Below are 144,179 nucleotides of genomic sequence, written 5' to 3'. Positions count from 1 at the left end.
CAATTTAATTAAATCAAATGCATTACAGAACTGCTAAAAATGTGTTGAGTTAGTCAAAACTGTGATTTTTGCCAACTTGGAAACAAACATTCCTTTATACTCTGGCTGTTAGGCAAATCCCACAGCAATTTGTTTTTAAATACATGGTTAGAAATGTATCATTTATGCTGTGAAAATAATGCAGGCATTTCAACCATTCTAGTTACCATAACAACAGAATATAATACATTTTCTTTTATTTTAATTTCAATCAAATTCATTTGAATTCGATTGTCACAACCAAAAATGAAAGAGAGACAATTCATACAGCATTTGTACTTCTACTCAAAATTAAAGCACTAGGTTTGTGCTCACACTGACTTTTTGATATTGATTGTGTAGATCTCTGTTGAGAAATATTCAGGGATAATGGATCTCCATCCAGATAGAATAGGGAAAGGCACATTTTTTTCTATAATCTCTTGCAGCTTGATGGGATATAAGATTAAGTTTTGGTCAATTAAATGTTAGCACAAGTGTCATAGGACAGTTTCTGGAACCTTCCTTTAAAGACAACTGCTGCACAGCCTTTTGTCTCCTTTTTTTCTCCATGTAGTACTTCATTCTACTTTCTAAATCACAGATATAATGGAGAAAGCTCTTACTGCAATTTTGGACCATAAGGACTTGGAATATCTACTGAGGATGGCAGAGTAGATTAGATGTAGCTTTGGTCTTTGAGAACTTTCTGGAACAGAGTTGCCATCCTAGCACCTATCTCTGAATTCCTCCACAAGAGAGAAATTATTTCTTTAAGCAATTGTTATTTTTCATTTTTCTGGGTGTTTTGGGGTTTTTTTTTGCAATTGAAACTAACCCTAATGTGCCACATCTCTGTGAAAATTGCAAGTAGGAAAGACAGCACGGTATATGTATATTATTCAAGAAAAATGAATCTTCCTTCACTTGTGTTAATACTTGTCACTGCGAACGCTCGATTCTGCTCCTCCTGCTCCTTCTCTCATCCTCTCGGCGGAATCCGGACTGTTAACGGGACCCAGGCCACCGGCCCGCGGGGCCTTCCTGCCCTTCCTGAGCTCGCGACACCACCGAGCTTCGTCTCGGCTTATTGTGTGCTTGTTCTTGAAAACATGATGACATCCCACGGTAATAACACCCCGGAGTTCTGCACAACCAGGAATGGAGAGTGATTTACTTACCGGCTTTTTGTTTTTAAATCCCAGGAAAATAGATAAAGGCAATTAAATCTTACTCTTGATGTCACTAAATCAGTAGAGCAAACGCACACTGTTTATAGTATAGTTAAATAATTGAACATGCCATTTATACAAATTCAGTAGAGAAGTGACAACAATGACTATATACACCACAGCAGGGGTGTAACTCCTCTAAGTTACACATGCAGAGATATACTGAAATAGTAAAAAGTATATATTAAATAAAACTAAAAGTTACATTCAAAATCTATTTTATCAAGTATAATAAGTTGAAAAGAATGAGGTCGGAAACATAGAAAAAGCCAAATTATAAATACTTTGCTAAATGATGAGAAAAAGATATATAATTCACTTTTTTTTAATGTTTTATTATTTTTTTTTGTGAGAGAGAGAGAGACAGAGTGAGCAGGGGAGGGTCAGAAAGAGAGGGAGAAACAGAATCTGAAGACAGGCCCCAGGCTCTGAGCTGTCAGCACAGAGCCCAACGCAGGGCTCAAACCCACAGACCGTGAGATCATGACCTGAGCTGAAGCTGGACGCTTAACTGACTGAGCCACCCAGGCACCCCGTATAATTCACTTTTTTTAATGTTTTATTTATTTTTGAGAGAGACAGACAGACAGACTATGAGCTGGGGAGGGTCAGAGAAAGAGGGAGACACAGAATCTGAAAGAGGCTTCAGGCTCTGAGCTGTCAGCACAGAGCTTGATGCAGGGCTCGAACTCATGAACCACGAGATCATTACCTGAGCCGATGTCAGATGCTCAACCAACTAAGCTACCCAAGCGCCCCAATAATTCACTTCTGAGTGGTTAACGAAAGAGAAGTAAAGTACATTTAAAGACTACATAAGCTAGAGAAATGGGATAATGATAGATCAAGAGAATATTTGAGGCTAAATTTCCAGAATGTTGTACTAAGCAAACTACTTGGCAAAACAAAATGATACATCACTGGCATTATAGAGACAGAAACAGATGAGCACTTGACATTGGCGACTCTACCCCTGGCTCTCCTTGGCAGCTCTAGTATGGTCCAGAATAAGAATAAGGGAGACATTGCGATGAAGTTGCTGACGAACTCTTCTACCAAGAACTCGTGTTTATGGCATATTTCCACAGTAAGTAAATCTGTTCTTCCTATGCCAGACTGGAATATCTCTCTTCTGTGAGAGTGAGACGATTTATTCTTCCATCTTTCTTCCCTCCCCTCAGCTCTTTCCCCATGTGTTCTATCCTAGGCTACACTTCTTACGGGAAAGAAAAGAACCGTTCGGCAAATTTTATTGTTTTAGTTTTTTTTTTAATATTAATTACAACTTTACTTTTAGGATCTATGGGGCCATCAGGACTTGGGCTTCCTAGTGGCCACCTTGTTCTAGTAGATTTTAAGTTTAATCTTTCCCCTCACAGGCCATCTGAATCTCTGGTGATGCTCAGAGGAGATTATCCTAGTTTTAAAGTGGAGTGTTCCAGGAGTATTAGTGTAATCAATTGGATTAGAAGTTTAATTTCATTTCTTTTGATGTTAATGCTCCTAAAATTCAATCAACTGGCTTTTTAACTACGGTTAGATATTAATTCTGAAAAACAAAACAAAGCAAAAACAAACAGTATTTTGTTCTAGATACTGAAAACGTGCCCCCCCCCAGGAATTAATGCCTATAAAACTGTATTTCCTGAATTAAAGCTAATTGTGTTTCTGAGGTTAAGCCAAGCATTGTAAGTTTAAAAAAAATAAGTTTAAGAAAAAATTGTAAGGTGAATCTAGAATTTGATACTGCCATCTGCTGTTTTGAAACAAAATTGCATGTGCTTTAAAGCTACAATTTCTTTTCTGGTAGGTTTCAAGAAAAAAATAGTATAAGACTATTTTATCCTGTGTTATCAAGACATTAAAAAGAGAGAAATATGTGGTGTTTTATTCGTGCTATATTTCTAAATTTGGGTTTAAGAGCTCATGTCATTTCTTTTATATTGTATAACAAGCATTATAGCTTTGAAAGTTTTATAAATATAAATATTACATAACTATCTCATGAGGCACATGGGTGGCTCGGTAGGTTGAGCATGTGACTCTGTTTTTTTTTTTTTTTGAAAGAGAGAAAGAGAGAGAGAGAGTGAGTAGGGGAGGAGCAGAAAGAGGAGGAGACACAGAATCTGAAGCAGCTCCAGGCTCCAAGCTGTCAGCACCAAGCCCAGCATGGGGCTCCATCTCATGAACAGTGAGATCATGACCCAAGCAGAACTAGAAGTTTAATCGACTGAAGTAGCCAGGTGCCCCAAGCATCTGACTTGATTTCAGCTCAAGTCATGATCCCAGGGTCATAGGATCAAGAACCCCCCCAACCCCCATTCTCACTCTTCACTCCCCACTCAGTATGGAACCTGCTTAGGATTCTCTCTGTTTCTCCCCCACTGCCCCTCTCCCCAATTCCTGCACCTTCTTTCTGTCTCTCTCCCTAAAATAAAACAAATTTTTATTTATTTATTTATGTTTATTTATTTTTGAGAGAAACAGAGACAGAGTACAAGCCAAGGCAAAATAGAGAGAGAGGGAGACAGAATCCAAAGCAGGCTCCAGGCTCTGAGTTGCCAGCACAGAGCCTGACGGGGGGGGGAGGGGGTTAGAACCGAGGAGCCAGAGATCATGACCTGAGTCGAAGTCAGACACTCAACTGACCGAGCCACCCAGGCGCCCCAAAATAAAGCAGATTTTTTAAAAAGTCTTCAGTCTTACATCTCTCAAGCAGATATCAATCGCAAAGGAAACTGAACTAGCAAACTTCTGCTTGCATCCAAGATGGAGTAACAGGGATTGACTCTATCCTCTTGCTTGATACAACTACAAAAACAGAAAAATATATGAAACAGTTGCTTTCCAGACGTTGGATATCAGGCAACAGTGGTTGCTGACACATGAGCAACAGCTGAGGCAAGCCTTGTGGTTGCGCAGATTATTGTCTGAAGAAAGCGCCCAGGCCGTGGCACAGGGAAAGGATCCTAAACAGAACTGTAGGTTCTCTTTGAAGTTAGTGGATGGTAATGGGAAACTAGGAAAGCAAAGGTAGCTAGAGCTTACAGGACAGAATACTGGTGGGAAGAGAGCTACACAGAAAGAAAACTGCAGAGTTCTGCAGAGGGCCATCCCCAAGTATTCAGTTAGGTACTGCTGAATATAAACGTATGAGGAAACAATCTGAGGCCAGGAAAAGGAACATGCAGAAGATGTAGAGAGAACAAATGCCTGAGATCACCCGGGGCCAGGAATAGTGCCTGTTTCTTGTACCCAGAGTGAGAAACAGCATACTGCACAAGGCATCAGAATACCAACAATCATCTTGCCGCAGCAGTCAAGAAATCTAGCCCTTAACTAAATGCTCCTTTGGTTCTGCCTAACAAAAATTAAAGGCAAGAATTGAAATGAGCACTGTATTTCCAAGTAATTTAACCATACCCTAGAGCAGTACTTAATATTTAAAGCAATACAAATATATCTAATGCTCAACAGGAAATATTTGCAATGTCTGACATACTATTGAAATTTACGAAGAACATAAGGATAAAGGAATATATAACAACACATGATGAGGAGAAAAACAAATCAATTAAAAGCAACCCTGAAATGACACAGAAGATAAATTTAGGAGGCAAGGATGTTGAATGCTTTTAACTCTTTTCCATATGGTTAATAAGGTAGAAGTAAGATTAAACATGGTGAAGTGTAGACATAGAAGAGACTTAAGAAAAAAAACAACACTCAAATAATATCCAGGATGGAAAATACACTGGATGGGATTAAAAGACATTGCAAAAAAAGATTAATCACCTTGAAGACCTAGGAATGGAAATTACTCATGATGAAACCTAGAGTGAAAAACAAAAACCCAAAACAAATCAATGAACAGTGGGCAAATATATGTGTAATTGGAAACTTCAAAGATGGAGGAAGAAAATATAGTCATTGCTCCCCTCATTTGGTGAAAACTTTAAACCCATGGATCCAAGAGCCACCAGCACAGGAAACATGAAAAACACCAGTGCAAATCACTATCAACTTGCCTAAGACTAATAATAAAGAAAAATTCTTAAAAGCAGCCAGAGGAAAAAAGATACATTAGGTAGAGGAGAACAGAGATAAGGATGTCAGTGCTATTTTTTTTTTTTGTCAGAAACAATGTAAGCAAGAAGACATCTTTACAGTCCTCACTCAGCCAAAGTATCTTTCAAAAATACTAATAAATGTATCACTGAATTGAAAATTAATAATAATAATAATAATAATAGTGAAATAAGGCTTTGCGAGACGCATGAAAGCTGAAAGAAGTCAGAAGCAGCAGACCTTCACTATAGGAAATGTTAAGGAAGTTCCTAAAGCAGATGGAAAATCATACCAGATGGTAATGCATTCCTCTACAAAGCAATGAAGAGCACCAGAGATGGTGACCCCATGAAGGAATTTAAAGGCTCTTTGTCTTATCATTTAAATCTCCTTTACAGATAATTACTAATTCAAAAATCAATGATGGCATATTGTGTGATTTATGACATATGTAGAAGAAAAATATACAGCAAAACAGCACAAATTCTGGAAGAAAAGGAAGAATACTTTAGTGAGGTCCTTACACTTAAATATAAGTAGAGATTAAAGAAAAGCAGTGATAAGTTAAAGACAGACTATTAACACTACAGAAACTAAAATGATAATACGAAGAGTTATTGCTGATAAGCCAACAAATAAAAATCATGAGTATATCATGAAACATACTTGATTAATTCAAAAGAAGTCAGGAAAGGCAAAAAAAAAAAAAAGTCAGTGATTTGGAGTGGTGGCAAAGGAACAGATAGGTTGAATAGAAGACAAATAGCAAGGTGGCAAATTTAAATCCAACTATATAATAATTACATATAACGATGATTGACAGTAATGTAAAGGTCTTAACATCCCATTTAAAAGACAAACAACATAAGATTAAACTGTAACTACATGTTGCCTCTGGTAAACCCAAATTAAATATAAAACACAGCTTACAAGTGAAGGATGGTAAAAGATATTCTATGCTAACACTTATCAAAAGAAATGTAGTGGATATATTAACATCAATAGGTTTCAGATCAAAGAATATTCCCAGTGGCAAATAAGTTTATTTCATAATAATAAAGGGCTCAATTGTGTAACATAGAAATCTTAAATGTTTATGCATTGCTTTAGCTTCTGTTGATGCATAACAAATTACCACAAATTCAATGACTTTAAAACACCTATTGGGTCTCACAGTTCTTTAAGTCAAAGTCTGGGCACAGTGTTCTCTGCTCAGTGTCAGTTGTCTGAAACCAAGGTGTCAGCTGAGCAATGTTCTAACCTGGAAGAGAGCGTCCTATTCCAAGCTGACGTGATTGCAGCGGCATTCACTTTCTTGTGGCCACAGGACTAAGGTCCCCAGTTCTTTGCTGGATGTTGGCACATGGACCCCAACATCTTCAAAGCCAGGAACAGGGAGCCTACCACCCACAGAATTCCTATCCTATTTCAAATCCCTTTTAGGTGGATGCTTGTTCCTTTTAAAGGTTCACCTGATTAAATGAGATTCATCAAGGAAAAACTCCAAGGATTACATAGGCATGTACATCACAAGGCAAGATCTGGGGTCTTAGAATCTTAGAAATTCAAGGAGTAATAGACTTCAACACTCTCCTCAATAATTAAAAAAATGAGTAGACACAAATTCAGATAGGGATATAGATGACTTAAATAACATTACCAATAAATTTGACCAAATTGATCTTTTTAAAACACTCCACCCAAAATCAGCTGCACACACATTGTTTTCAAGTGCATATTAAATATCTAACAAGATAGACCATATTCTAAGCCATAAAGCAAGCTTCAATACATTTAAAATCCATAAACTTATACAGAGAATGTTCCCTGAATATAACAAAATTAAATTATAAATCAATGACAAAAAGCTTCCCCAGAAAATCCCTAAGTGTTGGGAAATTAAATAACACAATTCTCAATAACACATGAGTCAAAGAGGAAACAAAAAAGGATATTTGAAATATCTTTAATGAATGAAAATGAGCAAACAGCATATAGAAATTTGGGACATATAGATAAAGTAAGGACATTTCCAGCACTAATGCCTATATTAAAAAGAAATAAAACTAGGAAAATACGTGCAAGTCAGCCAAGAATAAGCAAAAGGAAAGGAAATAATAAAGATTAGAGTGAAATCAATGAAATAGAAAATAGAAGAATAATTTTTAGGAATAAAGAAGATATTACTACAGAATGTATAGATACAACAAGGATATTGAGAAAATATTTTGAGCCACTTCCTGCCAATAATTTCAAAACTTAGATTAAATAAGTGAATTCCTAGGAAGACAACTGTCAGATCTCACTCAAGAAGAAATTAGGTCAGTAGATAATCTGAATTGCTCTATATTAATTAAAGAAATTGAACTGAAATTATAGATCAAAACCTTCCCACAAGGAATTCCAGACACAGATGGCTTCATTTAAGCATTTTACCAATCATTTAAGGAAGAAATAATATTTATACTACACAAACAGATCTAGAACATTGAAGAGATGTGAATGCTTTCTAACTCATTGTATGAGGCCACCACTACTCTGATACCAAAAGCAGACAAACATATTATTTAAAAAGGTAAATTGGGGCACCTCAGTGCCTCAGTCAGCCTAAGTGTCCGACTTTGGCTCAGGTCATGATCTCAGGGTTCATGAGTTCCAGCCCTGCGTTGGATTCTGTGATAACAGCTCAGAGCCTGGAGCCTGCTTCAGATTGTGTGTCTCCCTCTCTCTCTGCCCCTTCTCTGCTCACACTCAAAAATAAATATTTCTTAGAAATTTAATAAATAAAAAAGCTAAATTAAACAAACATGTAAAACTTTTAAAGAACTAAATCTGCAAGTATATTTAATTTTTTTATTTTTTTATTTTTTAATAGTTTATTGTCAAATTGGTTTCCATATAACACCCAGTGCTTCTCCCCACAAGTGCCCCCCACCATGACCATCACCCCCTTCCCTCCCTCCCCCTCCCCCTTCAGTCCATGGTTCGTTTTCAGTATTCAGTAGTCTCCCTTGATCTGTGTCCCTCACTCTCCCCCGCTCTCTTTCCCCCTTCCTCTCCCCATGGTCCCCTGCCAGGTCTCTCCTGTTAGACCTATGAATGCAAACATATGGTATCTATCCTTCTCTGCCTGACTTATTTCGATTAGCATATACAATGGAGTACTATATGGCAATGAGGAAGAATGAAATACGGCCATTTGTAGCAAAGTGGATGGACCTCGAAGGTGTCATATTTAAATTTTTAAATATACTTTTTGATATATAACAATGTCTAGAATTTTAAAAAGTTACTAAATAAAGTGTGGTCAATAACTGGAGCAACTAGAATTTTCATACACATTTGATGAAAATATAAAATGATGCAACCATGTTGGAAAATAGTCTGATAGTTTCTTAAAAAGTTAAATATACCCCTATCACATAAGACAGCCATTTGATACCTTGATATTTTCCAAAGGAAAATGAAAGGATATGTCCATACAAAGACTTATATATAAATATTCATAACAGCTTTATTTGTAGTAGCCAAAAAACTTGAAAAGATATATATATATATACACACACACATACATATATGTAAACAGATAAATAGATAAACGAGTTGGAGTGCATGCAGAGAATAAAACTCTACTCAGCAATAAAAACAAATGAACTACTGATACATGTGACAACATGGATAATTAGAAAAAATTATTATGCTGCAGCTTAAGAAGCCAGTGCAGGGGCACCTGGGTGGCTCAGTCAGTTAGGCGTCCAGCTTCGGCTCAGGTCACGATCTCATGATTCGTGGGTTCGAGCCCCGCGTCAGGCTGTGTGCTGACAGCTCAGGGCCTGGAGCCTGCTTCAGATTCTGTGTCTCTCTCTCTCTCTGACCTCGCCCTGCTTGCACTGTCTCTGTCTCTCAAAACTAAATAAAAAACACTAAAAATTTAAAAACAAAAAAAAGAAACCAGTGTAATTGTGTGCTTGTAGTACAATTTTACTCATAAAATTCTAGAAGATGCGAACTCGTCTACAGAGACAAAAATACCATAAGTGTTTGCATGAAAATGGAGTATGGGGAGAGTGGGAGTGAAGAATTGCATAGGATATATAGAAAGTTTTGGAAACGATAGATACATTCATCACCTTGATTAATGTGATGGTTTCATGGATGCACCGTATGTCAGATTTACCAAATTATATACTCAAGTATGTACAATTCATTGTATGGTGATTATATTTTGATTAAAACATGAATGCAAATAAATTTTATTTACCTTTTTTTCTTGACATTAAAATAACTTGGACTCTATGCCCTGGAGTTCTCAAGAATATTTCTAAATTTGTGGATACATAAGCATACTCTAGATTCTACCTTAAAAATTAACTCGTGATATAGGTAAACCAAACTAGATTTAAAAAGCAGATCCATACATGCAGCAAAATTATTGTACACATGAGTCTAAAATACTTTGGTTATGTTCAGTATCTACATAAAGAGTTCAAAGGGAAAGGTGCCATTAAAGGAATCAGTTAATCAAAAAGTAGAGGTGCTGCTCAAATTTTGGGATATATCCATGTTCAGGTAGAGTGGAGTCATATAATTTAGATTTAGAGAGAACCCCAGTGGTGTGATAGAGCCAGCTCACATCAGTTTATGAAAGCAAAGTTGCATTCACTAACTTCCTGTTGCTAGCTTGATACTTCCTCCAAGGAGCTATGGCAGAAGTGTTTCTACAAAAGAAACTGACAATGATACAAATCAACCCTCCTCCTCACCGGCTACAGAAATAGTGGTTAAACATTTTATCATCACTAACTCTAGGGATCATTATTTGTACCTCTTTAGCTTATACCTAAGGAAACTCAGTCCCTATTACTTTTTCAAGCCTACTGCTAACTAGTGCAAAAAACAGTTTAGAAAATCAAAATAAGAGAATCCTTTAAATGAATATCATTGTCTTCATCTATCAGTTTTGCCATATCTTGTTGCTTTCTCTCTTTCCCCTCTATACTCTTTTTCTATTAAACTTCTCTTACTTAGGATCTGTATCTGGCTCTGATATTTGTTGAAATGGGGACCTGACTAGATAATGTAATATTAAATATGATGAAAATTTGTCTCAGCATTTAGGTGCAAGACAATTCAAACATGTATTCAGGTGAAATTTCAGAAAACATGAAAACCATAAAGAAATAAGGGTATTTCAAAGAATATTTCTGTGAAGTATGAGATAATAAATTTATTAAATATATTTAATAACACTTTAAAAACAGAATAAAAACTCTGGTTTCAGATACCCCCTCTTTTTATATAGTGATGCAGTAATTCCATATATCACCGGGTGTTCATCACAAGTACACTCCTTAATCCCCATTACATATTTAACCATCCCCCAAACTCCCTCCCCTCTGGTAACCATCAGTTTGTTCTCTATAATTTAGAGTCTGTTTCTTGAGTTCTCTCTCTCTCTGTCTCTCTCTCTGTCTTTTTCTTCCCCTTTGCTTATTTGTTTTGTTTCTTAAATTCCACGTAGGAGTGAAATCATGGTATTTCTCTGACTGACTTATTTCACTTAGCATTATACTCTCTAATTCCACCCATGTCATTGCAAATGGCAAGATTTCCTTCTTTTTCGTGGCTGAGTAATATTCTATTGTGTGTGTGTGTGTGTGTGTGTGTGTATATACCATATCTTCTTTATACATTCATCAATCAATGGACACTTGGGTTGCTCCATATATTGGCTATTGTAAATAATACTGCTATAAATATAGAGGTGCATGTAACCCTTTGAATTAATGTTTTTGTATTCCTCGGGTAAATATCCAGTAGTGTGATTGCTGGAGCATAGGGTGGTTTTATTTTTCATATTCTGAGGAAACTCCATACTGTTTTTCAGAGTGGCTGCATCAGTTCGCATTCTCATCAGCAGTGCACCAGGGTTCCTTTTCCTGCACATCAACTCCAATTGTTGATTTTAGCCATTCCCTGATGATGAGTAGTGCATCTTTTCATGTGTCTGTGGGCCATTTGTATGTCTTTTTTGGAGAAATGTCTGCTCTTATCTTCTGCCCATTTTTAAATTGGATTATTTGGTTGTTTTGCTGTTGAGTTTTATAAAGTTTTAATATATTTTGGATACTAACCCTTTATTGGATATGTCATTTGCAAATATCTTCTCTTATTCCATACATTGCCTTTTAGTTTTGTTGATTTGGTTTCAGATTTCAAAATATTTTTTAAGCTACCAGTTTCTTAACATAGCATTTTGTTATAAAAATTTATATATTAATACTTATAGACATTATATGTATTTTATCTCACAGTTAATATTATTATACTATATATAGCATCCATAACATAATTATCTTATATGTCATATTTATAGATGGATTTTATATTTATAGGTTATATTTATAGATAAAATAAAATTTATTAAAAAATAATAAAATAAAATTGATTAAAGTGCAGTATTTTACATACTTGGGATCCCGTTTCCACTCTGTTCTCTCTTTCTCCCATAGGCCTCCATGTTTGAAGTGCTCCATTCTATCTGATATACATTCCAAATGTCTTCATCATTCATCATTTTTACATGAAAATATTCATCATTTCTTGATTGTCACTGTATTCAGATCTAATCTAAGAAATTCATCATGAAGTATGAAAAAATAAAAGATTTAACTCTCCAAAGAGCTTATATTTTAAAACATAACTTTTGACTCTGATGGAATCTTACAGTGTGGAATGTCGTCCGAGGTGTTTGTAAACAAGGAGAATGATCCCGTGCTTCCTGGCCTGTTTGAGGTGAACCACATTTGTAACACTGCTCTCTTTCCTTCAGTCCTCTCTCCCATTCCCCAGTCCTTGCCTAGTAACCACGGATGAAAATGTAACAATAGCTGTATCTCTACTCTTTTCTCTTCAAAATCTGCCCCATTAATTTATTCGCAAGTACTTGAAATACTGTAGTGACTACAGCAGGAACAGAATTCTGCCCTCATGGAGTTTACAGTGCTGTGGAGAAGAAGACAACACACAAAATTATGTGTATTGTAGACTAAATGATACAATAATAAGTGCTATATAATAAAAACAAAGCAGATGCAGAATATTGGGACAGGGGAGGTAGTTGTTACTGTTTTAAAGAAAATAATAAGATCTAATGCAATGTGACTGTAAATAACACTGTATTGCATAATTTGCTAAAGAATAAAACTTAAATCTCTCACACATGGGAAGGTAAATATGTGAGGTGGTATATGTGTTAACTGGATGGAGGGAATCTGTTCACAGCGTATACATCTATCAAATCATCATATTATGCACTTTAAATATCTTACAACTTTATTTGGCAATGATACCTCAACCTTAAAAAATAAGTGAGTAGAAAAAAATAATCATGGAAAGCCTCAATGAGACCACAATTAAGGAAAGGCCTAAAGGAAAAAGGGGGCAAGAATGTGGATACCTGGAGAAGTGTGTTCCTGACCGAAGAAGCAGCTTGTGCAAAGGCCTTGTGGTAAAACTATCCAAAGAGGCCAGTGTGCTGCTCACAGGGAGCAAGGGGAGAGTCATGGTCAGATGTGGTTGGGGCAGACCTATGTGGCCATATACGCCATTCTATGGAAACAATCAAGTAGTCTAGGGACAATGACACACAACGCAAATCCCTATGGAAAGATTCTTCGGTTTAAATCACTTTCTGCAAGAGCAGTAATGTAAATAAGCAAAATAGATAGCATTTAAAAGACTACCAGGATGATCCTCTTTTTATATGCATTTCCAAGCCATCAATTTTTCATTGCTTTTGTATCAGTCTTCCTTTTAAATATGTATTCAAGGTGCACCTGGCTGGCTCAGTCAGTTAAGTGTCTGCCTTCAGCTCAAGTCATGATCTCATGGTTCATAGATTTGAGCCCCGCTCAAGTTCTGTGCTGACAGCTCAGAGCCTGAAGCCTGCTTTCGATTCTGTGTCTTCCTCTCTCTTCGCCCCTTCCTTGCTCATGCTCTGTCTCTCAATAATAATAAACATTAAAAAAATTTTTAATGTATTCAAAAAAGAGAAAATAATATAAACTCCTATATACCCTATACCCAAAAAAGAAAAAGACTTTAATAAAATTATGGTTTTTATTCTTTTTCTCCTTTGCTGAAATATTTTAAAGCAATTCCAGATCCACTCATCTTACCCTAATATTTTAATCTGCATTTCTAAAAATAGAGCCATATTCTTATATAACTATAAAACCATTATCACATATAGCTATATTAGATTATTCCTGTTCATCTAACACTCAGTTCATAACCAAATTTCCCTGATTTTTCAAAATGTCTTTTTGAAATTGGTTTGCACCAATATCCAACCACAATGGCTCTTCCTAAAAAGTAATGACAATTTTACTGTGCATGTAGTCTGACCTTGAATCATCTTATTATTAAAATATTTGAGTATTAAATTTGAGAATTAAGATGTTGTTTATAATTATAAGCATCCTGAATTCTATACTATATGTGATTTTGAATGAAGATGCTCAAAAATAATGCATTATTATTATTACTAATATAACTAATTTATTAAACTATTACTTAAATCATAGATGTTTTATTATTTTTTGTTAGACACAGAGGACTTAGCATACATACATATAGCTGAGATATATTTTAAGTTTACATGAAATCACTACAAAAAAGAAAATGTAAAAATGCACGCCAGGTGATAACGTCATAGAAAATGAAAATGGTCCCAGCGAGGATAAGTGGAGGCTCAGCGTCCTTTCAAATAAGCATTTATTTCACATATTGGGAATGTTAGGTCATAGTTACAACATTATTGCAATGCATTTACAAAGCAGTATTTGATTTAGGTCACATGAACACTTAGCAGGATTTTTACAAAGACTTCTATTTTTCCCTTCATTTATTTTCCTCAAGCTTATGCATATATTTTTTATGAAAATTAGAAGTTTCTCTCCCTTTTTAGTTTCAAATCAAGACTGCATCTCTCTTTTTCTTCATGTATATGTTGAGTTTGGCATTCCTTCATTAAATCCTCTTCAATAGAAACCACTTCGTGTAGAGAATGTAGAAAATGATTTGATGCTGATGACCCCATTTATCAAATACCAGGAAAATATGATTTTGTGTCATCTTCCAGTGTACATTATTGAACCTGGAGACAACTTTAATTAACCCTCCTCTCCTTTTCTAAAAGTTGCATGCTGACTGATGATAAACTTTCCCGTGTCCCTCAGACATGAGGGAGAGGGGATGTGAGAATTATGACATATTCAAGCAACCATGTAAACTTTTCAAAATGTAGATTGGTCTCTGACTGACTTTGAATATCATGACATCAACTTTCCATAAGTGAAATTGTTGTTTACCCTTCACAGACACGCTTTAAATGTAAGGTATCGTGTTTTTCCATTAAAGAGTTGAGGGACACAAAGTTGAAAAGATGGATTATGCCAATGTCATTATTTTTCCAGCTCCAGGGTCAACACTGGGACTATTTTTCTCCCCTGTACAATGATGCATTTTATCGCAATGAAATTTCTAATATAAATAAAATCATGTTGTAGTATCAAATTTTGTTTTACTTCTATTGTCAGATGAAAAGTTAAATTTGAGTTATGTATTACAAGCACACTAGTTTCTTAGGAATCAATTGTTTTTCACCAAGTGCAGAGAGAATGTCAATATTTTTAGCATGATTTATTCCCTTTGAAATTGAATTATTTTAATAGTATTTCTCTTAGAAAATTGTATAAAATACCCTGTTTTTTAGGCCTTACCAAATATATCTTAGAAGACATAAAATCATGTTTATAATAAAGATTCAAGCAAAGAGGGAAATTGCGACACTGGGAAGAGAATACATTGTTTTATAGTCTTACTCAAGGTGATTTAAACTAGAGCATAACATTTTGTATTACTTTTTTTCCTGCCTTCAAATATAAATTGTTAAGGTGCTATTCAAGGAATGAGTCCCATCGTTAAGGTATCTTTGCCTTCTTCTGTTCTCCCATTATCTCTTATCCACATTCATATAGAAAATTTGCCTAAAATGTTAACTTTCCTCTAATTATTTATCCATTTATTCATTCAACTTTCTTTATAAATATTCAATGTTTATTTATTTTTGAGAAAGAAAGAGTGCACACTAGCATGAGTGGAGGAAGGGCAGAGAGAAAGGGAGAGAAAGGAATGAATCCCAAGCCAATTTTGCACTGTGAGTGAGCACAGAACCCAATGCAGGGCTCAAACTCAGGAACTATGAGATCATGACCTGAGCTGAAATCAAGTATTGGCTGCTTAACTGACTGAACTACCCAGGCGCCCCTGTTGATTCAACTTCAAACAATGCTTGAAGCTCATTGTCATGCACTCTGTTAGCATTTGGGTTGGATGCCAATCACTGGAAATTCCCATTAACCATGACATAAATTGGATAGAGTTTTAGTTTTCTCTCTAGTCAAGAAGTCTGGACCTGGTCCGTCCAGCACTGGAGTGACAGATCACAATGTCCAGGACCCAGACTCCTCCATGCTAATGTTATGCCATGCATGGATTTTGATCCCAAGTTTTCAAGGTAACTCCTGATATTCCATAGAGTAGGAAGGAGGAAGGAGCAAAGAAAGATGCAAATGCAATTTTTAAGGACAATTTTCTGGCAGGTGGACACACAATTTCTGCTATAACCCACTAAACTTAGTCACGTGGCCACAACTGATTACAGGGAATACTAGGACTTGTAGCCTTCATTCAGCTAAAAATAAGGGGTCTCTATAACTGCAGAAAAGGAGGAAATAAATATTTGCAGATGATTCAGTTCAAGTTGTCTGGGAAACAGAGTATGAGAGGAAAATTACGTCCAAGGAAGTTTATTAGAGAGCATTCCTGAGATCAACACTTACGTAAGGCTGAGGGAGTAACTGTGGGTTGAGAGACAAGGTGAGCTGCTTTTCAGTCCCTGCGAAGACCTAAGTCAATACCATTCAGAAGTATCCCTAGTCAGACTGACGAAGCTGAGTCTTCATATTTCAACTCAGGCCTTATTTTTGCAGGCTACTGCCAGAAAGAGGTATGGCACTAAACAAGGCTGAAAGAATGCTAGTGGTTGTGGGCTGTCTTCCAGGAGTTGAAGGAATGAATTATTTTTTCCTGAAGAGGAACCTGGGTAGCATATCACAGTGTCTACCATAGCAGATCTGTGCTATGGATAATAAAAAAAAAGGAAATAAAAAGCATGTCTTGCCCTGGACAAATGAGGACTTTATATTCCAGTTGTATTCCAAATACAACTCTAACACAAATTGAAAGAGAGAGAGAGAGACAGAGAGAGAGAGAGAGAGAGAAAGAGAGAGAGAGAGAGTCAGAAAGAGAGAGAGCACAAACAAGGGAGAGGGACAGATGGACAGAGAGAATCTTAAGCAGGTTCCATGCTCAGCACAGAGCCTGACACTGGGCTCAAACCCCTGGGGTCATGACCTGAGCCAAAATCAAGAATCAGACACTCACTGACTGAGCCACCCAGGTGCCCCGCAATTTCAATTCTTGTTAAGAACCTACTGTATGTAAGATACTGTACTAGACAAGGAGATAAAACAACTGAATATGATTAACACTTTCCTTCACCATCATGGAATTCAGTGACTCATTTTGGGGAGAATGAGTAAAAACATATAAATGAGTGAGGGGCACCTGGTTGGCTTAGTCAGTTGAGCATCCAACTTTGGCTCATGATCTCATGATTTATGGGTTCAAGACCGGGGTCATGCTCTGTGTTGACAGCTCAGAGACTGGAGCCTGTTTTGGATTCTATGTTTTCCTCACTCTCTGCCTCTCCCCTGTTCATTCTCTCTCTCTCTCTCTCTCTCTCTCTCTCTCTCTCTCTCTCTCTCTGTCGCTCTCTCTCTAAGGAAATGAATAAACATTTTTTTTAAAAGAAAACAAATAAATAAGTGAAATAACAGCTAATTGTGATATGTAGTAGTAAGGAAATGAACAGTAAATAAACAACTAATTGTGAAATACATATTTGAAAAAGATACTTGTAGGGACAAAGGAACTATATAATTTGAGAGTTGATGATGAGAAAAAAGCAGGCTTGAGAAGCCTAGGAAGACAGATTTGTAGGCAAGGGACCTCAAATGTTCAATGACAAAGTGACAAGTTTGAAAACTGAAGGAACATCGGCGTGACAGGGATATAGTAAGCAGAGTAGTGGCAGATGAGATTGAAGTGGTGAGATCATTAGCATCTGAGATTCTTGGGTATGATTTAGGCATAATGGGAAAGATAAGGATTTAACACACAAGAATGTATGTAATCTGATTATCATTTTACATAAATTACCTCTGGCTGCCATAGAGAAAGTGATATTTGGGGATTAAGAAAGGTTCAGAAAACTTGACATTACTTTTGAAAACTGCTTTCAACAATTCTTTAATAAATACATAAATGTGTCACGTTCTAAAGATACAGTGATGAGATACAAAGAAAAAAATTTTGACTCTACAAAGTTACTTTTCTATAAGGAGATTCTCTCTCTCCATACATACAACACACACACACACACATACATTTATGAAAATGAATGGATGAAAAGTAACCTCTGAATGACTTCAATGTCTCTATTTTGTTTTGGCTTTTTAAAATGCTTATTTCTTTACCTTGTATTACAGTTATTTGGGGTATATATACACATGCACATACTCTCTCTTTATATATATATATATATATATATATATATATACACACACACACACACACACACACACATGCTAAATTATATATATATTTTGTATGCTATGCATGTAGATTATGTTTGGATACATGTATATAGCTATGATATAGTACATACATAATACTATATAGACATTACATATAATATACTGTATACTAAATTATGTAAAAATATTGAGCTTTCATATTTTTAAAAAATTTGGAGTAAGATCCTAACTTTACTAGAGTAATGTGAACAGTAGAAACTCAGTTTTGTCAAGCCCAATGCTGTGCATTGTGGCCACATAATATTTTCTGCTGAATTCACATGCTTCTGTTTATATAGTTCTATGAAAATCATTTTATATATTTCTCATAATGAACAATTATTATTTCAAAAACCTTTTCATCTTTTTCAATTTTATGTGGCATTATGTGCATCGGGGCATAACTTTTAATTTTACAATGTAGTGTCTAAAACAGACATTAGTGTCAAAGCAAACATGGTTTTATTCACCTATGAATCATTATTTAAATCATTCTATTTGTGATGGGATAATATATTTACAAAGCAATTTGGGAGTTTTCTACCCAGACTCCAAATACGGCAGTGTAGTGGAGCCCAGAGGGCTAGATGCAATGCTCTTCAAGACTTTGTATTTTTATAGAGTTCTGTGATCAAATTTTGAATTACTTCATGTGAGGGACTCCTGGGTGGCTCAGTTAGTTAAGGGCCCGACTTCGCCTCAGGTCATGATCTCGTGGATTGTGAGTTTGAGCCCCGCATTGGGATCTGTGCTGACAGCTCAGAGATTCTGTGTCTCCCTCTCTCTCTCTGCTGCTCACCCCCTCACATTCTGTCTGTCTCTCTCTCTCTCTCAAAAATAAATGAACATTAAAAAAAGAATTACTTCATGTGAGAGACTAATGATACTATGTTATGGTTCTACCTAGTTCCTAAAGCTAGGTAGCTAATGGAACCACGGCCTCAAACAAAACAAAACAAAACAAACAAACAAACAAAAAACCCACTGTGTTCCAGTTGTTCCCTTTCTTTCTTTCTTTCTTTCTTTCTGGTCTGAATGGGGATATATTTATAGTCCCTTAAAAGCGGACATTCCACCCATATGTGTCTAAACTTTCCAAACTGCTTCACACAGAGACATCTGAATGTGCTAAAATCTGGAGACTGTCTTTCAACAACAAACAATGTGCTTAGTTGGGGAGTTTCCGCTTACTGTGGAGAAAAGTCTCGACGGGAGTACATTATACGTGAGGAAGAACTCAAAGTTATGTCAAAGCTTCCACTACTTTGGGCTAAGAGGCAGGCACTGTGTTTCACGGATCACCTGTCCTGTGCAGGACTGGTCCTGGAGGACTTAAAAGACGACACGGCACAGGCCCTCGGAGCACCTCGAGGAGGAAGATCTGCGTACTCAACAGAAGAAAGGTGATAAAGCCTAAAACAGGCAGAAGGTGAGTGAAGGGATTCAGCTGGCTGAAATTTCTCTGTGTTCTAGAAAAATTCTGTCTGAGACGCAAGCTCGAAGAACTCATTTTCCACCCACTTACAGGAGCTGTGCAAGAAACTATGGAATGCTCTAGCATTAGATTTATCAGTGAGGTGTGGCAATGAAATGCTCTCAGGAATGCAGCCCAGGGCTGCAATAATGGTGTTGATCAAAAGAGCTAGAACAGTTTACCCTAGTTTATACTATTATTTTTCTTGTTCCTAAGTGGGATCGAATTAAAAGTCTAAATCTTAATAACTATGATTTCTATATCATGCCTGCTTTCGTGCAGGCTTAAATATTGCTAATTAACAAAATACGTTGCCCTCAAGAATTTTGAGAAAAGTCTCTTTGCCTTGCATTATTTGGATCACACTAATCACAATGGTGACTAAACCTTCAGCTTGGATAACACTTTTTAGTAAGAATCCAGGATCAAATGCCAGGCTGAAAGGACACGAGGCGGGCTGGGGTCAGTGCCCTCAGGCATCTTAGTTTCTTGGTCTCTGGGCTTCTATTGCTAAGCATTCACAGAGAGAATAATGGCAAGGCCATTGTAAGGGTGCTTTCCCGCAGCCCCTCTTAAGCTCCTGTTTCTCTGCTTCTGAAAATAAGTGAATATTCAGAGACAGCCTGAAGAGAGGCCAGCAGAAGTTTCAACGTATTAGCATCGGGTATATACACCCATGTGCAAAAGATATTAAGGTAAGAGTGGCCAATAATTTTTTCAACATGCTACTTTAAAGAAAAAAAAAGACACAGAAGTTTGCTTGTTGCTTCTAGTGAGATTACAGGTCTATTTTGAGTATTAGTAGTGTTAGCACTTTGTGTAACATACAGTGAAAAGAAATTTTAAAGCATTTATTTTCCTTTAAAATGTGTGGGTAGAGAAAATCTTGCAGAATTTAACAATATTTATGAAAACAGCCTTAAGAAAAACATTATACTGAAAACTGTTGCAGTGTTATTATTGCTCATGGCCCAGTCAATTGTTCAACTCTTCTTTCAATTGACTGAATCATCTACTAAATCAACAGACTTTGCTTTGTGAAACTGTTACTGTTTTGGACATAGCATGTTGCTGCTTTAATGTTACAGATTGGGATAGAAGCCATAGAGGAAGACAATCCCGGGTTTGCAAATACCACTGCTCTCTTGTGAAACCAGGCTCTGTGTTTGCTGTTTCCACCCGTTTCCTAACGAAACAGAAGATGACTTCTATTGTTAACAAAAGTTTAGATTTTAGATTAATATGTGATACTGGGTTAGCATGGGGGAGAGGGTTTAGTTTAAGCCGTAGGCTTAAAGGACCTGGATTCCAACGGCAGTTCTGTCATTTTTCAGCCGCTTTACCTTTGTCAGTCACTCGACTTCCTGGTAAAATGGGAATTGTTAGTCATAATGTCACAGGTTGTTAGAGAAATTAAATAAGATTAATATTGTTTATGTGCCACTTAATGCAATGCTTAGCACAGAATCAGTGCATGGTGAGCTAACAGATACTATAATTGTCAGCAGAAGGCAAATCAGGGCTCATCTGTCCTTCTATTGGCCTCAAAAGGAAAAATCCAGAAACTGTATTATCTGTCCAGGGAGAGTTTATAGAACAGGTGGGCACACAGAAAGCTTTCTAGTGCTTAGAGTAAGAATAAGGATTAAAGATACTCAAGGGTAGGTGGGTCCAGGCTCTTGTCCTGGCAAGAGGAGAGGAAGTGTAATGGAAATGAAGCATGGATGGCAAAGTATGGTTCTGGCTTCTTGAGATAAAAAGATCCAACTTTTACCAATATGTTACTTTACATTGTATAAAATGGTCTCATATGCACTGAGCCATGTCACCACTGGAGGAAGAACACAGAGGTGATAACTGAAGTTTGGTAAGATCAGGAGACGGATCTAAAACCATACCAGTGGTACCTGACAGCAGGGATGAGAAAAGATCTCAGGTTCAAACCTGAAGCCATTTGCCTGCTGCCCTCCTTCTACAGTGAATAAAGACCTCAGAAGGAAGCAGTCAATGGAAACATGAGAAAAAACTTTATTAGGGTAGATGTACTCAGAATAGAGATTCTTATCTACTGGGATTTGGAGGCAGAAGCACTGATAAAAGTAAAGGGAAGGTTATTTGTTGGCTTAATGAAACCCTGGGAATTTCTTTGCCTGTATTCATCAGAATGTTTTGAGCAGATATTTTCCTTTTCTGCTTCTCTAATTTAACCAGGGATATGCAGATTTGCATACAGTAAAAGAAGCAACAAACTATAACTGCCGATGGTAGTAATTTCTTAATTTTATTGGTGCTAGCATCTAGTTAAATTTAAATTTACTTTAAATTCTAATCTGGCAAATACATACTTAAATACTTAAAGTACAACTTAAAATGTCACCTGTACATTTGAAGTGAACACATTTCGAACACATTTCTAACACATTTCTTAAATTTAGGAACTGCTTATTCTAAGGTATTAAAGGATTCCAAGGGAATGTGGCTATTTCTAGTCATGACATACAAAATCTCCAAAATTTGAGAATTAATGTCGAGCATACTTATTTTGTTAAAATAAGTTCTTCTAACTGCAAAAGCAAGTGTTCTCATTCTGTGTGAATGATAAGATAAGAATAGATCATATGTCTTTTCTTTCCTTTTTTTTTTTTTAATGAAGGCCTGAGAAAGGAATGAAAGGTGTTTTGTGTTGGTTAGAGTTGCCCAGGGTGAATGTAAGATGTCATTATAATCAGCACTCTTACTACAACTTAAGTAATGGTGTACCTAGCATTGAATCATATGCCTGCATACCTACATACTGTACACCTTCTTCAATATATTGATGTATTGTTGCTAATTACATACTGAATCCATTTCCACACGGCTACCTTTCAATTTATAATTTAGCTTCTGAGAACTGAATAGTAATGATACAACTAATGAAGGAATAGGGTTTAGTAAGTTAAACATCACAGTTACTAAGAATACTTCAGATGAAAGTGAAGTGCTTTGTGAGCTATTTTTGTTCTGATTATAACACTTGTTTATGACATCTGGCCATTTCCTAAATTTATTACTAATGAGAGTTTTTCTGCAGCTGATATATCTCTAAATTTAAGTTATGTTTATTTAAATTAGGGTGTTATATTAACCATTCTTTTGCTGCTTAAGAAAAGTAGCCCTTGCCAAAAGGTTACTTACATATTTTGAGGACATCTAAATGTTATAATGATATTTAGTAGAAGGACCATACTTATTTAGTTCTATAAATTGGGGAAATATTAATGGCTTTTCATTTTTCTGCCTTAACTGTGCTTTATTCATGGTAAAAAAAAATTGTTAGATTGCTATTCAACCTGATATCATATTCTTGATATTGAACCATTTTTACCAATATTTTAGCTTAGGTGTAAATATATAGATAGATAGTTACGGATTTAGATATATATAATTGCATATATGTGTGTGTATATATGAAAATATATTTGCCATTGAAACAGTATTTTAACATTTTCCCCCATTAATAAAATTAGAACAGATCTTCTAAGCTCTAAATTGAACTGGGTTTAGGTGGTTTAAAGAGAATATATCATAAAGACAGAGTTAAGTATAGAAAGACTACTGACTTGGTTTTAGAAAAACTAAATCTTAGTGCTGATTCTAACAGTGAGGTTTTCTTAGTGTCCCACTGTATTCTTTTCCTCCCTTTCATGTTCCAGGCATATTGAATTTTTGGTAAATATCAAGCCAATTTAAATTGAGTTTCTGCCCTGGAGATCATCTGTGTTCTACAGATAAATGGAATAATTAGATTTGTTGTATTTGGAAAGAAAGACTGTACACTTGATTTAAGGAAGATCAACCCACTGCTAGAAAGAGGCAAACATGCTTGATTCCAAGCTTATTAAAATCTTTTTCTCACACTTAAAAATTTAATGTGTAAATTACATACAATAGAATGCTTAGCTCTTAAGTGTTTAATTCAATGATTTTGACAATTGCATATACTCAATGCCCACAAACCAAAGCAAAAGGTAAATTTATTTCCATTCTCCCAGAAAGATCTTTTATGTCCACTGAAATAAATCCTCCTACTCCCATGGGGTACCTGGGTGGCTCAGTCAGTTAGGAGCTGGACTGTGGCTCAGGTCATGATCTTGTTCAAGAGCCCAGTTTCAGACTCTATGCTGACAGCTCTGAGCCTGGAGCCTGCTAAGTATTCTGTGTCTCTCTCTCTCTGCCCACCTCCCCCACTCCCCAAAAAATAAAACATTAAAAAAATCCCTCCAACTCCCAGGGTGCTCCTACTCCTACACCAGAAAGCGGTATTTCCTGTTCTTTGACTTCATATACATAGAGAACTGTAACTCAAGTATTCTTTTCTGTTTCAAATCTCTCACTCGACATATTTGTTTTGATACTCATTTATGTTATTACATATATCTGCATTTTATTCTTTTATCACATAATTGTATTTCATTGTATGGACATTTCACTCTTCATTTATATTTTCTTCTCTTAATGGATATTTGAGTTGTTTCCGGTTTGGGGCTTCTACTAGCTTTTATAAATTCTCTTGCACAAGTCTTTTTGTGGACATGTTTTTTTTAATGTTTATTTATTTGAGAGAGAGAAAGAGAGAGCATGAGTAGAAGAAGAACAGAGAGAGAGGGAGACACAGAATCTGAAGCAGACTCCAGGCTCTGAGCTGTCAGCACAGAGCCTGATGCGGGGCTTGAACTCATGTATGATGAGATCATGATCTGAGCCAAAGTCAGACGCTTAACCGACTGAACCACCCAGGCGCCCCTGTGGACATGTTTTTGTTTCTCTTGGGTAAATATGTCCATGTAAAATTCCTTTGTCAAGGGTGAGATGCATGTACTTTCAACTTTATAGTTGCCACACAGTTTTCTAAAGTGGTGGTACCATTTTACATTTCTTCTTTGTTTAAATGTTTATTCATTTTTGAGAGACACAGAGAGATTGAGTGTGAGTGAGGGAGGGCAGAGAGAGAGGGAGACACAGAATCTGAAGCAGGCTCCAGGCTCTGAGCTGTCAGCACAGAGTCCGTTGTGGGGCTCAAACTCACAGACCGCAAGATCATGACTGGAGCTGAAGTTGTACGCTTAACCAACTAAGCCACCCACCCCATTTTACATTTCTACTGGAAATATATGAGAACTTTGATTGCCTTACTCCCTTCTAGCATTTAGTGTTGTGAGGTGTTTGTTTTGAGTTCTTCTAATGGCCTAGAAATGTTATCTAATTATAGTTTTAATTAGTTTGCTTTGGTCTGATCAATGAATATGCTGTACACTTTTCATGTGTATGTTGGCCATGTGTGTATCATCTTCTGTTACATGTCTTTGCAAAGGGCTTTTGCTTATTTATTAATTGAATTATTTGTCTTTTTATTATTGATTTATAGGAATTCATTATATATTCTGGATGGATAATTTGTTCAAGTATCTAAGTTCCTAACTTTTCTCCAGTGTAGAACTTGCTATTCGTTTTCCTAATTGTGTACTTTCAACAGCTGAAGTTTTTAATTTTGAAGGGGTTCAATGCATTACCTTTTATTATGGTGCAGGCTTTCTGTGCCCCATCAGAGAAATCCTTTTAAGATCATAAAGCTAGTCTATATTTGCTACTTGAAGGTTATGGTTAAGTTTTTATTTAGTATTTAGTCTATGATACATCTTAAATTAATTTGAAGTTTAGAATGCATTAGAGGCGAAGGTTTACTTTTAAAAATTACATACTTATTTGCTCTACTACCTTTTGTTAATAAGATTTTTTTTAATTAATACCATTGAATTGACAGTGCTTTTGTTCAAAATCGGTGTGGGTTGATTTCTGGACTCACTCTTTTCTTTAAGTGTTCTATTTTTAGAGAAAACTCTCCCTTACATTATTTGGAACACCAATATTACACTGTTCTGACTAATGTAGATTAAATCTTAAAATCAGACAGTGTGAGCATTAATTAAATTTAGTTCTTTTTAAAAATTGTTTGACAATTTTAGATTAATTGTATAGTGAACTTGCTTAGTAGTTTGTTGTTATTGTTGTTTTATTTTTGAAGATTACATAGAGTTTCTCTGTGCATAGTTACACCATCTCTATATAGCAGCATTTTACTTTTTCCTTTTCAATCACTGCTTGTTTCTTTCGTTTACCTGGTTGCAATGGCGAAGACTTCCAACGTAATAGGGAACAGAAGTTGTAAGAGCAAACATTTTTGCTTGTTCTTTATATTAGAGGACAAGCATTTAATCTTCCATGATTAATAAAGATATAAGTACATTTTTGTATTTTGGATTTTAATATAAATCAATATTTAATTTTTTCCAGTGCTTTTGCTGTCCCTACTTAGAAACATACACATACTTTTTAGACATTAATTTATTTTCTTTTGCTAATATGGTGAATTTCATTGCTTGATTTCCAAATGTAAACCAACTTTAAATTCTTAGAATAAGCCCCTTGTGATCATGATATATTAGCCTTTTACATAGTGCTGTTAGAGTATTTGTTTTCATTTCTGTGAAGGATATTGGTCTGTGGTTTTATTTTTCTTGAAATATTTGGTTTTATAATATTTGATATTCATGGTTTTCTGGCCTCATAAATTGAACTGGGATATCTGGGATATATTATTTCCTCTTCTATTTTTCTTTCTTTCTTTCTTTCTTTTTTTGATAAATGTTCATGAAGACTTGTGATATTTATTCCTTAAATTTTTTATAGAATTTCTAGGGAAGCAATTTGGGCTAGAATTTTTTTTTCGTTGAAAAGTTTTCATTATGAATGAGGCTTTTTAGATTTTGTTTTTCTATGTTTCTTTCCATCACCTTGAGTAATTTTGAAAAGAATGTATCCATTTCATTTAAATCGTCAGAGGGCTGGCATGCAGGTCTTCTGGAGACAAATTCTTTCAGGTTTTGGCTAATGAAGATGCCTTTATTCCCCCTTTACCATGAGAGCTATTTTTACTAGATATGTAATTTTAAATTAACAGGTCAGTTTTTCCTTTGAATACTTTAAAAATGTCATTTTATTGTCATCTTGCATTAACTGTAATGAAAAGTCAGCCTTAATTGTTGTACCCTTTATGTAATACAATTGGTTTTTATTAATTATGGAATTCTTTCAATATATATATTTTTATTTTGGTGTTTCAGGATTTTATGTCAATATACCCAAGCACAATTTCCTTCTTGGCATTTTCTCAACTTCTTGAGTGTTTGGATTGACATGTCTTACTAATTTTGGAAAAATTTTATCTATTGTCTTTAAAATTTTATTGACCTAATCTTTCTTCTTTATTTTCATCTTTATTTACTCAGGTTATATGAACGTCATACTGTATGAAGTGTCCCACAGACCTCTACACACTTATCGTTTTTGCATTTCCATTTGGATTTTTTTTACCTGTCTTCAAATTAGCTGATTATTTTCTTTTCTTTGATAGTTCCACTGTGTTATTAAGTTTACCAAATGAGTTCTTTATTTCTGATATCATACTTTTTATATCTAGAATTTCCATTTAATTTCTTTAATATATTTTGTCTCTGCTGAAAGGCTTTTTGTGGTCAGATGGGTTGTCCACATTCTCCACCATATTCTGTCATGGTTATGTTACGTTGTCTTTCTAATATACCTACTATCTCAGAGTTTCCTGAATCTTTTTTTGTTATTTTTCTTCTTTGTAAATGATTATTTATTTATTTTGAGAGAGAGAGACTGAAAGAGCACTAGTTGGGGAGGGGCGGGGAGAGAGAGAGAGAGAAAGAGAGAGAGAGAGAGAGAGAGAATCTTAAGGAGACTCCATACTCTTAGCACAGAGGGGCCCAGTGAGGGGTTTAATCCCATGAACCATGAGATCCTGACCTGAGTCAAAATCAAAAGCCAATGCTTAAACATCTAAGTCACCCAGGCTCCCCTGATGATGTTACTTTCTTGACTATGGTTGCATTTTTTTATTTCTTCATTTGTCTCATAATTTTTGAGATGCATTATGTATAAAAGAACTATAGTAGATAAACTTTGCCTTAGAAAAGAGCATACCCTTATTCCTGAAGACCTCGAGTGTGAGGGCTGAGTCACACCAATTTGTAGTTGAGCTGGGTCTACTCTAAACTAAAATTGTTTCATCCTTTATTAGTTTTAAGTCAACACAGTATTTAAATACTTCAACAGCATGATCAGGAATTTCCTTCCAACTAAGCTTTCTGAGCACAGACAAAACTCCAGAGAGTTCTTGTCCTTTACACCACAGAAAAAGGCTCCCTGAACTTTGTGTGGTATAAGGTCTAAAATTAAAGTGCAATATTATGTGTTGCCTTGGCATGTGAAACCCAGAAGCCTTAGATGGCCTAACCACAAGTTGTCCTCCGCACTCTGCTCTGGTGGATAAGGTACCCTGGTCAAACAACCTTCCTTATCAAAGGGGCCAGGCACAGTTCCTGTTTGTCTCTAAGTCATGAGTTTCAATTCCCTGCCAGCCTGGAGAATTATATAAATAAGCCAATCGCATCCTCCCATGGGAGCCAGGAGGCAGCCCACACTCTCATATGACAGGACCTGCTTCATATAGTCTCTGGTTGTTCACTCTGTTCCTATGTGCTGCCTGTGCAACCAGTGTGCTGTGAACATATGTATGAACTTCTGCCAGGACCATTCATCCCATGTCAGGTATCATATGTTAGCCATCCCCATAACCCTCGTGTGGGAATTCTCCCTCATCAGTGGAGTAAAGAGGAATATTAAAACACTAGAGGAGACCTCCAACGTCACAGTAAGAAATCATTTTTTAAAAATTTCTGGTGAGTTTGCTTACTTTTCCAGACCCATCTGTGAGTTTCTACACCAATTTCTCCAAATTTTTTCTTATCTCCAACCTTTGGGGGACCAGTGAAGTGTACTTGGTGAAGACCTGGCCTCAAAGCTATTGTTTCTTTAAGTTCTCTTGTCCTTTCCCCAGTCCTTGGAGGGTTATCACAGTGACTCAGTGGAGCTCTCTTGATAATGAAATTTCTGGCTTCTCTAATCAGCCTTTTCTGACACCCAGGAGAACGGTGGGGGCTGACACCTTGCTACAACCTTGTGAAGGTGGGAGTCTAAAGTTCTCTATTCAGCCTTTGCTGGCAAGTGTGGGGATAGGATAACATTTTTTTTCTGTGGTGGTTGGTGGGAGTAGTGCAGTTATTGACTAAATAGATTCCTGTTTTTCTAAGCTGACCACTTTTTAGTACTTTTGGCCTTTCTTGAAACTTTTATTGTTTGTGCCATTGGTGTTTCTAGTTTGCCAAATTCTCCAGCACTGGAAGATGAGAAAGAAGAAAATTCACAGAACTCAATGCTGTGTTGTTTGTTGGGTCCTCTTAGCCACTCTGCTGTTTTTTTCTCCACCTTTCAGAGTCTTCTTATATTTGTTTTACATATAATGCCGAAAATTTTTATATGTACTTAACAGGAGAAATAAGGGAAAATTGTACATATTCCATATTTCCCAGAGAAGTTACATAATAGCCAGACATAAATTGGAAAGTAAAATGTTGTTATTTCTAAAATTTTCAAAAGAAATTAGTCTTAAAGAATTTTAAAATTATCTCTTTCATTTGAAGTGTACCATTCTATTTAAATGGGAAATATAAATTAAGCACTAGGATGATTTTACAAACTATCAAAATAAACATTTGCTAAGAAGGGATACTTGGTCTTGTCTTATCAATGTGTTCTTTATGTTATTAATTATAAAGTGAAAATTTTAACATTATGACAAGCTACATTGTGTTTTTCTTCCCTGAAAAACTAATATGCTTCTCTCACTTAATATTAAGAATTATGTAATCCATTATATTTCATTATTCCTTTTCCTATCAGCCCACTAAAACTAAATTTTGTTCTTTATTTTAATTTTTTCTCTGGCATTTCTACTGATTCATGATCCTTTATTACACAGCTCTTAGTCTTTGTCTTTGATTATGGCTTCAAAATAAACTATTTAAATATATATTGGAAACAGGTGAGTTAAAAACAGTGCGATTCCTCAATTTTACTTAGGAAAGATTTACAAGAGACAATCTGGTGGAAGGGGTTTTCTAGGAGACTTCTGAAGCTGTACTCAGTAAGTATATTGTGTTTATTTAGATTGCCTGTGTGTGTGTGTGTGTGTGTGTGTGTGTGTGTGTGGTTATGAGCTGGAAAAAACAGATCACCCTTTCTAACCCTCTGACAGGTGCTATTACTGTATACAGACTTACATTCAGAGTTTCAACCACTCATTTGTTTTTTCAACAAATACTGAATGCCCACCAAGCACTGTTCTAGATTCTGCGGCCAGAGCAGTCTTCCAGTGTTCTAGAAGTTCCATTTTGCAAATAAAAGAAGAGTATTATTGTGCTGTCAAAAATAAAACACTGTCATCCCTATAAATACTGCACAGAATTTTTATTTTTTTAATAGTTTATTGTCAAATTGGTTTCCATACAACACCCAGTGCTCTTCCCCACAAGTGCCCTCCTCCATCACCACCACCTCTTTTCCCCCCTTTCCCTTCAACCCTCAGTTCATTTTCAGCATTCAACAGTCTCTCAAGTTTTGCATCCCCCTCTCTCCCCAACTCTCTTTCCCTCTTCCCCTCTCCCTGATCTTCCATTAGGTTTCTCCTGTTCTCCTGTGCAAACATATGGTATCTGTCCTTCTCTGCCTGACTTATTTCGCTTAGCATGACACCCTCGAGGTCCATCCACTTTGCTTCAAATGGCCAGATTTCATTTTTTCTCATTGCCATGTAATACTCCATTGTATATATAAACCACGTCTTCTTGATCCACTCATCAGGCTGCACAGAAATTTTAAAAGGGACCCAATCAAAAAGAAAAAAAAAAATTCAGAAAAGTTTAGACTAAAAACAAACGAATGAAAACACAGATTTTCCCCCTCAATTCCATAAATTCAAAGTAATAGAAATCATTAAATTATTAGTGTGCCTCAATGTATGTTTTAACTAAAGAAGTTAAAAACTACTGAAAAATGAAATTTAAGATAATTTGCCAATTATTTGCCTTACATTTCTGTGAATTTAGAAGTTTATCAATTCTTTTTGGGGTGTATTATTAGGTGGTAGAAAGAATCAGAATAGGACATAAATATCTATTTTGTCAATTAACTGTGTGTTACCACATGAAATAACTTAACTTCTTGAAGCTTAATTTTTTATCAGTAAAATGAGGGTAAAATACTTACCTGGAAGAATTAAATAGTATGTCAAATTTAACTGTTTGACTTATCAAAATCTCACTTAAATCTGTTTCTCTCCTTCCCCCAGCCCTATTACTGTCTGCTTATAACTCCCTTTGTCCACCTATACATTCAACAGGTTTTCAATACTTTCAAGCAACATTAAATTGAAAAGGGCTTAGAACTTTTTTCTGCAATTATTTTTTGACAGTGACAATTTATGAGGAGGGTTATAATGAAGCATTATTTTAAATGTTTTAAACTATTTTTAAAAATAAGAATTTCTCATGTTAAAAGGAAAGAAAGAAGCTGCTAAGAAATCCTACTAATATAGTGGAAGTTATTCTATACAGATAATACTTTCACAGCTATAAAAGTGGCTTTAAATAATAGATAGCACCATCTATAAACAATGAAATCCTTAATTTAAGATTCTCTTTTAACTCATCTGTATGTTTATTTCAACTTAACAAACATTTTTTAATAGTGATCAGAAAGTTGATTTATGCATAATATAAGGGAAAAAAGAAAAATACAATGAATCCATTACCTCATTACCTAGAGAGAGCTTGTTTGGCAATATGTATTCAATCCTGTTTATGGTACGATGGAAAATGACATAAAAACCTCCTGATAGCACATAAGATGATGAGTTTCTTAGTTTCTTTCTTATAAAATTACTCAAAGTTAATAAATGGTAATAGGGTAAAACATAAAGCATCTAGTGGACAATGAAGGGTGTAGCAAAATGATGGGATACATGTATATAAAACTCTGATGGTATAGTTTAATCCACAGACAGTATTTCAAGTAGCTAGAAGAATGGATGGAGTAGCCTTTATGCAGCAATCACAGTAATATTATTTTTCTTAATTGTTATTTGATAAGTCTTAAGGAGTCTTAGAAAGCAGAATTTGAGGTTAGGCCTCTGACAGTTTCTGGACAGCAGATATTTTATGGTCCCAATTAAGGGAAGATCCATACCCCTAAAACCTTCAAATGAACTGGGATTCTCTGGGGAGTTACATCCAAAGAAGGCTTGGTGGACTGATAATGAGATACAGAACCTTTAGCCTTGTGATCACAAGGTCATTTGTAAGCTAGAATGGTGGTAACCAAAAGTCGTTATTGGTCAATACCTTACAAGAGCAAAATGAATTGCTTAGCTCAGTTCAGTTTTCATTAGCATTTGAGAGCTATTTGTTACCAGTTATAGATCCAATGAGTGACCCTTTACCACTAAAGTTCACTTGTCTTGAACAGGATCAAGATGTTTTTCACAAACCATAGAAACAAACAAATCTATGTGTTCCATTATTCTGGTTGTTTCTAACACTTTTAGGACAGTCTATTCCCCTGCTTTTACTAAATCTAAGAAAATGGATTTAAAACTTTACACTCTAAGAACAATTTACTTGGACTTTTCAGAATTACTAGTCTGCTCTAAGTCATAGCTATTTGTTTGTATATTTTACAGATAAAGATGCTGTAATGTCTTTTTCTTAGTGTTGAAAACCATGTTTGTGCTATGAAAATTATGCCGTTTCATTGCTCTGTAGTGACAAATTGCTGCCTGGATTGTCTGTGCTGGACCTGCTTGCTCTTTTACTAATGCAAGTCTGTGGGGTTATTCTGTGGTATATCCAAGAACTAGATGCTTTGTACTTCATATAAAAGTTAATTAGGGTTGATACTGATTAATATACCTTAGTTTAAATAACCTCATATTATATATCTCTAATGTGTTAGCAATATACTTGCAGAAGTGAGTGACAAACATTATGAGGAGACAAGATAGTATTAAGGCCAAGTAGTTAGTGGTTCAGAGAAAAATTAGAACTTCTTTCAAATCCTGGTGCTATGACTGAATATTCACCAAGAACCTAATGACCGGCCCAAAAATTGGTAGAAAGATTAGTTACACATAGATCTGGCTTTCAGATAATACAATAGACCATAGGCAAATAGCCGAGAATACTCTTGCTTTATAATCTCAGCATCTAAGAGATTACTTTGCTGAAGCTGATTGAGGGTTTGGGTAATTACTGAAAGAAAGAATGTATGAATGGATGAACTGTTATAACATATTATTTATATGTCCAAAGGGTCTGCTGTGGAACTTTTCACAGATGAGAGAGCTTAACTGAAGCCTGAGAGTCAGAGGTTTTCGATACTTATCATACTTATATTTATCAGTAAATCTTATGAACATCTCTACTAGGAAAACAGCTGTCCTAAATTAGACCAATTTAGTTCTTTATTATCTGCAGCAAATACATTTTTGCACCACAGTAAAAGTAAAAAAAACATTACATATGATCCCACTTTAATTTACTTTTATGTAACTTCATGTTTTCTTCATCCATTATTAACCAAAATTCTGATTATTCATTCCATTAACTGGTTCTGGTAGAAGTTTTGAGAACAAAGCTTAAAGTGAATTTCTTGTATACCTGTATAATTCAATAATTTATAATTTTCATTTTTGTTATTACATATCATCAAGAGTGACTTCAAGTAATGTTTTGGCTGAAGCATATTTGTAAGAATAGGGGTATTCATATATTTTTTTCATAATTCAGTTTGTGATGTGTAAAAGGGCAGAGAACTTGTTAGTGAGTTTGTGTTTATGTGTATGCATGCATATAAGCACTTGAACAAAATTTGATTCTCTGGATGGGACACAGTGGAAAAGAAGTGTCACAAATTTTTTTCTCAATGTCCTTGTGTAGTAGAACAAAATGTTAAGTTCCTTGATTCAGCCTAACCAAACAAAATTCCATACTCCCCATCATCAATGTAAGATTTCTCTTCAACACCAGGAACAAACAGAACATGAGTGGATCTAGGAAAGGAAAGTTACTTCATGTTTTTCTCATGGGTTTTCCTGATAATAATTGCCTGTGTTTTCCCATTTACCCCTAGCTTCGTCAGATAACCTTCACTACCTCCATAGACACATCCTACAGAGGTCACAGATCACACAAAACCTACGGAAACAGGAAATCAAACTTCCTGAGTCCACTACAAAACACAGAATCCTATTTCCTCTACAGATCTCAAATTGGCAAAGCTCTGAAAGTGGATTCAGTGTGGAGCAGCTGTCAAGAAGACTAGAAAGATTGTATCTCCAATTTTCACCTGAGCTTTCTTCCTTCAAACTACTGAGATGAAGGGAGCAGGGCTATTTGTCCTGCTCTCAAGTTTATGGAATGGGGGCTTTGGTCTTACCAACACCACATATACTTGGACTACACCAGAGGATGCAAGCTCCCGGGAGACCATGGCCTCTGCTACAACTCCTCTAAATAAAACGCCGCCAACCCCTCAGATCACATCGGCTGAGATAGCCACAATGCCTGAGACCAGAAGCTCTGAAGATAGTCTTCTAAGATCAACAGTGCCTGCCTCAGAGCCGGGCACACCTCCTGAGGATGTAAGAAACCAAACTCTCCCACCCACAGGGAAGACGGAAGGGGTGCTGAAGTTACAGACGCTTGCCCTTCCAACCAAACTTAGCCTGAAGTTCAATCCAAGAGCAGAGTCAGTGGTCCTTTCCAACTCCACACTGAAATTTCTTCAGAGCTTTGCCAGAAAGTCAAACCAACAGGCACTCTCTCCCGAGTCGGTTGCAGGCGGTGTGGGAAATAGATCCCCACGGGAAACATACCTCAGCCGAGGTGACAGCAGTGGAAGTCAGAAAACCAACAATCAAAAATCAAGCTTTGAAACAACTAGAGGAAAGTAAGAAACATTCTTATCTTTTCTTTTTTCTCTCTAACTATAAAGCCTACTGTTTCACTGTCAGAAAATGTTTTCATGTTCCAGATAAAATTCAATCACATTCAATTAGACAAGGTAATCAAGCATTACTTTGTCTAATGGAGAAAAGATGAACAAAGAAATGCAGCAATTTTGTTTTAATTGAAGTGGTCAAAGTCACTTATAAAGGTGCTTTTACTGGACTACTCACTAACAAACAATATAACACCACAGTGACTGGTAGCTGTTATTGCTAATTGACTCAAGGGTATGTTGGTAGTGCTGAGAACTACATCCACCACATGAAGGAAAAAACAATACAGTTGGGTCGTGAGCAGAACAGAACTTCATCCCATGGATTTTCCAGTGAAAAGAACCTTAAATTATCTCTAGAAAAAAGTATCAACTGTACTTAGAGATTCTACAGCCCGAGGTCCTAGAAAGCCTGAGGTGTTCTTTTGCTAATGCTTTCCATCAAGTCCAAGACTTCTTACTCCTTAGGCTATGCTATTGATAATGGTAGTAGAGTAAACAGTTCCATCCCTTATGGACACAAGGTTGATGCAAAGAAGCCTTGATAAAGTCTTCCATGTTTTCATTTGATTAGCAAGTAATAACAATAGCAAACACTCTATGACATTTGTTCCTACTGTATTGCTCTGAGTGAATATATATATATATATTTCCAATCATTTAATCACTACCATAACTCCACGAAGAAGATTCTGTTATTATTTCTTTCCAGATAAGTTATATAATTTAACCAAGGTCACTTAAAAGTAAATCTCAGGGCAAAGATTCAAACCTAGGTTTGGCTGGCTGCAGTAACATGGCCTTCAACCCTGACATGATACTTCTTCAGCCACAGTATAGGTCTGTTCTCCTAGTTGGGTAAATGAGAGTGACCAGTTTATATCCTTGCCTATGAGCCGACAGAGGCTATCCTTTGCTCCCAGAATAAAGCCCAGATCCTTAGTTAGTCATACAATGCCATCCTGTTCTGGCTTCTGCCCACCCCAGCCTCATCTTCTGTGACTTCCTGGCCAATAAAATTTGCAGTTCTCTGGTCCACATATGCTGTTTTCTAAACCTATCTTTATTCTGGCTAACATCTTCTCATCATCTACTTCCTTTACCCCCAATAGTATTAGCTCCAGAAAGCCTTTTTCAGCTGGTAGGTGGCCCTTCTAACTTTCAGAGAGCTCTCCTTGAATTCTTCTATAACTGTGCTTATAATAGTGTATTACAAGTATAGGGAACTTTGCAATCTCCTTTCTTACAGAGATGTATCTTGAGTGCTAGCATGTCTCTGACTTATAATAAGTACACAATAAATATTTGACAAACTAAATGTAAAATTTACAGATTAATATGTGAATATAAAGAAGAATCTTTCCCAAAGACATATTCTTATTTCTCTACGATGAAATCTGGCTGATTCATTTTAAGATTTTGTTGTTGGTGTATTTGGGGGTTTTGTTTGTTTGTTTGTTTTTTCCTTAATGCTCTTGGAATTTTATAGTGATTCTAAGTAAAAGGAATAGCACTCTTGCTAGGATTTTTCTGGCATATTTTTGTCTCGTTTTGTACTTTCTCTTGTTCTAGTGCTGTAGAAACTCGTGGGTACACCAGAGCTGTGGTTTCCTATTTGGCAGAGTGGTTGTTGGTCAGTGACCAAGCACTTCAAAAAAAGCAGGATAAAAAGGAGCAATTAGAATTAACATATTTATGCATTGAGCAAATATTCGCTGAGGACTTTAAGTGTCCCCAGCATTGTGCTTGTGCTGAGGGTAAAAAGTAAACAAACCCTCCTACCTGTTCTATCCTCGTGGAGTCTCCAGTTCAGTGGGAAGGACACAGGGAGGAAAAACAGTGAATCACAAATGCTGATGGTGAATCCAAATGGTGAGAAACATTCTGAATGAAGCTTGTGAGAATATGTAACAGAGTGAATGGACTACCCTGAAGGCTACTAAGCCTTCCCTGAGAGAATAGTAGGTGAAATGGAAATGAGTGTTGATAGACATCAGTTCCCTACTTAATTTCTCCCACAATCCCAACTCCTGCACACAGGTGCGTGAATCTTCACTATTTCAGTAAATGCTTCATTCCGCAACTAGAAACACTTGATACCTCCTTGATATCTTTCTTTCCTTCCTAGCTTTGATCTAGCCTATCACCAAATCTTCTTAGTACTCCCTCCAGTATATCCTTTCTACCTTCACTCCACCATCCTCTCCCAGCCACCATTATCTACCCCAGACTCCTATCTTGTCCACATGTTACCACTCTCATTTCCTGTAACCCATGTTTCATACAAGTGAGAGATCCCTTAAACTTTTTAGAAAATAATTTGACATATATCATTGTGTAAATTTAAGATATTTAAACTTTTAAGTTGGGTTAATGCCCTTCATTTGATGTAAAATTTTATCTTTTGTGACACATTATTTTGCATAGTAATAAGAAAGAAAAGTATGACATCATTATTTCTTGGGATTTTTAGATTTATTTATCATATATATTATATATATCATGTATTATCTATATCTATATCTATATATATCTTTTGCATACTGAAAATAAAAATGTAAATGAAACTGGTTAAGGCATTTCCAAGGCAATGGCAATAACTACTGTCTTACAACAGTAACTGGATGATACCATTGCTTTTATTTTATTTTATTCTATTAATTTATTACTTTTTATTTTAGAGAAGGAGAGAGAGAGAGAGAGAGAGAGAGAGAGAGAGAATCTTAAGCATGGCTCGTGTGCTTAGTGTGGAGCCTGATAAGGGCTTTGAGCCCATGACCCTGGGATCATGACCTGAGCTGAAACCAAGAGTCAGACACTCAACTGACTGAGCCACCCAGGTGCCCCATGATTTTAAAATCTGTTCTTGGGCACCATCCTACACTGTTGTTGGAAATGTAAACTGATACAGCCACTCTGGAAAACAGTGTGGAGGTTCCTCAAAAAATTACAATAGAACTCCCCTATGACCCAGCAATAGCACTGCTCGGGATTTACCCAAGGGATACAGAAGTGCTGATGCATAGGAGCACATGTACCCCAATGTTCATAGTGGCACTTTCAACAATAGGCAAATCATGGAAAGAGCCTAAATGTCCATCAACTGATGAATGGATCAAGAAGATGTGGTATATATACACAATGGAGTACTACATGCAATGAGAAAGAATGAAATCTGGCCATTTGTAGGAAAGTGGATGGACCTAGAGGGTGTCATGCTAAGCGAAATAAGTCAGGCAGAGAAGGACAGATACCATATGTTGTCACTCATATGTCTAACAGGAGAAACCTAATAAGAGACTATGGGAATGGGAAAGAGGGGTGGGAAAGTTGGGGAGAGGGAATGAGGCAAATCATGAGAGACTTTTGAATGCTGAGCACAAACTGAGGGCTGAAGAGGGAGGGGGAAAATGTAGGGAGGCGATGGTCATAATAAAGAGGGGCACTTGTGGGGAAGAGCACTGGGTGTTATATGGAAACCAACTTGGTAGTAAATTATATAAAAAATAAAATAAAAATAAAAACATAAATAAATAAATAAAAATAAAATCTGTTCTTGATTTCAGAGATACTGTCTTAAAATCTGTGATATTTAGCACTGTGCTCACATGCTGAAGATTACTCAGTAGCTTTCCATTCTAGTTAGAATAAACTCCTAAATCCTCATCATGCATGGCCCACAAGGTCTTGCTTGATACTACCCTTGACTAACTCTATGATCTCATCTTTCATCACACTCCAAGTTCATTCAACATCATTACCTCCAGTCACATTGGCCTTCTGTTTGGGCACTGAACTTGTCAAGTCAATTTGCATCTCAAGGAAACTTTCTCTGTGCTCTTGCTAAAATGCTCTCTTTTTAGTATATAGACATTTCTTTTCCTCATGTAACTTCAGCTTTAATGTCCCTCCTCAATGAGAACTCTGATTATCTAGTATAAACTCACCCTCCTTATTGTTTCACCCTTATTTTTTTTCATGGCATTAACCTGAAATTATGTGGTTTGTTTGTGTAAGCAGTTATGTATTTTCTATATTTTCATAAAAGTACATACATCCCATGAAAATAGAAATGTTGCCTTTCTTATTTACTATTCTATTTACAGCCCACAACAGTGCCAGGAACAGAAAGAGAGCTTAACAAAACTCTGGAAAATTTTGAATTAAAGGCAGAGATCAAAACTAGAGATGTAATTTTGGAAAATATAGAAATATGGACACTTGAATGAAGAGAGTTTTTGGTTTTTGTTTGCTTTTGGGTGTTTTTTTGTTTTTTTGTTTTATTGAAAAGGAGGTGAGAATAAAGCACAAACCAGGCCTAGTCAGAGAGTTTTCTCCTCTTTTTGTTTGTTATTTTATTTTGTTTTGTATACAAAATGGTCACAATTATGGTAAACTGTTAATGAAAGGTGCCAGACAGGAAATGAAAGTTGAATACTGAACAAGAGGGAACATTTCATTTACTGAGTTTAATGGCCTTTCTTTTAAAACTGTATTTATTTATTCTTTTCCTATTGGCTATATAACTTGCTTTATGTACAAATAGGCAGCTTACTTTAAATAAATTATGATTTATATATAATATGTCTAAAATGGTAAGTTCTACAAATCTTTTTCTAGACCACTTGTAAATAAAAATTACAAACACCACATTTTTAAAAAACGATGTTTAAAATTACAAAAACTAACCATTAAATTAATTCGATCATACTCTGCATTTTTCTACTTATCTCTGTGAATTTTGAGCAGGTTTTGGATATGAAAAGTCTGATAATTAAATGTATATGTTGTCTCAGGTCACTGAGATGGCTGTACTAAAATAACACAGACTGGATGGTTTATAAATGACAAAAATTTATTTCTCATAGTTCTGGAAGCTGGGCATCTGAGATCAGGTTGCCAGCATGGGTAAGTGAAAGTCCTTTTCAGGGTTGCTAGTTTTCAAACATGATGGAGGGAGTGAAGGATCTCTTTGGGGCCTCTTTAAATTTTTTTAAATGTTTTATTTACTTTTGAGAGAGAGAGAGAGAGAGAGAGTGAGCAGGGGAGGGTCAGAGAGAGAGGGAGACACATAATTGGAAGACAGGCTCCAGGCTCTGAGATAGTTATCAGCACAGAGCCTGACGCGGGGCTCGAACTCAGAAACTGTGACATCACGACCTAAGCGGAAGCTGGACGCTTAACCAACTGAGCCACCCAGGTGCCCCTCTGAGGCCTCTTTAACAAGGGCATTAATCCCATCAAGAGGGCACTGCAATTTCCCAATGGCCCCAGACCCAATTTTATCATATTGGGCATTTGGATTTCAACATACAAGTTTGAGGGAGACACAAACATTCAATCGGTGTCATGTGTATTTTGCAAAGTTATTATCTGACCTAATAGCATCCAAAGGAAATTTTTGTCACAGGCTATAAAATTATCAAGAGGAACGCACCATTATTTCCCTGGGAAATTAATGTATCTCCTAGATTACTGCCAGTGAAAACTGATACTAGTATATTCTGTATCTTAATTTTTTCTCATTAATTATCTCCTTTTTATCATTCCTTTGATATTTTCCTCACTAAATTACTGCTGAATATATAAATATATATCAAAGCATACGTGTTGGAATTTAACAAGTGGTTATACAGTCTAGGTGATTAAATGATAAATTTTTGTATTTCCACACATTTTGTTTTTTACAATATGAAAATATTATTTTAAACATTTATTATTTAAGAAGAAATGCTAAAAGAACAACTGGATTTTAAAAAAACAGTTTAAAAGAATCCAGTTTATAAGAACAACTGGGTTAAGTGTGTAGTTAAGCATCATAGCATGTTAGCCTGCCTTTTCTGAGGCTTTCTGGTGTGCTCACCGGGAGAGCCTGACACCTACTGGAATAGAAACAGTCCACAATGTCCCCGAATAGGCTGAAGTCACAGTGTGGGGAAAAGAAACAAAAAATAAAATAAAATAAGGTAAAATAAAACACTTATGAAAAAAATTATATTTAAGTAACTTTAAGAACTGTTACTTATGTATATATGTTCTACATTTCTAATTCAATGTATCTTTTAAAAATGTACTATCATTAGCTTTAAGATTTAAAAAGTAGGTTGGATCAAAAAGCAAACTCCATATATGGTCTCTGGGATGGGAACACATTCAGTTAATTCTCCTAAAATTTTACACTGAAATTATTTTATATATATATACACATATATATACACATATATATGTATATGTATATAATAGTTTCTGACTCTGAGGCCCTGTACAATTATCATCACCAAAAACTCATTTATATTTACCATACTGTGCCCAGTATGGAAGGCAAATTAATGATGCCTGACAAAGACTCTAACTGCAAAAGTTGGCATACAAAAAAAAAGTTTATTTTTATTTTATTTTTTTTAATATTTTATTTATTTTTGATACAGAGCATGAGAGAGGGAGAAGCACAGAGAGAAGGAGACACAGAATCTGAAGCAGCTTCCAGGCTCTGAGCCAGCTGTCAGCACAGAGCCTGATGCGGGGCTTGAACCCAGGAACATGGGATCTGACCTGAGCCGAAGTCGGAGCCTTAACCGACTGAGCCACCCAGGCACCCCAAAAAAGTTTCTTTTTAAAACCTAAATTAACCAAAAACTTAAAATATCAGAATATAAGAAATTCCACATGATCTGAGTTTGGATGATTGCCTTCAAATTTTGTTTTAAATATTTATTTATGTGATTTTAAAAATAAAACTAATACTTCTATCCAAGTTCAAATATTTTGTAGAATTTTGAAAAAATGGACTTCTACTATGAAAGGTACTTCTACTAAAATAAAATGGATCACAAACTTAAGTTTTGTTTGTTTGAAAATAAGTTATTTTCTTAAGGAGATTAGTGTCTAGATGAAATTACCTTTGGACTAATTGTCAAAACTAAATATAAAAGCTTAATGTTTCACTCAAGTGTGATTTATATATCAAGAATCTTTTTACTAAATCTAAAGACTTACCTTCAATTTCTATTATTTCTTCTTTCATATTGTGTACATTTCCTTTGGAGTATTTTCTCATTTGTCACTGGTGAACTCATGTCTCTCATGAATTCTAGTCTCTCATATTAATAATTTGATAATGGTGTTCTTCTTATAGTTTGATTAGAAAATAAAGACTTGTAGGGGCGCCTGGGTGGCTCAGTCGGTTAAGCATCCGGCTTCGGTTCAGGTCATGATCTCACGGTTCATGGTTTCGAACCCCGCATAGGGCTCTGTGCTCACAGTTCAGAGCCTGGAGCCTGCTTCGGATTCTGTATCTCTCTCTCTCTGACCCTCCCCTGCTTGAGCTGCCTCCCTCTGTCTCTCAAAAATAAATTTAAAAACATTAAAAAATTTTAAAAAAAGAAAAGAAAGACTTGTATAAAATAAAGCTTTCATAATATTTGGGAAGTATTGATGATCATAATTTTTTAAGACTATAGAAACATTTTGCATAGATATCTATCTATCGAGATATCTATATCTGTGTATCTATTCCTCCCTAATTATTGACACACAAAAAATTAGGCTTGCTAGGATATCTTGCCTTTAAAAATAAATTACTTTTTACTAATTTATATGAGAGAAAGAGACAGAAAGAGAAGGAGTTGATTACATATGTTACTGAGTTGAGAAATGAGCAGGTTGGATTTGTAAAAGTAGTAAACACTTGTCATTAAAACACATGACTACTTTTGATATATTTAGAATATGTATATCTCAGTTATCACTGAATTTGGATTTGGTAGGGATTTAATTGCTATGTATTTGAGGGGTTTAGTGTTCAATGATGTATGTATTTTCATAATTTCACTGTTAATAATGCTCAGTCTTAGATAGGTTTTGTTGGGATGTATTTCCATACAATATTCATCTTATAATCAAACCAAAAGTGTTTCTCATAAGATAAATCAGTGACAGCATGAATGAACTATTTTCTTGTGAAGATTAATTAATATTTTTATCTATAAATTAAATCCCACGTGCAACTTAGTCCTGTCTCTGAGGCATTTATGAATTCATTAATACATGTATATATTTTTATCATTTGTAATTTTTAGTCACCTTTACTTACAAGGTAAAGACTGATTCTCAAGTCAGGGAGGCATAGGTGGATGTTAGGTGAGGTGTGGGAAGCTGATAGACTTACAAAATAATTCTCTTTCTTTGAGAATGTTTTAATTTTCAAACATAGTCATGTCTACTTTGGTTTCATTTTCCTAAGGAAATGACAGGAGAGAAATTCAGAAAGACCTTTCAATTCATAATGTCTCTCCAAACATAAACTCTTCTCCAGCTTCTTAGAAAAAACTTACATACCATTGGGTAATTTGTGGTGGGGCTCTGTTGGTTTACCTTGATGTCTTGTGACTATCCTCAGGACCTATTATTTTCATATTATTGTGTCAATTCAAGCCACAGATTATCAGTATGCAAGTTTTAACATTCAGCCTTTTGTGAATAGGATGGCAAGAAATTTATTAATATGAGTTTTAAGGACTAGTATAAATGGACAATGTTAACTAGTAGATTGTTGTCTTTTATTTAGCATAGAAAATATTCATTGTAGTCATTATTTAAATGAATCTTTTTTTTTTTTTTTTTGCTTCAGTCCACTCTTGGTTCAGGATAAAAATGGATATGATTGAGTCACGGTTTGGTCAGGATACATTTCAAATGGCAAATCACTAATTAATGAGATTTTTTTTTTTAATTTTATCTTTTTACTAGCTCCTTGAAAGACTGGGTTTCTAAAACATTTCAATCTAAAGTACAATAAATTGTTTCTTTACAATGCTCCTCTTAGTTCATTACCTACAAGATTTCAACTTGTGCAAGTCAAACTAGAATCCTTTCTCTACCTTCTATTCTGTATGGTCTGCAAACTAGACTGGTATTTATAAGGAACCGACGCGGCCTGCTTTCCCCTAGCACAGACCTTTTACCTATTAACTTGGAAAATCCAAAGAATCAATACAAGCTTTTTTCAGTACATGTTGCCGCACAAAAAGAAACAGTGTTATTACCCTTAAAGAGAATCCCAAATGCAGTCTGCTGTTTGGAGGGTTATGACCCCATGGAAGGCTAAACACTTCAAAGTGACTGCTCTCGATCCACCATAATCAGTCTGGAAAGGTACAAAGGACTTCTAGATTTAAGCAAAATGCTTGTCTGGGATCATTACATTTGCCTTTATACTGCCTGTCACCATTTTATCATGTTTAATTTTCTAGTCTTGAATTTACGTTTTCCGATAATTTGGTTTTAAATTTTCTATTTACACTTTTAACATCCCTTAATAAGCTTATTTCATCAGTAGCGTAAACCTAATTACAAGTCACACCAGGGGCTCTTAGGCTGTGGATAGTTCTTCCAATTTACACTGGATCAAAGATTGCTGGGCCATGAGCAATCTGCTGGTCTGCTTTTTGTCTACTAAACTCTTTTAGTCATGAGATTGTTTTACTATTTAGGAATTTAAAAGATCTCTGCAGGAAACACTGATTTATCCTCATAAACAATATCTATATCTATCTATCATCTCACTATCTACCACCTTTTTCCCAAAGCCCGGAGTATGTATGGGTGATGGTACCTTTTTTCCTGCCTTAAACACAACCACCAATAGTCATGCAGCCATTGTTTATGTGGCCGACTAGTTAACTGCTTCTGTTGAAGTTAGTCATTCTCTGTAATTAGGGTAGTAAGCGAATTTGCAAACACTACATATATTTTAGACCACTTGAGTTTATGTTCATTTATGCTTTAATATTTTTCTTCTGTACTTCAGTTTGGATGGTTTCTTGTGTTCTGCCTCCAAGTTCATTGATCCTAATGCCTGGGGTCCAAACTTCTGTTAAACCCAAATCTAGTCAATTTTTATTAATATATTGTGTATTTTTGTTCTACTTAATGTTTTCTTTTGGGATTTGCCATAAATTGATTCACTATGCTCATTTTGTCCTTTGTGGTCTTGAATAGGTTTAAGTAACTATTCTAGTCATCGGTTGCTAATTCAACATCTGTGCCATCTCTCTTTTATTTTTTCGTTGGATTTTTACTCATGTATTGGTCCTAGATTCCAGCTTCTTCACATATGTAGTTTTTGTTGTTGTTCATTTTTTATGCTGGGCTGCTATGTTAGGAACAGATTTTGTTACCTTCCAATAAAGAGCACTGACCTCTGATCTGGCATGGAGTTATTTATATCAAGGACTTTTTAAAGGCTTTTTTGAAGTGTGTCTAGATTATCCTTACCTTCCTGGATGCAGTCTTTGTTGGGTTCAGACAAATGCTCAGATGTTTAATGAGAACTATCCTCTTTGGCTGCTCAGAATTCCCCACAACTGGGTAAAATCTGGAATCTCTGTTCAGCTCCTGCAGCCTTACAAAACTTGGTCTCCAGTGGCCTTGTGTAAACTACTCTTTGCAAGCACAGCATGGTATCAACCCAGTATTGACTTCTAAAATGGCATCTCTGTCCCTCCTCTCATCTTATTCACTTTATCCACACATTCCAGCCATCTCAGTAGCCCCAAACTCAGATCTCTGTTTCATTCACCCAGTGCTCTCTTTCTCTTTAGGCATCCCCACCTTTGTGATGCAGTTTGAAAATTGTTTGGAGGCAGAAAACTAGATTCAGTATGGAATGCATATCATGTTGTTCCCTTTTTTCAAAAAATAATATCACTGCATTGACTGTTGTTCAACATCTAAAAATTATTTTGTTATATAGCTTGTCCAGCTTTATAGATTTTTTTTTTTACCAAGGGAAAGTAAATCTGATGCTCTATAATGGCCAGAGCCAGAAATTTCTAAAATTCATGTTTTAGGTTTATTACATAAACAATAGGATAAGCGTATTAAGTGTGTATCAAAGTAAGGTTTGACTTAAAAGTGCACTAAATCTGTAGATTAACTTGAAGAGAATTAGTATGTTTAAATTGAATGTTCGTATCCATTAACAGGATTTATTGGATTTTCTTTCAAGTCTTTCAATAAAGCTTAAAAGATATATATTAAATCTTACACTTCTTTTGTAGGGTTTAATAAGAATAATGTTACTTTTGCTATTGTAAATAGTATTTCTTTTACTTTTTTTGGTACATTGAACTATAACTGATCTTAACTATGTGACTATTCCTTTTTATTATAAAAATTTTATATTGATCTTAATTACGTGGCAGAACTCCTATAATCCTTTGCATTTAGACTCATATTGTCTTTATTCACAATCATATCATCTGCTACTAGTAGCAGTAATTTTTTCCTCTCTTTGATTATTAGAGCATGTTCTTATCTGGTTTTGTCTTACTGCACATTGTCTACCAGGAATAAGGGACCAAGTATGAGTCTCCAATCTAAGTACTAATTTGATATTTGACATAGGACAATCTTCTATTTTGACTTAACTTAGAGCTGAACAATATAGGTTCCGGGTTTAAGTCTTATTTATTCTCAATTTACTTTGATCTTATAGTGTTTCTTTACATATGTACAGAGTATCTACTCCACAATACCAACAGCCATAGAGGTCTATTAAAATAATTTTAAGGAAAAGAATTCTTTTTGATGATTTTTTTTCTGAAAAAAATGATCTCTTCCTTAGGAATTGGTGTGCTTATGTACATACCAGATTATCTCCCACAGTGATACTAGACAACCAAGTCACTTATCTTCCAAATGGGAGAGGGCCGTGTGGCTGGACCAGAGGATCCTGCCCTCAGAGGTATGTGATATTGTTTGAAAATAGCCATTGCTTATGCTGTATTCATGTGTGTCCTGGAATACGTAGAGAAAGCTAATCATCCCAAGTACATATGTTTCATAGGGTCATCACATTAAATTAGATGAATGATCTTAGGTAAGTTAAAATGCAGATACTAATAATACATGCCTCATTGGGAGTCTTTAGATTATGTGAAACAGTGCAGTAATAACCTTAGCCTACTGACAAAGTCTTCAACAACTGTCAACTCGAGTGCTTATTTCCATTTTTACTATTTCTATTATTTTTATTCTATAACCTGATCAGTAATCCTGTCTTTTAATTCTTATGAAACTCATACACAGTTCTAAAATTTTATTGATAATTTCCCTTTCATACTAGTTCAGAGAAAAGTCCATAACTTGGCAAGCCACGAATTTCAATAATGCACAATAAAACAACTAAGTAGGGCCTTTCTTTATACGTATATTTTAATGATTCATGTTTAATCATTCATTTTTTTAAAAATCTATTCAAGACATTTAAAAACTGTCCTCAAATGTGAGGCTGAGTAATTGACAAATTCTCTGAATTCATACACTCACAGTAGCTTATCTGAGAGTATTTCAGAAGACACTGAAATAAAACTAAAATTATTATTCAGGCCATGATGGCTCATGTTATGCAAATTGTCATACAAATAACTCAGGCAATGAATCTGACACATTGGCAATCTGGAACAGTGCATGGTAAGGATTGTAAAATCAAGGTGTTTCCTACTTCCCAGAGGAATAGCTAAGGTTCATGGTCCAGAGAGCTAAGCACATCTTAGGGATTTGGGAGAGCTGAGCTCCAGTTCTGCTTTCAGCATTTACTCCCTTTGTGGCAATTTCCTTGTCCATATGAGAAACAAAGAATGCATTGTTAATTCCTCAGTAATGAAAATATTACCATAGTAACCTCTATTATACTGCCCTTCTGAGTTCAAAGTGAGTTTTTTTCTTTCTCTTTTTAAACAAACCAGAAATGCATATCTTTATTCTCATCTTTTATCTTTCTCTACCTTTGAATGGATCTCTCCATTTTTTCACTATTTCAGTATATATGCAATATTTGTTATTTTTTCTTTTATTATGTCTATATGCCACATATACCACAGATCCAGTTTGCTAAAGCAGGGACATTGACTCCAATAATAATGCAACCAGCTGTGTGGATTCATCTTAATAAACTCTAAAGAGTTTAAAGGCTGTTTTTCCAAACAGCCTTCCTTTCAATTTGGCTTTAGCTATTGGAGTGGAGATAGTTCACTGGACAGAATTTTATTCACTGAATATAATTTACTGAAATAAATGCAAGTGAATGTTTAACCTAATTTTTTTTGAGATGGAAAGAATCTTATATCTCATTTTAAAGTTGAGGAACAAACTTACACATATTGAATTACCCTTCAAGTCGTAGCAAGTCTCCTAAAGCCCAGTCAGTTACAGTATGTTTTCTTCCACATGATCAGGGTTTACCCATGAAATTGACTATTGTTGTCTCCACAAAGTTGCATGAAACAAACTCTAGATAATAAGAGGGGACGCTAACCCATGCCGTGTGGAATAAAATCCCACCCGGGTCACTTTTAGATATGAGACTTTGAGCAAGTTATTTTATCTCTTTCTTCCACAGATTCTTCATCAGCACTACAGAATAATAATAATATTTTGCACATTTAAGTTTATTTTATTTTTTTGGGAGACAGAGACAGTGAGTTGGGGAGGGGTAGAGAGAGAGGGAGACAAGGATCCCAAGCAGGCTCCGTGCCACCAGTGCAGAGACCTATGAGGGGCTCAAACCCATGAGACCATTAAATGATGACCTGAGCTGAAATCAAGAATTATATGTTAACTGACTGAGCCACCTAGATGCTCCTTAGAGTAAGTTTTAACATTGGTTTAGTTAAAAGTATTATCAAGGGAAAAGCTCTACTATGTTTAGAAAATGTAATGATAAGTAGAAACTTAAAATCCCAAACAGCATAACTCTTAATGCTTTTTATAACGTATTTAAAGATACCTAAGTTTAGCAATAATGATGATGAAGATTGTAGCATTAATAATAACAGATAACATTTAGTGAATGTTTATTATATTTTGGGCATTGTCTCCAAAACTTTATCCCGACTGATAATTTAATGAGAGACAAATAATCCCTCTCCTCTCTAGATCTCAGAAGATACCAAATCCTGTCTACAGGATGCAACATAAAATTGTTACCTCATTGGAATGGAAGTGCTGTCCTGGATTCAGTGGAGCAAACTGTCAGCTAAAAGGTATATGCTAATAGTAATTTTATAATCACAATTAGAAGCATAAAACTTCCGAAGACTAAGCAGCTGATTCCAGTGAAGAGTTGTATTTTCCCTTTTGAACCAAAGTTAATTAACAACAGCTTCCTAACTTAGTGCCTCGCTCAGCACCCTACATCTCTTAATGAGATTTCTCATATATTTTCATATCATTATGTTAGTTTTATAGCACCAGTAAGTGGAGATCTGACTATTTAGTTGTTCTATTATTTTTTTAACTTTTATTTATTATTATTTTTTAATAGTTTATTGTCAAATTGGTTTCCATACAACATCCAGTGCTCTTCCCCACAAGTGCCCTCCTCCATCACCACCACCTCTTTCCCTCCCTCCCCCTTCAACCCTGGGTTTATTTTCAGTATTCAATAGTCTCTCAGGTTTTGCGTCCCTCTCTCTCCCCAACTCTCTTTCCCCCATCCCCTCCCCCTGGTCCTCCATTAGGTTTCTCCAGTTCTCCTGTCGGTGCAAACATATGGTATCTGTCCTTCTCCGCCTGACTTATTTCGCTTAGCATGACACCCGTATATTCCTGGGAGGGCAGAGAAATAAGGAGAGACACAGAATCCAAAGTAGGCTCCAGGTTCTGAGCTGTCAGCACAAAGCCCGATGTGGGGCTGAAATCCACAGACTGCAAGATCATGACTTGAGCCAAAGTCAGACGCTTAACTGACCACCCAGGTGCCCCCTTTTTTAAATTTTTTAACTTTTTTTTTGTTTTTATTGAGAGACAGAGAGAGAGTATGAGCATCACTTTTTCTTAACTGTATGCTATGGAAGCATGCCTTATTTAAATATCAGAAATCCTAATTTTATACTTTTAAATAATCATTAGGAGTGATCCTATATGATAATAAAACTAACTTCTAGTTTTGTTCTAGTTTAATTATTTGAAATAATGTCTATGGATGAAATTCAGTTTTAAAGAATATACAAACATAGCATGAATAATTGTGCTTTCTTTCCCCTTAAATCCTAATAGAGACATTTTATCAACTGTAATTTTAAGGATTTTCTGGTGGCAAGGCTAATCAAACACACGGTAACCTGCTGTGGCCTAACATCCATGTGGCTATTATTTTGCTTTTGGCTTTAAACAGGTTTCCTTTGAAAAATAAGATATGGCATCAGCATACATATTTTAAATGAATGAATATTACAAGAAAGACCATTTGCAGTGGTGAGGAATTCAATCAGCAGCATGAGAGACTGTGATTAAAAATTAATGTAAGTGTGGAGAAAGCATTATGATTCACATCTTGAAAAAAGCAAGTTGTAATAAAAAAAGCTCTAGGAAACTTGCAGTTTTGCTAGGGATATTATGTGTGGTTTTTCCAGCCCATTCAGTGAGAATCTGTAGGCAAATTCGACTATAATACTAATTGTTCTGGATCTGGCCTGAATTTCAGAGAAGGTATAAAAATTTAAGACATTTTCAGGATATAGTATGAATATGTACTTCATTTATAATCAAGCAAAATAAGCTTTTAAATACAATATCATCTATACCAAAGGTATTTAGAAATGAGTCAATTTAGCATATTCTAAAGAAGTTCAAATATGACTTTGCTTTCAAATGATTCCTGATTTCTGGGAGGTACACAGACATATTCACAGTAGCAAAACATTTTTGTTTTTAGTCTCCAAATAGCAGATGGTTAAAAGTTCTGAACAGTATTAGAATTATATTTCTAAAGTCTAAGATTAGTTCTTATATTTCTCTTTTTCTATGAAGATATCCTTATATCTTAGGAATGTTAATTCCATTATTATTTTTAAGAGATTCAAGGGTTAGTTCACAGTATACCTGTCTAGAAATTTAGAATGTCATTACACACCCTATTGCACATAGAGGATGTTGATATGCGGCAGAAAGCAAAGTCTTTATGTCAAAGAATGTCACGGGCTGCAGCTGATAAGAAGTGTTGTTGCTTCACACTTGGTCCTTTTATACCTACTAATCGATTATTAATCACTAAGGTGGACTACATCTGTGAGGAAAAGAACCATAGAATTCCAGTACCATAAATGCACCCACAAGAAACAAGGCTAGGTGACAGTTTTGAATAACTACCGTGTACTATAATTCCCTTAATATTATACATGAAATATCTGAATTGAATTCAAATAGTTTAGCTCTGATTGTTTCATGACATCTCATGTTCTATTTGGAAGCCTCCTGTAGGTATTTTTAATACTAGACTTACAAGTCATTATCTTGAATCCTCATTAACAAAAATGTCCAGGAACAGATCTGTCTATGACCTTCTGTCACAATACTATAATTAGAATTACTCATAATTCAAGCATCTGCTGATTAAGCTGTTGTGGAAAGGTTACCTTTCTTTTGAAAGGAATAATTTCTCACTGCACATATGCCCATGATGTCATGTTGTATCATCAAGTCAATATAACTGTGACTCCAAAACACCCTACTCTTGCTCTCTATGATATTCTGACCATCCTACTCTTCACTTTTATTGCAGAGTATAAAAGCTGTTCAATTCTTTATTAATGCATTTGATGCACTGGTGGTATCAAGAACTACTGAGTCCCTTTGTCCCTTGAATGCATCTTCATTATATCATCTATCCTAGTTTCCTCCTTCTTTCCTTTCTTCCTTTTTTCCTTTCTTTGTTTCCTTTTTTTTTTTAACACATTTTCCCCTGCTGATTCCTCCCCCTTTATGTCCAACTCTCCCTCTTATCACACTTTATGTTTGTGCCAACAGCTCTTCCTCTTATACGGAAGGGAAAATTGTCAGGTTTCCTTTGACAACACTCTCCACGCTGTCTCATTTAAGAAGCAGCCCCAAATATGGCAGGACTCATCAGTGTGGCTCATCCGTTCTTCAAATGTCTTCAGAGCCCTCAAGGGTTTAGAATAACCTGGTCATGTAGCTATTGTGATAATTACTTCAGAGCTAGTGCTTCACATCAGGAGATTACTCTATTCATAGAAAATATGTAAATACTACATACATTTTAAAAATCCTTACTTTCCCAAAAGTTTCATCCCCACAAATGAAATAAATTTCATGATACAAAAATAACAATTTCTGTTTCATTTAGATTGCAGTAGGGAGATATTTTTAAACATACAGGGGAGATCCAAAGATCTGGAATAAAATGGAACAGCTAGCAACTGTACTCTCTTTTATTTCTCCTCCTCTACTTCTCTACCTTCTTTTTCTTTCTCTTCTCACCCCTTTATAGCTCCATTTCCAACCTGTTAGAAAGGGGTGTTGTGGGGGCGGCCCCTGGGTGACTCAGTTAAACGTCAGATTTCGGGGCAGGTCATGATCTCTCAATTCATAGGTTCAACCCCGGCATCAGGCTCTGTGCTGACAGCCTAGAGCCTGGAGCCTGCTTCAGATTCTGTGTCTCCCTCTCTCTCTGCCCCTCCCCCACTTGCTCACGCGTGTGCGCACGCGCGCGCTCTCTCTCTCTCGCTCTCCTCTTTCTCTCTCAAAAAATAAATAAACATTTAAAAAATTAAAAGAAAAAAGAATGAGGTATTGTGATTCAAAATCAATGAGGCAACTTTTCCTGTTGTTTTATTCTACAATATGCTCCTTATAATATTACTGAACTTCTATATATGCTCATTTTGCTACAATATAGATAATCAAAATTCTGGTAAGAAAAGTTCTAGATTAGCTTATTAAATATATTAGTCATACTATCAAAAGGAAACCAATTTTTTAAAAGCCTATACAAATAGAAAGTTGTTAGGGAAAAAAGGAAGAAGTATTAAGTCCAAGAGCAAAGTAGTGGTTTTGATATATTTTACATTTGTTATACGTTTTTGAGGATCAAAGAGTTTGTCTTCAGAAAGGAACCTGATTTTGTGATGTGGGATCCAAGGCATTTTTTCAGAATGTGAGCAACAATTTACTTTTTAAACCATTTTTATAGAATTTGCAATAATGTGCTTTTCCAGTAGATGTCTCTAAAATGTTCTGAAGTAAAACAAGGAAATTGTGGCTTGCTCTAATAATACAAAAGACAGGAATGTATATTCAAATAATGTTAGATTAGAGAGGAGAAAAGAAAAGCTTCTTTGTAAATCTGTTTTAAAAGAAATCCAGTTAGCTCTAGTCAGATCCTTCATATAGGAAAATGGTATTTTATGAAATTATGTTTTATAATACATATCACAGATATTATGAATGCTGAAAAATACAATTATGCAGTTATTGAAATAAACGGATCCCTGACATTTGTTATGAATATATGAAAATATTTAATTTTACAAATGATGTGAAATCGTTCAACAAATTTTATAAACTATTGTAACCAGCATTTTAAATATGGAACTTCTCCAGTAAAATTATTTTAAAATATTGCCTCAATTAATATAAATACTTAAAACAGAAAAAAAATATATATTTCTTATATATTTGCATATCCAATTCATCCCAGGGTGGTTAATACTTTCTCCTTTAAGAAAAAGCATTCCCTCCTATAAGCATCTTGCTCATTTATGACACATTTAGTCACAAGACACCATGTACCTTAAGTCTTTGTTGCACCAAGTTGCTTTCTTTGATTTAACTCCCAAATCTCAGTAAATCTTTCTGTATGTACTGAACATCACCACGTAAGCATTCACCTGACATCACAGGATCAGCAGACAACTGTCGGATAGGAAGGTTTCTGGTACCAAGAGCAAGCTTCCTTATTACAGAGTTGCCATTAATGACTTCCTCCATAAGCCTTAAAGGTCGGAAGAAGAAAACAAAACAGAACAAAACAAAACACTCGTAGACAACACCTGTCTAATAGACGGAGGAAGAGGAGGAGGGGGTGAGGGTTGGAGGAGAAGGGAAAGGGAAGGGAAGGGAAGGGAAAGGTAGGGAGGGAATAGAAAAAAAGAAATCTGATTTTTAAAATTTTTTTAATGTTTATTTATTTTTGAGAGAGAGTGGGAGAGAGCACAAGAGTGAGGGGGCAGAGAGAGAGAGAGCGGAGACACAGAATCCAAAGCAGGCTCCAGGCTCTGAACTGACAGCAGAGAGCCCGGCGTCTGGCTCATACCCAAGAACTGTGAGATCATGACCTGAGCTGAAGTCGGACGCTTAACCGACTGAGCCCCCCAGAGGTCACCATATTGCATTTTTTTAAAAATCTGAAGTCCATAAAGCTCTTTAAAAGTTTTTTGACTTAAATAAATGTCCTTCTGTCCTAGCACCTATCTCTCAGAAAGGACCAAGAAAAAGAGACTTAGAAATCTGCCCTATAGAACAAAGCAAAGGTCTGTGCTGAAGTGCAAGATAAGATTGCCTGGGAACCTGAGAATTCATAGCAGTCCTTGTGGTAGGGAATATGTTTGGGAAGACAGAAAGATTGCTACATGGAAAAATAAAAGAGCATCGATCAAGCAGGGCCTTTATCACAGGAAAGTAACTGACTCCTCTTGTGAGAGACACTATCAGCATTCTCTGTGGGCTAAATCCTATGCAATAAACTGGAATGAATGCAGGTATTGAACTCCAGTCAACAAACAGAGCTAGGAAAAGATACCATAATCCACTGAATTTGTTAAACAGGAATTTCAAGTTTTTAACAGCCTTGGGAGGGACCATATCCAATGAACTCCAGAGAAAAGAGGTTCATATGACAATCAGACCTCAAGGATCTTTGTGCAATGGTTAGTAGTTGTTTCTTTTATTTACGAGTACAATTTTCTCACCTAGTTCCTCTTAATTAATTTAAAAATAATTATAGCTAAGAGCAAATGGAAAGTTTCACATCCACATATGCACACATGTGGAATCACATTAGATTTTGTCATTTGATATTTAAAGTATTTTTCCATTTACATTTTATTTCAAATAGATCTTCTTAAAACTTGACAAAAATATGGAGAGCATTTCATTTTTCTTCACGTATATTGTTTTCATATAATGAGGGGTGAATAACTGAGGATTAGTACACAAGAGAACTAAAGGCTTTCACTTGATACTTCTATGTATTATTCTTTGTTCCTTTCAATAGCTTTTTTTTCTTTTTCTCTGACAGTTTTATTTTCTTTCTCTTCTATTTGTCACTGATTCTAAAGTTCTTTTTTCTTGAATCTTTAGTTTTTATTTCTAATCTGTTGACTTTCTCTAGTATGTCACTTTCTATTCCCTTGTTTACAATGTAGTTAATAGCATTTTTTCCAGATGGCATGAATGTTATTTATCTGAAATTCTTTTGACCCCAAAGGCAATAGAAAATCAGACTTGAGTGCTCTTCATTTACTTCCTTTCTCTTTTTCCCCCTTTACCTTTTATTCAGATTTGCTTTTACTTCTTGCACATTTAGGATCTTGCCTGGGCCAGGCGGTACAGAGAGAACTGTGATAATGAAGAAACCCCAGTCAGATATGACCCTAGAAGACTTAAAATGCCCTCTCCTTCCTCTTGTAGAAGTGTGTGTGTGTGTGTGTGTGTGTGTGTGTGTGTGTGTGATTTTCTAATTTACCAATCCTTCTCAAATGAGGAAGGATACTAAGTGAAGTAATGCTGTAATCGCCACATTAAATACGCAACATGTAACACTCATGGAGATGAAGTGAGCTGCCTTCATTAGGATGTAATAAAACAATTTAAAATAATGCTTTACTATTTATAATTAAGCTTTAGCAAAGTATTTTGAACTCCTAGAAATGAACCCTTTATCAAATGCATTTGAGATTTTTATTGCAGTTACCCACCTCCAAGATCATGAGCACCACACCCATCTGTCTCTTGATTATGAGGATAGGGTAGAAGGAACAGGGCCATATTCAACCAGATAACAACTAATTTAATAACATCAATTAAAATATAAATCAAGATGTAAATCAAAGGTTAAAATGTATTACTTTTAAGTTAATTCATATATTTTATGCACAAATGTATTTTGTACATGTAAATATTGTGATTAGTTAAACAAGTAAATTTTAATAATTTAATTGAATATTTATAGATTTATATTTATGAATATAAAATCTATTATGAAGCAAACCAAGTAATGGAAACCATAACACAAACCATTCATCTTCTTATTCTAGTAACTCCTACATGATATATTAATTTCTACAACTTTCTGGTGTGCTCCTTGTATTGCTGAGCTTGACATGAGTTAAATGATGCCTCTATCAGCTAGATGATTTAAGACAGAGTACTGTGTCAATCTCCTTTGAAGAATTTTCCATCAGATTCAGAGTCAATGGGTTATATCAAATCCCAGCAAGTTGATAATCTCTATTAACATAAATGATAGTGCCATCCTGTTGAATTATCTATTAGTCTTTACTGAATTAACAACGATTGCATTCAAATCTTTCCAGCCCCTAATTACTATGTGCATTTTTAAGTATTCAGTGTTTTTGTTACTAATTAAATCATGAAAATTCCTGTAGGGATGTCCTATTTAACTCACAGAGCTTTGCAAACATTATTTGGCCAAATTCATGGCATCATAAATCAAGGATTGTAAATGTTTATTATATTTTTGAGTTTTGCCATATAAGTATAATTTTGTATAATTAGAAAAATTGATGTTTCTCATGTAATTGATCTCTGTTAATTTTTGTTTCAAATAGTATATGTACATTTTTCATATCTAAAGTCTTTCAGTTTTCAAATTATCTCCAGCTTAACAAGGTGAATATTTTTTCCTCTATAGAGTTAAAAAAGAATTGACATCTCTATTAGAACTTAATCTCTATTTTTTTAATGGCGCATTTTCCAAATGCTAAACATAACACTGATTCTTAGTGATATGCTTATATCAGAATTATTTTAGGTAAGTTCTATATTTTCTTTTCTCAAAATTCCATAATTTCAATGATAAATATTAAAATTCTAATTGTATTCTTTAAACATTTTCTTTTACTGATTTTTTTTATTAACACTATTTGATAAAGTATTTTTGGAATTTTTTATTTCAAAAATTTTCCTTTACTTGAAAATTTTTATTTCAGAAGCCTATTTCATGAGACTAGTTTCATAACTTTCTTTAATATTTTTCTTTTGATTGAAAATGAACTTTAACAGAAATTGAATGTCATTATGAAAAATAAATCAAGTAATTTTAATTTTAAATGACACAAGGTTAGAGCATTGAGTCAAACATTTATATAGCAAGTAAAAATCCACTAATTTTTATTGAAAATAAAATCAAATTGATTTTCATTCCAGAAATATACATTGTCTTATATTGAATTGATTTTTGATATCAATTTGATATTTTTATTTTGATATTTTACATATAAAAAGTGTTCCAGACTTTTGCACAATATCATTTAGATAACGCAGGACCAGTTTCAATATTGATAAAATTTCTATGGTTTTTCAGTTTTCAAAAAATCACAATCATAAGAAATGCTTCTAAAATTTAAACTTTTGTCTCTTTACTAGTGTTTTAATAATTTAGTATAAATCATTCAGTTATGTTTATCAAAATTACTTCCTCCTTATAAAGGCCCACTTTCTACGGAATAATAGGAGACACAATGTTGTCATGTGTTACAATTTTAATAAATCAGGTCTTTAACGTGTTTTTGTTATCAACAGGCAGGTGTGATTATTTAAAAACTATGAAGATCAATTTCTGGATTACAACTTTAATATGAAAACGTCTAGAATGTTCTTCCTTATAACAATGAGATATTACAATTAGAAATTTTGTTATAAATCAGCACTTCTTAACCAGGATCAACAATCACTTGTAGAGTTTAAAATTTTATATATATTTTATATATATATATATATATATACACACACACGCACACACATAAAGATATATATGACACACATATATATGTAACACATATATAAATACGTATATAAACACATGTACACATACTCAATTTTCTGTAACAGATTTACTGAATCAGAATATTCAGGTGAGTAAATGGAAATGACATGGACACTTTCACTGTTTCAGAATTTACAGGTGCTTCTGTTTTTCATTACGTCCTAACAAAGTATCCTCTGCCTACCATATTATGGAAATACCTTTAAATGTACCAGCTCTGTTTGTTTTCCAATGGTTGGTTGTTTTGATTTCTTATGATTTGATTGAGAAGGTAAGCAGTAAGAAAATGAAAAGATCATTTGTTCATCCTGTGGAAACCACATGTTCCTTTTGCTATGAATACTTGCACGTCTGTATCCTGAACCATCTTCCACTGCTGAGAGAAATAGGGAAGGCAGTGCAGTGGGCAGTTACTAAGGAAGATATAGCTTGATGCTTTCTTCAGTGGTTCTCAAACTTTAGTGTGCATTGGAAACACCAGCCAAGCTTGTTAAAACACAAATCATTGCACCACTCCAGACTTTTTAAAATTAGCACATCTGGGACAGGGCCTAGAAGTTATAATTTCAAAAGTTTGCAGGTGGGGAAAAAAAAAAGAATACTACCCATTTAAAAAAAAAGGTTCCAGGGGATGCTTATACTGCTGATCCAGCAACCCTGGTTTGAGAACCAGCACTTTGCTTTCTAGTTACTCTCATGGTTAGACTTGGGTTTTAGCTGCCAGAAAAATGTTCTTATATCATCTAAGGTGGAAACTTGATAAAAACCTATGCAAGCATTCAATAGATATATTTGTATGAATTAATTTGAATTTTGGCTTTAAGAACCTTATTGCTAGGACCTAACAGAAAATTAGAACTTGTTGCCACTTATAGAGCCTGGAAATAAGTGTAATCTCCCCAAGCTGCAGATTGTTTTCTTCCAAATAAGTCAACAATTATACAGGACTGTCTATAATAGTGTGGAGAGGAAAAAAAGAAGCAATATCAAAACAAAAACCCTGAACATGAATGGAAATTTGTTACTTTATCTCGATGCCCTGAAGAAAAGCAATGGAAAATTCAGTTTAACAGAGACTAACTCACACTGATGCCAAATGTATTATTCTTTCTACGGAATAGAGATCCTTTAGTATTACTGTCACAGTCACATATGCCTTAGGAGCATAATTAACATGTGCCAGAGGCACAGTTTCATTGGTACATAATTTCACATAGTTAGAAGCACAGTCAGATACCAAACCCTGTTTTCTTCCGTGTGATAAGCAGACTTCAATGGATACATTTGTTCATTAAAAGTCTGCAAATTACAGATCTACATTACTTGATGTGTTCAATATTTCTAATAAATTTTCCCTCTGAATTTTCTTCAATGAAAAACTATATTTCCATCTAAAATATTGATTCGTGGTAAAGACGAATCAATTCTTTAACCGAGTAGATTTATTTTATAAGAATTTCTATTTTTCTGAAATTTTACTGATTTTACAGTTGATCCCCTTGAGACATGTCAGGTAATAGTTCACTTTTACTTGTATTCCTTATATGCTGGGTCTGTTTCCTAAAAATCTGGGGAGGCCCATTTGTTTAAACAGATATTCTTTCTTCAAGGAACCTGTAGGTGCCCCCTATCCAAAGAGACAGGGCTTAGAAATTGTATTGTTAAACAAGCCGCTTCGGAGCGGTCCACTTACGCAGCCACTAGAGCTTTCACACAGCTGATTTTCAAGTCCCTCAATTATGCAGGCAGGTTACCTTTGCCAGTTTGCACAGCTGCCACAAACTACCATCCATTTGCGCCTAAAAGGAGACCTGAATAATTTTATTTTTGCCAAAAAGATTTAGAGGCCTGCACTTACAGCACAGAGGTAGCACGTTGCCACCTCCCCCTCCACCGCAATCAGCTCCCTCTGCAATCATCATGCTTCAGTACGCGGGAAAATGAAAGGCAGCCACGTCGCTGCGCGGGGTTGGAAAAAATGAGGGAGCCCCAATGCTTAACTCTCCCTCTTCTTTTTGTGTCTGTCCAGCCCAGGAACAGCAGCGCTTGACACACAGCAACCAGGCTGAGAGTCACACCGCTGTTGGCAGAGAGACAGCCGAGCAGGAGCAGCAGAAAGACTGTGATGACCCAGGTCACAGATTGCAATTACTAACATTCCCTAACCCAATCATTGTCAACCCTATTCATAACAACTTCGAAACAAGAAATCCCTTGGCTGTCAAATGTTTGATGATGACACGTCAATATACCTCTCAATCCTTTTCATTGGTGCCCCACATTGGGAGAAACTGTGGATGAGTTGTAGGTTCCCAGACTGAAGGGACCACTTATAATTTCAAAGCTCTGTATGTAAATACAGAAGGCGATTAAAAATGCTGTTATACTAGGTTGTAAGGAAATCACGGGTTTCCAAAGTAAAGTCAAACGCTCGTCGTCCTAAGAGTGCAACCATGGAAGTATTTTGATGTGGAAGAAATGATGTGATCATTTGAAGCAACTAAGTCTCCCATCCATTAATAGAGAAGGGATCACCAAGAATGTTGATCACTGCACTTGGGAAAATAGTTGTGACTAATTGAGAACCTTGTGTTGATCCAACGTTGGGAAGCCACATGTTTTCTCATTTTTCTAATCATAAGTATTTTACCATTTCTTTTTTTTTTAATTTATTTTTTAAATCTTTATTTTTGATTCAATTTGATTTTCACACAGAGACAGAATGTGAGCAGGGGAGAAACAGAGAGAGGGAGACATAGACTCCAGATCAGGCTCCAGGTTCTGAGCGGTCAGCACAGAGCCCCACATGGGGCTCGAACTCATGAACCATGAGTTCATGACCTGAGCAGAAGTAGGATGCTCAACTGACTGAGCCACCCAGGTGCCCCTTACCATTTCTTTTAGGCCTAACTTTATTTCTTAGAAGTAGGAGGTTGGTTACTGCTGAAAACCTCTATGTGTCTGCTATAGATCTAGTCATACAAACTAGTGCACTGAAATTGAGAAATGTGACTTAAGGGGATTTTTTTAGGAATAAAAGTGAATATATCATAGAAACTGTACATTTTTTAGGGGATTGGAATTCAGTATCTTCATAAAAAACTATAAAATCCTCCTTAAATAAGTGAAGGGCATGTGTAAAGTATGGAAATTATCATAGTTATGTTAAATAATTCAAACTAAATCTGAATCTTTAGCACTCATTAAAGAAAAGCTCAGTAAAGAATAAAATCCTCAGATGATAGATATGACTATATACATATGTATAATAGCTACACATATTTAATTCTGTAACATTGGATTTGGCAGCAGAAGACAAGGGGCACTTGGGTGGCTCAGTCAGTTATGCATCCAACTTTTGATTTCAGCTCAAGTCAGGATCCCAGGGTCGTGGGATTGAGCCCAGCGTCAGGCTCCATAATGAGCGTGAGCTTAAGATTTCCTCTCTTCCACTGCCCCTCTCTCTGGCTTGTACTCTGTCTCTAAAATATAAATAAATAAATAAATAAATAAATAAGCAGAAGATGAGGTACGTGCTCTGCAACCTCAAGCAAGTTTTGGTTTTCTGTCCCTCAGTTTTGTCACCTCTTAAGAATGTAACAATAACTTTTTGAACTGTAAAAACAAAACAAAACAAAAGACTGAAAACTCTGGGCAAACAGAGCACTTTAGAAATCTAATATATTATAAATGTATATATAAATATGTATTTTATATTAATATGTTATAAATTTCTACCTTTTTCTAAGTGCATACACAATAGCCTATATTATCAAATATATAGTACAAATATGATTTATTTGAAATACCTTTAAATGTATCACAATATTTGAGTGGTATTATATATATATATATATATATATATATATATATATATATACATATTCATTTCTGTAAATGCTCCCGATGTTCCTTTCTTCTACATGCAGCAGTGACACAAAAGATGACTGAGCAGATGAACCACCAGGCAATGAAACTGACCCTTCTGCAAAAGAAGATTGACAATATTTCTTTGGCTGTTAGTGATGTAAGAAACACATATTCCTCCCTAGAAGAGAAAATCAATGAAGATAAAGGCAGAGAATTTCAATCTCTTCTAAAAGGTACAAGTAAAGTAAAATACATTATTCATTCAGTTAAGACTAAAGGTAAAGGACTCATTTATCTTTTCTCATATTGCTTTGGAATTTTTCCTTTAGATTTGGGTAGTATAAAGTCTCTTAGGCTTATGTTTTTGGAATAAGATATTTGTAAATCAATCTCTAAAATAATTGGAAACATCTAAATTTTTTTACTGTATAATCAAATCTTCCACTGAATATTTCATCTAATTTATTTTTATTATGCACTGGTTGTAGCTTAACTTGTAAAATGAGCCATACTTAATTTACTTCCATTGTGGTTTCCAGTTCAAGATAAAGATGAGGTTAATAAATGATTCTCAAGGAACTAGACATATAGCTGTCTCAATAATATTGATAAAGATAATAGTATAAATCAAAGGTACATAAGTATTCCAGAAATTATCTAGCTTATGGAGGATAAGCAATAAAATATATCCTAAAACATCTCAGGTGATGGAAATAATAATTTCTTTATAAATGAATTAGTTTTGCCCAACTTTTGTGCTCTTAAAACAGCATGCTGTGTTCTTTCTGGAGGTTTTACAGGATACTCCAAATCCTGTAATTCCAGTTATCAAAATTCATTTTCCTGCAGTTGTAGGACTGAGGTCCTGTTTTCTTAATAGCTGTGAACTAACGCTGGCTTCCACTTCTCGACCCCACTACATTTCTTGGCTCATGGCCTTCTTCCTCCATCTTCAAAAGCCAGTAACACTGTTCAGTCCTCATGGCACGTCTCAAACCCACTCTTCTACCTTCCTTTTCCTCTTCAAAGGGCTCAGTGATTACACTGAACACACCTGGATAATCCAGAATACTCTCATCTCAAGGTCTTAAACCTTAATCATATCTCCCAAGGCCTTTTTTCCAGGTGAGAAAACATGATTAAGGTTTAACATAACATAGTCATAAGTTCGGGTGTAGACATTTTGAGTGAAACAGCATTATTCTGCCTACCACAGGGATCTGTGGATAGTGAGTAGTTATGCTTAGGGCACTATGGAGCCATTTGATAGTTTCAGGAAATCTAGTCTAAGGGCACCAGGGAAGGCTTCTACGAAAAGAAACTATCTCAACTAATAAGGTATGGATCAGGAGGAATTAATGAGGCAAAGGGGTTTAAATAATTTGATCACTAAGAATGTCTCACTTCTTTGGGTTTATTGTATGTTTCCAAATTTCAAGATTACTCGTCCCTTTCACTTTATTTTATACATAAAAACATACTCACTGTCCAGCCCCATATCTATTACATGTTATTTTTCTTTATTTTTCACCTGAGGTTCACAGGTAAAAGAAATAAGGTAGAGATTTCTGTAACATCTACCGGTGTAGCAGCAACCATGATTTTCTTTTAAATTATATAAACAACTAGTGCTATCAAGCCCATGAAACAAAGACCCTGCTTTCATTTCTGGTATGTCCTCTATGGCTAAACTTAGCAACAGCAAGCATAAGAGAGGAATATACTTTCGTTGAAGTGATAACATGTGAAAGAAGACAAATAGAAACAGTATACAATTGACTATAACCACCATAATGAAACTTATCACAACCAAAGAGAATTAGAGACAATTAGGCCTGTTGACAGCTTTCTGTGAAATTACTAACAAAATTTCTGACAATGATATGGAAAAAAAATCATACACTCATAACAACAAAAACAACAGAACTCTCCCCTCATTAGGGGGCATTAGTTGTGTGCTAAGCAAAATCGATTATGAACACCAGAGAGCTAGTTGTTAATGAATGTTCATTCAGGCAACAGAAACTAAACTCACCCCAAGGAAGTGCACTTGCCTAACAAAACCTCTTCTCTTGCTTACTCAGCATCCGAGATGAGATACACTGCTTATCTACTAGTAGCCATAACCTGTTCAACATCAAATGTCCCAGTTTCTTAAGAGGTCCTTGAATGTTATGAATGGGCCACACATGCACAACCACAGAGAAAGACACCAGGGTGTCTGATATCATATGTACCTGAAGTCACTAAGCGCAATGTCCTTTTAAGAGGTAGAAGCACGTGAGTCACGTGAAACAGAATCAAATGAAGTTAAAATTGTATTCTCACTCAGATATTGACATAAAGCACTTTGACATATTTTTGCAAAATCAGATTCTTACACAGATGATTTTTAGCAACAAATTTATTGATATAGTAAAGCTCCCGTTCCAAAACAATAATCTGTTTTTTAAAAATTTTTTATGTCTTTATTTTATTTTTTGAGAGAGAGAGAGACAGAGTGTGAATGGGGGAGGGGCCGAGAGAGAGAGGGAGACACAGAATCTGAAGCAGGCTCCAGGCTCTGAGCTGTCAGCACAGAGCCCAACGCAGGGCTGGAACCCAGGAACTGTGAGATCATGACCTGAGCTGAAGTCAGATGCTTAACCAACTGGGCCACCCAGGCGCCCCACCAATAATCTGTTTTTAAGCTAACAGTCTATTTGATTTCTTTTCTGACACTGTTCTGACGTTACCCTTATTCCAATATATTTTTCCATTAAAGATTTAAAACATAATAGCTAAAGCACCTCCTAATTTTCATTTTCATCATTCATTTTCTTTTCCTAGTTACTCCCATCAAGATTCTGAACTAAACTTTACCTGTTTAGTATTTTTACCTATCATTCTTATCCTGACTTTCAGATCATCTAGTTTTTGTTGACTGAATTTAAACAGCTATTTTTACTATCCACAATTAATTAATTCACTTACACTAAAATTTTATTTTACCTTTTCAATCTTGAAAAATATTTTAAAGCCAAATGATAGTTATAAATTCTAAGAAGGTCTGATCCCTAACCTTAAATATTTTATCATATTTGATCAAGTCATCAGGATAATTTAAGACAATTTTAACTAGCAAGGAATGACTAAATGATATTGAGGGATGTATAATTTAAAAAAACTTTGCTATTAAGTAGCACCTTACAGTCAATGAAGCTAACATATTTTATTTTTAGTATGAGAAATCTAACTTTCCAAATTTTATTTTTTATATAGCATATGAGAATATCCTCAATGTAGATTTGTTATGTATGGAGGCAACTGGTTAAGTGCTAAGTAAAATTTAGAAAATAAAAATACTCTAAAGGCCTTCTGGCATGATTATTCATGCTATTAAATATAAAAGCTAGAACTGTTTCAGTACAATCTAACTTAATTGGGGCTGATTAATCTTTTCTAATGAATTTAGCCTTTACTTAGTACTTTGATGCTGTGTCATTGTTTAGTGTTCCCATACTTCACATTTTTACTAATATTTTTTGAATTACATAAAAACTGATCTTAATGACTTCTATTTTTTGGACTTTTAAATGTATTTCAGTTTATGCTATGTTTAGAAATGTAAAATAACTTTTTTTTTTTTTACCCTGGAAATCCTATAACCTAAAGGTCAATATTGCTAATTGACCTTAGGGAACAGTATTTCCAGAGAAATATTCATTCATGTAAACAACATTTACAGTTTTATCTTTGTACCAGATTAATAACAAGATGCTCAAGCAATACATCATTCTATTTGCTATAACTTATCTTTCACATACTTTTTATGTAAGTCTTTTAGGCCTCTCAAATACTTTTTAAAATATGCTCACACATAGAGACTATATATTTTTATTCTATAATTATTCTTCTTAAATAGGCTTTTTTTTTAATTTTTTATGGTTTTTTTTAATTTTTGAGAGACAGAGAGACACAGTGTGAGCAGAGGAGGGTCAGAGAGAGAGAGAGGGAAACACAGAATCTGAAGACAGGCTCCAGGCTCTGAGCTAGCTGTCTGCACAGAGCCCAACTCAGGGCTCAAACCCATGAACCATGAGATCATGACCAAGGCCAAAGCAGGACGCTTAACCGGCTGAGCCACCCAGGCACCCCTAATAGGCTTTATTATAGCCATAATTCATTTCACAATTATGTAGACTTTTCTGTTCAAAATGCTTTGTAGTATGTTACCAATATTTTCCATTACAGTCATTGCTACATTTTGGATTTGAGTGGAGATATCTTCCATTTATATGTGCTTCATAGTTATTTACTATAAGTAAACCTCAAGCATATGTTTATTTTTCCCCCATTTCCTTGCTTTTGTATGTAATAGCTTTGGTTGATTGTTTTTTTTACATTTTTTAATATTCATTTCCTATTCTGAATAGTTCTGAGTTCTGAGTCCTTTAGGATCCTTTTCCTTTTATTTTTAATACTACTTTGAGATGTCCATAATTCTGATTTATGATCAGTCCATGCTTTCTGATACTGGAGATACTAATATGTGTTTCAGTAGTAGCAAGTTTCCTCTTATTTTTGTTAAGAATTAATGTCATATTATGATAATTGAGGTACATCTTGAATTCCTGTTTTCACGTGACTTTGTTTTGTGATCCCCAAACCTCTCATTATTATTTTATTGTTGTTATAAACTATCGTTGAATCTCGTGACTATTACTTCATATTGTTCCTCATTTGTGAATGTCATTAAATTTCTTCTCTGCAGTCAATGTATTAGTTTTTATGAGCTCAAAACACAAGCTCTGAAACCTAATTACTAGAAACCTAATAACATAGTCATGAGATAACACCAGGTATTAGTTACTGAGGCAGAAAGCCCAAAGCCATTTATTTTCATACCAGAGTAACCCTAGAGTTAGAATCATAACATACAAGGGACGATTAATTGAAATCAGCAGCAGTTCCTTCATATCTTTTGTTTATGATTCTGGAGTGTTCTACACCACAGTTTTATCAATTAAGAAGGTGATCTCTGTCTATGAATTATAGTAATTGTTAAAAACTTAAGTAAATGTAGTGAAGAAGTACTTTTACTATTACATGTTATTAGGGTTTAATCTCAAGCTCTTTACCTCTTTAAAAATATCTAATGTTATATATTTAAAGTCATATATTATTTATTGTTGTTTATTATTTCTTTCTTTAGGTCTAAAATCCAAAAGCATTAATGATCTGGTAAAGAATATAGTAAGAGAACAATTTAAAGTTTTTCAAAATGAAATGCAAGAGACTGTAGCACAACTCTTCAAGACTGTATCAAGCCTATCAGCAGACCTTGAAAACACCAGACAAATAATTCGGCAAGTTAACGAATCTGTGGCTTCAATAGCAGTCCAGCAAAAGACTGTTTTAATGCAAGAAAACAGCCCCACTTTAACTGATGTACTAGAGCTAAAGAATCACATTGTAAATATAAGACAAGAAATGACTTTTACATGTGAAAAGCCTATTAAAGAATTAGAAGCAAAGCAAATTCACTTAGAAAGTGCTTTAGAACAGGAACACTCAAGGAGTGTTCTGTATTATGAATCTCTCAACACAACTCTTTCTAAAATGAGGGAAGTACATGAGCATCTGTTATCAACTGAACAAGTATCAGATCAGAAGGCTGTTCTAACTGCTGAATCACTTAGCAATAATGTCACTGAGTACATGTCTGCTCTACATGAGAATACGAAGAAGCAGGGTTTGATGCTACTGCAAATGTTTGATGATTTGCACATCCAAGACAGCAAGATTGACAATCTCACCATGGCTTTGGAGATGGAGAAAAAATCTGTCAGAAGTGAGTGTGAAGACATGTTATCTGAGTGCAGAAATGATTTTAAATTTCAAATTAAGGACACAGAAGAGAATTTACAAGTTTTAAACCAAACATTGGCTGATGTTCTCTTTCCAATGGACAATAAGGTAGATAAAATGAATGAGCAGCTAAATGATTTGACTTATGATATGGAGATCCTTCAACCCTTGCTTGAGCGGGGAGCGCCATTTAAAGAGACAATGTCATATGAACAAACAAAAGAAGGAGTAGCTACAAAGAAAAAAGTGGAAAATCTGACTATTGCTGTTAACAGTCTAAATATTCTTATCAAAGAACTTTCAAAAAGACACAACTTACTTAGGAATGAAGTGCAGAGTCGTAGTGATGCCTTAGACAGACGTATCGATGAATATGCCTTGGAAATGGAAGATGGCCTAAACAAAACAATGACTATTATAAATAATGCCATTGATTTTATTCAAGATAACTATGTGCTAAAAGAGACTTTAAATACCATAAAGAATAATCCTGAGGTCTATCATAAATGCACCCAAAATATGGAAACTATTTTGGCATTTATTCCTCAATTCCAACGTTTGAATGATTCTATTCAGATATTAGTCAATGACAATCAGAGATACAACTTTGTTTTGCAAGTTGCCAAGGTCCTTGCAGATAGTACTAAAGATGAGAAACTAAGTCAGTCCAACTTTCAAAAGATTTATGACATGTTCAATGAAACCACTTTCCAAGTGATAAAATACCAGCAAAATATAAATCATTTGGAGGAAAAAATACTCTCAGCCACAAAGATTTCCCAAAATTTTGAAACTAGGTTGCAAGAAATTGAGTCTAAAGTGACCAAGACACTCATACCTTACTATGTTTCCCTTAAAAAAGGCAGTGTGGCTACAAGTGAGAGAGACCAGACCATTCAACTGCAGGTACTGAGTTCCAGATTTAAGGCACTGGAAGCAAAATCCATTCACCTTTCAGTTAACTTAACTTTGCTTAACAAAACTCTGCATGAAGTTTTTATGATGTGTCATAACGCTTCTACAAGTTTAACAGAACTGAATGCTACCATACCTCAATGGATAGAAGGTTCCCTGCCAGATACTCAGGTTCTTCAGAAAGATCTGACAGATTTTGTGGAATCAGTCATTGAAATAAAAACTCAAATCGCCATATCCAATTTAACTTGGTATATAAATCGAACATTGTCTGATAGTCTTGCAAATGTTGTCAAGTCTCAGAAGCAAATAAAGCCATTGCTGAAGAAACCCAATTCACTTAAAAAATCAACAGGGAACCTTACCACTGTCCTGATAGGCCGGACCCAAAGAAACACAGACAACGTTCCAATTCCTGGTAAGCTACTGCTGAAAAAATAACTTTTAATTGCTTTCTATTTAAAGGGTATTTAGTAGATCAGTGTGGTTTATCAAGACCATAAAATATAAACAGCACTTTTTTGAAGTTGGGTAGATAGTTAAGTAATTCGAAGATCACTGATATCCCATTTGAATGAGATTCCATCCAATGTAAATTAGGCATCAAAACAAAACAAGTGCTTGTAGTGTAAATATTTGTTTACATGTTTCTTAACCTCTTTTCTTTCTTTCTTTTTTTTAATGTTTATTTTTGAGAGTGAGAAAGGGAGGGGCAGAAAGAGAGGTAGACACAGAATCTGAAGCAGGCTCCATACTCTGAGCTGTCAGCACAGAGCCCAACACAGGGCTTGAACTCACAAACTGCAAGGTCATGACCTGAGCCGGTCGGATGCTTAACTGACTAGGCCACCCAGTTCCCCTCTAAGCTTCTTTTCTGACAAGACCTCTATGATACAGTCAAATTTTCCCCATAGAATAATTTTACTTACATGCATAATTAAGAAAGCTATTAGGTAATGAGCTCCTGAATGAATGTGACCAGACTGAGTCTTTTTCATTTTGGCATCATCTGACAAAACGTCTGTTATGCAATAACAACTCAGTAAATATCTGTTGAATGACTGTCCAATTGAGTGAATGCATACGTGAGCAGGAATTCAATTTGAGTAGATCACAGAAAGCCATGAATGTCAAGCTAAGTGTCTTAGTCCATTTAGGCTGCTATAACAAAATACCACATACTTGGCAGCTTTCAAATAACAGAAATGTATTTCTCACAGTTTTGGAGGCTGGAAGTCCGAGATCAGAGTGTCAGCCTGATTATATTCTAGTGAGGGCCGTCTTCCTGAGTCACAGCTGGTGACTTTTTACTGTGTTCTCACATGGTGGAAAGTGTGAGAGATCTCTCTGGGTCTCTTATTTTTTATTTTATTTTATTTATTTATTTATTTATTTATTTATTTATTTATCTCTGGGGTCTCTTTTAAAAGAATGCTATTGCTGTTCATGAGGACTCCACCACCCAAAGGCCCCACTTCCTAATATCATCAGCTTTGGGGTTGAGAATGTCAACATATAAATTTTGGGTAGACACATTCAGATCACAACACTAAGGCATTTAGACACGATTTTTTAAAAAGTGGTCCATGAAAATTTGGAGCAGAGGGTTAGGTGTGGTAAAAACTATCTCTCAGAAGTATTGAGTTAGCAGTAGTCTACAGCATGTCTGCAAAGAATGAAACTAGAGATATCAGTTAGGACAGTATTAGCAAAGCAATAAGAGCCAGATCTAAGGAAGAAGTGGTTGGAACAGAGCAGACAGATGTGAGACAAACTGCAAAAGTAAAATTAATAGAAACAGCAGGAGAGTTGAAAAATTGATGATCCAAGGCACGATCAAATCATGATTCAAATCCTAGTTCAGTAAGTTTCTCTGTAACCTTATGCAAGCTTCACCTGTCTGCGTCTCTGTTTCTTCCTTTTAAGTGATGGGATTGTTTTAGGTCTTTTGCTGAGTTCATTTGTAGAAATATTTTCAGAGTGCATATTTGTGAAAAATGTGAGCTGTTCACAGCCTGGGTGTATGGCACTTGGGGAGAGAGAGACCTAGAATTTTTTGAGGTTTTGAATTTGGGAAATGAGAGGGTAGCAATGTCATTAATAAAAGTTATAGACACCTGAAGAGAAGCATAAATTTGGGAGGAAGGTGGAATTCAATGCAGTGCATATAAACTCCTTAATAGTCTCTCTGTATGAGAAGTGTTTTATGAATTTGTTTGGCACATGAATAATATTAAATATTCTTTCAATGAAAGGAATAGCTACTGATTCTCACTAAAAGAAATGGCAGTTTTCTTCTGAGTGTGCTGTTAAATTATATGCCCAGTTGGATGAATTATTTTATTTTATAGCTTTCTAATTATGAGTGACCATTATCCTAACATAATATGATTCTGTGTTTAATCTCTGAATGTTTTGATAATATTAAAAATCACAGAATAATACAAAACTGAATTGTTTCTTCACTACCTAAATTATTATATTTTACTTATGACTTCCTTCCAGTTAGTCTGACCCAGGAAGACTGATCTTAGAATCATAGAACAAATAATTCAGACTTAGTGTTTCCAAGACAAAAGTAGCAGCACTTCATTACAAGATGTTCTTAAAATGTTAGGAAAAATAATCAGTTGTTCTTTTTCTCATTTTATTTCCATCCTTGGTCTTCTTGTGAACATTGCAAATGGATTTCAGATAAGCTCTATAGCAAATGTGATCATACACCAGGCCAACCATGTCTTTCCTTTCTTCTTAAACCAAAAAATACTTGGACCCATATACTAAGCATAAAATTTAAATCGTTTCAGATTTTATAGAGATAAAATGTTTAATACAACATAAGAACTTACAAACTTTTAGAGTATAAAGAATGAATGTTAAAAGCTTATAAAAATTGTATTTAGATATTTATATAGCAGCTGACTCAGTATTGGGCTTACTGGGCTAATAATTAACTTAGTTCTGATCCTCTTTTTCCAATGATGCTTTGATAAAATTGCTTCCTGTTCCTTTATTTACTGGAAATAAAAAATTTTATAGGGCTGTCTACAAAAATTAATAATTAATTAAAAGTTCTTCATTTTATTGCAGTAAAGATAGCCAATAACAATGTCAGAGCAATAAAGATATATTGACCTAATTTCATGAACTGGATGGATATTCACTTTATGGATGACCAGCAGCATAATGCATAGGACCCTTTTAGTGGATGCATAGATATGCAAGCTCATTAACCCAGCTTCTATGGGCCATAAAACCAATGGCATTCATTGGACAGCTGAGCAGGTGAAGTTTATTCTTGGTGGTAAAACCAGCGGACTTCAGGCTAAGTTCTTCCTGTAAGAATAAACCCATTGCAATTAACTACTTCTTTTCAATCCCTGTTTCATATCAGGGGTGGGACCCTGGCATTCTGGCTAAATTTGGCTGTGTGTCCTTTGACTTTTGCTGTTCTATTATAACTACCATGTAGCCAGAGTGCTCCCCAACCTAACCAACATCAGAAGACAATTCATCGTCATCTTATGAATCTCACAATAATATTATTCAGACTATAGCCACTATTATTTGCAGACTAATAAGTGCAGTTAGTAGAATGAAAAACCACATAAATGTCATTTTAAGAATGTAATATTAATTTTCATACTGATCATTTACTTTGAAGCCTAATAATAGTAATATTATAATAACATCTTGAATTCTACTTACTAACACTCAGTATATCACAGGTATTGTAAAAATTACACTCTATGTGTTAGCCTATTTAACAATACTTATGAAATAGCTGTCATTATTGTTATTGTTGATGATAAGTAAACTAACCCTCAGAGAGATGAACTCATCTATTCTGCTTAAGTTCATGCAACTAGTTAGTGATAGAGCCCGGCCGCGGGTCTCTTGGATGCAGGGCCTAGTCCTTGACCACTATACTCTGAGATTGTGTAGTATTGTCCACCCACTTTTCTCTTCCTTCTGCTTCTGTTCTATGCATCAAGTCTGTCTCAGTGCCTGGCCATACCTGAGTATTGCAGATGGCTGGAATTGACACTCTCAGTGTTTCCTTTCTTGAAGAACCAAATACTGCCATTCATTTCTGCACTTACCATGAAGTAAAGGTGCTGCTTTTCAGTTTGGATTTTCTGAAATATGGCCAGTGTGCAGTTGTCACTGAAAGTCACCCTCAATGATTCACAAGATATTTTTTTGACTGAAGCAACAGAAGGGCAAAATTCAGAGTCCTTCTCCCTCTCAGTTCCTTGTGAGCCATCCCCACATTCAGTTTTGTTAATTATGGTTCCTCCTAGGCCGGCGCTGATAAGCTGTTCCGGTTGAATCACTAAATATTTGATTTGTGTCTAAACAATATTCCCATAGACACCAAGAGGGTTTATTTCATCTTTGAAGATTTGTTAGTACAGCAATTGGCAGACTTGTCCCCACAGAGAGGGTTTGGCTGCTTGCCTTCTAAGAGGAGCGAATCCTGCCGCAACCCATCAGCACTTGAGATCACCGAGGACGCACACCCCCCCTCATAAAACCGAAATTTTATTGTGACAATTTCCCAATATTTACGAAGTATACTTAACTCTCATAATAAATGTCTTTTATTCATAATTGCCCCTTTAACCACTCCTCTTAGGAAAGATTACATTCTACACAAGAGTTGGTAGTGTACTCAATATACTTTGTAAAATTATTGCTGAGGTATATATAAGCAATTTAAAAGAAAAAAATGGGAACCTGAATCTTTAACTTTTTTATACCACTTTAAACCATATCTAATTTTTGTAATTCTACACTGAGACCGTTATGATGACTAAGGAGCCCTGATTTTGGAATCAGGAAACTGAGATTCAGGTCCTGCCTGGCAACATATTTATTTGTAACATGTCATTTTTTTAACTTTATTTTTATTTTTTTGAAAACTTGTTCCTCGTTTATACAATGTAGATAATACATCTACCTCAAAAGTTTATTTTGTGGATCATGGAACTAACTTGTATACAGTATATTGTAAATTAGTTACATCCATATATATTATGGTTACAACCATAGCCATACCCAATGTTTATGGCTTTCTCTAATATTTTCACTTAATATTTGACATATGATTCTTTATATATATTAACATAATTTACAGACTCGTGGCATTCCAACATTCCCTACCTTTATGTCATTGCGATTTATTTTTTTTAATTATTTTTTATGTTTATTTATTATTGAGACAGAGAGAAACGGAGCATGAGTGCTGGAGGGCCAGAGAGAGAGGGAGACCAGAATCCCAAGCAGGCTCCAGGCTCTCAGCTGTCAGCACAGAGTCCAATGCGGGGCTCAAACCCACAAACCGTGAGATGGTGATCTGATCCAACGTTGGACACTTAACTGACTGAGCCACCCAGGGACCCCAAGTCAATGCATTTTAAATTCAACATATTGGGGCACCTGGTGGCTCAGTCAGTTGAGCTTCCAACTCTTCATTTTGACTCAGGTCATGATCTCACTCTCATAATTAGGAAGTTCCAGCCCACATTGGGCTCTGCGCTGACAGCATGGAGCCTGCTTGGGATTCTTTTTCTCCTCTTTCTACCCCAACCGTGCTTGCACTCTCTCTCACTCTCTCCCTTCAAAATATATAAATATTAAAATAATTTCAACATATGTTTATAACTAAGTTTATGCCTATCATATAATGATAACTCAAAAAGAATCAGATACAAAATGTAAAGGCTTAAGTGTATAAAAATGCATGTGTATTAATAATTGCTGAAAAACATCTGCAAAAATTTTAATAATGGTCTTTTTCAAAGTGTTTTTCCATATTATAAAATAAATTAACATTTTCAAATATGCCTCAAGATAACCAATAAGTTGGGGCACCTGGGGGACTCAGCTGGTTGAGTATCTGACTCTTGATTTCAACTCAGATCATAATCCCAGGGTCCTGGGATTGAGCACCATGTCAGGTTCCACTCTAAGCATGGAGCCTGATTAAAATTCTCCATCTCTCTCCCTCTGCCTCTCTCCCTGGCTCATACTCTCCTCTCACTCTCAAAAAAACAAAACAAAACAAAACAAAAAACCTAATATGGTGACTTCTGTACAAAATAGTTGGCTATAAGCTAATTAAATTTTGAAGGATTAAGTGGTTGAATTTAGAATTGATGCTGTGTTTTATACGGTCTCCAAAACCACACACAAGTTTGGTGATCTGTCAGAAGCACTCATGGAACTCAGCAAGTAGTTATGCACAGAGCTAAGGTTAATTATAGTGAGAAGATACATGGTAGGATCAGAGTGGGGAAATGACACATGCACCAGCTTTCTTACACTCACTCTACTCTCTCCTATAAGGAAGTACGCTTGTGTGTGCTCTTTTCTCTAGTCCCCCATTCCAACACACACACACACACACACACACACACACACACACACGCAGTAACATATGTGCAATATTTCTCCCCAGAGAAGTCCTTCAGATGGTCAGCACCCAAAGGTTTTATTGGCCAATTCAGGCTGCTATAACAACGTACGATAGATTTGGTGGCTTATTAACAATAGAAATTTATTTCTCACAGTTCTGGAGCCTGGAAGTTTCATATCGGTGCATCATGGAGAGAACCCTCCTGGAGGTTGCACACTGTCCACTTCCTGTATTCTCATGTGGCAGAGAGGGAAGGAGTGAGAGAGCTCTCTGGGGTCTGTTAAAAACAAGGCACTAATCCCATTCATGAGGACTCCACCCTTATGATCTAGTCACCACCCAACCCCCCGGGGTCCCTACCTACCAACACTATCAGACTGGGATGATCAGGATTTCATTGTATGAATTTTTAACCGACATAAACATTATGTCTATGACAGGACTGGTCATGTGGTCACCCTCTGCTTAGCATATATCACAACTCCAGGCTCTCAGAAGGAAAACAGATGTCCAGGGCACCCATATTATTTGTACAAAAAGTCTGGGCACGATGAATGACACTTACCAATTAGGAAATGGCAAGAAGCCAAGTGCCCAGAGATGGGTGAAGGGCAAAACCTTGCAAGCAGGCCTCTCTAAACCTAGCAGTCTCAGGCCTGCTCCATTAATTCTTTTCTGCTCCTGATCATAAACATATTCATTGTGTCAGAATTGATTAGCAAGCCTGTCTGCTGGGAAAAGTCTCCCCAGTTTGTGTCAATAAAACACACCAGTGTTGAAGAGAATATTAAATGTGCTATTTTTGTTCATGGTTCCGTGGAAGAAGAAAAGACTCCCCACGTTTCCATGTGATTCTCCTTCAGATGGAAGGATGACAGTTGAGGAGAGGATGCTGATGAAACAGACAAACTCTTCCTGTATCTTATCTTGCAGTCAAGAAGCCATGCTATCTGAGGTGATCAGGCAGAAGCTGATGTGTTTGATACTCACATCTGAACCAAAATTTATAACACATGGTCTGACACAAAAAAGGAAAGGGGACAGAATACCAGGCCCCACTTCACACCATCATCGAACATGCTTTGGTTCTTTCTCTGACAAGAATCACAGGAGCTATTTCTATAATAGACTTTCTTTGGAACCCAAGAGTTGAAACCAGATTGATTATTAACTGGTCTATAACTAAATACAATGAATAGATGTCTTTGAACTGGTCACAAAAACACTAAATTCAAAATTGCACATGATTATATAATTTCATATATGAGTTATCCAACATATAGGATATGTTTAGGGATTAACAACTAACATATTGTGAACTATTATACAGTAGTCTGCGTGGACATTATAGCTACATCTCGACAAAATATTGAAGCATGAAAATAACAGCTGTACCAAATTTTAACTGCACATGACGTTTGAGAAACATTTAATTGCCAATTTCACTCCTCACAGCTTAAAAGTGACCCTGAAAATAAATAAGAAGTATTTTATTCTAAGTTTAACTTGAACTATTCAAATACGTTTATGTTGAATATCATTCTTTGGAGAGAAAATAGACTTGGCACCTTTATTGATATCATAATTGATTGAGTTAAACTCAAGACTCTTCACCTCTAAAAAATTACCAATAAAATCATTACACAGTGTTTGTAGAATTAAGGAAATTGGTGAAAGAAAGCTGTTGCATGGCATTGTTCCAGAATGATAGAGGAATCAAAAGCTACATCTACCTTTTATTAAAAAAAATAAATCATTTTTTATGGTTAATCAATACTCCTTTAAGAACTCTTTTCTAGACTTTATAATTATAAGCAAGTGCTAAATTTTAAAATTTGTATGGATATTTAGATTTGAGAGGGATCAGAATAAAGATCGGTGCTTTGAAACTCTGGGTGTGGGTGAGATAAGCCAGGGGAATAGATGCATATTCTGCGGAGAGATGGGAAATAGAGCAGAGTCAGGTCAACAGAGCAGCCGCTGAGGGCTGGTGGAGAAGAGAAATGAGACAGTAGTGAAAACACCAAGAAGCACTAGGAGGAGCACACCTCATGTGAATGTTAGCATCTGACTGTATTCTGCAGGTCTGCTGTATTAAATTGGAAGTTATAAAAAGTACTCAAGTACCTCAAATAATTATGTGAATAATAATGAGGAGACATCAACTCAACTTTCCAAATATCACCTAAAAATCACTTTATTATAAACTAAGAAATGTTCTTAAAAATCTCATATTAAATGTCTACCTCTAGATCTTTAAACTTTCCTGGATTAAAGGTGCAATGAAAGTATCAGTTAATTTTTATGATTCAGTGTTAGAGTAGCTCAAAATGTTGTGCTCAAATTCATTTAAGCAGTTTTCCTCTTAGGATCAAATAACTTTCCTTAGAGTTATTACTGTTATTTGAAAATAGTAATAACTTATAACTGATTCAATTCAACAAATACAATTGAGTGCTAAATGGAATCAGGCACTGTTCTAGATATTTTGGATACATCCTAATGTTTTAGAAAAAAAGCTATCTTCTCAAGTTTATACTCCAGCAGGGATAGAGGGGAAAAAAATAACGATGTAAATGACATTGCATGTTAAAAGGTAATAAATGCTGTGGCTAAAAGAAAAGACAGAGAAAGGTAAGGGAGTCGGTGTACTGCAGGGGGTGCCAGGGTATGTTGGGAGCAGATTGCAGCATTATTAAATATGATAATATGACAGGCTTCACTTGTTGAAAAAATGTGACGTCAGCAAGAAACTGGGTATGGAAAGGTAAAGAAAGCAAAGCCCTGACTCAGAAACTTTGTAATTTTGTTGTAAGAAAAGTTGAGAGGGGCCCCTGGGAGGCTCAGTCAGTTGGGCGTCCAACTTCGGCTCAGAGCATGATCTCACTGTTTGTGGGTTCGAGCCCCGCATCGGGCTCTGTGCTGACAGCTCAGAGTCTGGAGCCTGCTTCAGATTCTGTGTCTCCCTCTCTCTCTGACCCTCCCCTGCTCACGCTGCCTCTCTCTCTCTCAAAAATAAATAAAACATTTTAAAAATAAAAAGAAAAGTTGATAGTAGAGGATGTATCTAGAGAGCAATGTGATACTTGGTTGTTGTTATGTTTTATGTATTTTTATTATTTTTTTAAATTTTCATATGCTTATGAAAATGCATTGTTATAAAACTATTTTGAATGTGAAAGAAACATATCAATGCATGTACTAAGCACTAAATGAGTGCTATATGTTTCATTATTATAAGAACTTTATTTTTATTAAGTGCTTGTTGGGCAAATCTCATGTAAGAGGTAGATTTGGGCTGAACATTCATTAATCAACCAATTAAATCCTTTGTTGAGTACTATGTTCAGATTCATTCTCTTGGCAACAAAGATTTTTTAAAAAAAACATTTATTGGGGCGCCTGGGTGGCTCAGTCGGTTAAGCCTCTGACTTCGGCTCAGGTCAGATCTCACGTTAGTGCGTTCGAGCCCCACGTCAGGCTCTGTGCTGACAGCCAGCTCAGAGCCTGGAGCCTGCTTCCGGTTCTGTCTCCTTCTCTCTGCCCCTCCCCATCTCATGCTCTGTCTCTCTCTGTGTCAAAAATAAATAAAACATTAAAAAAATTAAAAAAAAACATTATTTACTTTTGAGAGACAGAAAGAGCACGAGGTGGGGAAGAGGAGAGAGAGGGAGACACATAATCTGAAGCAGGCTTTTGGCTCTGAACTGTCGGTACAGAGCCGGACGCGGGGCTCGAACTCAGGGACTATGAGATCATGACCTGATTTCATGACCTGAGCCAAAGTTGGACGCTGACCTGACTGACCTACCCAGGCATCCTGAAGATTTTAAAGCAGGAATATGGCTAATTATGGATGTGCACTATTAAGTTTGAGTTCTTCAGACAGACCAGTTAGCAAATTATTATAACAGCTCTGGCATGAATAGATCAAGATCTCAACTAAGTGATAGAGACAGGAATAAAATGGAAGCTGGGAGTGTCAGTTAAATGTGAATATATATTTAGTAGAAAACATGTAATTGAAAATACAAAGTCTTAGAATGAAGAATAATACCAAAGTTTGAATAAAGCATTCATCTCATAGAGATGAGAAGTTAATCATTCCATTAATGGAAATAGGAACGTTAAAGAGGAAGCACAGATATATATGGGAAGGGAAGTTTAGTCAGTGATACATTAGTTTAAAGATCAATTGTTTCTGCAGGGGCACCTGGGTGGCTCAATCGGTTAAGCGGCTGACTCTTGATTTCAACTCAGGTCATGGTTTGTGAGTTGGAGCTTCGCGTTGGGCTCTGCACTGACACTGTGGACTCTACTTGAGATTCTCTCTCTCCCTCCCTCTCTCTGCTGTTGTCTCTCTCCCTCAAAATAAATAAGTAAACTTAAAAAATCTATTATTTCTATGAAAAGTCCATAAGTTAATTAGTAATGTAGGCCTAGAATCAGAAAATGGTTTGCAGGTAAGAGTTGGAAATTACTTGCACAGAGGTGATGTTCAAGGACACGGAAGTAAATTAGATAGCTAAAGAAAAAGAAAAGAAGATAAAAACATGGAGATTTCCTACGCTTGATGAAAGCAAAAGAGAGAGAGAAAGAGAGATCAATGAAGGAAAAATGAGGAGTGATAATAATCAGGAAAATATACGTATCACCAAACTCAATCTTTAAGAAAAAAGAAAAAAAAAGAAACAGGCACATGGAAGGATGCACAGTGTGTGAGTTTTGACAAGTGCAGGCCTGTGACCACAACAATCAAGATAGAGAAGCAGCCCATCACCCGTCGCTCCCATCATCTCCTCGTGCACCTGAAAGTCAGTCTCCACCTCCACTCCCAGTCACTGGCAACAGGTAGGCAGTTGTCTTCCCTCACAGTTTTCTCTTTTCCAGAATATTTTATAAATGGAATGCGTGTACATAGGCTTTTGAGTCTGCCTTCTTCCACTTCATACAATATGTTTGAGATTCATCCATGTTGTTGAATGTATGGTTTGGTTTTTGTTTTTGTTTTTTTCCGAATAGCGTTCCACTGCATAGATGTTTTGTTCCACAGTTTGTTCATCCATTGACCTGTTGAAAGATATTTTCATAATTTCCAATGTGGGTGATTATGATTTAAGCTGCTATAAACATTCACACAGAGGTACCAAGGTGCACACAAGGTTTCATTTCTTTTGAATAAATATACAGCAAAATCACAGCTGGCTTGTAAAATAAGCATAGTTTTATTTTTATAAGTAATGGGCAACCACTTGCCATTTCCACTAGTAAAGTACAAGAACTTCTCCACAACCTTCCAACCCTTGGTATCTTCAATGTTGTTTATTTTGCCATTTAATAGGTTTGTAGTTGTATCTAATTGTGATTTTATTTTGCATCTTCCTAATGACTAATAGCGTTGAACATATTTTAGTGTATTTGCTATTTTTAAATACTGTTTTTGATTAAAGGTTATGACTTTTTTTAATGTTTTTATTTATTATTGAGAGACACAGAGAGAGAGAGAGAGAGAGAGAGCATGAATATGGGAGATGCAAAGAGAGGAGGAGACATAGAACCTGAAGGAGGCTCCAGGCTCTGAGCTGTCATCACAGAGCCCAGCTGCAGGACTTGAACCGCATGATTATCACCTGAGCCGAAAGCAGATGCTTAACCGACTGAGCCACCCAAGTGCCCCATGGTCATGACTTTTAAGAAAAAGTTGAAAACAGTTGTTTATATCAAATAGAAACATTTGATTTCCTAGGTCATGTCTTAAGATAAATGAATGATAGGAGCGCCTGGGTGGCTCAGTCATTAAACATCTGACTTTGGCTCAGGTCATGATCTTGTGGTGTGTGAGTTGGAGCCCTTCTTGGGCTCTGTGCTGACAGCTCAGAGCCTGGAGCCTGCTTCAGAATTTGTGACTTCCTCTCTCTCTGCCCCTTACTCACTCCTGATCTGTCCCTGTATCTCAAAAAACAAGTAAACATTAAAAAAAAATTTTTTTAAGATAAATGAATGATAATTCAATGACAAGGTTAGAGTAAATTTTCTGGGACAAAGTGAATACATTCGGGAAGGATTGCTGATATGATTAAATGAGCTTTAAAGCTGTATTTGAAAGGCTGAGAAAAAAGATCCCAGAAACAGTATCAAGAACAACAGATGTGACTTAAAAAAAACAAAAATAAAAACTGATGACTTGAAGGAAAAGTAGTAAGATGGTTACAAACAATATTCCTATCCATGTATCCACCAATGGACAGATGAGTAATTAGAACAGTGAATTTGGAAGCTTAATATAACAAATAAATACATTTCTTGAAGCTGTTGGAAAGGAACATATGAACCACTTTTAGAGCAATGGGAGGATAGACGTTATTTGACAGGAACAATTTTGATAAATGGGGACACATTTAAAATGGAATCATTTTAAAAGAGCATTGGAATTAGAATGAAAAATAAAGTCCTAATGTTGTTTGTGAATGCCATCTAGAGCAAAATTGTGCAGTAGATTTTGTACATCATACTTCTCTCTGTGTGTGACAAAATTGGCCCAGAGGCAATATTAGGTTTCCTCACTCCTCTTTTGGAAACTCCATTCTTTCCCAAGCAGAGATCAGTGTTATCTACCCTCTGCAATGTTACTGATTAAATAAATAAATAAATAAGTGATCCTTGATGCTAAAGCAGAACTAAGCAATAAAAATTTTAAATGAATTAAACCTAAATAAAATAAAAGTAAAATATATTATATAAATTATATATATCAATATATGTACTATAAATAAAAATAAGAATAAAGAAGACATCAATATAATAGGTCACTTCATTTTGTTTATTTATTTATGTATTTATTTTAATTTTATTTATTTTGAGAGAGGCAGAGATAGTGCAAGTGGGGGAGGGGCGGAGAGAGGGAAAGAGAGAATCCCAAGCAGGCTCCATGCCACCAGTGCGGAGCTCAATGCATGGCTGAATCCACAAACCCATGACATCATGACTTGAGCTGAAACCAAGAGTCAGATGCTTAACCAACTGAGCCACCCATGGGCTCCTGCTGCTTCATTTTATTCATTAACTATCTATTGAGTAAGTGTTGAATGACTCCTGAGAAAAACTGAATTGACAAAGTGGTAAATACAACACACTCCCTCTTCTCATGGACCTCAGAGGTTTTGCAAACAATTATAATAAAGAATGACAAATATTAGCAAAGGCACAGGGCTTTGAAAATGTAAGGAGCTCTCCAGTCAGTTCAAATTTAATGTGAACATTTATGAAATATAGAAGTGGATTAATAGGAAAGTGGAACTTGAGCACTTATTAGGGGCCAGAAAGCAAAGACCAGAACAAACTGAAGCTTATGAAACATTCCAAGTCAATGCCACAGGAATTTTAGTCATGTTCAGAGCAGGGAAATGAATATTAAAAGTTAGTTATGCTATTTGCACAAGATAGTAGAATGTTGAGTTGGCAGAACTGTTCAACTAATCATACTGACCTCCACCAAAGAAAATAAATGGGCTAGAAAGAGTTTAAGAGATTGAAGCCCAAGGTAGGAGAGAAGCTGTGGAAAGTTTGCTAGAGATGATTCTAGGTCTCTAGAAAAACATGCCAATGACATCATAGCATCAAACTCTACCTGGTCTTTGAGAAATGTGGAGAAGGGACAGTGTTAGATTAAGAATGTGGTCATCTGTTCAATCTCTCATTAATTTGTTTATTCATCTTTATCTTGTTTTTTTTAGTTTTTATTTTCACTCTAGGTAGTTAGCATACAGTGTTATTAGTTTCAGATGTATAAGTGATTCAACAATTTCATACATCACCCTATGCTTCTTTATTCAACTTAAAAAAAAACATTTTAGCATTTGGTGTGTCAGATGCACTTGGTGTGCTGGTCAGTAGTGACACAAAGTTTAACAGAGGACCCAAGCCCTGACCTCACAAAAGCTCACAATGTAATTGAAAGTCAGGAGGACATATGAGCTATTAAAGCGGAGTGTGATAAATTCAATAAGAGAACTTCTGAGCATCTGACAATAAGAGAATTAACCTAATTAATTCTATTGACGGGGATGAGAGAAGATTTCAAAAAGAAACTGATGGTTTTAGGGGGCCTGACTTTTGTTGTTAATTCAAGAAAAAATTGCCTTTTGAGCACAAGCATTTATAGGAACTTATAAAGATTCCCAAACACTTTTTAAGTATTTTAGTAATAAAGTAAAAAATGTGAGTCAGATGATGTACAAAACTAGATTTTTAACTGATTGTAGAACAATCCATAAATAGTTTCGATTTATAAATCAATACCAATCAGTCATTACTTGTCTGTTATAAAACTCTGTGCTTGACACTTGATCCATTAAGTATTTTTATCAGTGACTTGGATGAACACATAAAACATAAGTTTGGAAATAATGAAGCTGAAAGTTCTAAATTAAAATATTGTATGAAGATTTAAAACAAAGAACAGTTTCAATGGACAGAGGATAAGTCAAGTCTAATAAGATAAATTCAATTATTGGTAATAATTGCAAATCCATGCTAAAATGAATTAAATAAATATGAGATTTTAGATAATTTCAGTGACATCAGGACATAGAAGACCTGTTATGACACAATGTAACGCAGTTGCAAAAATTGGCAAAGGACATTTTATGCTTATATAACAAAAACAAAAGGATAAGGCCATTTTATCTCAGTACAAAGTCAAAACTGGCAATTGTTACTGCAGCCTGCTCTAATTAAAGTCAATTTCTAATATATCCAGTTCTGGGAGACATGGGCATAATTTTATGTATCATAATATGGAGTATTTAAGCAGGGATTTGGAGACCAGGGATATCTAAAATGTCAAAGAAGGCAGAGAAAGGAACCTAAAACACAAGCGGCAGAACAGACCAGTTTGTGAGGCACCCTGGACGTTCATTCAGTAGGAACATGAGATGCCCCAGAAGGCAAACCCTGTGTATTCTCCACAATTCCAGCTACTACAGCAATAGGAGCAATCAAACTCAAGTGAACCCCTCCTCCAGATGAATGACCCAGCAAAGGAATCGGAATCAAAGGTAAAATGTCATCCACTGAAACAACTCACAGAGAACAAGGAAATACCTTATTCTTGTAGGTAGTGGAATGGAGCGAAGAGAAAACTGAAAGGTGCCTCCTACACATTACCTAGAAAGCAAAGGCCCTGGTTGTGTAGAGTCACAAGTCAGCCAACAGGAATACAAAAAAGCACATTTCTAGAATTTCTGAAATTCTCATGCCTAGAATAGGTTTGATCCCTGATTCATGCATGGGGCAGTCTACAGGTGAGAATAGCATTTTCCCATCTGGGAAAATAAGAATTATAGAGCTGATCAGATTGCATGAATAATTCAGTGGCCCCTCAGCCCCACGTCACAGTTGATTCATTCCTGGTGAAGCACTGGAATTGACCACCACCCTGTGAGTCGATCACTGTGCTAGATTCGGAGAACATGAAAACAGATGAAGCCAGTGCTTTGACATAAAGAATTCACATTTCTATCGGTAATGGAGAATCACTGAAGTTTTTAAAGCTAGGAAGTAATGGGTTAGGTTTTAGAATGATAGATAACAGTAAATGGAAAGGTTTAATAACCTATTCACTTAGTTGAGATATGATGTTTAAAAAAATGTAGGCTACTTTGAAACATTTTAAAAAAGATATTACATATATTAATGTTTCCCATAATGAGCAAAGTAGTTTAAGGAATATTGAGGAGGGGCGCCTGGGTGGCTCAGTCGGCTAAACCTCCAGCTTCGGCTCAGGTCAGATCTCACGTTCGTGGGTTCGAGCCCCGCGTCAGGCTCTGTGCTAACGGCTAGCTCAGAGCCTGGAGCCTGCTTCCAGTTCTGTGTCTCCTCTCTCTGCCCCTCCCCTTCTCATGCTCTGTCTCTCCTGTATCAAAAATTAATAAAACATTTTTTTTAAAAAGGAATATTGAGGAAAATATATCAAAATACTTTAAACCAAATTCTAATTGTGTAAGTAATATATAGATATATATTTCTTTTGCAAAAAATTTCTAATAATACAGGCATGTAGTTTGGTCACATTACATGTGAATTCGAATCATTTAAATATGAATTATAATACATATAAAATATTTACAGATCTCACTTCTTGAGAAAAATGTTAAACAAAGCAAATAACCCTAAATTTGAAAATCATCAACAATCAGGATTTGAAGTGACTAAATAGTAAGCTGTTCACACTTTTGTCACAAGGTGGCACCATAGCGGTAACTGTGTTCAGTGATGTATCCTTCCCTAACCTTTTCTCTGTGTTTACATAATTATGAATTACCTTTATAACCATATTCATAATTTGAGGTTTTCTACATAATTGAAATTATTCTATATCTAATGAATGAACTGGAACTTTCTGCCTTCGGTAAATCAGATGGGTCAGAAATCTATCTCATTCTTTAAATGCTGTCTAATATTCCTTAAGGACAAGATACCTATAGTTTATTTTACAATGAAATGGTCATGTAGGTGTCTTATGGTTTTTACTAATGCAAATTATGTCATAGAGAACATCTTTAAACAATTCTGTTTGTATAAATAGGCAAGTGTCTCTGAAATATATTTTCTTCCAGGAGAAATTTCTGGCTTTGAGCATATGAACCTTTTTAATTCTAATAAATATGGTTGAATTGTTCATTCAAAGGTTCTAACAATTTAAGTTCTAACAAACATTGTATGAGAATGCCCATTTTCTCCATAACTGAATATTTTCTATCCTTTTGAATGCTGCCACCTGACATAAAAATGGTGGTGAAAATTTACTATTCCTTAACTAGAAGTAAGATTGAAAAGACTTTAAAAATGTTAATGAACTTTTGTGCGTTTTGTTCAGTATCTGGCCAGTTCATATCATTTGTCCATTTTTCACTTTTTTCCCACAATCCTTTGGATTGGTCAGAACTTTTCATATGTTATATATATTAATCGTTAGTTCTTTGTGTCTATCAAAAAACTTTTCTCTTAATCTGTTACTTATCTTTGAACCTGATAATGGCGACTTTCACTGCAAATGTGTTTTAGTTTTTGGGTGGCCAAAGGTCAGGATTTTCTCTTACGGCTTCCGGATATTTGTTTTGTTTTGCTTTGAGATGTCCAAAATTTTAAAGTTCTACAAAGATATTCCTTTTACTTGATTGTAATGTAAACATATGGATTGTTGGGGTTTGTGTTTTTGAGTTTTGTTTGTTTTTGTTTTTTACATTTAGTGTTTTTGTATTTGGAACGTACATTTTTACAAATATTTAATTTATATTAGCACCATGTATTGAATAGATGTTTTTCTTCAATGGTTTGAAGTACTACCTTTATCATGTATCAGTTTCAACTTCGTATAAATCTGTGTCCAGATACCCTATTCTGTTCTACAGTCAATCAAAATTTTAACATTTTCATGCAACGGATTGTCCCCACTTTGAATATCATAGAATGACCCCCACTTCAAAGAGGCCGTAAAAGGAGCTCAGAGAGTTAGAGGTTTGATGAAGTCCTGTCACTATGCTGGCTGCCAACCTGGGCCTGGGGACCCGTTTTTTCTTATTTCTGTTTCAGTGTTTTTCCCATTCAGTTGGAAACTGTAAGATCAACGAGAAAACAGGTCACTTTCAGCCTCCCTTATCTTGATTCTTTTTCAGGAACAGAGGCGTATTCAGACTGCAGTAGGTCCCCGTGCCAGAACGGAGGCACGTGCATCAGCGGAAGGACGGACTCTATCTGTGCCTGCCGGCATCCGTTCACGGGCGATAACTGCACCGTCAAGCTGGTGGACGAAAATGCTCTGGCTCCAGGTATGAAAGTGCACGCAGCCTTGGATTTGCTCCATGTCATAAAAACATTGTTTGAAAATATTCACAAGTGCCTATTTAAACCTGATTAATCTGGACTCATGTGAGGATTCATTCCTTTTACTTCTGAAACTTACTGAACAACACACACAATTTACAAGTGGAAATGTCTGTCAGGTAAATCCGTACTGATGTACGCTTGTTGAAATCTTCCCTTTTGATGTAACAGAGTTAGTCTTTTTTTTTTTCCTTGTGCATCTTAAAAGAAAATGCAGATGTACATATTTGATTGGTATAAACTCTCCTCAAACAAGTTGATAAATATACCTTTGATGCATGTCAGATATGGTCATTTAAATGAAGCTTCAGTAAGTAATTAGCAGCATATCTTCTGTGAAGGTTAAGCTAACAGTGCCATTTTGATTGGGTGAGACTTAGAATATGCTCAGATGTACTAAGTAGAACAAAATGCCTTTTTGTCCATTTACCTTCATAAGTAGTGCTTGTTATAAATTAACTTTAAGAGTCTGCCATTTTTTATTTTTGTACAAGAAAATATGTGCAGTATTTAAAATATAGTTCTTTCATGACAGCAAAAACATATTTTAAATCAGGCTTTTTTCAATAATACACAGCATGCCAAAGAGTAAATGTTTTAGTCTATTTTTAAATCTCAGCCTTTGTGAGTACATTTGGCATTAATTACATAGAAAATTGCTTTTGTCTAGTTCTCTATAGTGCGTATGACTTCATCTGGTTTCCATTTTAGCCTCTAGAAACTGTTTGACAAGGTGCTGGAAAAATTGTTTCTACATCATGTCAGCTTCAATTCTTACAAAGGGCTTCAAAACATGCTGGCATACCACAGTGACCATAGAGTGCTTTGAATTTCTTTATCACTGGAGAGATCAAAGCAACATGCAAATTAATCTTTGAGGCGTTTCTGTGAGGGATGTATCAAGCGTTATTATCATTCTATCCTGAGCTGAATGGAGAAACTGAGGCTCACAGAGGGCAAATGATTGGAGATAATTCAGCAAAGAGGCAGGCGTCCAGACACCCATGCTCTTGTTAAATCTGATGAATGACTTTTTTCCTTCAGCTCACCCTTTTTATAACAGATAAAATGATAAGGAAATGAGGATAGACAATATTAAAAAATATGAAAATTGACTCCACTTTTTTCCCTCTAACAGATTTCTCCAAAGGATCTTACAGATATGCACCGATGGTGGCATTTTTTGCATCCCACACGTACGGAATGACTGCACCTGGTCCTATCCTATTTAATAATTTGGACGTCAATTATGGAGCTTCATATACTCCAAGAACTGGAAAATTCAGAATTCCATATCTTGGGGTGTATGTGTTTAAGTATACCATTGAGTCATTTAGTGCTCATATCTCTGGATTTTTAGTGGTTGATGGAAGAGACAAGCTTGCATTTGAATCTGAAAATATTAACAGTGAAATCCGCTGTGATAGGGTTTTAACTGGGGATGCCTTATTAGAATTAAATTATGGGCAGGAAGTGTGGTTGCGACTTGTAAAAGGAACAATTCCAGCCAAATTTCCCCCTGCTACTACATTTAGTGGTTATTTGTTATATCGTACATAAATTAGCATGAAAGACAGACTATCACCTTTACTGAGAACCAGCCAGTGTTTTTCTTTATCTCTGCATGCACATCTGCTCTGCTTTTGACTTTCTACATGAAATGAACATCAACTTCTCTTTTAATCTGAGTAAGGCTGTAAGTTTGTTGATGTCATAAAATTATTTCACTATCTCCTGGGTAACCTGTTTACGAAGGAGGTTTTTGCTCCTAAAGATATTTAGTGACACAGAACGCAAAGTGCATTTGTTAATATAATGTTTTTTATTTTCTCTGGTTAAGTCATTTTAATGTAAAGCAATATGACTAAATGGCAATCAATCAATTTTGTCAGTCACAGTAGTCTTTCCAATAAAATATTTACCTTTTGTTATTCCCTATGTATATAAATATATAACATATATTTCCTAAATTCACAATTCAAATAAATTACTCAAAGACCAAGAAGTGCTATTTTGTAACTTTGATTTTTACTCTTAATTATTAGGTTGATCAGTTTTATATATTAAAATTTCATTTGTAATCAAAATTAAGAAAGTTGTATTTGAAACTTGAAATATGCTGAATTACTGTTCTCTGTAATTTAGAGGTTAAAGTAATAATTGACAAATAGTGGAACATTTACATCTTTGTCTATGTATATATAAGTGGGTCTTTTACCTACCTCCATTATACAATACAGGGAAAAAAATAAAAGTTTCCTCTAATGAGTGTCCCTCCAAGGCAGTGCAAACAGGCCTGCTCATATCCTTATAAAGGGCACATAAGATTCCAGAGTAATACTACAATTTTGGGATATTTACTCTGTCCTGATTCTCTTCTATGGAACTTACATGAAATGTCTCATTGAATCCTCACAAAAACCCTTGTAAAGTGGGCATTATTATTATCATTTCACAGTTGAGGAAACAGACACAGAGAGATTATGGAATGGACTGAGCTCCACAACTAGCAAGGACTCAGGCAGGATTTAGAACCAGGGAGGGTCTTCAGGGCAGGGTCACCCCTCCTCTGCCTTTCCTCCTACAGATGTAACCATAATTTACATAATAATCTCTTTAGATTGTTTAGAGTGTTTTATCATAACACCATTGTTGTAGTGAACAACCTTAAATATACATTTCTTTCATATTTGATAAAGTATTTCTGGAGAATAGGTTCCTATAAGTAAATAGTAAAAATAATAACGAAAAAAGTTTGGCTTGGTGAGCATTCTTCAGGAATCAATTTACTTAATGCTCACTAGAATCCTATGATATATACACCTTAAACCTATGAGATACATATTAAGTGTTATCATCCTCTTTCCACTGCTGAGAAACTGAGACACACAGAGGGTAATTAGAGCAAACTATGGGGGATCTCTGTAATAAAGGTAAGCATATTTTTCTTATTTTGCTAAGTACTGTCCAACTGCCCTTGGAAAGATTTGTGCTCACCCGTAGCCCCATTTTACTCACGTAAAAGAGTGTTCCGTAATTCCCATACACCCTCATCTAACTTCCTATTTTTTTAAATATTGCCAATCTTGAAAGTGAAAATTATATTTTCTTATAGCAGAAAATTGAAAAGATTTCAAATTGGCCAAAACTTGAAAACATATGTCCATACAAAGACTTGTATGTGAATGTTCATGGGAGCTTTATTTGTGATAGCCAAAAACTAGGAACCCCCGACATGTCCAGCGATAGATGAATGATCAAGCAAACACTAGTATGTGCCGAGCAGTAGACTGCCAAGCAATGAAAAAGAGGGAACACACAACAACATGTATGAAACTCCTAATAATAATGTAAGAGAAGATTTTAAACTACAGTCTGATAAAACTTGGCCAACCCTGCAGAAAAGTATAAAGTGAGTTTTTTTAAATGAGATATAATTGACATATAATACCATATTAATTTTAGGTATACTATATGATGAATTGGCATAGGTACACATTGCAAAATGATTACAACAATGAATTTACTTAACATTCGTCACTTCACAGAGGTGCCTGGGTGGTTCAGCTCAGGTTTTGATCTTAGTTCAAGCCCTGCATCCGGATCTGTGCTGACAGCTCAGAGCCTAGAGCCTGCTTCATTGGGATTCTGTGTCTCTCTCTATCCCCTTCCTCTCCTTGCACTCTGTCTCTCTCTTTCTCTCAAAAATAAATAAACATTTTAAAAATTCATCAATTCACATATTTATAATAGTTTTTTCTAATGATAAGAACTTTTAAAAATTGCCCTCTTAGCAATGTTCAAATATACAATCCAGTATTGTTAACTTTAGTGTTGCCCATCAGAATATCTCAGGTTGAGCTGAAATGGCTGGAGATTCATACCCTTGCGTCCCTCAGTAAGAGATTCGAGCTGTCAGGGAAGAGTATGCGCTAGAGGCTGACAAGTGGAGACTTGGTGGCTCACAATTTCTATTGTTATGTATATATGTTGTCATTTTCAAAAATATTTATAAAGTTTTGATAGTTTCTTTAGTGCCTGCTTAAAATCGCACCACAGTCTAAAGGCTTTTCTTTTTTTTTTCAAGTACTCATAGATTAAATAGAATTTTTGTCTTACAGAGATACTTTAAACATAGATTCCAATGATCTCAATGTACTTTAATATTAGCAGAACAGAAGGAAGTAAATCATTTGACAATATTTTTCATTGCCATGCCCAACTTGGTTAATTAATTTGTAATTAGATAATTAAGAATATTTAGCTTTAAATGATGCTTTGGTGTTTGGAATTTTAATTATTAATATAATTCTTTCTTTACTTTTATACATATTTTAGAAATACACAAATGATAAATTGCTACCAATAGCAAAGAGGCATTGTAGCGACTTTGAAGTTGCTATAATCTTGTTTGGTCATTTTTTAAATCCAGACAATATAATCTAAGACAATTAATTTAGTAATTAATTAATTTAGTAATGCATTTCTAATTGTTATGACTAAATCTACCCATGGACAAAAAATACAGCACTGGGGTTTTCTTGATTTCTCCTATGGAAACAGCAACTTTCATGGCTATTACATCATAGATTGAATTCCAGAGCCCTCTCTGTCACCAGACCTTCCTGCCGAGCAAGCTCCTGAAGTACAACAAGACCCTCATAACTGATGATGCAATTTCATATGCATTGATTCATCAATTATTTAATAAATACCTACTTTGTGAAGGCAGGATAAATCATATTTTTATATAATATAAAAATAAATCTCAAATAAATCCGTACAGACAGATGCTACATTTGAAATACATTATCCCAAGTCATGCTGGCATTTATTACCAACAAAATCATGCGCAGCTCTGTAACGATGGGAAGTATATCTTTAATAACTATCCTATCTGGGGCACCTGGAGGGCTCAGTCTGTTGGGCGTTAGACTGCGGCTCAGGTCATGATCTCACGGTTCGTAGGTTGGAGCCCCGTGTCAGGCTCTGTGCCGACAACTCAGAGCCTGGAGCCTGCTTCAGATTCTGTATCTCCCTCTCTCTGACCCTCCCCTGCTCACACCGTCTCTCCGTCTCTCTCAAAAATAAATAAAACATTAAAAAAATTAAAAAATAAAAATAACTATCCCCTCTTTATCCGGAATCTCTGACCAAGCTTCCATTACCTCCTTTGGCTCACTCCAGGAATTGAGAAAGTTCATATTCAAAGCCAAGTGTGCCTAAATTGCTCTTATTTACTCTCTTTCATTAGTTAAAACTCTTATTTTAGAAGAATGAGCTAATGAGATTTGAGCATTAAGAAGTGACGCGTTAAATTTATTAAAATAAGCCATGTTGATTTTCGGATGACTAGCCTATTTAATCTTCTTAGAGGGGATTTTTTTCTTATTCTCCATCTGTTTCAAACTTTAAATTCACTGAATCAAATGAATTTCTATTTTGTAGAAGTTTGATTATATTATATATAAATATGTTATATATTATATATGTTATCTATAAATATATTATTCATATATTATATATTTATATTATATATGCATTGAGTTACATAATAAAAACAAAATTTTCATTTATCTAATATATATTTAATGTAAATATATCCTTATCTAATATATAAATTATAATGTATATTTATAAAACCTAAGTTTTTTATCGCATACTTTTCATCCAGGTCTAAAGAAAATGTAAAGACAACTTGGTACCTTTAAAAAAAAATTGTTTTCGTGTCAACTTTTTTATATTAGAAACAAGTTGAATAATATTGTCTTCATTAAGGGCGATCTTTAATGTAACAACATTTTCCTGTTCATCTATCCTCGATCCTTGCAAGGCACGTGCAGGACACATTAAAGCAGGAATGGTCAGCGGCCCTTGTCAGACTGCGTCTTTAGTGGGGTTGACCTCCCCTGTTGGAGGCAGAGGCGTTTGCTGCCCCGTGGTTTCAAACCAGGGTTTCATTAACAAGCTGAGGCGTGTTATAAAGCCCCTTCCCATGAGAGCTTCTACCACAGCTCAGTGAGAACCTTCCATGAGCTGTACCGCATTTGTGTTTAGAGAAAACGACAAAGTAACGTTCATTTCTCTGGGCTGACATCCTAATTAAACAATCCTAAACTCTGGAAAAACTCCAGATTTTGGAGTTTTTGTTACTTTTTTTCATGGATTGCTTCATGAATTGTCAAAGGCTTTAGTCAAAACATTTTCCAGTTACCAAGCGTTGAATGTAGTAATATTTAGGAGACTTTAAAATGTTACTTTCATGGTTTAAAAAATATCCGTCTATGGTAGATCCTGGTTGTGATGTGATTTTTCCTATTAGAGTCAAATAAATACTTGTAGCTAGCCCACCAAAAATCAAAGTGAAAGTGCTACCCAACACAACTTACAAGTTAGTGTTTGTTTGTTTTTCCTTTCAGTATCTTTTCAGTGTATTTGAATCTAAATACAAAGATTTGGATTCATACACTTACTTGAATTTCCTGTTTTTCAGATTAAAATATTATATCAAGTTAATTCAAGTTAAGAGTGAAAATACTACATGACACAATGCAAAAGGTGAATGTTTTTATAAATACTACTCTACTTTTCCTACTGCAGCCACTAATGAAAAAAATGACTCATTAGACTCTTCTTACCAGGCTACAATTACAGATCGTTTCTAAATTTTTATTTATTTTTGTAATTTACTCCCCCTCATTTACCTTTGCTGTCACCATCATTACCACTAAAGCATTTGTGCATAGTTTGCATAAAGAGGAGCACGTGTCTATTTCTTTATCTATATGAAGTCTGTGGATTAGGATGACAGTAATTTATCTGAAAACATGTGTAGGAAATTTTCATTTATTTTTATTACCTAGCCATTCTCAAAAATGATTTGAGCTTGCTAGATGGATAATAAATAAGAAAAATATCAAACATTGACAAAGATAGTGGCTACTTATACATCAGATACATGTCAAGAACATGTAATTTTTTAAATGTTTATTTTGAGAGACAGAGAGAGAGAGAGAGAGAGAGAGAGAGAGAGAGAGAGAGGCAGAGTCCAGTGGAGGGGCAGAGAGAGGGAGAGACAGAATCCCAAGCAGGCTCCACACTGTCAGCATGGAGCCCAGCGGCGGGGCTCCATCTCATGAACCGTGAAATCATAACCTGAGCCACAACCAGGAGTTGGACACTTAACCTGCTGGGCCACCCAGGCACCCAAAGAACATGTCCTTTTTAATCCTGATTTCTTAGATATACTCACATGCACTGATTTTCATGATTTGTCACGGAATTACCTTGCTTTTAACAAAGAACATCCCACAGAGATGCCTCCCACCGCCTCAGACTGTCTTTCAATTTCCTACTATCCCTTACTCCCTATCCCATCATTGCAGATTTTCTATTTAACGAACATGTTTAGATCTCTTTAATCCTGCTGAGGAGGCAGCTAAGTAGTGTGGAAATTATTCTGTAGATGAAATTTAAAAGACCCTCCAGAGATTGCATGTCTTTTTAATGTGACTTTCATTGCCCTTTCTGAATCTTGTATTAAATCTTTTAAATCAAGATTCTATTTCATAAGCTTTAATGCTATTTCCTTTATATGGTCAGCACACTGAACATCATCAGTAGGTTTTAGTCTGTTGCACAGCTCTCCCTACATTAGCAGCAAACTATGAACTTGACTCCCTGCAATGAATGGAAACAACAACCAAAGACTATCACTGAGCTTCTGTATCATTTTGGCTTCTTTCTTCCCATGTTGTCTACTCAAAGCAGAACATGTTTGAGGAAACAACATCTATATGCCCTAGAGACATTCATGAGTATCATAATAAAAACAAAACAAAACATAACAAAACAAAAGCCTATCCTTCTAAATTTAAGTAATGCCTTGTAGATATCATGGAGCAATATTGGTGTCTGAAAACTGATTCTGTAGTCTATTCTGAAAAATAGACCAACTAAGATGCCTATATAGCATCTGAGAATTCCATGAAGCCAGGTACCAGTTGCTTATTGATAACGTTCTTGGCATGGCACTACTGGTGGGTCACTGAGATTGTTAAATGCATAAAACATGTTGGGAGTGTGGAAAGAATTAAATGTCTTAAGTTCATTAATTAAATTTTATAAATTTAGAAACTATTCTAGGAGAATTCATTTTATTCAGACAAATGTAGACAGACTTGAATTTATAATCATTAATCCCAAAACTATTAATTTTTTTTTGTTTTTGAAAGAGAGAGTATGCAAGTGGGGAAGGGGCCAGAGGGAGAGAGAGAGAGAGAGAGAGAGACAAAGACAGAGAGACAGAGAGAGACAGAGAGAACAAAGCAGGCTCCATGCTCAGCGCAGGGATCTCTACGTGGGAGCCGATCTCAGGATAATGACCTCAGGGGAAATCAAGAGCAGGACACTCAACCAACCAAGCCACCTAGGTGCCCCTTTCCTTTTTGTATCTAGAAAATTAAAATGTGACATCTATGTTTGGCTATGTTGTTATCTTTATTAGAAAAAGGTTTTAGGTCTGTGATGAAGTGCCAGATTTTCTTAAAATGCTCTCATTCTGGGTTGTAACAAATAGCTTCTGCATGTCCTAGATATGACCTTAATATATCTGTGCAGTTTTGCCAACAATATACATCTTCACATCAGTGGAAAAATTATCTTGGCAAGTGACCTTGTGAGAAAACCATTTTTAATAAGGCCAGTTACCACCTCAGGGAAAATGTTCACTCTCAAGAATTAGGCAGAATTTGAATTGCCATTCTCTTTTTGACGTATAAAGACACAAGTTACTGATCTCCCTTACATCACTACCATTTAGAAGTTGTAGTATCATTTTCCCCTACAATTATAAACTCAAAAGCAACACAAACTACAGGGAGAAATTGCCTGTATATTTTCTTTCCCCATTGCTTCTGGTGGCTAACTGCCAGAAAATAGACAGCACAGACATAAGGAAGAAGAAGAAAAAGAGCAAATCAGACATAAGGAGGAGGAGGAAGAAGAAGAGTGGGAGGAGGTGTCAATGAAAGGAGGAAAGCAGGAAAAAGGAGAAGGAGAAAAAAAGCAAAGAAAAAGAAGAGCCAAATTTGTCAGTGGTGAGAGAGAATGGCCAAACACAGGATGGGACAGGGAGGGAGCCTGAAAAACAATGGAGTTGTTGCTACCGTTTCGTCAACTTCCCTCTAGTCTAGATGATGTAAAAAAAAACTATCAGAGGAAATTTATGATAGGGAAATCATTACTTTCTGTTCTCACCCCAGCTGCTATTTGAAAACCTGTGAATTTGTCTTGAAAAAATTTTAAGACATGCACTGTCCTTTGGACTTTGTGGAATGCTATTTCCTGAGTACAGTATATGTATAATGTAAGGTATAATGAGTGTAACATTAGCCTGACAAACTAGGAAGGAAACACGGATAACTCTATCCCCAAAAACTCTTTGTGACTAATGTGCTCTTAGTTTTTCTTCCCCTGTTTCTTAAAATTTGGCAAATTGTCAGACAAATTGTCTAATGAGAAATACTTAACACCCCACATATTTTTCAGTAGAATCCTAAGATTGTTTCCTAATAACATGATTATCAGTGTGCTATTTGTCATGCTTCTTGAAGAAGTCCTATGAGGCACCTCTGTACATTAAAATAAAAGACATGGATGGGGAAAGTGGGCACATTTTTTAATAAATGAAGCTTAACTTCCAGTGATGAAATTGCTTATCACAGGCATTGCCACTGAATAAATGTAAGCAGTTAGCAAACTTACACTTTTTGTGCTTTTTGAGCTCCAAAAGTGAAAAAAAGTACTATAAAGTTTTTAGAAAATTTCTTAAAGTAGTGGCTTTAAAATGAATCTGTACTGAATTCAGATCACCTTTAATATAAAGTAGGCCCTGTATAAAAAAAGGGATCAGAAAATGATTGTAATGATATGTATTTCTCTCTCCAAAACACGTGTCAAAAGATAAGAGAATTCCATCTAAAGTAAAACTTCATTGATTTCCCTGGCGTCTCTTTTGGGAAAGGAGAGAATACCAGTAAACAAACATATAAATAAAAAAACTGTAGGGGCAGAGTTTGGGAGAGAAGGTTTCTATGAAATCTCTGAACAGATATCAGAGGCTCATTCTTCTGATTTCCCCTTCCTGAGATAGAACACCAAGCAAGATTAAAATGACGATTTTTTCAGAATGAATGGAAAGACCTTCTGGAAGTTACACTATTTTGTTTTCCAAGCATTTGGTTGAAAAAGGCAAAGATATGAGAGTAATTCTGTTCCTTTTCTGCCCACTTTAAATCTTACATTGACCTCTAGAGTCACTCTCACTGTTTCTCAGCAACTCCGCACGCTTCCTCGCTTCCTCGGGAGCTGCTCAAACTACTGTCATTTACCCAGCAACCAAGGCGCTTCGGGGTGCAGACAAATGGCATTTGCAGTACCTGAGAACTAGCCAAGACCTAATTGCCTCTCCCCAGGTCCCACTGGCAGGAACTTTGATTCATTTCTCCCCCCACCTCCACTCCTTTTCTATGAAAGCAAGCCTCAAGGCAGGAGATCACCTTCCCATTACCCAACAGCTTGATTCTCTACGTGAGCCTCAGAACCTCTGCAGAGAATGTCTGGCCTCGCACGTGAAAGGAAAAGCTTTGGTCTTTAATTTTCATGATCTGCTTCTTCTTTCCTGACTCCCTTCTTTCACCTTCCCCCTTGTCCTCCCCCAACTCCTCTTCCTCCTCTTTTCTTCTTCTTGTTTCTAACTGCCTGAATTTTCTCTGCTTATCTCCCTTATTCCTCTTTCGCTTTGTGTCTCTCTTCTGCTCCCTCCCTCTTCCTTTCTCCTTCCCACTCTCCATTTCTTACACACTTTCCTATAAAGCACCATGTAAGAAAATACAGATTATAAAATTGTGATGTTCATTTTCCCGCTTTTATTTTTACTGTGTATTTTTTAGGGTCCAATGACAGTTCAAAACACTGCCTAGAAAGTACTAGGTTTTCAATGAAACTTAGTTTCATTGTGTATAGTACTGATGCAGGCCTTAACTGTATTTTCTTTATGAAAGTATTTCTGCTAATATGCTACTCATAGGACTCTACAGCTAAGCTCAATAAATTAAACTGCCATCTGAGCAGTATATTTCAAAGAAATAATTTAACATCATTATTTACAAATTACATCCAATTTAAGCATAGATGATATTTTACTTATGTAGGTGAAATGTTTGCCATGTGTAAAGAAACATGGAATGACCAAAAAAAAGATACCTATAAAAAACAATAGCTACTTTTATAATCCTGTAATATCAAAATAATTCATAACTAAATAAAATTATTTATAATAGCAGCTGAAGAAATCCTTGTGGTAAATTAGCCACTATAGAAAAATATGCTAGTCAAAAAATTTATTCCTAAGTATCAGAAGCCTTTTGAGTATACCGCTCTCACATTATTGAAAATCAGTACATTTCAATTGATGAAGATTAAGCATGATGAATGCTTGATTGTCTCAGATGAAATCACATGTGCCGACAGAACATCTGTTACAACCTCCTTTCTTGTTATTTTATTGCAAATTTACAACCTATTGCAATTAAAATAACATGATTAAAATTATAGACATTTTGAATAAAGGATAATTTATAAGCCTCTCCAAATAATCAAATCTACTTTGCAAGTGGCAGAAATTTTAAAAAAGAAAAGAATTCTGAAACCCTGTCCATATTGCTTTTCATTACAAAGAAACACTGGTAGTTTAGTATTTATATTCAAGAATAGCTACTGCAGAAATGTAAAAAAAAGGAGGAGAAAGAATCCCAAAGGCAGAAATACCTACTTTTTTAAAGCTATTTTAAAGCTATTTCACAAGGCTTTACCATTAGTTTTTCTTGATGTTTACAATATTCACAAGCTCAGGTCCAGGGGCCAACATAGAGCAGGCATTTATTTAGTCTCTGTTTACTGAATACTTGACTTGAAAAATAAACGTATGAGTGAAGCATTCATAAGACATATGTTTTTCCTTGCGCACAAATGTATCATGTTGCCTAAGAAAATAACTAAAATTACTTCAGCAGAAGGGTGCCACAAGTAATTGCATAATTTATATATGCAGGTGTGTGAAGTATTAAAAGTCATATTAAATGTTTACAAAAACAATCTTTCTTCTATAACTGCAGTTCCCATGATCTTCTGTCTGTTCAGTGTAACAATCAGATTAAATCTATGGAACTGGACCGAATTTAAACAGAAGACTATTTACAAACTATAGTTTGACTATTTATGTGTTGCTAAAAGTTTTTATTTCCTTATTTTTTTACCTTATATCAAATTTTCTGACCAGAAATAAACACAGATTTAGATACTAAGATAATTAGGTATTCTTTTCTTAACAAGGCCAGGCAATGAGACAGGGAAACTAAAAAGACCCCATGGAAAACTGCTAATTTTGCTCTTTTTCCTGCTTCTATTCTTGCTAGGTCCTACAGCCCTGCCTCACACAAGCCTTACACAATAGATATGTATGTCTATATCTACACAGTAGATAATGTATGTCCTTCTTGTAAAGGTCAAGGATTTAATGTTTTCTTTGGAGTCTTCTAAAACCATAGATAACATCTAAGGAGTTACTGGGCAGCAGAACATTTTCCAAAACCAGTGACTCATCAGGACCACTGGCTCCAGGGCATAAGTGACGTAGGGAGAACATCTAAACACTTGTCTTTGTTCCTGGATGCCTGAGAAGACAGAGGCACCAGACCACCATCCTCAGTAAAAACCCCAGACTCCAAGCAAAGATGCAGCTCACCCTTCTTTCTTTTTTTTTTTAACATTCATTCAATTTTGAGAGATAGAGACGGAACACGAGCAGGGAAGGGGCAGAGACAGGGAGACACAGAATCCCAAGCAGGCTCTGAGCTATCGGCACAGAGCCTGATGCAGGGCTTGAACCCATGAACCATGAGACCATGACCTGAGCCTAAGTGGGACGCCTAACTAACTGAGCCACACAGGTGCCCTTCTTTCTTTTCTGAGTCTGCCAGACACCGTCTGGACCGCACTCTTTTGTCTTTAGTAAACTCTGCTCTCACTTCCTCTCTGCTCCTGTTTGATTTCCATCCTGCACAAAGTCAAGGACCCTCTTGGCTGTTCCTATGGGCCCCCCGTCTGAATACTCAGACCAGCGCACCTTCATTAAATCAGTTGGTCAGACCCAAAGGTCACACATATTTTGTGTGAGAGATCATCTATAAAGGATGGGAGATCTGATGGGCAAGGATTGACTAAATTCAAACTCCAGTCACAGGCCATTTGACTTTAGATTTCCTGTGCCTCATTTTCTTTATCTGTAAATAGACATAAAAAAATAGTTCCTACTTATTATTAGGATTCCTTTGTGGATGACAGTGCATGTAAAACATTAAGCAATGACTGGCCCTTAGCAAATATATGACTGGCAGCACTGTCACACTAAAAAGAAGATTGCCAAGGGGAAGGGGCATGCCCAGAAAAGAAGAGATGACTAGCAAGCTCTCAGTAACTGCTTTACTGTTGGAGTTTTTCACAGAGAAAAAGAAAAGCAACAAAACGAACAAAATTAGTAAAATAAGAAAGCTTATGAAAATGGATAGGGCAAAAGATACCAGATCACCAGAAAAAAAAACTTGCACAAGCATCATGTGACAGGCTGAGAAACTGAAAGGAAAAAAATAGATTTAAAGATATTTTCGCTCACTGGATTGCGTACATCTGAAAGCGGGCTTTAACTACCTCCATTTTGACCTCAGTCTGTACTTTCTAACTGATTAAGTTCTTCTTTCCAGCTTATCTTTTAACTCAGGCAAAAGACCCGGCAGGCAAAGCATCCTGTGATGGGAACCAAAACCACTCCTTAAAGCAATGGGGGCAGCTCTGACGTCAGCCAGCCCCTGTGTGATTGACCTCAAGACCACGATCGACTTGACCTTCCCGGTGCACCTTACCCACCAACCTTTGTCCCATGTTTTCTTAACATAAACCTGGAAGTATTTTCAGCACTTCAGAGACAGTCTTTGAGATGCTGGTCTGCTGTCTTCCCGGCGTTGGCCTCACTGAACTAAATTCCTTCCTTGTTTTTCCACCACTCCTCTGTCTGCCTTGGGTTTCGTCAGTAGCGAGTGGCCGAACCTGGTCTGTCTGCCCCCACACCCAGCGACGTGTTCTTGCGCCCTTGGGCCCCAGTTACGATTCTGAAATGAAATAGCCTGAACACATCCGTGTTTAGGGAAAAGACATAGGGAATGAAGGTATATGAAGAAGAAAATGCAACAGAAGATTTCTTGTTGAACTTCAGGTGCTATATTAACGACATTAATTCTTCACTTCTCTTTATGTTTAGTAACACTTTTTAACTTAGCAGGGCTATAAAAAAAACACTGGTTAGCTTCAAAAGGCTATGAAAAAAATCACTGCCAAGATAAAAAAGAATTGTTCACATAAGTAAGTTTTCAAAATGTACCTTTAGCTTTATTGTTCCTTTAAAAAAATCAGTTTCATCATAGTTTTCATAGGTTCTTTTAGGTGTTATATGAATGGTAAATGTAAAAATAACATCACAATGAACAGGTAGACATTAAAGCAATGGAATTTCACAAGCTGTTCTAATGCATCAAAATTGCATGAAAATGAAGAAAATCATTTTATGTTGCTAAAAGTTGTTTAATTTATGGGACACCTTGGTGGCTCAGTTTGTTAATCGACTGACTTCGGCTCAGTTATGGTTGATAAGTTTGAGTCCTGCGCGGTCTCTGTGCTGACAGCTCAGAGCCTAGAGCCTACTTCAGGTTCTGTGTCTCCCTCTCTCTCTGCCCCTCCTCCTCTCATACTGTGTCTCTCTCTCTCGCTTAAAAAGAAACATTTAAAAAGTTTTTAAAGTTGTTTAGTTCAGCATTAGTAAAATTGTTTGCTGAACTTTCTTGATTGAACTATCAAGAATTTTTGATGTTGGATAAAAATATTCATCCCCCACTCTAGCATACTAGAAAAGACAAAAAAAAAAAACCCTAAAAGGTTTTATTTAAAAGGCAGACTGCATAAGTGTCACAAGCAAAATTCTTTAGCTCAAAATTTGGCTCTGCCACTTATTTGCTGTGTGACCTTTAGTTAGTAACTTACTCTCTCTGAGTCTGTGTTTTATCATCTGTAAAATAAATGATAATACCTAACTCATAGGGTTGGGGCAGGGATTAAATTTAATAATATGCAACATTTAGAACTCTGGCTGGCATATAATCAGTACTCTTCAAGTATTCACTAGTAGTGTTTCTAGGATTCTTCATGTAAAAAATGATGGCAAGTGCCTTGGAGGCTCAGTCAGTTGAGCATCAGACTCTTGATTTTGGCTCAGGTCATGATCCCAGGATGCTGGAATCAAGCCCCGTTTCAGGCTCTGCACTGAGTGTGAAGCCTGCCTGGGATTCTCTCTCTCTCTTCCTCTGTCCCTCTCCCAACTCATGCTCTCTCTCTCTAATATAAAATAATAATAATAATAATAATAAAATAATAATGGCAACAGATATTTGACAACCTCAAAGTTAAAATCTGGTACAAACTTTTTGAGTGTCAGGATAGCAATGCTCAGAGCTATTGAAGTGGATACACTGCAATTTATTCCCTAACAAAATGTTAGTTCCTAATTTCAAAAAGATTTGACCTGAGGGTGTGGGTGGCTCAGTCAGTTAAGTGTCAGACTCCTGGTTTTGGCCTAGGTCAGGTTTGTGAGTTCAAGCTCCGTATCGGGCTCTTCACTGACACTGTGCAGCCTGCTTGGGATTCTCTCTCTGCCCCTCCCCTGCTTGCTTTCTATCTCTCTTCCTCAAAATAAATAAACATTTAAAAAAAAAAGATTTCACCTGAAACACATATTTCGAAATTCTCCAAATCTTGCCTGAAGCAAATATAAGAACAAAACGATAGGAAATATTTTATAAAGAATCTCTGGGGTACCTGGGTGACTCAGTTGGTGAGGCCTCCAACTTTGGTTCAGGTCATGAGCTCAGACCCAGCGGACTGCTTTGGATTCTGTGTTCCCCTCTCTCTCCGTCTCTTTCCATGTGTGCATGCATGTGTGCTCTCTCTCTCAAAGATAAATATTAAAAACAAAAAATCTCTTGAGTGAGCCAATGTAGAACAGACACTAAAATGAATTTCCCATTCATGACTTCCCTCTCTCTCTGTTGTCCTTCTAAAGCTTTCTTTTACATGATGAAGTTCCTCATCTATGGTACAGATAGCTCATATATTTCAAACTTAATCCACTTGGATTCCTGCATGCCTGACTTAGGGACGTGTCACTCAAGCAGGTCAGAAGTGTTCTGATTGGGTATTTCACAGGGTGGTTAAATCCATATGTGATGTGGACGATATAATAAAAGATATATATTTGGTCTTTATCTCAGGTTCCTGGCAGAGCTCCTAAAACCCTTGGAATTTCTTGAGAGATACAGTTGAGAGGAGTGCTTTTTTGTTATTCATAAACCCATTTCAACCACACTTTGTTTACATTAATTACATGACTGGTGGCTGGAACTGTACAGCACTTCAGGTTGAGCACTGGTTGCCAGAGGCACCAACCATGTGATCAAAGGGTTGAAACTTTCAGCTCTCCCCACTGGATCTCCAGGAAGGAAGAGGGGCTGAGGATTGAGCTAATCATTAAAGGTGAGTGATTAAATCAACCATGTCTAAATAATGGAAACCTCCACTAAAACCTTAAACAAAGGTTGCTCAAAGAGCTTCTGGGGTGATGCATACATCTATGTATAGGAGTATAGAGCACCCCAGACTTTATGGAAATGGAAGCTCCTGCGCTGGGACCATTCCAGTCCTCACCCTTTGTAACTCCAAATCTGGCTATTTATCTGTATCCTTTATAATAAACGGGTCATAGTAAGTGGAGTTTTTCTGCTGCATTCTGTGAATCACTATCACGAACTATCAAGCCTGAAGAGGAGGTCATGGGAACCCCCAAGTTTGTGACCCAGTTGGACAGAAATATGGGTCATCTGGGGACCTCTGACTTATGATTGACATCTAAAGGTGAGGAGGCCGTTTTGTGGGACTGAGCCCTTAGCCTGCGGGTCTGCACTAACCCTGAGTAGTTAGCGTCAGAATTGAATTAAATTGTAGGAGACCCACTTGGTGTCTACAGAGAATACAAATTGCTTAGTGTGAAAACTCCACACATTTGGTGTCAGAAGTGTCCGTTTAGATAAAAAACAAATCATAGTAGTTGGCCACCATAAAAAGGCCTGAGTAAAGGAGTATTGATAAAAGAAAAAGCATATGAAAACAGCCCAGCACCCACTGACAATGAATGCAGTTACACAGAGCAAGATGGAGCTAAAATTAACTAGATTAAGGCCGACTCAGTTACACTGTCAGATTACTGATTTGGCAGAGAGAAAGGAAAGCAGCAACGTGAAAATTTACAACACAGTGAAACATTATGGAGTTTTTTTGTCACATATATATAAATACATATATACATGTACAACTAAAAAACTGAAATACTGAAAGAGAAAAAAAACACCAAGAGAAAATTCCCCGTCTATTTCTGAAATGTAAATGTGTGCTAATCTCTAGTAAAACAGTCTGTGAGGAAAAAGCTGAATATTTAAAATGAGAGCATAGACAAGAGAAATGTAATAAGAAATTATTTTCTAAACTTCAGAATCCCACTTACCTTTATGCTGTTGTATAAAGTAATTTTTTTGTTCCATTAAGAGTTGAAAAAAATAACACTGGCATGAACTATAACATGATTATACATTCAAACTATCTTTATTATATAAAAATACCTGACTTTAAGAAAAACCACAATGGTAACATGTTTTATTGTTATATCACACATATATGTGTGTTCACTTGCCTGTAACAAAATACAGGAAAACATTTCAACCTAAGATCCAATATGAAAAGGGAAGAGTCACATGTCAGGTGTCATAGTATCGACCTGCCACCAACACAGTGTCCAGTCCATTTCCCTTCCTCCTAGAACTGGCTCCCCCCACCCCCATGGGGAACCTGACTCCTGACTTCAAGGTCCTGTGCAGGGAACACAATACCCTCGGGAGTATAATCCAATCACACTTCCCAACCCTCATCCCCATCTTCTTCTTTCTTACTCCTGCTTCTCTCTTGGAGAGCAGCTCCCCCACACAGAGGCTTGTCTAAATCAGTGAGAATAAAAATGTCTTCCCTCAACTTGGTCTAGTCATTTGATCTGTCATGACTTAGGAGACAATACAAAGAATAGATATACAGTCAGAAGCAGTCAACATTTTTGAAACTATTCCAAAAAATTATTTCGTTTGCATTTTATGGCAATAAAAATAGCTATTTTATCATAGCTCTTAAGCCACATAATGGACTACACAGTTAATTCTTTGGGGAAACAAAAAGAAAGCTTTGATGTAGAGTGGCTTTTATATTGAAGAGAATATAACTGTTTCATACAAAAAGAAGTTACTAAAAAGAAGTTCTCATGCTGACTTTTAAAATTATTAAATTAATAATAGCAATAAATTAATAATAAACTTAATAATAAATTATTAGGGGTTGCCGGGTGGCTCAGTTGGTTAAGTGTCTGACTCTTGGTTCTCAGTCTCTAATGGTTTATGAGTTCAAACGCCACATCAGGTTCTGACGGCACAGAGCCTTCTGGGAATTCTCTCTCTGCCTCTCTCTCTGTCCCTTTCCTATCCGTGCTCTCTCTCAAAAAAAATAAACTTAAAAAGTAAATAATAAATTATTAAATTAAGGGGAATAAGATGATAACTATCCTATTGTGTTTCAGTCATTGCCTTCCAAAAACCCTGAATGCCTTTACATATTAAAAGGGTGTGCAGCTTTGTACATAACCACAGGCTTCTTTTCTGCGAGTGGAGACAAATCAGTAATTACAAACAGAATTTAGATTACATGCAAACAATCCAGTTACATTAACAGTAGAAATTAAAAGAGAAGAGTATTTCATGGAAGAAAGTCTAGGGATATCCTGCCTCTGAATATTTTATTGGATAGAACGGGTTATTATATAATGAGAAGTCCATTCTATTTTAAGGCACCCATATTGTTTTCTATATTAAGGTAAAATACATTTCCTATTATTTTCACAAGTGAGTTTAGTTCTGTCACATAGGAGATAATTTCTATGTTCCTCAATACCTCTTTCAGAGTGTCACACCACAAGGGAATGCTGTATTCCAAGGAACAATTCAAATGTCATGTAGGAGGAAGCTCAGAACAGGAATCCTCAAGGTTGTCAGGCTCTTGACACTGAGATTGCCAATGTCCACCCCTCACCACTTCCAATTTCTCTGGAAGTGTCACTAAAGGATCATTTGAGATAAGACTATAGGCCTCTTTCCCCACTTTTGTGGCAGCTGAAATCTAAAATGTGTCTAGAACCATTCACATCATTTAGGACAGTCCTATAAATGAAAATAAAACACTGAACGTGATGGTAAAATTTAGCAACTATAATCAAACTCAATTAATCATAAGATTATACACATAATTCATATAAAATATATTGTTATGGGATGAACTGTGCACCCCCCTAAATTCATATGGTAAAATCCTAACTAACTCCCAGTACCTCAGAATGTGACTGTATTTAAGAGGTAACATCCAGTTAAAGAGCCCGGATGGCTCAGTCGGTTGAACATGCAACTCTTGACTTCAGCTCAAGCCCAACTCCTGGATTGAGGGATCAAGTCCCACATCAGGCTCCGCACTGAGTGTGGAGCTTGCTTGCGATTCTCTCTCTCTCTCCTCAGTTTCTCTCTCTCTTTTTCTGCCCCTCTCCCCCACTCATGCATTCTCTCTCTTTCTCTTTCAAAAAAAAAAAGGTAACTAACTTAAAAATTAGTCATTGGGGTGGGCCTAATCCTTTGACCTATGTTCATATAATTAGAAGGCCACATTCTCAGAAGAAAGACCTTGTAAAGACACAGTGAAAACATGGCCATCTCAGGCCTCCTAAGAAACCAAACCTGCTAATATCTTGATCTAGATTCCTTGCTTCCAAACAAAATAAATTTTTGTTATCTAAGCCACTTAGCCTAAAGAATTTTGTTATGACACCCCTAGCAAATAAATACATACATAATACATAATTATAAAATAATTATATAATATTATATATAATAATATATAATGTATTAATTATATAAAATAAATGCATTGACACATAAATTAATATGTAATACATATTACATATTAGTAGGTAATATTAATTTATGTTAATATGTTATGTTGTATCTATGCTATATTCCATATGCCATACACTTGTAAGGTTCAAACTGCGTGAATTCACTAGGAGGAGATATTAAGTTCTATATAACTTAATTTTATCAGCAAGCAAATTTTTATAAGTATTTGTCTATAGTGAAAAACACTAACTGTGAATTTAAAAAATAATAACAGAATGCAGAGATCATTCCTCATAGATAGCTTGTAGGGGATGTTGAATTCTACTCGGCTACCAAGCAATCTGCCTTCTCCAGCCAAGAGCATTTTAAAAAGTGCTGACAACACACGTACACAATTGCCTCCAACCTAACAACCTTAATGAGAAATTTCTGTGTTTTGATCTCGCCACAGCATGATGGCTGCCTCTCTCAGAGTCTTGTACCAATCAGTTGCTCAGGTATGCTGATAACAGCATGCTGTCAGCTTCCACATTGTTGGACCTGTCTGTTGTATTTGACATACTTGATCATGGGTCCACGCATTCCTATATAACATATGTTATTGCCTTAAGTAAGGCTTAATTCTTAGTCATGCATTATATATAGCACCTTATTGCTAATATTGCTGAACATTTTCCCATTTGTTTTATATACACCATTAAGACCCATGGGATTTAATTACTGAATAGAAGTGGCTTTGGAATTGTCGAATCTAAGTTATATTTTCCTTTTAAGACCATCATTCTGAAGTGCAGTTTCAGTTGACATTGTTATGTTTATGATATATGAGCTTATTTTTCATCTCTCAAAAAGCAATTTAAAAATTGATTAAGTGCCTGAGTGTCATTTGTAAAGTAAAATTGTGAGCATCCATCCATCACTTGAATGGCACTTTATAATTCTCACTTTCACATGAATTGTATTTATTCCACAGCTATAGGGATATGTTGATTCATTTTTTTAGTGACAGTAAGAAACTTTACTGGATCTTATTATTGTTTAGGTTGAAAACATTTCGGTACTTTACTTCTTTTAAATGCTTACAAAAGTGGCATTTTAGAATATCATCATATTTGGGAATCTGAGTGGCTAGTCCGTTGAGTGTCTGACTCTTGATTTTCACGCAGGTCACGGTCCCAGGATCATGGGATTAAGCCCCACAATGGACTCCATGCTGAGCATGAAGCCTGCTTAAGATTCTCTCTCTCTGTCCATCTCTCCTGCTTGCAGTCTCTCTCTAAAAAAAATTAATAAATAAAATAAAATAACATCATATTAATATATCTTATATATAAGAATTTACAACTCAAAATGAGTCAACCAGGTAGACATTGGTATCCTTATTTCACATAAGAAGTTACTGAGGCACTCACAAAGTCTAGATTATCTACTACTCTGTACTACACACCAGAGGGAGGACATGAACCATTTCTGATACCAAAATCCACACTCTTCCCTATTAGGCTACACTAACACATAACACCCATTTTAAAAATTGGGAATGATATCTAATCGGGTTCTGCACCTAAAGATTCATTACTTTAAGGCTGACGTTTCAAAATATTTAAATTCATTCAGCTAGTTGAATTCACACTTCATATCAAGCATTAAAGATCGTTGTGTACATCCTATCAAAATAGGGGAAAAAAGGTATTTTTATCTGACACTAAAATTAACAATTGGCCCACATACAAAAATGACCTTAAGAAAGTAAAAGGCAACCTACAGAATGGAAGAGATTATTTTCAATACTGATAATCCATCTAAGGACTTATATTTGGAACATACAAATAACTCTCATAAATCAACAAGGAAAATACAGCTTAAAAGAGAAACAGGCATAAGTCTTACACAGTAACTTGAAAAAATAAGGATATTCAAATACACACAGAACATTTACGAGGCTGCACATCAGGAAATGCAGAGAAGCACAATGAAATAAGTACACACCACTGAATTGCTAAAAATTAAATGATTGAATATACCAAGTATTAGTAAGCATGTAGAGGAATGAAATTAAGAATTTTCCTGAGTGCAAAATCAGGAAACAAGGATCAGAACATGGTATTTGTCAAAGCTCATCTTCCAAATGTGGCATGGTAGGGCTGAACATGTTAATGTTTGGAAAAACTTCCTCAAGAGATACATATGACAGTTTCAAACAGTATTAGGCCTGACTCAATTATTTACAAGATATGCCAATTTTATCTCCTCATCCCTCCCTATGACAGCTTTGAGTGACTGGAAAATTCAACTTAAATCTGAATGTTTTTCTTATCTTATAGTTTATGGTTTTTCACCTAACAAGACTGATGGGAAGCTTGGAAACATTTGCAATGATGACTGACAACAGTAATTGTACCATACCAATACCCTCAAGTGATAGGGTTTAATCATCTAAATCATCACATTTAAACCTAATGTGTAGAGTATAAACAAATTAAGTGGGAAAAGTGTACTGATCTGGCTGTAAAAATGCTTCGAGAAGCATGAAAATCCTGCTAGCCCTCGCGGCTCCCTCACTAAGGGAGGATCTTGGCCACACAATGCCTAATTCTATTTCTCCAGGTAATTGAGGGGAAATAATATTTAATTATCTGAATGACTAACACATTGAAACACGGACTTACACCCTGCTTCGAAACACTGTTTCTTCAGAAGAAAAATTTCCAGAACCCTCAGAAAAATTGTCCACAAATCCCAGCTCATAAACATTAATTGAAGACACTAAACTCTTAATCTAACAAAACACTTTGAATTATGAATTGGGACTATCAGTGAGAAGTTTCATCTGTATAACTCTTAAAATAGTTATAACAGTTTTTAGGGGTATCATCGAAATGAAACCACACAATTTATTATTTCTTTATACATTTTTCATCTCCAGTCTCCGTGTGTCGTTTGACTGTACAAAAACAGTTTCAGAAAACAGAACAACGTGTCACCTGCTTCTAATTTAACGTGAGGTTTCTGCAGCAAGGAGACTGGCATCTGGCTTCAGCCCTGTCTGTGATTAAGTATGTGCCTGAATAGGTCGCTTCAACTCTGCGTCCATTTCCTTCACCTGAATGTTAGATTCAGTGATCTCTGAGGACTTGAGTAGGCCAAATAATGCTCCTGTCCCCCAAGCATAACTCCTGGAACCTGTAAAATGTATCTAATAAGGAAGGTAAGGATCCTGAGATGTGTGGATGATCCTGGATTATCTGGAGGGTCCTAAATGCAGCTACAATTCTTTATAAGAGGGAGAGAAAAGATATTTAATAAAGAGGAAGAAGCAATGTGACTACGGAGTGAAGCAGCCATAGCCAAAGATCACCAGAGCAGCAAGTGGAAGAGGCAAGGAACATATCCTTCCTTGGAGCCTCTGGAGGGAGTCTGGCCATGCTGCTGACCCCTTATTTTGCCTAGTGATATTGATTTTGGACCTCTGATCTCCAGGACTGTGAGAGAATAAATTTCTATTGTTTAAAGTCACCAAGTTTACAATCCATTTGTTTACAGCAGTCATAAGAAACTTACACAGTATCCTTCTACTAAGTCAGGATCCTTTAAAATTGTATGGCTGACAAAAACAAACTGAAGATGTGAAAGTCAGTAGGCATTCAGAGTAATTTGCTTTTCCTAGCTAAAACTCTAAAGTACAACTGGGAGTTAAGAGTTTCCTTGACGTCTGTGACCCTGATAGGTAGAGAGATTCGCTTTGAATTTTGTTAAGTTTATGTGAAGACTGTTACTTGAAAAATAAAACCAGTCATTTGTTGTTAGTCTGGAACTGACTTAATGTCTTGTTTATGATACCTACACTCTAGACTCTTATAATATGGGCCCCTTCTGACTGTCATTTCCTATCCTACAGTTCATTCTGCGGCCTACTCAACATTTCGCATTTACTGAGAGACATGCTGGTCTGTTTAGATACCCAGTTCACTCCACAAGTACTTCTCAGGAACTCACTCTCTGTTTTCCATTGTTGTCTTTGGTTCTTCATTTCCTTCTCACCCTTCACTCAGCTCTGGCTGTGGCCTCCACCATTCCAACAAAACTGTTTCTCTCAAGGTCACTAAGATCCTCTGTGCAGCCAAGTACAAGGGATGCAATTCTGTCCTCTCTTTAACTTCACACTCCCTAGCAGCACTGGCTGTAATTGATTGCCTTCCTCCATCACACACAAAAAATTCCTCTTTAATTGATGACTGTGGTCCTTAATTTCAGGGCTCCCAAGAACATGTTTGTATTCCTACTTCTGGATATTTTAGGTTTAGGTACCATTTGATTATTTGCTGCTATGGAAGATGAGCATTTACTTTCTTCCTCTAAGTCCCACAGACACACATCCACCCCACCACAAAGCCTACCAATATAGCTCTATCATTCAGTTAATACTTTATGTGTACATTATGATGATTTTGCAAATGCTAAAGTCACAGATGAGTTTTCTCTGGAGTTAATTATCATCTTTGTTTGCCGAGTTGTCTTTATACTCATCACTAATTCAGTCCTAAACCCTTTCCCAATTGTCTAAATCCTTCTCCTACATGATCAGATCCATGTTTGTCCTTCTTAACTTAAATAAAGTTAGTCCTTCATTTTAATGGATCAATTTCTCTAGTCTCTTGGAAAGAGTACAAGAGACATAATTCTTTGTTACCTGCATGACTAAGATATTTTTCCTCATTCTTGATTGAGCATACCTTCCCATACGCCATCCTCCCTTTGAGTTCTAAAGGTTTGAAGTTGAATACACAAGAGAGAAAGTTTCTTTGAGAAAAGCTAGTAAAGTACTCTTGCATTTCTGCCTTCCTTCTCCTTTTCTCCCAAAGGCAGAGAAGATCAGGTTATTGGTCTTTTTCACGAGCCTATTGAGTAAGTTCTCCAGAGGACTACTCAGTGAGTTTAACTTGTATTGTCCAGAGCTTTTAGGAGGTATTGAGTCAATGCCATTAACACCTGGAAAGTATAAAAGTGAGATGTTATTAGGGACGGCTAGCTTCTCTGACCTCAGTATAAGTTGAGGTGGCTCTACTAGAAAACAAAAACAAAAACTACATCTGCTGGCATGCAAAATTTTGGGAAGGCTTAGGATAAATATTTTCCCTGACCAGAGTCATCTTGAAGGAACCTTCCTCAAGAGGGTGGCCAACCAAGGCAAAGAGTCATAGGCGTAAAAGGATAGAGGTGGGGTTGAAATGTAATAGGAGCTTATCCAGATATGCATGACCCATGTACATAAAATGTATATCATGCAAGTCTTCACAGAAGTGTCCCAGAATGAAAATCAACATTGAACACATACCAGACTAAAAAATCTTCAAGGCTAGATTGCAACAGATAAATAGATACAGATCCTTATGGATTAAAATCCAGGACTATGGTTATTGCTTCTCAAATAGATCTAGTTACAACCATAAGGACCTCTTTCAGGCTGGATCTGGTGTCTCTTTCATCTAATCCCCATAGTTTTTTTCTTCTTTTAACTTGTTTGTACATTCTGACCACAACATGCTTTAAACTCTTCCTGTATTTCTTCTGCTACAGTCCTGAAATTACAGTTTCTCTTATTGGAGAATGCATTTAAAAACCAATGTCCGGACACTAGGTTTGCTCTTGGACAATGAGCTAGTCACTGCTTCTATCCTCTGCTTTCAGTTTTTGTACCTGGGAAATTTTTGCATGTACACTAAACCCTTACTCACACACCTACACTTCCATTTATCTATGTGTCTATCTATTTGTAGATATATATTTTTAATTAGTTGCTACTGGTACCAATCTAATTCAATATCACAGCCTTCATTCTACATTTTGTTTATTTGTAACCCCTTTTTCTAACAGTTGAAAACATACTGAAAACCTTTAGAGGACTTTCCTTTATACTCATAATAATATTGTTTTCATGGGTTTCAAGTCCTGCTTGCTCTACTGTTAGTGTTATATACTCTGCTCTGTGCTCATTGGCCTTACTTCCCTGGCTTGAAAGACCTGTTCAATTGCAAATCTGGTTATTTGCTATGGAGATGCCTTCCTATGTTCTACGTCTTGCTGGCTCAACTCAAATGTCACCTTCTCTAAAAGGGATGCCATTCCTAGCCTTCACCTAAAAGTGAACCTCACCCTATACCTCTATCATATCATCCTGGTGACTTCATTTATTGTACTCCACAGTAACTAAAATTATTTTTTATATTGGCTAACTTGATTATTATCTGTCTCCTGAATTGGAATGTGTCATTAGGGAAGAAACTCCTCTCTTGCTTTCTTTACAGCTACATCACCACAGCATAGAAAGAGTCCTGGCATATAATAGAGACTTAATAAACATCTAGAGAATGTCCCATAGAATGACTAACAGCAGCATTGAGAGTCTGTTCTATCAAGATTGGACACCATGGATCTGCTATCATACCAATTTATACAATTGTGAGAATTCAGTATGTCCTATATGGGAGAAGAAAGGTAGAGTTATGTGGATCTAGGATTGTCATTTTGCCAAAAGGATACAACAAAAAAATAATAGATTAAGACTATGAATATTGGCAAGAAAAAAGCTGGGCAGCAGAAAAGGGGGGTGCAAAGCTCAGAGGATGATGTGGATATATGCTTTCCAGAATTATTAGTCAAAGCATTATGCTGCTGGTGGGGGTGAGGGAGAAGAGATTAAAAGGCAGAGGGACTTAGACCTCTTCAAAATTACGTATTCTATATAGAACAATTAGACATATGATTACACCATAGAACAGGTAGGCAGCAAAGAATGTCATTTGTAATTTCCTGCCTCTACTAAGTTTTGGAAAGAGTGAGTGTCTCTGATACTTGTAGGAGATATATGTCTTGGGACTCTGTAGGAGTAAATACTGGTCAGTTTCTGAATTTCTAATTAGTACATAGCTATCTTGGCAGAACACCTCAATACAGTATAATGCAAGCTGCTATGATAAGTTTATTTTTTCTCTTCCTCTAGCCCCTGTGGAGATGAATCTTGCTAAAATTAAATATTCCTGATGACTGCAATTAGATTAATGAATGCAGGCCTGCATTTTCCTTTTGCAATTAACTTTAATGTCTGGTCATTTCCCAAGAATGAGTTTTGAAGTTATATGTGTTTAGATGGAGATACAGTGGGCAGATGACCTGTGAAGTTAACAGTGAAAAACCAGGGAGAGACTGAAGCTATGATCCTTGGCCTATGTCTTAATGGGACTAAGAACAAACAAATAACAAGACTCAAACCATCCAGAATGCCTGGAACCGAACAGAATGAATTGAATGAGACATAGATTTTTTTTTTTCTTCTAAATTTCATGATCTTTTTCAGGCCACTAAAGTACAATTTACTTCACTAGGAGTAATTTACTAAATGTATTCTGGAAGAATCCCTGAGTCCATGTATCACTGAAAATGAGCAATTTATTTCTTTCCTGTGGTAACAGGCCCAACAAATTATATAGGAATAGGGGAAGAAGAATGTCATTAAGTGTATTGAACTGATTGAAGCGGTGGTTTTCAAACTGTGTCCCAAGGTCAGAGATTACTTGCAGAAGAGCAAAGCAGGGGCAGCTTCATAGAGATCAGCTCCATTTTTGTCTGGTTTATTACACTGAGCTTCTACATGGGATTAAATTTTAAAACAGGATTCTGCTCTACAGTAAATTAGGAAAGCCTTGGTCTTCTAAAGATTTTAAAGATGAATCATCTTTGAAATATACAACATGGCTACGTTCAAATTCTACATAACTTATCAATAAACATAATTATTTTAAATCTCTGTAGCAATTGTAGCAGGATTCTCGCACAGAGTCGTGACACTGATGCTTTTCTTTCCAGGAAGCAACTTTATTCCAGCGCGCATCGCTCAGTTGGTTCATACCCAAAGAACTGAGCCCCGAACACCACGTGGCATGGCTTTTTATGTATTTTTTACTTCTTTGTCTCCCATGTATGGTAACACACAAACATGAAATCTGATTAAAGGTCTCATGTTAAAAGGTCGTGAGGGATACTGTCACATACGTGAATACCAAGGTTGCCTTGAGATGGGTATTTTCCTTTCCTTAAGGAGGGCACTTACCACATTATCATTTAAACCCATTTTTACATACCTAATTTAATAATTTTTTAAAAATATGTGTTAATGTTTATTTATTTTTGAGAGAAAGAGAGAAACAGAGCAGGAGTGGGGCAGAGAGAGAGGGAGACAGAATCCAAAGTAGGCTCCAAGCTCCATGCTGTCAGCACAGAGCCTGACGCAGAGCTCAAACCCATAGACTGTGGGGCTCTGTGCTGACAGCTAGCTCTGAGCCTGGAGCCTGCATCCGGTTCTGTGTTTCCTTCTCTCTCTGCCCCTCCCCCTCTTATGCTCTGTCTCACTCTGTATCAAAAATAAATAAAACATTTTAAAAATTTTAAAAAAAAACCCACAGACCATAAGATCATAACCTGAGCCTAGGTGGGAGGCTTAACCAACTGTGCCATTCAGGCACCCCTAATTTAGTAATTTTAAACCAAAAAGAAAGAGAGAAAAAATGAAGGAGAGGGAGGAAGACAGGTTGGGTTGAATTCCAGTCTCTAATTTATTCCTTTTTAAGGTAAAACATTCATTGACAATTCTTCACATCTAAGACAACATTAAAATCGAATTTAACTGGACATGTGATTATTTCTTTTTATTCATAAAGCTAATGAAGCAGTGCTTTTAGAAAAAAAGGAACTTTCCCCAGAAGGAGGAATCAAATAATACTAAAATTTACTAGAACATACTAGGCACCTTATGAATATTTGTTAAATAAATAAATGATGAAAAAATATATCAAGAAAAGATATAAAAATATCATTGCATTGATTTAAATATAAGGTTATTAAAATTTTGTGAAAATATATTTCCACACTTTGTTGGGAAATTTTTTACCTTTCTCTTGGTTCTCAAATAAAAGACTTACTTGGTTCTCTTTTTTTTTAAATTAAGGTGAAACTCAGAAAAAATACTTTAAAGTGAATAATTCAGTTGAATTTATTACCAGATGCACAATGTTGCATAACTCCTATCTGTATCCAATTCCAAAACCGTTTCATCATTCCAGAAGAAAACCCATACCCACTAAGCCATCATTCTCTGGGACCCTCTTTCTTCAGCCCCTGGTGTCCACTAATTTACTTTCTGTCTCTGTGGATTTATCTATTCTGGATATTTCATATAAATGAGATCATGCAATATGTGAGTTTTTGCAGCTGACTTATTTCGTTCATTATGTTTGGGGGGGTTCATCCTTGCCGTAGCATGGATCAGTACTTCATTCCTTTTTATCACTAAAAATGTGCCACTCACTCTATGTGTACATCACACTGTGTTTGTCTATCCGTTGGTTAAAATATTTGGACTGTTTCCACTCTGAACATTCATATACAAATATTTTATTGAATACATGTTTTCAAATTTCCAGGGTATATATCTAAAATGAAATTGCTGGGTCATATGGTATTTCTATTTTTAATTTTTTGAGGAACTGTTTATTACAGTGGTTGAACCATTTTACATTCCCTGCAGCAAAGTGTGAAGGTTCCAATTTCTCCATATCCTCACCAACATGTGTTATTTTCCATCTGACTGTCTTTAAATCAAACATTCTTGTGATTAAATATAATTACTAGTTTATAGAGGAAGAAGTTATTAAAAAATGAGTTTCCATTTTCACATAGTTGCTTTGCTATTTTTCCAAAATTGAACTCCTTACTCCTCTTCATTCACTGTATATAAAAGAATAGTTTCTGGCTTTATTAAGGCGCAAATGTAGAACACCATTATCATTATACTGTGGGACCTGCTGTCTTTAAATGGAATGTCAGGATTCATTAGCAGCCGAGGTAACATTCCTAGTAGTTTTTATCACTTCCCCTTTTGTTTCCATAATGCCATATGTTTTCCTTTTACCAACTGCTTTCCTTGTAGAGTATCCAGGTAGTTATGGTGAAAGCTGAGAAAAAAAAACAGGGAATAGAAACACAAAGATGTGAATTAGAAAATGTTTTGAAAAATCACAGTTTACATAGTTATATCCATACTATCTCCTTTTTCACATATATATATACATACATATATATATATATACACAATTACTTAATGGCATAAGAAAATATAAGTCTCAGAACAATAGAAACATAGATATTTTGGCCCACTTTTGGCATTTTACCATTATTTTATTTGATTTTGTTGGTCATTTAGCTTTTGTTCATATACTTTTATTTTCCTGCTCCATGGCTACTTTATCGTCTAGAATTGGTTGTTTAGGTGACGCTAATGTGGCCACATATCAGTTTAATACATTTCTGCTCAAGCAGTGATCAGTCACACACCACCTGCCAAGCGTTGTAAACAATCACCAAGTAGACAATTTTGACAGGCTATTCCTGGGAGACTCCTGTGCTGTTTTGTAACAGGCCATAGCCCAGCGGGATCACAGTCTAGGAATGTAAACCCAAAAGCAAGAATGAAAAAAGAGGGAAATAAAGAGGGAAGGTGACTAAGCACAGGTGAAAATCTTTAAAAACTAGAAATAAGGGTTTAAAGATTATAAAAAATATGAACACTAGTGAGACACATTATGGGTTGGCCTCAGAATTAGAAAGAGAAGTGAAAAAGCCTACACAGCATGATGAACAATGCAAATTAAATGCACGACAAATAGAAATGCAGAAAATAACAAAGGGGAAAATAAGCATTTGGCAAATTTTGCCAAATTAAGTTGGAAGGATAGAGGATATAAAGTCTAACTTAACAGAAATAAGCAAGGAAACCCAGGCTGCACACAAACAAAGCAATAATTCCAGAAGTCTGTAGTTCATTGATAGAATGCCTACCTTCCCTGTGTGAAGCTTAGGGGTTTGACGTATCATTACACATTTCTGTGCACTTGTGGAAGAAAAGTCAATATGCTTTGGTTCTTAAAGAAAGGCATGCTACGTAGAACTTTTATGTATGTAAAACACAAAGAAAAAATTATTTTTTCCTCCTAACCTGAGAAACATGTTTCTCAGAAATAAATATGTATTTGTTGACATTTCTTACATATGTCCTTCCTCTGAAACAGAGTAATGTGTCCTTACTCTGTGATGTACTTATGAAGAAATAGTGCTAGGTAAACCATAAACATAGCCAGAAGAAAGATTATTTCTTTAAGAGTCCTGTTAAGAGCTATAGGCTGGACTTCAAACGCATGACGTGGACACTCAAGGGTTTGTTCCCATTTGACTGGGAGTGGTGTGGCAGGTGGGAAGACCACAGACACACTCTGCTTCCTCCTGCCACAGTGAACAGCTTGGAGAACCCACAAGCAAAGAAACTGGGACTGTTGCCTTGAATCCTGTTCAAGAAGAAGACAATGGTGTCTTTGTGTTTGCTTCTGCCCAAGGGAGAGTCGCACGAGCCCGGGATCTGTTACTGAAAACCTGCCTAGAAGGAAAACATATTTGAGACCAGACTCTGGGTAATTGGAGATTCAAGTTTTTGTGAACTAGAACCTACAGGGGACAGCCCTGATTTGATTGGTAAATATCTGTTCTCATTGAACTGTGTGGTAATATCTTCTTTTGGTGAAGACACTGAATGAAGCTGGCTTTGTGGTAGGAAGCTATTCTAGTGTTACATTTGTTCACCTCATTTTTATGAATGCAGAATGAACAAGATAAAGTCCAAAGACAGAAAGTCCAGGGACACAGGAAAAAAAAAAAAAGACTGAATAGTCCTTTGAAGAGAGGATGGAAAAGTATTTAGTCTTGTATTAATGGGGGGGGGGTTAATTGCACATTGTGTCTTTGGACATTACAGTCAAAAAAAGTGCATAAGGAGTGTCAAATAGCTATTTAATCTGCTTCTTTAGAAAAATAATGTTTTAAAAATTTGAGTATATCCTGATTTCAGAAACTCCACCATTAATTCTTTAGAATTTGAATATAACCTATATTGATATACTACATGGATTCATTCTTTATAAACCAGTTTAAACAAAATATGTCCACAACGAAGTCACAATCCCAGAGATGTAGTGTGACTAATAGTCACATAAAATAACTTTAATTCCATATAGATATTAATAGATACCTTCAAAATAAGGTATTTCTGACCTCTATGAATTTAAGGTATAGCAGAACGAAGCATAGACAGATCTGATTTAGACATTATTAAGTAAAAAACACACCTTGCCTAGTCACACCATTGGTACACCAGTTTTGTGATTACAAATATTTGGCCCATGATCTCAGATACCACTTTTAAGGTCAACAAAATAATGTTGATAATCATTTATGAAGCACTATGAAATGAACTAGTTATAGTTTACTAAACAGAATAAACGTTTTATAACAAATTTGAATACTATGCAGGTGTAATTACAATTAAATTCTTGGGAATCACCAATACCTTCTTACTTAGTCCTTGAAGACACCTTAGCCCAACTGACAGTTCTGTAAGAATCTTTTTGTTCCTTGATTTTCTGTTCCTTCATTTCATGATAATTATATTCTACATAGGATTCTGCTGAAAAATGTCAGATTGATCATTTGCTTTTGTCAGAATTGATGAAAAAATTCAAAACCGCTTAGTAATTGAGAAAACACAGACCTTTGGCCAGACCAACCTGAGTTTAAATGTTATTTCTGTGGCTTTGGACAAGTGACATGACCCCTCCACCCCTCGGGCCCCTCAGTACAAAACAGGACTACACCATTCAGAGTTGCGTGAGGATTGGAGACATCTTGCTCAGGGCCTGGCATGGAGGGGTCCTTGATTAATGGCAAATTTATTTTCCTTCATTTTTTTTCTCCCTCCAACTGTTCTAGGTTCACTTTCAAAGCTGCAATGATTTTCTTTCTCAAACAAATGATTTTTATTGTGCTATTTCCGGAAGCAGTTGTTGATACTAACATCTATGTAAGAAGAGGGATTCTGGCAGTAAGGGTCTGTGAGGTATGAACACACAACTGACAAGTCCTGTGCACACATCTCTCCCACAAAATACCTTCTACTACAGCTGCAGTAGGGGTTTTGTCAGTATTAACTTATGTGGGAAAAGAAAATCTTCTAGGCAAAGCGTGGCTTGAACATACTATTAATAAAAATGTCCTTTACTAATACATTTAGTGCATCTTCACTATTTCAGAGGCAGATGAACTCAAAAGCTGTTTTTTACTAAATTCTAAATTAGAATATTTCATTTACTATGTTAAATGTACTAGATATGTTTTCACAATGCATTTATCACCTGATGTATAATCACCCCTTCAAACCTATTAAGATAAATTTGAACCCCATTTTATGCATGTGTATAATTTACTAAGATTTTTAAAAATTTAACGTTTATTTTTGAGAGAGAGAGTTTGTGTGTGAATGGGAGGGGGGCAGAGAAAGAGGGTGACACAGGATCTGAAACAGGCGGTTTCTGAAGCGCAGAGCCTGACGCAGGGCCTGAACTCACAGACAGAGAGATCATGACCTGAGCAAAAGTCAGCTGCTCAATCGACTAAGCCACCCAGGCGCCCCTCTAAGATTTAATGGAAGACTTAACTGAAAATATAATACAATTCAAGAAAAATTCTCAAGGGTTTACATTTAAATGGTCAGTTCTAGTCCCAGGGTTTTATTTGCACACATGCTACATCAATCCATTTGTGAGTCTCAAACGTATATGTTAATCTTCACTAAAATTACATCATTCATTCAGGACACACGCTTGAAGTAAACTTAATTAAAGATTTTGGTGGGAGTGGTGGAGTTGAGGGAGATTTACAGTGTAGGAACACCAACCATTTCCAAAGAGACACTGACCACCATATTCTTTAAGAATCTTCTATCACGTTACTTGCGACTTTTACTGGCACTGTATTCCAGAGCATGACTATATATAAACTAACTTACTCAGTTCTCATTCCACATCATTTTAACTTCTTTTTTTTCTTAATTCAGTCCCTCAAATTGTTTACTAAAGGAGGCCTCTCATGTTGTACATCACTGTATTATCTAAAGCTGTTGGTCAGAAAAAAGTCTTTAAATTCCTTTAGTAAGCATTGGTTGAGTCGTCTTTGCCAAAAAGCATAGCTGAACCAGTTTGGTCTTGCAGTGAACACTATGCTGTGCCACCAAGATTATTCTTCAGGAAGGACTTCTGGTCATGTCTCTGTGGTCCTGGAATCGGCTCAGGTGTAGAAATCTCCTTGGCCAGGGTGAGGCTGCCATTCTAGGAGCAGCTCAGAACTAGTAACTAGTCCGTGTGGACATATAAAGGCCTCGCTGCTCCCTTGCAGGAGGTTTTAACAGGCCGTCTCAGCCCTGTGGGTGCTCCATGTGGGTGCTCCACGTGGGCCCCGCTGTGTGACTGGGCTGAAGTCTTTGCATTGACCATATAACTGTTCAACACCCCCCAACCCGTCCTCAGTCCTGCTTTCCTCCTTTCCTTTCCATGGTTGTTATTCCAAAGACCACTCTCTAATCAACTTTTTCAACAGAATTTTTCACCTTAAAGTCAGCTTCCGGACAACCCAGCATGCAGCAATCCCTCATTAGGAATATGTAGCAAGTAAAATAAGGATGTGGGAGGGGGATGGAGAAAATACAAGTGTGGAGAGATCTAAAAAATAGTTAAGGATAAGAGAAGAAGTATGAAGCAGAATAATCAACATTTGCAACACTTAAGAATGAAAATTTTAGTTGTAACATCTTGGCAGTATCAGTCTGGTGATAGGAAAGCAGGTAGCAACTGATGCAGATAAAACAGTAAGAAAGGAAACGACATATATGAAAAACTATCGTTATACTATAGGGCTATTTCTCTCTAGGATTTAAATTATTTCATGCTTCCAGCAGCTTTGAAGTATGCAATGTTGTACTTCCACCAGACAATTTTCAGTTCATTGATACAAATCCAAAGATTCTTACTTTTCACCTAAATATAGAAGCAGAGATTAAATGACTAATTATGAAAACAAGGAATATTTTAACAGTCTAGTACAAAAATGATTCCCAAAAGACATTGGCTGTGAAAACCATCAAAAGATATTTCCTTGTGTTTGGTCACAGTAGGTTTACATTGGGCATTTGGTCAATCACTCATTAAATATTAATTAGCACTATTTAGGCTTTCAATGTTCTTTTACCCTTTTAATGGGGGAAAACCCGAAGGAAAGGGATCTTCATAGGACATTTAGGTTCTTTCTTACTGATCTGTCAATGATTACCCAATTTAAATAAATTTATTTTTCACATTTCCCTTTATTCTATTAAGCCTGAAATAGAAACAGTATATTAAGTATAAAGATCTTTATTTCTCATCTTGCAATTTCACTCCAAATAAAGAAAAGATATCCTATTAATTAATTGCTATTAATATAAAGAAGAAATCACAATGCTCTTTAGCATTTTGTGAGTCTGCATTTTCAGGGGTTTTTTAATGTTTTATTTATTTTTGAGAGAGAAACAGAGACAGAGCATGAGCAGGGGAGGGGCAGAGAGAGAGAGGGAGACAAAAATCCGAAGCAGGCTCCAGGTTATGAGCTGTCAGCACAAAGACCGATGTGGAGCCCGAACTCACAAACCATGAGATCGTGACTTGAGCTGAAGTCAGACTTGAGCTGAAGTCAGATGCTTAACTGACTGAGCCACCCAGGGATCCCTTCAGTTTTTTTAAGTATCAAATAATTTTCAAATAACATAATACTAAAATAAGGAGTTTTATACACAGAAAGTTTTACATATGTCTAGCATTTGCTAAAACATGATACACAAATTTGGTTCTTCGATGTGCCAAGAGTTTAAAAACCATTCAGTGAGAATGCAGAAATTGGGAAATATTTTGGAAGAGAAACATGTTTCAATGAAGTCATTTAATCCTTTTTTCCCAATACACAGGTGAGCCTCTGTTATGTGCCAAGCATACCATTAAGGGCTTCAGAATAAACATGACCTCCTGCCTACTCAGCAGGAGCTTGTCTTCTAGTTAGGAGACTCATGAAAAGTTAGCAATTATAATATAGTGAAAAAAGCACTGCAACAGATCTCTGCATGGAGAGTAGAGAAGAAAGGACTAATTAAGCCATCCTGGTGAAGAAGGCATGGTTACGGAACACTTGCTTAGGAAGCCTAAAAGAATGTTAGTCGTGCACAAGCGTGAAGTGGATGAGGGGATAACCCTGGGATAAGAAGGAAAAGTATGTTCGCAGCTGGAAGTTGAGAGGGATCCTGGCACTTTCTGAGATGTCAAGTGTGTCACATCACTGGACAAAAAGAGATGTGTGTGTGTGTGTGTGTTTCTGTGTTTGTGTGTGTGCATGTGTGTGCGTGTGTGCGTGTCAGTAGATGAGACTGAACATGCATCTCATGAGAAACTAATGAAAGGTCTTGTATACTCTGTTAAGAATTTTAATTTTATTGTGAAGCCCATGGAGACCCAAAGAAAGATACTCCAAGAATTGTGTTCAGGAAGGATAGAGGCAGCTAGGACTTCAAGAGATTGATGGAGGTTAATCTGTTCCATGCGTACATCCCTGGGGCAGTAGAGGGGTCTGTACTGCTAATTCTTTTCAGGGGCCCTGCTTATGAACAACACAAAAGGCCAGACCTCCTTAGATCACTAATACCAGAAGTTCTCACTGAGAATCACCTAAATATGTGCTTTCATTTGTCCAAACAGGTCTCTGGCTTTGGGTATCTTTAAAAACCTCTTTTGATGACTCTAATGGGCAGTAATGATTGGAGTTGCTGACTTTCTCTAAGACATGGAAGGTAATAAATAAACACAGACTGTTGTAAGGTTTATGAAGAAGGGGGAAAAATCGAATTGTAATGTTGAGATTTGGGATATATGTATCCCCTCATAGTCTAACTAACACTTATAGTAGGTGTTAAATAGGAGTTGTAATAAATAAATGCATTTTAAGCTAAATACAGTAAAACAATTAGATAAAGTCAACGTTAAGGGATATCGTTCCCCCAGGACACTCTACACACACCTTTCTCCAAACATCCTCTGCGTTTTCATGTAAATGTGCCTCTGCCCCCTAGAATAACCTCTCTCAGACTGCTCATATGGAAACATCTTACCTATCTTCCAGTCCAGTTGGCTGGGTCTTTCCCCAAACCACCTTTGCATCCAGGAAAGAACAGATTGTTGCCAGTGCCTCGATCAGTTTTATCACAGTGATAAAGTACCAAGTTCACTGTGTCTGCTGTCCCTGCTGGACACACTACAAGAAGAGTGAGACCCCTTGAATCCTGTCTGCAGTGCCCAGCAGCACATGTTTGCTGAACAGCTCTGAGTATGGAAAGGAGTTAGAAGAAAGTTGCAGATTATGTATTCAAAGCTGCATAATGGGGAAGGTGCATGAGCAGAGAACAAAGGGTCTGCACACCATTCTGAGAAGTTTATGCTCGACTGAGAGACTAGACAGAGTTGGAAGAAAAAGAGCTTTGATTATGATGCAGATTGACAGGAAGGGAAATCCTCACACCTTTCCACGGGTGGTGGACCTGGGCTGTTGTTGATCTGAGTAGGAAGACATAGAAGGGGCCCCACAATCCTAGTTTGCATTTGCATCAAGGCTGGGTGGAGTACAGTAGCGAACAGGTCCTCGTGGAAATTCCCAAAGCTTTTTGTGACCTAAACAACAAACAATTACTTGGTGGAACTTGGCATATTTTAGCTGCTACTGTCTATTCTTGTGGCTTCTACACAATAAGAAGCTTTTCATTTTCTCTTATTTCATTTATTTATTTATTTAAACTTGAGACTTTGGATGCATAGACAGCAAAGGAAAATGTAAAACAAACAAACAAACAAACAAACTTCTTGTAGCGCTTTGTACAAGAAAAACAAAACAGAAAATTGCACTAAAACCAAAACCATTGTATATTGGGATACTACAACATTTATGTGCCTGAAAACATAAGTTCAGAGTCAGTCTTTTTTAAAATTTTTTATGTATATTTTTATTTCTGAGAGAGAGAAAGTGTGTGTGCGCAAGTGGAGGAGGGGCAGAGAGAGAGGGTAACAGAATCTGAAGCAGGATCCAGGCTCCAAGCTATCAGCATGAAACCCGATGCAATTCCAAACCCATGAAGATTTCAGGAGATCATGACCTGACCCAAAGTGGGACATTTAACTGACTGAGCCATCCAGGTGCCTCCAGACTCAGTCTTTAAACACACCCACAGTGATAGCGCCCATTATGTCACTTCCCCATCATTGGTGTGGATAATTCGAATATGCGTGTATCAAGCATCATGTCTTCAGTTTTCTTTGTAGTTTATTTCTGGACTTATAAATACCAAATCAATCTATTCTTTACTTTTCTTTAACGTATGCTGTGGTTATGTCAGGAAAGTAGAATATTCTCCCCTTTTCAGTATATAAGTATCTCTACTATTTGAAGATTATTGATTTTAGAAGTAATATAAAATCTGTATCATAAGCTGTTTTGTAATGTGCTAGAGCTTAAAAAGCCTCTGGGTTATTGCAATATTTGCTAAAATCGAAAGACATATAGATCAGGTGTTTGAGATTCAAAATATACAAACATACTATGTCAGATATAATCAAACCCAAATCTTCAGGTTTTATTTTCTATAAAATCACTATAAAAGACCTTCTTATTAAGAATTAGGTAAAACTGAATAAAAAGCCAGCTTCTTATTATGTTCTTCTTTCCTGCTGATCTGATTTTAAAATGAAGTTCAGATGTCAAAGCTACTGTTGAGATAAAATAAGAAGTTTGATTTGATTCTGCCATCGATCCACTGTGCGACCATGGAATAGGCCTTTAACCTTTTTGAAATTCGCATTTACTATGTCAAAAAGGACTTTATTATGAGGTTAATAAGATCATGTCCGTAGAGTATTTTAAGCCCTTTTATTTTCAGAATGTTAAGCAAATGTGAGGTTTTATTATCATTATCATTATCATTGGCTTCAAAGGGAATTTGGCTTTCATAGCTCTGTGGGGTGAAAAAAGATAAGAGTCTGGCTGCTGATATTCAAATAAACGTCAGGGTTAAAATTCAAGGAGAAGGTGAAGACACAGGGAGAAAAGCCCTGTTTCATTGATACATCAGTAATGAGAGCTAGCTTGAGCAAGACTGAATCCTAAATAAACTATCAGGGCAAATTATACACACTCTCTCTCTCTCTCTCTCTTTTTTCTCTCACAGGCGCAATCTTTTAAATTCACTCCTCTGTTATTCAATTTAACATATTACTCATCCTCCTATGTTAAATTCAAAAGATAAGTAAAATCATTCTAAACGTATTCCTCACTGCTATTCTTACTGAATACTTTAGTAGAATTTCCCTTCACATTTAATGTTGCATATATTAATACAAAATACAGCAGACCACTTCTGTTAGATTAGCCCAAAGCACAGTCTGGTCCTGAGAAGTAACATCTGTAATCTCCCAATTTGAAATGGATGGTAATATTGAGAGGAAAACCTTAACTTCTTACAGCGGTGGGCACTCCAGTGGTAGTGAAATCAAAAGTGATACATTTTTAACGTAGTTTAATATTTGAAATTTTTTCACTCAATGAAAAGCATAAAAGGGAAAACTACCACTCATCAAGATGTAAATCACAATGATACTTATAGAAATAAATGGACAAACAGCAGGAAAAATAAAAATGTACCACCTCTATACAGCCATTTGTCTTCTGGTAGTGTGAGTAAAGCTTAAGTCAGATACAATTAAATGGACTGAAGCTTTAACAGTGACTTTTGAACTGCTTGAATTAACAAAATCAATCCTCATAAATTAAGCTATCAGTGATCTATGATACAATTAAGTTCCATAATCAAAAAATGCTACAGTGCATGCAGGGACACTGTGCTATTTCTACTGCTGAATTGTCGCTGCTGCTGGCTAACTCTTCCTGCAGGGCTATGCACAACTCCATCTGGCACACTAGACACTCACACAGTGCACGGTTTCTTTTCCATTCTTCAATTTAGGCTGACATCTGGTGGTCTAGGGAAATGACAAGTAATGCTTCTGAATGTAAACCATTCACAAATGTGGTTTTTTTCCCGTTTTCCCTTTGTCTTTCTGAAGTGCTTGAAATTGCTACCAAACCAGTTAATTACATGGAAATTCACACAGAATAACAATTTAAACAGCAGAACAATGAGAGTGAAGAAAGTGACCTTCATGTGATGAATTATATACCTATAAGTAAATCGAACTCTGTAGTGACTAAAAAGCATCAATAGAAAGCACCATATATTGGCCAATTAGACCCACTCAGAAAGGGTACTAGTTAATGGCACCACGCTGGGAATCATAATGGAAATGTCCTACATGTAAGATTTCCTTCTTTCTTTCTCCTTGTCAGAATAGTTGTAGGGAGGAAAAATGAGAAGGAGGGGGAGGGGAGGAAGGAGCTACTGTGTATAGTCAGAAATTGATGTTTAAACAGGCATAAGGTAGTGTTCAAAAGCATTTATCTTTTATTTTTTTCTTTGGGAGGAAGGGGACACTTCCAGCAGTCAGTGGCAGTCCAGATGGCAAAACACACTGGGCCAGAAGCAGGAGCAATTTAACTTTCCCTATGCTTAGGATTAAAAGGAAAATTCCTTCCAATTAATTTACTGCTGTATATTCCACTAATTACCAAATTGTGAAGGAACAGAATGATACACTGTCAACTCTATGACTTTCATACCATTTGTATAATTTACTAGCACAGAAAAAAAGAGAAAAGAAAAAAGCTCTTCTAATTTTTCTCACATTCAGTGCTTAACTATATCATTCTATAGTATTTTGACTATTAAGAGACTTAACAAATGGGTATTTTTATGATCAGATTTTGGCTGTTTTTCTGTGTATTTCTTGCAGCAATTGTAAATAGTCCAGGCAATAAATATAATGCTCAATTGACTTAATTCTATCTCCCTATTTATAAAAGTTTCCAGATTGGTAGAATTGTGGACAGACTTCCCTGTGATGAAAACAACCACAAAACAGAACAAAAATAAACAAAAACAAACAAAAAAGACTTTCACCTTGTTCAAGCAAGACCGCTGTGAATGTTTGTTTGGTCCCTGTTTTCACTTAACCTTGTGACTCACAAAAGGTTATTGGAAGAATGCCAATTATGTCAGTGCTTTTGAAATATGACTGGGTGCCTCGAGGAGGTAGGCTCAAGCTGCCAATACCTAATCTCATAAAGGTCACTGAGAAGTTCAAATGAAATTGCTTTTAGTAACTATAAAACTCACCTGAGTTGAAATGAGTCCACAAAAGGTAAAATGTTTCCATCTGCTCTTACCAGTTCTTTCTCCCTTCTTAAGGGTAAAGTTTTCTTCTAATCAGCAGCCATCAGATTTCTCAAAAAGAAGGATTTTCTTTTAATAAACTTACAACTACTTATAAAATTTTTGAAAAAGAAAATGAATATGTTCTGTAAGAAAAATGTAACAAAATGTCAACTGAAAGGGCTACCATTCTTGTAGACTTGATGTGGCCATTCATTTATTAAGGGGTTAGGGCACAGAAAATTTTGGACTGTGATTTTAGGAGTACTAAAGGAGTCTTTGCATCTCTCCCAAATATTTTACATTGATTACTAATGAATGAGATCTCAAATTAGAGATTGGTTCTTTGGTTTTCAGCTTTGTGGCCTCCCTGAATGTAAATATTGTTCCAAGGAATAACTTCTGGAATTGTGTCTCATTTTTATCAGCCTAAGTTTCTTTAGAAAAAAATTAATAAACATAACTTCCATTTCTTCTAGCTACTCTGATCCAGGTATAAAAATGGTGCCATGTTCCCAGCAAGTAAAACTATTTCCTTGGAAATACAGTATCTTTATCTTTTTCAAAGACTTTTCTTCATATTAGACAGAGTCCCCAGGAAGTCTTTCCTGAATGCTCCTGTGTAACTCCTATATTCTGAGACACCCATTGCTGAGTCACCAGTGAGAAGCTTCCTCGCCAGCTCGCCCAGCACCGCCGCTCACTACTACACCTCTGTCTCCACTGCCTCCTGCTGCTGCCGAAGTCGCTGTACCAACAAAAACCACAAATGCCAACATTAGACTTCTCAACACGAACATTTCTGCCATTGCCCATAGAAGGTGTCGTGGCTTTGACATTGGAGTACGATGGCAAAATTCCTTTCCTGGTTTCAAATTTAGATTCCCTTTCTTCCTTCCTCTTTTCTTACCTTCCCTCCTCCCTCCCTGTGGTCTGTTGGTTTGTTACGGTTTCAAATCCCCTTGTTTATGACTTAATCAAAATTACTTTGATCTAAGGATGAATTTGCTTATATTTGGGAAGTTGTGTCGAGATGTTGTCATTGACATCTGCTGTTGATAATCACTCAGTTGCTCAACTGTTGATTTAGTGGGCACCACTAAAGTCTTGTGAATGATATATGGAAGAGCTTCTGTGATGTAATTGACATTTAAGCTTTAAAGACCAAGAATTTGTGAGGATTCATTGGGAGTGTTCCATCTGGGCCAGTGTACTTTTTGCTGATCTCAGTAGGTCTCCAAAGGTCTTACAACACTTGCTTCTGCAGAGGGAAAGAGGGTCCTGGTCAGCAGTGGTGTTAAATCATGCAGTCTCAGGAGGCGGAGGAACACCTGTCTCTGCACTGGTGTGGCCACGCCTCATAGGCACTGGTGCAAACTGTGTGACAGTTCTTGGAGTGATAGCCTACAGGGCAGCCCACTTGCCTGTCAACTCTAGTGCCATCACCTGCTGACTCTGTACCCTAGCGGTGAGGGTCCTACACCAGCAGCAGATCCCCAGCTTTTAGTCGGAAAGGCCATATCTACTGAGAATCAACTAGTAGGAAGGTACACCTCAACTACATTGAGGTTTTAGATCTTTTATTCGCCCTTTGCCTGGATCAATAATATAATTAGTCTATCAGTGCTTTGGAGTATGTTATTTCTTTATTGCCTTAGTAGAGATAGTATCCTCTATGGTACTGGCTTATAAAATGTTATTGTTTTAAATTACAATTCTCACAGTGACTCAGTGTTCAATAAACTTTTGGCAAAGACAATATCAGTCTGTGAGCATAATTTGCCTCAAACTAACATCCCCTTTCCTTTCTTATTTCTTTACTAAGGAAAGTGTTGCTCAACCAATATGTATACATGCTAAGCTATTTATGTAGAATGAAATATAGTTATCACATAACATTGTAATATAATCCCACCATTTCAAAAACAGAGAAGACTCTCAGAAAGAAGCAAGTTCTGTAAAATATTGAGGACAAGAGCCAAGAATATGTCTTTGCCTTTCCAGTGGAGTAGAGCTAGATCATTTTTAGATAAACATATTCCTTCATTGGTGCTATTTTTGTTGGGTGATACTCTGGCAATTCTATTTAAATTTTGTTTCTTAGAAATGTACAGACATATTTTCAAACTTATAATCAGATGGCAGGCAAAAATTAAAAATCTAATAACATACTATTTTGTTTATGTATATGGATTATATTCATGCCTCTCTTATTTTTCTCAGATATTGTGTGAAGTACAATTTACAAGGGTTGCCAATTGGAATACTGGAAAAGAAAGGAGAGAGGGAATCACTGAACCTAGGATGATTCTTTGTCCTTTTCCACATTGTTCCCTCAAATCCTCATGAGAGGAGGGCTGGACAAATATAAGAGTGATTTTAATAGAATTCTTATCAGAATAGTTTCATTGTTTCTTTACTATAATATATGGAATTGTTGATCATATTACAGGTCTATCACTTTGCTATATATAAAAGTAGCAATAAAAATATCTAGTAAGATATAATTATGTTTTTGAAAAGTGTATTTATTGTGGGTAATATGTTTTAAGTTTGGTTTTATGTAAAAATATAGGGAATATGTTTAAAAGTTAAAAAGCATTTATAATTTATATACTTATTAATGGTTTGAATGCCATTACTTTAAAATAACAATCATTGACTCATTTTAAAAATTAAATATGACCTTTTAACAAATGAAATTCAGGCTTATATCTGTTCACAGGTATTAGGGCTTCATTTCAGAAACTTAGAGCACTTTCTGTAGCTCTAACAGTTGGACCTACTATATGGGGACCCTGGTTTGGGGCCAGGGCTACTGTGCCAGTCTGTCTGGATGTCATACACACAAGGCTGCTCATCTAAGCAAGCAGATTCCATTTCCAGATGGTTAACTTGAGTAGACAGTGAGCCTAGATGCCGCTCTTGTCAGGCTGCCAAGAATTCCTGGGATGGTCTAATGTTTGTGTTTAGGAAAAGCAGTAGCTGGATAAAGGTAGCTGTCATGGCTGCTGAAATTTCCTTGGTACAGAGGAAACAATGCCACTTCTTTGTTAAGAGGTAGGGTTTTGGTTGTTCTTGCTGTTGTATTTTTTTACCTGCATAGTCACAGCAAGGATTAAAATGGTTGGCGTTTGTTTATCTCCTTTGAGAGCCAGTGCTTTCCCTGCCCAGCTGTCCTTAGTTCCAGGAGTCATTATGCATGTGGCTATAGGAGCCAAGGAGCAGCTTCCTTGATTCTTCCCTGAAAACTTTTCCTTCCATCCTCTTTCTTTCTTAGATGTCCAAATGGCCTCATTATGGGAGACAGAATCCAGAAAATAAATCAGCCAAACGTGGGTTGAGGTTTTCCAAATGTGGTAGTTGAATAGCAATGATTAAAACAGCCCTAAAAGCAAGTGAACAGTTGAAAAATATTTATTTTATTTATTATTTATTTATTAATTTTCCTTCCCACCTGGGATGTAACCTGGAGTTTTCATGATTATAATCATTATTTGGTTTAAGGTACTATCTCTGCCAAAACAAATTATATAACAATCACTATTCTAGATATTGTAGGCAAAAGATTACTAAGAAATTGTCCAACTATTAGTATATAATGGCATAATGCTTCAGTAAAAGTACACAAATACTGAAAAAAGATTGTCTCTAACCAATGGCGATGGGAAAATTGGATAGCTATATGCATGAGAATGAAACTAGACCATTTTCTTACACCACACACAAAAATAAACTCAAGATGAATTAGAGACCTAAGTGTGGGACCTGGGACCACAAAAATACTAGAAGAAACCTGTGGTAATTTTTGTGATCATAGTAACATCCTTCTAAACATGTCTCCTAAAGCAGGGGAATCAAAAGCAAAAGTAAACTCTTGGGACTATATCAAAATAAAAGTCTCCTGCACTGTAAAGGAAATAACAAAACTAATAGGCAACCTACAGGATGGGAGAAGATATTTGCCAACAACATATCTGACAGAGCATTAGTATCTAAAATATATGAAGAATTTATATAACTCAAGAGCCAAAAAAACCCCAAATAATCTAATTAAAAATGGGCAGAAGACATGAACAGATATTTCTCCAAAGAAGATATCCAGATGGCCAGCAGACACATGAAAAGATGCTCCATATCACTCACCATCAGGGTGATGTAAACCAAAACCACAATGAGATATCACCTCACACTTGTCAGAATGGCTAAAACCAAAAACTCAAGAAACAACAAGTGTTGGTGAGGATGTGGAGAAAAAGCATCCTTTCTGCAGTGTTTGTGGGAATGAAAACTGGTAGAAAGCAGTATGGCGATTACTCAAAAAATTAAAAATATATCTACCCTAAAGAAAAAAATAGAACTACCCTATAATCAGTAATCACACTATTGGATTTTTACCCAAAGATTACAAAAACCAGAATTCAAAAAGATATATGCATTGCTATGTTTATTGCTGTATTATTTATAATAGCCAAATTACGGAAGTAATCCAAATATTCATTGAGAGATAAATGAATAAAAAGATGTGGTATGTGTGTGTATATATGTGTATATACACACATATATGTATGTATACATATATGTATAAAAGAATATTATTCATCCATAAAAAAGAATGAAATCTTGCCATTTGCAGCAACATGATGGATCAAGAGGATACAGTACTAAATAAAATAAATCAGTCAGAGAAAGACAAATACCATATGACTTCACTCAAATGTGGAGTTAAGAAACAAAAAATGAAAAAAAAATAGAAAGGAGTCAAACAGAAAAATGAACTCTTAACTGTAGAGAACAAATTTCTGGTTACCAGAAGGGGGGGAATGGGTGAAATAATAGGTGAAGGGGATGAAGAGTATTCTTACTGTGATAAGCATTGAATTATGTACAGAATTGTTGAATCACTGTATTGTACACCTGAAACTAATATAACACAATGTATGTTAATTACCTTGGAATTAAAATTAAAAAGAAAGAATACTTAAGGAGAGAGCAAAGTATTTTTTTTTAATCAATACACATACTACTGAGAAATGGATAAGGATGGATTTGCCTAGCCAAGAGAAGGGAGTCCGTGACATTAAGACTTGAGGAATTAGTGCATTTAGTGTGTGGGGAGAGCAGCACGGTGTTTCACAAAAAAAGAATGAAAATATACAAACTATGAAAATAATGGAGACAAGAGTGGAAGGCAAAGCTAGAACATGGAGGGGTGTGTATGATTGCATAAATAATCTAAATTATTTCCTCCAGTTTTAAGAACCTGGATTTTAAGTAAATGAATAGTGTGATTAGATTTTCAGCAACATGGCAGATAAATTTGAATACTGAGGGCTGAGACAGCAGTTAGAACATTGATGCAAAGAGCTGGTGTGATGGAGAAGTTCCAATGAAAATGGAGAAGAAGGACCACAAATAAGAGGTATTCCCTAATTAGGGAGGAAAAATTCTGCACCCAATTCTGATCGGTGTGTTTTTAACAAACCACCAAGCAACACAACAACAACAGCCACAACAACAAACCACCAAACAATTCTCTGACCCAGATGGGTCTCCTTATAATTTAACCCAATGCTGATACTCTCTATCTGGAGACAGCATCAATTTCACAAATTAAAGACTTAGTCCCTCAAGACTGCCCCCAACCTCAGGTGCCAAACCCAAGTCCAGGTTGTTATCCATGTTTCTGACCAACTGGCTGTAATCCGAGGCTCCCACAACCCACTTCCCGAGTTTGATTAATTTGCTAAAGTGTCTCACAGAACTCGGGAAATCAGTTCACTCACTAGACTACTGTTTTATTACAAAGGATACTAGAGAATGTAAACCAACAGTGAGATGAAGAGTTACAGAAGACAAGGTCTAAACTAAGAAATCTCTGTCTCCATAGAAATTGGGGCCCAACAAAGCAGCACATGGATGCATTCTTGACCACCAATCTGAGAGCACTCTGAACCCTGTCATTTTGGGGTTTTATAGAAGTTTCAATACACAGACATGAGTGACCAAATCATTGGCCATTGGTTCAGTTTTCAGCCCCTTGTCCTTCCCCAGGGACCAAGTTGGTGGGGCTGAAAGTTCCAACTCACTAATCCCAAGGTCAGTTCCCTGAGTAACTCACCCTGTTCTTAGCTGTCCAAAAGTCACCTCGTTAACATAAATTCAGTTGTGGTTGAAAGGGGCTTGTTATGAATATCAAAACACTTTTATCATTTTTTAATTTAATTTTAGAAAGAGAGAGTGCATGAGGTCATGGACCAAGGAGAGGGGCAGAGGGGGAAAGAGAGAGAGAGAGAGAAAGAGAGAAAGAGAATCCTAAGCAGGCTGTGGAGCCTGATGTGCGGCTAAATCCCACAACCCTGGGATCATGACCTGAACTGAAATCAAGAGTGGGATGCTCAACTGACTGAGCCACCTGGGTGTCCCAACACCTTTATCATTCTCATCACTTAAGACATCCCAACACTTTTAGGAGCTCTGTGCTAGAAAAAACGAAGAAGACCAAACATATATTTCTCAGTATAAATCACAGGAGTATACATTTGTTTAGGGCACAAAACAAAAATATCTTTTCTTTTGAAGAACATCCATGACATAGGATGAGGCGCAAATGCATTGGATAGGTTACCTATCAAATTGAAGAAATTAAAGAAATATAGAAGTTGGGCACCTGGGTAGCTCAATTGATTAAGTGGTCAATTTCAGCTCAGGTTATGATCTCACGATTCATGAGTTCAAACCCCACATGGGGCTCTGTGCTGACAGCTGAGATGGGAGCCTGCTTTGGATCCTGTGTTTCCCTCTCTTTCTGCCCCTCCCCTGCTTGCATGCTCTCCTTCTCTCTCTCTCTCTCTCTCTCTCTCTCTCTCTCTCTCTCTCTCTCTCTATCTCAAAAATAAACATTAAAAATTTTTTTAAAAAGTGGGATGCCTGGGTGGCTCAATTGGTTAAGCATCTGACTTCAGCTCAGGTCACGATCTCACAGCTCATGGGTTCGAGCCTCACGACAGGCTCTGTGTTGACAGCTCAGAGCCTGGAGCCTGCTTCGAGTTGTGTCTCCCTCTCTCTCTGCCCCTTCCCTGTTTGCGCTCTGTATCTCTTGCTCTCTCAAAAATGAATGAACATTAAAAATTAAAAAATTAAAATATAAAAGAAATATAGCAGGTGGTCAGGTAAGTTTAAGGGGCAAGATCATAATCTAAGACTTTCCCATGAAAGAGAACAGAAACCTGATTTGAACCTGCAGGAACAGAGCAGTAAGGGTATCAAATTTACAGCAATGTGCAAAGAAATCCAAGTATGAAAATCATCTGTTTCCCAATCGCTATACTAAGAATTTCTCATATAATAACAGATGTCTCAGATAAATAACATTTTTATTATTTAATTTTTAACTTTTGACTATAACAGCTCATGGCTCACTTTATAGTGGCCCTTTTACAACAGTGTGGAAAAAATAAAGGTAATTCTTATCAAGACCATTTTTCCCCAAATCGAGTTTGTAGCGCTGTTCTGGGGATATATAAAGACAGTATCAGTATTTTTAAGAAATATTTCCACCAGAATTTAGCCAATGAATAATTTTAGTATTATTTTCTTTTTTTCATGTTTATTTATTTTGAGAGAGAGACAAAGAGCAATGAGTCAGGGAAGGGCAGAGAGAGGGAGATGGAATTCAGAGCAGGCTCCAGGCTCTGACTTGTCAGCACAGAGCCTGACTTGGGGCTCAAACCAATGAACTGTGAAATCATGACCTGAACCAATGTCAGACGCTCAACTGACTGAGCCACCCAGGTGCCCCTGAAGTATTATTCTCTATCAAAATTACACAAATTATTGATGAGAACACACGGTACACATAAAGCATAGGACATGGTGATGTGAGAATTAACACAAGAAGTTAATTCTCAATGTTACATGTCCTCTCTGCTGCAGGGAACACTTGAGCAAAATATTTCACACAATTCCCATTAAGATATTTTCTAAATGTAGGGCTTCTGAGTGGCTCAGTCGGTTGAGAGTCTGACTTTGGCTCAGGTCATGATCTTGCAGTTCATGAGTTCAAGCCCCAAGTTGGGCTCTGTGCTGACAGCTCAGAGCCTGGAGCCTGCTTTGGATTCTGTGTCTTCCTCTCTTTCTGCCCCTCCCCCACTTGTGCTCTGTCTCTCTCAAAAATAATCATTTAAAAATTCTTTAAAAATATATTTTACAAATATTACATTAGGTTTCTAGCTGAAAATGAAAGTATTTGAATATATTTATGGCTAATCAAATCAAAAGAGAGAAACTAGCAACTAATGTGGCATTTTGTCTCTTTCCAGTATCTCTAACAAGACTCAGCAAATAATGCCTCCTTATCTTTCTTATAACTAAATGTACTCATACTTGTGTTGGTAGCTAAAGAAAAAGATGACCTCTAGATTAAGATTGAAATTGTTGGGGAAAGCTTTCTCTCTTTAATGCAGTGAGGTCATCTCAGCCCACAATGCCCCATTATCTGAAGTTTTGTTTAGCTTTAAATAAGAATATACTTTTAATAATTTTTTATTAAGTTTATTTTATTTGCAAGAGAGTGTGTGTGAGTGGGAAATGAGCAGAGAGCAATAAAGAGAGAGAATCCCAGAGAAGTTCCACACTCAGCACAGAGCCTGATGTGGGGCTCACACTCACGAACCATGAGATCATGACCAGAGAAAATCAAGATCTGGATGCTCAACTGACTGACCTACCCAGGCATCCCAAGAATATAGTTTTCTTAACATGATGCCTGATTTCAGTTCAGCAATGCTATCATACTAACATAGTAGCATCACTGTCAGTATTTGCACATAATGAGATGGAATGCTTCTTTTCATTCCCAAACCATGCCTCCAGTTCAGGACCTCATTAATTCTTGTCTTACTTACAATAACCTCCTGACTAGTCTCTTTGCCTTTAATCTTTCCTGACTTGAATCCATCATTCTTCCTGATTAATCTTCCCTTAGTACCATTCTACTCTCATCACTGCCCTTCTCAGAAAGCTTCAATAATTCTTGACTCCTAATTTCAACAAATATTTTAAAGTCTTTCAATCAATAATTTCTAGCATTTTGGGTTTTTGCACCAATAAGCCTGTTAATCTGTTTAAAGTTATTAACCCTCTCCCAACAAAACTGCAATTGTATTTACATCTACAATAAAGTGCTAGGGGTGCCCGGGTGGCTCAGTCAGTTAGGCATCTGACTTCGGCTCAGATCACAAACTCATGGTTCATGAGTTCAAGTCCAACATCAGGCTCTCTGCTATCAGCACGGATCCTCTGTCCCCCTCCCTTTCTGCACCTTCCCCACCCTTGTGTGAACACATGCATGCTCTCTCTCTAAAAAACAAATAAATATTAAAAATAGCCTATATCATGTTCAGCTAATTCAGATGCTTTGAAACACCTAGAAATAAGAACCCCTGTCTTTCATTCATGCCACAAATATTACTGGGCTTTTACTACATGTCAGTCACTGTTTAGGGCTAAGGATAAATTAGTGAGAAAACGGATAAAAATTACTTCCCTCATTTGGCTTATGTTCTAGACAATAAAAAAGATAAATAGGTAAAATGTGAAGTATGCCAGACCGTGATGGGTGCTAAAGAGAAAACAGAAATCCAAGAGGTAGCATGGATATAAAATGCTGAAGGGCAGATACAAAATTGAAGAGTTTAACCAGGGAAACTCTCACTGAGAAAGTGGTTTCTGTGTAAAAACCTGAAGGAAGTGAATGGAAAAGTCATGTGACAATTTGGGAACAGTATATAGGCATCAAACTTAGCAACTGCAGAGGCCTGTGAAGTAAGTGCTTGGCAATATTGAGGCAGTAAAAAGACCATGAGAGCTGTAATGAAAAGAAGGAGGAAGTGAGTAGTTACAAATGAAGTCAGAGAGTAACGCGCAACCAGACATATAGGGCCTTTTAAGTCATAATGAGTACCCTGGTGTTTACTCTGATGTCAGCCTGCGAGGTATATTTCACTGGCTTTAAACGAATTTTTGTCTTTACTATGCCTACTCTCCAAACCATATAACATAATTTTATTTAATCCTCACAGTACAAAGTTTAATATATATGTACATACATATACATATTTTAAATATGTAGATATGTATATAAAATATTTTCCTGACATCCATAGTTAGTAATTAGCTCATGCAAACTAAAATTTCAAAATTAACATGTGCCAAAGCAACACTTGATTTTTATGGCTTATAAAGCATATACATGTTTAAGAAAGTAATATTTGTCATATTGTTACCAAAGTAGAAAGAAATCATATCAGATCATTCATGTTCCAGTAACTATGGAATAAAAGTTGTTTCTTATAGAAAACATTGATTTTCAGCAACCATATCCAATCACAGTGTTATACAACCATTAAATAAAGATTTTATACTTCTTCAAATATTTATGAATCATCTATGATGTTCCAGGCATTTTGCAAGGGACTTAAAGATACAATGGTATGTCAATTAGATTTTGCTGCATAAGAAATTATACAAAACTATTATGGAAACCAATTTGAAAATAAACTATTAAAAAAAAACCCATGACAGTAAAAATTTAAAAAAAGAAATTATAGAAAACGTAATGGCCTTTATTCTTTTTGATGAATCTGTGGATTCTTTGGGCAGTTCTTCTGATATGAACCAGCTTCAGTGATCTCTGTAGTCAAGTAGTGTCTCTGTTGAGGTTGTTTGGTCTAGGATGACCTCATGAACATGTCTGGCCACTGGCCATGTACTTGACCTTGGGAACCACATCTGAGATAACTCCTCTTAGTTCTCCATGATCACATCTTTGAAAAGGCTAGTCTGAGCTTCTTTACAGGGGTCAATTACCGTGATCCCAGGAGCAGCAAAGAGAGGCTATCCCATAGTGCAAGTGCTTTTCAAGCCTCTGCTGAAGTTATATTTGCTACTGTATTGGCCAACACAAAGCATATGGCAAAGCCCAGAGTCAGGGTGGGAAGAGACTGTTGGGGCCATTACTGCAATAGTCCAACAATGGGCATTGTTGGAGGTGACAATTATGGTAGACCCTCACTTTCAGTTGTAGCAACTAGGCATTTAATAGTGCAATGTACATGAGTGGCATTTTGAAGAAAAAAAAAGACAAATTAAACTTTATAAAACAGTTTTTAAGGAAGTTATTTTTCAGATAAACATGCTACTAAGAATAGCTTCTATTTATTGACTAGAGGTGCTTCACACATATTTTTTAATTTCATATTTATAGAAAATCTACCACCTATCAATGATTACTACTTTTGCATAGAAAGTAATTTGAGGGTCACAGGGTTATTTGTCCAAAGTTGCAAAGTTCTGTTATGAAATTAGGGTGTAAACCAAGGACCTACTGAATATAAAGTCTCTGTTTTTTTTTTTTCTATTTCTCCCTCTGTATTGGGAAGAGTTTGGGCTAAAAATCCAGAAACAGGATGCATTTTGACTATGCAGGCTGTCATCATGCATTCAACATTTTACTTCCTAAATTTTTCTGAACTCATTCTTGCTCTCCACCTTGCCCACTAGCTCCTTACTCCAAGCTGATATCTTTTGCCTGGATTATTACAGCAAGGAACACCAGAGGCACTTTTTTGAAATTTAAATCTGCTCATGTTCCCTTTCTTACAACTCTTTAAGGGTTCCAAAACCCCTATTTCTTTTGCTGTATCTCAGTCACAAAAATGTCACAAGACTCTGCAAGGGCTGGCCTCTAGCCACTACCTCTCTAACCTTTGTGCTGTAGACACAAGCCTTCCTTCAGCAATCAATAAATCAGTCAGTTCCACCAATAAATATTTTCTGAATTACTGTTACGCATCTGTCCATGGTATTTGGTATATGTCAGCAAACCAGACAAAAATTGCTGCCATCAATAGGGCTATGTTCTAGCTGAGGAGTCATATATACACAATAAGAATTATATTTAAGTAAATTATAAATAATGTCAAAAAATAATAAAACTTATAGGGACACAAAAAAGAGTAATAAAGCCAGATAAAGCAGTACCAGAAGTGGATTAGAACTGGAGGGAGTATGGAAAGTAGACTTCACTGAGAATGTAGATGTGTGTATGTGGAAGAGATCTCCTGGCCAAGGAGATACCTGGGGGAAGATGGCTGCATGGAAAGGTGGTAGCAAGCCAGCGTGCTCAGAGAATGAGGAGGTCAGTGTGGGAGACGCTGAGTGAGTGAAGAGGAGAGCAGTCAAGAAACGTCAGAGGAATAATGGAGGCTGCAGATCAGGCCCTCGCTTATGCGGTCTATTTCTGCTTCCATCCAGCTCCCAGGTAGAGGTTACTTCTGCTGGAAGATCACCCTGATTAAGTCAAGTAGGGCACCCTACTGTCGGTTCCCATAGCCCTATATACGTCTCTTGTTATATACTGCAGTTGTATTTCACATTTTTGGCATTCTTACTTTGTAATATTTTGACTTTCTATGAGGTTACAAACTCCATGAGGACTAGGCCTATTTCTTTTCTTTTCTTTAATTGATTTAAAAATTAAATGAATCAAGATCATGTGAGGGTATATAATCTCATGATTCTGTGAGAAAAATTTATTTTGTTGCCTTCTAATGTATTAAATATTTAATATATTGATAGTTGTTCTAATGCATTTACAAAGAGATAGTATTTAGGGGTAACTGGATGTCTCAGTTGGTTAAGCCTCCAACTCTTGGTTTCAGCTCAGGTCATGATCTCACAGTCAATGGGATCAAGTCCCACACCAGGCTTTACGCTGACAGCATAGAACCTGCTCAGGATTCTCTCTCTCTCCCTCTCTCTCTCTCCCTCTCCCCAACTTGCATGTGCTCTCTCTCTCTCTCTCTATCTTTCTCTCTCAAAATAAATAAATGAACATTTTTAAATACTTTGTTATAGGCCAAATTGTGCTCCTTCCAAAATTTGTATATTGAAGTCCTAACCACCAGTACCTCAGAATGTAGGTAATATGGGTGATGCCTAATCCAATGTGACTCATGTCCTTATAAAAAAGAGATTAAGACACAGATAACATAGATCGAGGGATGACCACGTAAAGACACAGCAAGAAAGCTACTTTTACAAGCCGAGGCAAAAGACTTCAGAAAAGACCAATGCTGCCAGTATCTCGATATGGACTTTTAGCCTCCAGAACTGTGTGAAAATAAATTTATGTCTTTAAGCCACTCACTCAATGATATTTTTTAATGATATCTCTAGCAAACTAATATGTACTTTAAAAAATGTCTTGTTGGGGGGCACCTGGCTGGTTCGGTGGGTAGAGTGTGGAACTCTTGATCTTGGGGTCATGAGATCAAACCCCATGTTAGGCACGGAGCCTACTTAAAAAACAAAAAATGTTTGTTAAAGATCGTTCATCCTCACTTGTGATTTATAATGACCGCTGGTCTTCATTTGCCATACCCATGTTCCAACTGTATTCCTATTTTAGGTATCAACTAAAAGAGAACTTTTTGAGAATCAGTGTTCTACCAGTGGGGAATATGAAGCCAAGAAAATTAGTGGTTTTCCTAAGATTTCTGAGCCTGCCAGATTTCGTTCTGCATTACTACTTGCCAGGTGAACTGTCCAGTCTCATGACCCTCAGCCTTTGGGAGAGTGAGTTCACAGATTCTTAATGCTCTATAAAAACATTTTGTGCAAGCAACTTAAGAGAAATAAAAAGAAGTTCAAATGTATCTACAATCATTTTATATCTTTAATATCCTCAGTATGAGGAAATTCAAAGGTGGGATTTTACACTCTTTATGAATTCAGGAATAATTTTCTACAGTGCAGTTTCTCACAATACCATTTGTTTGAAATAATTTAAATCTTGTATTTTGAATTTCTTTTATAGTTGGATATATCTTAAAAATCAAATTTGTTCAAAATGAATTGCAGATTATTCTTTCACAGTCACTATTCTTGTTTTATATTTTTATCTGAAAATATTAAATAGGATGAATTATTTTGAGCCCTAAAATTAAATGTAGTTCTTTTTGAGTTACATTGCATGCATAAATTATTATGAATAAACTATGTTTTTATTCTAAATCATTAAATGTGATTAGAAATTAGTATTTGTTTTGGAAATCGTTTAAAACACTCTTTCTATTTCAATATGCAACTACTAAGAATCCAAATATGATCTGTTTTACTCCATTTCTGGTTAGAATTATAGATTTCACCAATATCACTAATTGTTAGCACATTCAATAATAGCTTCTATTTAAAAGGAAATAATTGGGACACCTGGGTGGCTCAGTTGGTTAAGTGCCTGATTTCGGCTCAGGTCATGATATTACAGTTCATGGGTTCAAGCTCCTCATTGGGCTCTGTGCTAACAGCATGGAACCTGGAGCCTGCTTCAGATTCTGTGTCTTCCTCTCTCTCTGCCCCTCTCCTGCTCATGCTCTGTCTCTCAAAAACTGAATAAACATTTAAAAATTTTAAATAAATAAATAAAAGGCAATAATCAGTTTTTCTCAGCTCTCTGACAGGATTTGGAATGTGTTTGAGCTGAACTGTCTGGCAACTGCATGGAATAGTATTAATCTATATCTGCTCTATGTTTTATAAAGGTAGACGGTTTTCATTACCACCCTGTAGAATAGCCCCTGATCGGTGTGTAAAGTGGCACTCAGACCAGTCTTCAAGGTTAGTTACTATGAAAACTAGTTTTTGCTGCTCATCTCTTCCCTTACTGAAAATGCAGTTCCCATTTCTAAAATATACTTAAATATGTTTTATTCTCATTGTACTTCTAAGGATATCAATAAAAGTCAAAATATTTCTAATCTATAACAACTTTGCATTTAATAGTGGCATTATAAAAAAACATACTTACATGGAAGATCAATTTCATTAGCCAATGGAAATGTGTTACTGCTGTACTTGTAGATTAATATCTTCTTTAGAGCAATAATTTATACTCATTTAGCTCAAAACTACTATGATATCCTAGGTTGCATATGGATCTTGAAGGAAAAATATTTTATCCAGGTTTTTCCTTAGGATACATTCCCTCTTTGCCATTTTGAGAAGGCTTCGATTGTGGCCAGGTCCCTCTAATATAAAAAGAAAATGGGGGCACTTAGCCAGTTGATGCTGGTTAAGCATCAACTCTTGATTTCAGCTCAGGTCATGATTTTGAGGCTTGTGGGATTGATTACCTCCTTGGGCCTTGGCTGACAGCACAGAGCCTGCTTGGGATTCTTTGTCTCCTCTCTCTGCCCTTCCCACACTTTTGTGCACACACACTCTCTCTCTCTCAAAATAAATAAATAAACAGTTAAAATATACAAAAAGAAAATTATAAAATTCATGGTTTACCAGCTAGAAAAGAATGAAATATATGCTCTAAAGAAGGAGAACATTTTCAAACATCCAAGAGATAAAGAAGAAAGTGATTGGATTGACTCATTTAGCAGCCAGAAACTGAAAGTGAAGGCATTTGTGTTTATTTTAGGTTTTCCCAGTGTCTTTTCTGTCTTTTCCTGGTAAGAACAGATACATTTCATTACATAGCTTTGGCATAACTGAACTGTGCATGATCTTGGTAAGATTTTAAATCAAGCCAAAGCATAGGCACTTAACCCAAGTAGGTGAATCAGGCTCTCTGCTTATTTGGAATATCTCCAGCCATTAAAAATTGAGAGAAAAACCTCAAGAACAGACAGGAACACATAATTTATAATCCAGATGCTGTGAAAAATAAATAGGGGTAATGCTATAGACTGAACGTACTCCTCAAAATTCATATAGGGAAATCTAATGTCCACTGTGATACTATTGGGAAGTAGGACGCTTGGGAGGTGATTAAGTCTTGAGGATGGAATCTTTATAAGGAATTAGTGCCCTTATAAAAGAAACCCTTGTTCCTGCAGACATGTGAGGACATAGTGAGAAGATAACCCCATATGTACCAGGAAGAAAACTCTCACCAGGCACTAAATCTGCTGACACTGTGATCTTAGACTTCCCAGACTCCTTCCCAGAACTGTGAGAAATGTTTGTTGTTTAAGACACCCCCTCTATGATATTTTTGTTTCAGTAGCCCAACCAGACTAAGATAGGTGGATGAACTCTAATTGTAGAATTCATTATGTATCTGACTAGAGCATTATGGGTGAGAATGTAGTATAGTATGAACTTCATTTTGTTTCTTCTCAGGGGAGGAAAGATTTCTTGAATTGTGAGGAAACAGAGCTTCAAATCAAGAGCAGAAGTTTGAGGCCATCTCTGGCACTGTACCACCGGT

General features: G+C 36.0%; 1 protein-coding gene across 1 annotated transcript; it reads left to right on the top strand.

The window, feature by feature from the left end:
* The first annotated feature begins 33,951 nt into the window (after positions 1 to 33,951).
* On the top strand, positions 33,952 to 88,391 carry MMRN1 (multimerin 1). The gene is made up of 8 exons (XM_029923674.1): positions 33,952 to 34,526; positions 46,204 to 46,323; positions 48,516 to 48,622; positions 59,477 to 59,581; positions 61,377 to 61,550; positions 66,512 to 68,500; positions 86,185 to 86,331; positions 87,525 to 88,391. Exons 1-8 carry the CDS (start codon positions 33,952 to 33,954, stop codon positions 87,944 to 87,946), a joined length of 3,639 nt encoding a protein of 1,212 aa, XP_029779534.1. The 3' UTR covers positions 87,947 to 88,391.
* The last annotated feature ends 55,788 nt before the right edge of the window (positions 88,392 to 144,179 follow it).

This window comes from Suricata suricatta, chromosome 1 (genome assembly GCF_006229205.1).
Source record: "Suricata suricatta isolate VVHF042 chromosome 1, meerkat_22Aug2017_6uvM2_HiC, whole genome shotgun sequence".
NCBI classification, from domain to species: domain Eukaryota; kingdom Metazoa; phylum Chordata; class Mammalia; order Carnivora; family Herpestidae; genus Suricata; species Suricata suricatta.
The sequence above is the reverse complement of the archived record's forward strand: the minus strand, read 5'-3'. Positions and strand labels throughout refer to the sequence as shown.

What these genes read in the sequence shown, in the direction of transcription:
- MMRN1 (XM_029923674.1), top strand. Translation starts at nt 33,952, where the DNA reads ATGAAGGGAGCAGGGCTATTTGTCCTGCTCTCAAGTTTATGGAATGGG. An exon ending in AGCAAACTGTCAGCTAAAAG is followed by an intron (nt 48,623 to 59,476) that starts GTATATGCTAAT and finishes GTGTCTGTCCAG; the next exon opens with CCCAGGAACAGCAGCGCTTG. An exon ending in ATTTCAATCTCTTCTAAAAG is followed by an intron (nt 61,551 to 66,511) that starts GTACAAGTAAAG and finishes TTCTTTCTTTAG; the next exon opens with GTCTAAAATCCAAAAGCATT.